General features: G+C 39.5%; 1 protein-coding gene across 3 annotated transcripts; it reads left to right on the forward strand.

Moving 5' to 3' along the window:
- The first annotated feature begins 710 nt into the window (after positions 1 to 710).
- Positions 711 to 112,264, forward strand: UPF2 (UPF2 regulator of nonsense mediated mRNA decay). 3 transcript variants are annotated; one of them, XM_045874431.2, is made up of 22 exons: positions 711 to 858; positions 6,374 to 6,753; positions 10,353 to 11,132; positions 20,552 to 20,712; positions 27,759 to 27,956; positions 36,957 to 37,106; positions 38,647 to 38,750; positions 43,218 to 43,303; positions 58,409 to 58,517; positions 66,096 to 66,209; positions 68,417 to 68,533; positions 69,965 to 70,150; positions 73,457 to 73,660; positions 74,373 to 74,648; positions 76,767 to 76,950; positions 83,170 to 83,309; positions 88,130 to 88,234; positions 88,541 to 88,639; positions 94,697 to 94,864; positions 102,886 to 103,027; positions 104,202 to 104,322; positions 110,978 to 112,264. In XM_045874431.2, the coding sequence occupies exons 2-22, from the start codon at positions 6,392 to 6,394 to the stop codon at positions 110,985 to 110,987; spliced, it is 3,816 nt and encodes a 1,271-aa protein (XP_045730387.1). In that variant the 5' UTR covers positions 711 to 858; positions 6,374 to 6,391; the 3' UTR covers positions 110,988 to 112,264. The 3 variants fall into 3 exon arrangements, with proteins under 3 accessions (XP_045730387.1, XP_045730388.1, XP_054363342.1); XM_045874432.2 differs by lacking the exon at positions 110,978 to 112,264 and having other exon boundaries at positions 104,202 to 104,326; XM_054507367.2 differs by lacking the exons at positions 88,541 to 88,639; positions 94,697 to 94,864; positions 102,886 to 103,027; positions 104,202 to 104,322; positions 110,978 to 112,264 and having other exon boundaries at positions 83,170 to 83,336.
- The last annotated feature ends 29,001 nt before the right edge of the window (positions 112,265 to 141,265 follow it).

Genomic DNA, 141,265 nt, shown 5'->3' on the forward strand with positions numbered 1-141,265 from the left:
CCACGGGACTTTCGTAGTCTTTCTAGGGCACTCTTTAAATCTAGACCCATTCCTAACCAACTTCTACTTTTCCCACCAGCCATATTCTTTAGCTTCTCCAGTTTTCAACTTCCTAAATCTTCAACCTCACCCCTCAAATTAGCCCAATCAAACTTTCCCTTCTTAGACCTCTCCCTTACGTTCGCTCCAGGAAACTCCCCTGATAATCACGTGACCAAACTTGTCCTTAATGGCGCTCCGTAATTCTCCTACTGTTCCACCGCCCTTCCTTACCTCCTATTAGCTCCGCCCCACCCCATTCTAGCTCCCCCCTTCTAATCCCCCAAGTGCCTGCGCCTGCGCATCTCCAATTCAGGCGCTTTCCCTTTCCTGGCGACCAATCCACTTCCTGCCTTCGGTCCTTGGAACACTCCTCCCCTCTGCTGGGGACCTGACTTGAGGTACTGGTTGTGGCTGCCCCATTCATTGCCTGTCTGAAAAACTCGCTCTTCTCGTCTGGTGGACAATTTGAGCCAGCCTGTATGTGTGTCGCACCTGTCTGCGCCTTTGCTCGCGATCCGTCACTCCATGGTTAAGCTAAGGGCATCGATATGCCGGGGGAAGGGAGATCCGGACAGTTTTCGATCAGGCTTACGTCCGAACAGCTTTTTCCTTTCCTCCTCCCTCCGCCCCGCCCCCACTCGCAGCCCGGCCGCGCTGGTGAGTGGCGGGCGGGAGGGCCGGCGGGCGGAGGGAGGAGGGAGAGCTGAGAGAAGGCGGGCCCTCGGCTGCGAGATAGGTGGGGGGAGGGGAGGGGAGAGCCCGAGCGCTGGAGTTGGTGCTGGGAAACCCGGGGCTAATGTTGACAACAGGCTCGAGGTGAGTCCCGGGGAACCTCCTTCCCCTCCGCTCCAACGATCGGGAGGGAGCGGGGTTGGGGGGCACCGGCCTGGACTCCTGCTCCCTGAGGGACCCAAGATCCGACTCCGCACCCCAGCGCTCCGGGGGCGGCGAGCAGTAGACGGACCGCAGCTCCGGCGTCGTCCTCCTCAGACCCCTCTCCCGGAGGCTCCCATCAACGCGGGCGCCCCCGGCCCGAGGCACACATGAGGGGCGGTCGAGCGGGTGTCTGCCCCACATGCCCGGGCTGGGCCTCGGGGCTGAAGGCGGGCAGCCTGCTGTGGCGGGGTGAAGGTGTTTGGGGGTGTGGAGTAGAGCGAGGGGAGGTTGGGGAAAGCTCTTCGGGAGCCGGGAGGAAAGCGAGGGCGAGGAAATGGGGAGGGTGCGTGTGTGGGAGGATGTGGAGTAGGGAGACCAGCCGGAGAGTCTCGGTCTCGGGTGGTGAGGGAGTGTGGGGTGAGAAGTTAGGGTTGGGGCAAGGATGGTCCGCGAAGGTGACCGAGGGTACCCGTAGGAAGGGGAGTTGTGGCGGGGAAGCGTGTGGGGTATGGGAATGTGCAGCAGGAGCAGGGGTTTGTGGGAGATGTGTGTGGAAGGGAAGGGGTTTCGGTGTTTGGGAATGGTGGGCAGGGGTTATTTGGTTTACTTCTTTTTAGTCACACAGGCTGAGGGTTCTTCGCTCTGCCTTCATCCCAGGGCTCCTAGTATTTACTCTCGTTGGTACTTTTGAACTGAGGAGATCATCACAGGGTATTTGGTCGTCAGGTTGGCCCGGCAGAGCCAGCTTACGGGTTTGGGGGTACCCACTGAACCGGACCATCAGCTCTCCTGCTTTTTTAGAACCTGTATGTCATGATGCATCAGGCCAAAGTAAAACTATCACTCACCCTTATCCTTTTTCGTAGTTTTTAGGTGTTTATAAAAATTGTACGACTCATCAAGAAAACCAGTTTTGAACTCTGGTGAAATTTGTAAAAAACTTTGAATGAGTCCTTGATATTAAGGACTTTTTATAAAGCCACAGACTGGGAGATAAAGTCCCTGTGTGGTTCTGCCCTTAGGACATTTTGAATAACACAGAATTAAAAGGTAAAACAGCATTGTCTTCCTCTGGAGTATTTTCAGAGCAGTCTGATTGTGATTTCATACATAGTCCATATGGTACTTTGCTAAAGGACTATCTTTAAAAGGGAAACACCCTTACTCTGCACTCTGTCCTCCCGTACACTTTATTGGTACCTGTTTTGCTAATAAAGTAGTTTAACTTTCTTTTGGACATTCAGAGTATATTTAGAAAACCAAATAAAATATACACCCCAAGGGCCAGGGCACTACTTGGGAAGCTAGGAAGGTGGTTTTAAAACATGGCTTCCTTTTAAGGACTGGCTGTAATTGTATTCAGTAATTTGTAAGAACTAATGATATTCCAGTAAAAAGATCACTAATATTTATCCTGATTATTTTGAGATGAAATCTATTTAAAATTTTAGTTTTTACTTGAAAAAGTTTTTGAAATAGTTCAGATAAAATATTTGGCTGTTTATTAAAGCATGGACTATCAAAATATTTTAAAGAAATTTTAGCATTTCACTAAATACAGTTTAATTGACAGTACAAATGCATATGGATCCAAATTAGGTTGTTTGTATATTTTGTTTGGCTTTTAAAATCTTTTTTTTTTTTTTTAAGATCTTATTTATTTATTTGAGAGAGAGAGAGAGAGAATGAGAGACAGCACGAGAGGGAGGAGGGTCAGAGGGAGAAGCAGACTCCCTGCTGAGCAGGAAGCCTGATGCGGGACTTGATCCTGGGACTCCAGGATCATGACCTGAGCCGAAGGCAGTCGCTTAACCAGCTGAGCCACCCAGGCGCCCTGGCTTTTAAAAATCTTAAGTCAGGGTATATAGTGGAGAAGAGAAGTGGACAGTGAACCTTGACCCAGCCATTAAACTAGTGTAATCGGGCAGGTCACTCCTCTGCTGCCCTGTCATTGTAAAAGTTGAGAATTGGAGTAAAGTCTAGTAGTCCTAATTCTAAAAAAATCTCATCTTCCAATGAACTTTTCAGTGTTCTGTATGAAAGAATAAACATTTATTGAATGCCTTGTTGATACTACCTTCTATGTTAGTAGATTAAGAATTCTGTAGGAGAGGTAGCAGTAACTCCATTTTATCAGTGAATAGACTCAGAAGTTAAGTTGCCCAGTTCCCATAGCTAGCAGGTTGCAGAGTTGGGATGCCAACTTAAAGTCTGACTTCAAAGCCTATGTTGTTTTCACATGTTGCATTGCTGGTCTTTACATGAGCCTTTACCTATCTCATATTTTTTGTTCCCTGAAATTTAGTTTGAAGTGTACTTTGGGTATGTTTTTAATACAAGGATGAAGTGATTCAAAGACTATATCAGTACCAAGATTTAAGGGTCTTATTGAGAATCTGTTTTTTTATGTTTTAGAGCAGGATCAATTCATGAGTGCCTACTACAGTTTGATATAGTAGGCATTTAAACATTTATTGAATAAATGAATGTAGAGAGTCACAAAAGTTTAGGAGACTCTGTTAAGCTGATCCTTTATGAATTTGTAAGATTCCAAGTGGATTTAATAGAACTTAAAATTACCTTCATAAATGAGACATTACTTGTAAATTTTTAGGCCATTCTTCTTATTTAAAAAAAAAATTTTTTTTTTTAAGATTTTATTTATTTGCGAGAGAGAGAATGAGAGACAGAGAGCATGAGAGGGGGGAGGGTCAGAGGGAGAAGCAGACTCCCTGCTGAGCAGGGAGCCTGACGTGGGACTCTGGGATCATGACCTGAGCTGAAGGCAGTCGCTTAACCAACTGAGCCACCCAGGCGCCCCAGGCCATTCTTCTTCTTGTCTGTAGTTCCTTGTATCATTGAAGTGTCGCTTGTTGATAAACTTCACTTCAGAAAATACCAGCTCTCTATATAAAGAGTATTATTTTTTTGTGCATAATGACAAATATCCCTAAGTAAGTTTGTATTGTTACGTTAGGAATTATCTTATCCCTGTATGTTTTAGCTAGTGTCTGCCAAAAGTTAAAAAAGTGATATAAAAACTGCTTAGCCATTATCAGGGACTCTTTCTATTCAGATACGTAATTCTATGATTTGTCAGTATCTATGATGAAGTCTTCCACCTCACAGTTTGGTACTCTCAGGGTTCTTAATAACTTTAATTGAGAGTATGGGTTCAAATTCCAGCTCTGTCACCAGCTGTGGAGGCCTTGGTCAAGTTACTTGGTCAAGTCTCAGTTTACTCATTTATAAAATAGGGAAAATAATACCCACCTCATAAAGATTTAGTATGATGAGATAATGTATGTAAGATGTTTACTGTGGGGCCAGTGAGTGGTAGCTATGAGTATTTTCTTTTAAAAGTTTGCTTGCTTCAGGGCATGGTTTTTTCACATTAAAGGTGGGTATTTGAAGCTGCTACGCTTCCCAGATAACATAAATGTTAACACTGCCTTGCCACGCAAATAAGTAGTTATGTCCTTTCATGTTTTAATGATTGATTAAACAGGATTAGCAGCTTTTTTTCTTGAGTTCCACCGTTGAGGTTAACTGAAGCCTTTGGGTGTCATTGTTAAAATAAATGCGTAGATTGTAGGGGTGCCTGGGTGGCTCAGTCAGTTAAGTGGTTAAGTGTCTGCCTTCTTGAGTGTCTGCCTTCGGCTCAGGTCTTGATCCCAGGGTCCTGGGATAAAGCCCTGCACCGGGCTCCCTGCTCAGCGGGAAGCCTGCTTCTCCCTCTCCTCCCTGCTCATTCATTCTCTCTCTCTCTCGCTATCTTTGTCTTTCTCTCTTAAATAAATAAATAAAATCTTAAAAAAAAAATAAAATAAATGCATAGAATGTGAACCTGGAGGAGAATCAGAGTAAAAGAGAAAAGGAGAAAGGAAGAGGTGGTTGAGAGAAGACAGAGTGTTGCTTGTGCCTCCAAAAATTTATAAAGTGCTTCTATTGGCCTAGGTTTTCTTTCTGTGATAACATTTTATTGGAGTGCTGACAAATGCATTGTGTTTATAAAATATTTATTATTGCAAATGTTTTGTTTGCTAATCTAGTTTTTATTGCTGTAACTTAAAATCTGTATTTGAAAATTATTAAGAATACTGCGTATATTTTTAGCTTTTAATAAAAAAATTAGGAAGTTTAAATAATTTAATCCTGTATTTCTTAAATAGAAAGTATTTTGATTTTCTCATATACAACTTTCAGATGATATAGGACTTAAAACATGAAGCACCGCCCATAAAAGAAATTCTATTAGAACACTAATTCTAAGAGAGTTTTATTTTTAGGAAAGAAAAAATGCTGAATTTTGCTGGGAAATACAGTTTATTTCCAATTAACTGTATAGAGCCTGTACTGTAGACCAGTGTTATCCAGTAGAACTTTCTGTGATAATTAAAATATTCTCTATCTGCACTGTCTGTTGTGGTTGCCACTAGTCTTTTGGAATTGAGCACTTGAAATATGGGTAGTGACTGAAGAACAAAATTTCAAACTCTTTTTAATTAATTTTCATTTAAGTAGCCTCATGTGGCTTGTGTTTTTCAGCTGGTGGTAATTTTGTCCTCAAGCAACGTTTGGCAATGTCTGGAGTAGTTTTTGGTTGTCAAAACTGGGGAGATACTGCTGGCACCTCCTTAATAGAGAAGGCAGGGATGCTGTTAAACGTATAATGCACAAAATAGCATTACTACCCCCCCCAAAACCCCCAAAGAATTATCTTGCCCGAAATGGTAATAATGCAAGGCTGAGAAGTCCTGAGCTGGTGGCTACTGTATTGGCAGATAGAGACAGAATATACAAATTTTGTAATCATCATTATGTTTATTTATAGATTAATTTTGACTAATACTAATGAAAAGATTGAAAATCTAATATAATTTGAGATAGTTGATGGTTTCTGTATTCTAAAGTTTGATAAGGTTAGAATGATAATGTGAAATCCCTCTTCTGTTGTCTATTTTGTTAGTTCATTTATAGGAGGCAAGAGCTCGTTTATGTTCCAGCTTAAAAACTTCTGTTCCATGTTGTGTGAAATATGTCACCAGCATCTCCTAACGGATGTGAAATGTTGGGATTAAAACCGATTGAAAATATGCTCAGATACATACTGAAGTATTTATGATTGAATGTTACATTTTGTAGTTGATAATGGTTGAATTTGGGCAGTGAGTATATGGAGGTTGGTTATATTGTGCTCTCTACTTTTGTTTATGTTTCAGTTTTTCCTTAGTGAAAAGTAAAAAAGTACTTAGGTGAGGCATAACTAATAATGATAGAATGTGCAATGTGACCAAGAAATTATTTTATCACAGGAATAGTGTTTATTTTGCATGCATTTAATCTTCCACAACAATTGCATTAATATGTTCTGTTTAAAAAACAGTGTCACATTACTAAAAGTCACTGCATTTACAATACTGCAAAGAATACTGACATTCTTTTACTCTTACAGATTGTTCTGGGTAACATAATGCCAGCTGAGCGTAAAAAGCCAGCAAGTATGGAAGAAAAAGAAACTTTACTAAACAACAAGGAAAAAGACTGCGGTGAAAGGCGGCCAGTGAGCAGCAGGGAGAAACCAAAAGATGAGATCAAGCTTACTGCCAAGAAGGAGGTTATTAAGGTCCCTGAAGATAAAAAGAAGAAACTGGAAGAAGATAAGAGAAAAAAAGAAGACAAGGAACGAAAGAAAAAAGAAGAAGAAAAGGTGAAGGCAGAGGAAGAATTAAAGAAAAAAGAGGAAGAAGAAAAAAAGAAACATGAAGAGGAAGAGAAAAAGAAGCAAGAAGAGCAGGCAAAACGTCAACAAGAAGAAGCTGCTGCCCAGTTGAAGTAAGAACATTTATTTTATTATTGATGTGAAGGAATGGGAAGATTGTAATGTTAGGAAAGCAATGATTATTTGGAATCAGACCTCGGGGTGCACTTCAACGAGAGTATCTTCAGTTACTCGTTCTGTTACATTTTCAGTGACTAGAGGCATGCTCATGATGCTTTAATTACTCATTTAAAATAATCGTAATTAAATTAATTCATAAATAAAGTTATCTTTTTTCCTTAATTTTATTTTTTTTATAAGATTTTATTTATTTATTTATTAGAGAGCAAGCGAGAGAGAAACAGCATGAGAGAGGAGAGGGTCAGAGGGAGAAGCAGGCTCCCCGCTGAGCCGGGAGCCCAATGTAGGACTCAATCCGAGGACCCTGGGATCATGACCTGAGCCGAAGGCAGTCGCTTAACCAACTGAGCCACCCAGGCGCCCTAAAGTTATCTTAAATACGTATTTTTTTAGGTGTAGGGTAATCTGGATTGTTTTTGATTTTTTTTAAAAAGCTTTTTTTTTTCATGGTGTCGGTCTTAAGTTGAGGGTCTTCAGTTCTTAATGGCTGTTATTTGCTGAATTCTTATTATATGCTAGGCACTACAAAACGTATCAGCACATATCCTAAAGGCAGTCCTAATAATCCTCATTTGACAGATTAATAAAATGAAGTTTGAAGAGGTTACAATAAACAGTGGAGTGGCTGGGTTTTTTGAACCTAGCCAACTTTAAAAATTTGTCCTTAAAAAGAATTCCATAATGCCTCCCATTCTTATTTTCATCTAAATCTATTTTTAGGGGTGCCTGGGTGGCTCAGTCGGTTAAGCGTCTGCATTTGGCTCAGGTCATGGTCCCAGGGTCCTGGGATCGGGCCCCATGTCTGGCTTCCTGCTCAGCAGGGTGTCTGCTTCTCCCTCTGTTCCTCCCCCTGTTCATGCTTGTGATCATGCACAGGCGTGTGCCCTCTCTCTTTCTGAAATAAAATCTTTAAAAAAGAAAGAACATAAATCTATTTTTAACCTTGTAAATCTATATAAGTAGTATAATGACTTGGCGAAAAACAAGGTAGTCCTCAGGAAATCTACTAGGATGTAGCACGAGTGACAACTGTTGAGTAGCATGGGCTCTTCTCTCCATATATATATGATTTAAAAAACTTTGCGAACATGAATTTTCATGGATCTCTAGAACAGCTCAAGCACCTACTCTCCTACCAAAGTTCTTTAGCCCTTCTATTTTTAGAGAGGTACTGGAGCCTTAGGTATGGAAGGCAATAGTAGAGGCCAGTTTGGGAATATTCAGAGCCATGACCCTTGAGAGTTTCTTGCTTATATTTTACTTTCTAAAAAAATTCACAAGGAGCTGTGGACCACACAGAAGGAGGCAGGTACAAAATGAGATTGCTGTTAAATGTGAATGTAAAAAGAACACTGGATTTTAAGACTTATGAAAAAAAGAACGTAATGTATTTCACTGATTATTTTATATTAATTACATGTTGAAATTAAACTTTTAAATTTATTGTGCTAAAAATGTATTCAAATTAATTTTAAAATATTCACAAGGATATTCACTTTCACTGTTACTTTTGTTCCTCCCTCTACCCTAGTACAGAAAGAACAAAAAAAACCCCAAAAAACCAAACCACAAACAAACAAAAACCCAAACCATCAGACTCCCAACTTATTGGGAAAAATTCAAACATAATGCAAAAAACAGAAAAGAATAACGAACCAGTCCTCCCAAGCCCCCCACCGCCCTATCTACCCCACTTTTTTCCCCTGGAGTACTTTAAAGCCTCATTATTTCAATGGTAAATATTTCATTTATGTATCTTAAACTATGTTTATTGCAGATGAAAATGGACTTATTTAATGCATATACATAATGAGTTATTCTTTCTTTTTTTTTTTTTTTCCCTAAGATTCTATCTATTTATTCATTAGAGACAGAGAGAGAGAGGCAGAGGGAGAAGCAGGCTCCCAAGGAGCAGGGAGCCCGATGCGGGACTCGATCCCAGGACCCTGAGATCATGACCTGAGCCGAAGGCAGATGCTCAACCATCTGAGCCACCCAGGCGCCCATGAGTTATTCTTTCTTAAAGTGTGCTCTCACTGCTAATCCTTTATTTGTGTGTGGCCAGGAGACTTCCAAGGGATATTCACATGTCCGTGTTCCCTGTTAACTTATTGTGGCTTTTAGTTGAAAAATCATAGAAGGGTAGCTCAGGGATGGTTATCTCTGAAAGATGAAAATCTGCTTTTTAGAAATTTATATATATATATATATATTTTTTTTTAAAGATTTTATTTATTTATTTGAGAGAGAGAATGAGAGAGAGCAGGGTCAGAGGGAGAAGCAGACTCCCTGCAGAGCAGGGAGCCCGATGCGGGACTCGATCCAGGGACTCCAGGATCATGACCTGAGCCGAAGGCAGTCGCTTAACCAACTGAGCCACCCAGGCGCCCCTAGAAATTTATATTTTAAAGTTACGTATTTTGGTATCTCAGAAGCCTCAAAGTCAAGATTGTCCCTACCTTCCTGCTCCTGCTCAAGTTATTTTACTACTTTTGCAATTTAAACATGTTCCATCTTTTTTTTTTAAAGTTCAGCCCCCCAGAATACTTTTCTTTCTTTCTTTAGTTAGTTAGTTAACCCTTATTTTTGTACATATATGTTTTTCTTTAAAATTTTGGGAGGCACTTTCTTCATGTTCCATCTTTTAATTTTTTTTTTTTCCTCAGGGTAAACTGTTAGCCTTTTATTAAAGGAGTTTTATCTTATAGTTATCTTCTAGTTCCTTTTCAAATTTTCTTAATTACACTTGAATTTTAAGACCCAAACTGAGAAAGGTACTTTATTAGAGGTTTGGTTAAACCTGAAGTATGGAAAAGTGGTACTTAAATAGCAAAACATTTTTAATGCATTCTTTTTATAAACATTGTTCTTTAAAGTGTTCTTTGTGGACATTTTTTTTTTTTTCTATATTCTCAATGCTTTTATCTGTTTTAGGGCTAATATCCTTCCCAGGCATATTATTTTATATTTTTCATATTACGCATTATGTGTTTAATCCATTTACTTTTGTAGCTTTATTGAGGTAGAATTGACAAAAGTGTTTTATTCATTTAGTTTGCTAGTTGACAGAATGATTTTTGCTCTAGTTATTCAGAATCATCCACTCTGCCACATTTGGTATTTTCAGTATACTGCGTTTTCATTATCTTAAGTCATTAATAAAATGTCTTTAGAGGTTGGAAAAGGGGTGCCTGGCTGGCTCGGTTGGTATAGCATGCAACTTTTCATCTCAGGGTTGTGAGTTCGAGTCCCATCTGGGTGCAGAGATTGCTTAAAAACAAAATCTTAAAGTAAGGGTACCTGGATGGCTCAGTCGGTTAAGTGTCCGACTCTTGATCAGGTCTTGATCACAGGTCGTGAGTTGAAAAAAATATTTAAAAAGAAGTAGGAAAAGGTTTTTTGCTTGTTTCATTTCTTTGGGATGCTGATGCTTATATGATTATGTTTTCATTGTCTTTCACTCTTATGAAATTTGTCAGTGATTCTTCAAAATATACAAGGTATTTTATTTACTTGTTTGTTTTTTATATAGAGAGAAAGAGGAATCCCTTCAGCTTCATCAGGAAGCCTGGGAACGACATCAGTTAAGGAAGGAACTTCGTAGCAAAAACCAAAATGCTCCAGACAGCCGGCCAGAGGAAAATTTCTTTAGCCGCCTAGACTCAAGTTTGAAGAAAAATACTGCTTTTGTCAAGAAACTAAAAACTATTACAGAACAACAGAGAGACTCCTTGTCCCATGATTTTAATGGCCTAAATTTAAGCAAATACATTGCAGAAGCTGTAGCTTCTATTGTGGAAGCAAAGCTAAAAATATCTGACGTGAACTGTGCTGTGCACTTGTGCTCTCTCTTTCACCAGCGTTATGCCGACTTTGCTCCATCACTTCTTCAGGTTTGGAAAAAACATTTTGAAGCGAGGAAAGAAGAGAAAACCCCTAACATTACCAAGTTAAGAACTGATTTGCGTTTCATTGCAGAATTGACAATAGTTGGGATTTTCACTGACAAGGAAGGTCTTTCCTTAATCTATGAACAGCTAAAAAATATTATTAATGCTGATCGGGAATCCCATACTCATGTTTCCGTGGTGATTAGTTTTTGTCGACATTGCGGCGATGATATTGCTGGACTTGTGCCACGGAAAGTGAAGAGTGCTGCAGAGAAGTTTAATTTGAGTTTTCCTCCTAGTGAGATAATTAGTCCAGAGAAACAACAACCTTTCCAGAATCTTTTAAAAGAATACTTTACATCTTTGACCAAACACCTGAAAAGGGACCACAGGGAGCTTCAGAATACTGAGAGACAAAACAGGTGATTTTCAAATATTTCTCAGAATTGAGAATTTATTTTGGAGCTCATACTTAAAAATTTTTAAAGTCTTCATGCCACTGAAAGAACTTATGGAAAAGGGCTCATTGCAGGTGATTTCTTAACATTTCCAGGAGAATTTCAAAGTACCAGTCTAAGTACTCATGTTTAAATGGGAGTCTATGATAGATTTTGTTTCTGAATTTAAAAGACAACTGGCAAGTATATGGTGATTTTTACTTTGTGGATGTGTTTTCTTCCTGTGATTTAAAAAACTCCTTAATGTTGAGGGATAAATTTTCTTTTTCTGTCACTTTAACTTACCTGCTATTATTTTTGTGTGTTTTGTTGTGCCCACTCTATAACAGGTTTGCTTTCATTGTTTTGTATCTTAATTTATTGATGTCACTGTTGATACTTGTTCTTCTTAGAAAATGAGTCATTATCAGTGGTGTTTTAGATCAGAAATGAGGAAAATAGTGCAACAAATTAGATGTGAAAAAAAATTTCTTAAATGCTACTGTGTAAAGTGCATTAACAGGAGTCTTTCTCCTGGGAACATCCATTTAAAGTTTCAAGGAATAATGTGGCATAATGTATGTGCCTGTGGTAATTAGTGAAGGTATCTGATTGAGGGGCCACCTTTGATTGTTACAAGATAGTGCTGTGTAGCCTGTGTACCTAGGAGGCATCAACAAGTTGGAAGTTGATGTGGTTGGTGGGCAGTAGGTCAACTTTTACGGAGGGTGGATTTGGAGGAGGGCTGAGGGAGTACGGAAAGGAGGCAGCAGCAGTAGCGTTTGGCTGAGTGCCTTGCACCTCTTTAAAATGCATGGTTAAGAGTCTGAAATGGCTGTTTTTCAAGAATTAGTGTGGGAGGGTATGGATTTCCATAAACCTGCTGGTTTAATCAGAAGGTGATTGACTTAACTAGAAGCGAAGACTGTAGCAGTGGGGTTAGCTTTATGTCAGGATAGGTCCACAGACTTTATGACTAAACCATGATGGTTGAGGGTCACTCAAGACGTGAGAGTTTAAGATGGCAGTGGTGTTCCTCAGGGTTTCTTTTTTTATTTTTGAAAACAAAGATCTTTGTTTTGTGGTTTTGAATAGTGAGGACTGTTTTAAACTTCGAATAGGCAACTTCAGGGTGTATTTATGTAGTCAATAATGAGTTTAAGCAGAAAACAGTGGCCCTCTATTAATAATTCTCACATATTTAAGGTTTCATAATTATGACTTACATAGTGTTTTGTCATTTTCCTAGTCTTTTTCTTTTTCCCATATGTTCTACCTAATACCTCATGGCTGATTTTGTAGTATGCTTTGATTACTTTTTATCAGCTACTTTAGGGGTTTTGTGTGTGTTTACTTCTGATTGGCCTCACAGAAGCTTAGAGGGTAGAGTCTACAATGACTTAATCCGATCCCCTTTCCAGTGCAGGAGTCCATTTTACAGATTATCTGACAGATAAAGTATTCTTTCTTTGGAAGTGCCCTTCCAGTGTTGGCACCCCTACTTACTAGGAATTCAAGCTGAAATTTAACTCCCCATAAAATGGTTCCCTTCGATTTACATTTTTCTGGTACCAATGGAATAAAGCTGCTTAAAGTGGAGGGGTCCATGAACTGTTTACCTATTCATAATGAATTAAATATAGGAACAGACTAAGCATTTAGACATCTTTTATAGCAATTTTCTATAGTCCTGATATTGTTACTGTGTTTTATAAAAGTGTCTGCAGTGATTAGAAAAAAAAAAAAAAATTCCTTTACCACAGATAGTTTGAGAAACACTGACGTGGGACATGTCTCCTCTTTCATACCCATGATAATATCTCAAATATTTGCAAACTGCCAGGATGTTTCCTTTTCATCTTCTCAAGGCTAAACACCTCCTGTTCCTTCAGTTTGTTCCATGATTTCCACGTGACCATCCTTAGGACATTCGTTTTGGATGCATTTTTTCCTGCCTGTAACCTCAAATTCCATTACTTTTTATTATAGCTGCCTTGTCATTCTTTTGACTGTTTGTGAGCTTATATATACCTAAAGATTAATTTCTCAAATGAACTGCTGCCAGACCAGTTCTTCACCTTGAACTAGTGGAAATCATCTCTTAAACCTGAATGCAGACTTACCTCTTTTAACTTTATTTAGATGTTTTTGGCATACTACTTTATCCTAATGATAATTTTGAACATTGATTATGTTATTATCTGCTGTATGTATTATTATGTACTTATCTGCTGGTCACATTCAGTTTTGATAAGCAGACCTGTTCTTTAATATTATTCAAGTCACCATGAAAATTTTGAATGGGATGTAGTGTTAAGAGCATGGTTTTGTGGCCTTTACCTAGAAACTTTTACTCATTTAAATACAGAACTTTTGGGGCACCTGGATGGCTTCAGTCGTTAAGCGTCTGCCTTTGGCTCAGGTCATGGTCCCAGGGTCCTGGGATGAGCCCTACATCAGGCTCCGTGCGCAGCGGGAAGCCTGCTTCTCCCTCTCCCACTCCCCCTGCTTGTGCTCCCTCTCTCGCTGTGTCTCTCTCTGTCAAAGAAATAAATAAAATCTTTAAAAAAAAAAAAAAATAAATCCAGAACTGTTGACCTGTGGTTATTAGAGGAGGTCATTTACCTAGTATAAATTGATCTTAGCATTGTAGCAGTCATTTTATCATGGGATATTGTCTACACCAATGTAATAATTTGGGAGATGGGAAAATCTTTTTTTTTTTTTTTTAAGATTTTATTCATTTATTTGAGAGAAAGAGAGTGAGAGCACAAGCCAGGAGACAGATGGAGAGGGAGAAGCAGGCTCTCTGCTGAGCAGGGAGCCTAATGCAGGGCTCCATCCCAGGACCCTGGGATCATGACCTGAGCCGAAGGCAGCCGCTTAACCGACTGAGCCACTCAGGCGCCCTGGGAGATGGGAAAATCTTAATCACAATATAGAAAATAATTGGCATATGGCTTAATAAATAATGCATACCTTAGGATAGCTTCAAATTGAGCAGCCTCTATAGTGTAGATTTGAATACCTGACTGACCAAGAAGACATGAGGATTAGTGCAGAATCCCTTGGCCTGGTATTAGTACATTACAATGTACTGTTAAAATGACCAGTTCCCCAAAGTTTCCCCCTCCCAGTCATTATCCAGTAGGTGTTTTGAGATTATTCTGCATCATGGGAATAATTGTAGACAATAGTTTTTCCCAGTAAGGTTTCTCTTAGGGAAATGCTGGAAATCTAAGTGCCAAGCTAGCAGATATTTAAGACTCATGTAGTTAAATTATTTTAAGCCTTTATACAATATCTTAATAATGACAGTTTAAAACAAAAAAAACCCAAATACATTATATTTTCAGTCTATGAATCCTAAATGCTTTGGGTCATTTTAATTAGCTTGGGAGATGGCACTATTCATAGAGGTTGTGAAGTCTTCGTCTATACTCATTAAAGTCTATACTTAAGATTTCTTTCAACCAATTTATAAAAATAGAATAATAAAATCTCTGGTATTTTCTAAAAGACACTAATGAATGAATGAAGACAGTGACTGCATAATACCTCTTGAGTCTTAGTTAGCTGTTCTTTTCTCATGTTACCTGGGCTGATACTACAGGTATTCTGATACTAGCTATCTATAACTAGTTCTGTTTCAAAGCCCCTGAGAGAGTTATAATTATAAGCAAGTAATACAACTGACCCTAGGATTTGGTGAATTCTTATAAATTTGACCTTATAAGCTTTTTGTACTTCAAAGAATTTTTAAAATATATTTTGGTTAAGTGATTGATCCTGGAGAATTATAATTAATATTTAAACATTTGAATATAACCAGTAACATCGTCCAGTTTAGAGTTAATAGCTTTACTTGGTAGGTTTTGCTTTTTATAATGTTCAGTGGTCTTACTTTATACTTAAAATGCTTTGTGCTGTGAGATATTTTTCTCAGTGAGGTAATATGACCTATTTTTTGGCATTTAATAAAAATTGAAGAAATGATTTAATTTTTATTAGATATAATTTAATTATATAACAGTTTGTTTCTTGCAGTAGTGAAATCATGAATTCATATATTAAGTCAATTCTTACTTGAATAATTTTGAAGTGTCTTCATTCCTTTCTTTCTCCCTAACTGGTGGGAATGGTGGTAAAAGTTTCTTTTTTCAGTACTGGTGAATTAGGACCTTATGATTGCATGTTTAGACAGCACTAAGTGATTTGATTGAAAGTATAGAAAAAAAATACAAGTAGAATGTAGGCTTTCCCTGTTAATAAAATCGGAGATTTCTTTCATTACTGCAAATTCATGAGATACTACTTTGCCATTGTTGAAACTTAAAAGCACATTAATGTAAAATTAAGTAGTGTTGCTTTTACCTTCCACTTCCCTTCCAGGTAAGTTGTACCTTGCCTTTACAGGTGGAATGTTTGATAAATCGTTTAGTATTTAAGCACTATTAAGATGTTCTGTCACTGTACTTAGACGCAACGAGGCTTTAACAATTTTGTAAGTACTCTAAAATTGTTCCATCTTTCCTGAAATTATCTCTCATTCAATGACTTTGACAGTTCTTTAATAAATATTTGATTGAGTACAGTTACGGTTACTATGCTGTAGTGTGTTTTCACACAAGATTATAAGACATCCATAACCAAATTCTAAAATGAAACCAAAAGAAAATTTAATTCGCTTGAAAATTTGACAAATTGCTAAAGGAGATAAAAAGTAAAACCTAGTAGTTTTTCATGGGTCTGCTTCATGATTATTTTTTCAAGATTTTGGCCATGTGTTCTATGTTATTTTGCATGACTGTATAAGGTCAAAGCTAAGATGGATTCTGTGTTCTTGCCAAGATTTTTTTTCTTTTTAATTTGGCTAATAGAAGATCAAATAATATTTGGCATTGAAGTTCTTGCCTTTTTTACAGTAGGCTGTGGCATGTTTTTTTCCTCATTAAAATAACTTGTACATTGATCAGGTGCATTAAATGAATGATCTTAATTGATCCTCATAGTAGTACCCTTGAAAGAAATACCTCTATTTTGAAGGTGATCAGATCTAGGGATTAAAGAGCTTGCCCATTGTGTCTTATATAGCAAATGACAGATCCAGTTCTTTCATACCTCTTCATACTGTATTTTTCACAATTTCCATATTACTCATCTTCCATCTGCATTTAGTATTTGTACTTGATTTTAAGGTGTCTAGTAAATACAGTAGCCACTCAGTGCTTACCAAGTCAGATGCAAACAGAAGGACCCGAAAGAATATAAAATAAACACCCCAGTGTGAGAAGGCTTCCTTTGATATATGTATTTGAGAGACATTCTAATTTCAGTATAAGGTACCAAGTGGATAATTTTAATTTGGGAGGCAGTATAGTCCAATAGTTGTGAGCATAGACTCTGGAGCCAGGCTACTTGGGTTCAAATCTTAGATCTGTTATTTACTCAGTTCTGTAATTCTTGGCAAGTTATCTCATATCTCTGTGCTTCAGTTTTCTCTTCTGTAAAATGGAATAACAGTAGCACTCTACCTCTGAGATAAATGTGAACGATGCAGTGAATTCACGTGTAAAAGCACTTTTAAAAACAGTATCTGGCTCATTGTAAGTAGTAAATGTGAGTTTATTATTTGTACTATATTTCCTGCTTAATCCTTCAGAAGGACTTGATGAGAATTTCTCCTGTGCCTTTTCATGGTTTTGAAAATGTGTATTTTTAAAATAATGCGAAATAACAGTAAATAATATACAAAATAAAAGAGCAAGAGTGTCAAACAATAAGAAAAATTGAAAAAAGGGAAAGAAAACAAAAATATGTCTTTTAATACTAGAAATTTTGAGGCATTTATGACTTTTCTTATGAGATAGAATGCTCGATTCAAGAGTAGACTATTTGATATTTTCTGTCAGTTTTACAATATTGAATTAGTAATATAAAAAACACTAGAAATCAAAGATTGATATACCTTAGGATTGCTTCCAGACAGTGATAGCTCATCATCTGGTGAAGGAGGTCTACTATCTTGTATTTTTATTATAATGAATAAGATTTGGAATTAACTTTGTTTTCGTTGCTTTTTATATCTCTAAAATGCTGCCAGTAACTCCCTATTTTACAGTGATGTCATGAGAGGGAATGTACTCATTTATAATACATTTAACAATGATACTGATTCAGTGAACTCTAATTATGACAGGGATTGGCAAACTATGGCCCACAGGCCAGATAGATGCACCACTATTTTTTATACAGCTGGTGAGCTAAGAATAAGAATGGTTTTAACTTTTTGGATGGTTGGAAAAAAATCAGAAGAGTAATATTTTGTGAAATACTAAAATTATATGAGTTCAAATTTCAGTATCCATAAATAAAGTTTTATTGGAACATAGTCATGCTCATTTGTTTATGTATTATCTGTGGCTGCTTTTGTGCAGCAGAGTTGAGTAGTTGCAACAAAGAACGTATGGTCTGCAAAGCCTAAAATACTTACATATGGCCCCTTTGCAGAAATAATTTGCTAACCTCTAATTTATGACTGTCTCAAAAAGAATGGCTTCTATTCAACTTTCTGAAATTATGGGCTTCTGAAGAGATTGTAATTAAAATGATATGTGATAAATCATATATTCAACTTGATTTTGCATAGTGATATATTCCCATGGAATTCTCATAAGAAATTTTGGTGAGATTTACACCGAATAGAATAGGTACTTTGGTCAAATGTGCTGCAGTAATGTTTAGTTCCCTCATACACGTCTTCTAAAAAAGTTAAACTGAAAATCATTTCCAGTGGGCTTCATAAACCTAAAAAACTGCCATATATAGTACAGTCATTAAAAAATGTCTCATTTTAATTTGAGCACCTCTAAATGACTCTAGGGATTTTGAATGTTTGGGTGCCTATGATGCATTTATTTCTCTGCTTGAAATCTGTGTTCTTACTAGGTCCTGTGTGTTTAGTCTGATGTTTAGTAAATATATTAAATAAAGTCAAGGAAAATGTGTAGGACTATATAAGTTTTGTGTATGACAGAACTCTTCCAGTGCCATTTCATTGGTATCTTGTGCTGCTTGCTAAGTTTTTAGTGTAAGATATGATTAGAAAATAAATCTGCCAAAATCTAAGCTTTTGTCCTAGGACTGTTCTCACTAGGTAGTAACCTAAGCACATGTAAGTTAAGCAGTTAAGTAAATTAGTACTGTTAAAAAATTTGATCATGGGGTTGAGATTTGGGGGGAGTGTGAGGAGTTACTTCTGGAGCTTCAGAGTTTTAAATTTGTTCTAGGATGACTGGAAAGGAACTGGAATGCATACAAAGGGAACTATCATAGAAGTAAATCACTTTTAACTGATTGAATGCAAAGTCACAGGCCAATGTTTGAAAATGAGATTGATATTGGAAAAAAGAGTGTTCCTTTTTTGTTGTGATAAAATAGTCATCATTTTGTTACTGCTTATATATCATAAATTATTAATGTTGTATAACCTAAAAACTGCATATATGTTCTTCAGATTACTAGAATGTCAGAACTTGTTAGAGAAAGTTCCAGGTTCTGTTATTTTGAGATATTTTCCTGTTTCTTTTCAAGTACTGAAATAATTTTGCATCTTAATTGTTAGATGTTTTGAAATCTCTTAGGACTGTTATTATCACTCTGAACATAATCTGCTATAGAACAAACTCCTCAGTCTTTATTGACTTAAAATTTTTTCTAATAATAACTGCAGAACATTTTAGAATAGTCTACTTTTGAGTATTTATTTAAACTATTTAATTTTAGTGTCTTTTATCTTCAAAAATGATATAACTTCTTTTTTTTTTTTTTAAAGATTTTATTTATTTATTAGAGAGAGAGAGAGCGCGCACAAGCAGGGGGAGCGGCAGGCAGAGGGGGAAGCAGGTTCCCCGCTAAGCAGGGATCCCGATGCGGGGCTGGATCACAGGACCCTGGGATCATGACCTGAGCCGAAGGCAGACGCTTAACCGACTGAGCCACCCAGGCGTCCCAAAAATGATATAACTTCTAATTAAAAGTTCTAACAAGCTCACTCATTCAAAATAATAGTCATTGCTTTCATGAGTTGAGTATTTTTGAATGTTTTGGGTTTAGAATTCATTCACAAAACTTACTGAAAGACTTTTTTCCTATAAAATTAGTTTGAGATAAATGGTTAAAGAGAGAAACTCTGTTCTTGTTCGTAGAATGATACTAATGTACTTTTAAATTGTAAGAAAATAAGTGAAAATTTTTCATTTTAGATACCTAATAGGCTGGATTTGAAAAAAGAAGATTGGATTTAGTGAATAGTATCCTATGCTTTGATCTACCTTGAGCTTATAATGGGAGCTGATATTCCTAACTTAGAAAATGTTGGCTGGAATGTTACAGCATTTAAACACAAGTTTATGTGGGTAGGAATTGGGTAAGATAGGAAAGTTTGGAAATTGTTCCAGTTAAGCTGGGATGAGTAAGTTTAGGCATGGTTTTTCACTTTATTTTCTGTAACATCACCAAAAAACACCTCATTTTCTTCCTTGTTCATAAGAAAACTCAAATGACAAGTAATAAAAAACTTTTAAATGTTTTGAAAATGACTTAATTTTTAATTTACAGTTGGCTTTTTGAAACCTGTATTGTATTTGCATTAAGGTTTATAGATTTCACATGTTACACTACATACGTACTTAGTTATAAATAGATGCAGTTACAGGCATCTCAACTATCTGTAGATATAGTAAGGTTTTTACTTCACTGTACATTTTGAAATTTTTCAGTAGTTCTGCATTTCTAATTATGGGTGGCTTATTGGTGACCTATTTGTAGAATAGAAGACTAGTTGTATCCTCTGCTCCTGAGATGGCCTGAACTTGCTTACGTGTGTTGCTCAATTAATATTTGTTAAATAGATAAATAACCAGTACTTGTACAGTAAACTGAGAATTGGCTGTTTGGAAGATGTGAGCTTTTTCAAAAAATCTTGATTAAAATCATTGTAAAAGTTTAAGGATACTGATTTTTATAACCTGTTGTTTTTGAATAGTAAGTTTTTTAGGTATGTTAAGTATTTTTGATTAACTGTGTCTGAAGGGAGTATTTTTAACAAAATATTTTTAAAATAATTTTTATTTAGTGGCATTGTTAAATTTTACATTTCTGCAGGCATAGTTAATCACAATATTCTTTGAAGAATTAATGTTGAAATTTAATTGCTTAGGTGAATTTGATTATACCAGTTTTAATTTTCAGGTACATCTTGAAAATGTTAATAAAAAATTGAAGAAAATCGTGCAAAAAGCTTATGTGATAAAATAAAATTTTATGGAACATTCCCAGTGTAACAATACATGAGCACATGTATTTTGATGAGATTATCAGATTATTTCATCGTTTGTTTATAGGCGTATTCTCCATTCTAAAGGGGAGCTAAGTGAAGATAGACATAAACAGTATGAGGAATTTGCTATGTCATATCAGAAGCTGCTGGCAAATTCTCAATCCTTAGCAGACCTCTTGGATGAAAATATGCCAGATCTTCCTCAAGACAAACCAACACCAGAAGGTAAGATAGCCCTAAAAACATAGAGATTTTTCAATAAGCACTGCCACTTATCTTTACTTTGTCAGATATGTATTATTGAAAATTAAGTTTTAAACATGCCTTTAAGGGGTTTTAAATGAAGAAGTAGTATTAAGCACTATCACTTATCTTTACTTTGTCAGGTGTATATTATTGAAAATTTAAGTTTTAAACATGCCTTTAAAGTGTTTTAAATGAAGAAGTAGTATTAAGACCTAATAAGAACTTCGAAAAGCTAGTATCTGAAATACTCCTATGAATGGAAAAGGCTTTGCACTTAGAGAACAGTAATTAACTCATGTGATCTTAAGGTGCAGTCCTTCAGGTTCTTTTATATTAGGTATCTTTGAATTATATCCAACAGGGGCCTTTTTTTTTTTTTTTTTTTAAGATTTTATTTATTAGAGTAAGCACGGTAGGGGGCGGGCAGGGAGGAACAGAGCAGGAGGGAGAGGGAGGAAAGAATCTAAGAATCTCAAGCAGACTCTCTGCTGAGTGTGGAGCCCGGTCACTGAGCTAGATCCCATAACCCTGAGATCATGACCTGAGCCGAAACCAAGAGTCGGACACTTAACCAACCGAGCCACCCAAGTGCTTCCAAACAGGGGCCTGTCTTAAACCATACTTGGGGTTATAAAAAGATTCACTCTATTTCTCATAAGGTGAATTGGATCTTTGGGATTCTAAATTTTTATATGCTTATTTTTAATCTATTTGTTTTGAATGATACGATATCCTAAATTGTTATTTAGAACTAAAACTTACCTTGCGGTTTTGTGAGAGAAATTGTTTATCATTCTGTGAGATGAGTTATTTTCCATACTATTTCAAAGATTTTTTTTTTTTTTAAAGATTTTACTTATTTATTTGAGAGAGAGAGAGAGAGCACATGAAAGGGGGGAGGGTCAGAGGGAGAAGCAGACTCCCTGCTGAGCAGGGAGCCTGATGCGGGACTTGATCCGGGGACTCCAGGATCATGACCTGAGCCGAAGGCAGTCGCTTAAACAACTGAGCCACCCAGGCGCCCCTATTTCAAAGATGTTTTAAAGTTCCGTTTTGATTGTCCTTAAGTTGGTAGGGCTCCTAATACATTAATCTGTCACACCAACTACTTTATATAATAATTTATGTTAGTAGATGTGTTAATGTGTTATTAATCTTCAAGCTATCTGGCAATCCTGTTTACTTAAAAATTTTAAGAGTAAAGTATTTGTAAGGTATCCTTTTATAATACAAGAAGATATTTTGTATTTTACATCTCAGTAAGAAACACCTATTGTATAGTGTGAGTGCGTTTATTTTATTTATATATAATCATGTATATGATTCCTCCTAATTTTTATATCCCTTCATCAGTGAACCTCAGACTTTTTGGTTTTTTAAAAGAAGTTCCACTGTAGACTTTGTGTTTGTTTTATTCTGGCAGGTTTCTTGAACATTTTCAATATATTTATTATATTTTAGAACTAAAATCTTTGATACTGTTTAGCATTGATTTGGTATTATTTCTACTGAAACTTAAGGTAGTCTTCTTTTAATGGTAAATGACTTGAAAGTATTTGTAGGCATTTTCCAGAGATAATAGGTCAACATAAAATTCTATCATTTTTAAAAAATATTTTCACCAGGTATAGAATTTTAGGGTGACATTTTTTTCTTTCAATACTTTTTTTTTTTACATATGGTATATTTTTCCTCTGCTTGCTTTAAAATTTCTTAATTTTGATGTGGCTTGGTGTGGTTTTTCTTTGGTGCTTGGGTTCATTGGACTTCCTGAATCTTTGAGTTTATAATTTTTGTCAAATTTGGAAAATCTTGACTCTGGTTTCTTCAAATATATTTTCTATTACTCTTCTACCTGCTATGGAGATTTAATTATAACTATGTTAGGTGGTATGAAGTTGTCCTTTTTATTCTTTAATACTTTTTTCTCTGTGTTTTGTATTGGATAGTTTCTACTGCCGTATCTTCAAATTCATTAGTCTTTCCTTTTACAGTGTATAATATACTATTAATCTTTTTTTAAAGATTTATTTATTTTAGAGAGAGAAAGCACAAACAGGAGGGACAGAGGGAGAGGGAGAGAGAATCTCAAGCAGACTCTGCGCTGATCACAGAGCCTGATGTGGTGCTTGATCTCACAACCCTGAAATAATGACCCGAGCTGAAACCAAGAGTCCGATGATCAACTGACTGTGCCACCCAGGCACCCCTATATTATTAATATTATATAGAAATGTAATTTTTATCTCTCAAAGCTGGTTTTATTTTCCATGGTCTCAAACATGCTTAGTCTATCTCCTAGTTTGTTGAGTATATGAAATATAGTTAGAATATCTGTTTTAATGTCCTTGTCTACTAATTTTATCATGTATGTCATTTCTGCATTTTTTTTTTAAGATTTTATTTATTTATTTGACGGAGAGAGACACAGTGAGAGAGGGAGCACAAGCAGAGGGAGTGGGAGAGGGAGAAGCAGGCCTCCTGCAGAGCAGGGAGCCTGATGCGAGGCTTGATCCCAGGACACTGGGATCATGACCTGAGCCAGGCATCCCTTTGCATTGGTTTTAATTGATTAAGTAATTGATCTCCTCTACAGCTCTTGTATTTTTTTCTACTTTTTGCATTTTTCATCATGTTTAAATTGGATAACTGCTGGATAGTTGTGTATTCTTAGAAACATCATTGACCTTAATTCTGGGACACAGTTAAGCTACTTGGAAACAGTTTTATCCTTTTCAGGTTGGCTTTGTTAGGTGGGATCAGACCAGCCTTTAGTCTAGGGCTAATTTTCCCTATTACAGAAGCAATATCCTTCTGTACTCCCCTGATTTCCCATGAATTGGAAGATTCATGAGTAGTTATTTTCCCAGTCTCAACTAGTTCCTTTACACATAGGGGCTGATCAGTGTTCCGCTGAACATTCAGGGGGAGTTCTCTGCTGATCTTTAAGGTCTGTTTCTGTGCTTTTCCCTCTCTGGTACTCTGTCCTGCACTATCTAGCCACGTGGGCTAGAATCTTTCCCACACTCTCAGCTTCTGTCGTTCTCGTCTCACAGAGACTGCTGGGGTCTGCTTCACTTCCCCCTTACTTGGCTGTAGCCTGGAAAATCTATAAGGCAATAAGCTAGAGCAGTTAATTGTAGGGCTCAGGTTTTTTGTTTCTTGTCTCTAGGGATCACTTTCCTGTGCTATCTGATGTGGTGTTCAAAAACTCACATATATTGTTTGCCTGGTTTTTTTAGTTGTTTTAGGTCACTGGTACCTCATCTTGGCCTGAAGAGGCCGAAACTTTTAAATGATCAGAATATTTGTTCCTGCCATGCTGAAATGAGATCATATTATATATACTATTCTGCAACTACTCTTTTTTTTACATTTTATTTTTATTTTTTATTTTTTAAGTTTTTATTTAAATTCCAGTCAGTTAACATACAGTGTAATATTAGTTTCAGGTGTACAGTATAGTGATTCAACACTTCCATAGGGTATATGCATTTTAAGTTTGAATATATAAAGTTAAATATTCTTCTAAAGAAATTTATATGCCACTAGCTATGTGAGAACGAGTGTTTTCTTAACGTTCTTACTGTATTGTAGTTCTTGATTTTTATCTTCTGAGGTTGAGCATCTTTTCTTTAAGTTTATTGTCTGTTTTATATATATATGTATGTATATATACACGTACATACATATATATGTTTCTCTGTGACATACTGGTTTGAATCCTTTACCCCTGCCTCTTCTTTTTTTTTTTTTTTTTAAAGATTTTTATTTATTTATTTATTTGACACAGAGAGAGAGAGAGTGCACAAGTAGGGGGAACGGCAGGCAGAGGGAGAAGCAGACTTCCCTTTGAGCAGAGAGCCTGATGTGGGGCTCGATCCCAGGAGCCTGGGATCATGACCTGAGCCGAAGGCAGATGTTTAACTGACTGAGCCACCCAGGCACCCCTGCCTCTTCTTTTTAATCAAATATTTATCTGTTTTTAATTGAATTATAAAAGCATTTTGCATATTAAAGAAATTATTCTTGGTCATATGCATTGCAAATAGTTTCCCATGATTATCTACTGCTTTTTGACTTTGTAGCATTTTTTTTGCTTCTCAGAAGTTGATTTTTTCACAATTTATAATTACTGTGCAAATACATTTTTCATATATGTAAAATATTGATGCATATTACAGAGTAGAAAGTGAAAGTCTCCTATCTTATGCATTCCATTTTCCAAGCTATCCATGGTTAAGAGTTTGATAAGAATCTGTCCAGATTTTTTAGTACAGAATATATATATGTAAAATATATAATCAGATATTGATACATAGCTTTATTGTTAATTTATGTAATGTTATTTTGTATTAACTTTTTCAATAACATTTTTGAGAAATTACTGAGTTCAGATAGATATGCTTCATTCTTTTAGTATCTGATTAATATTATGGAGTGTATAAATGCAGTTTGTCAGCCTTTATTGGTAGATGCTTAGATTCTGTTCAGTTTTGCTCTGTTACAAACAGTGCTACGGCAAATATCCTTGTAAATCTTACTTCACATGTTCTTTTATTTCTTTGGTATACATTTCCTAGAAGGAATCTTGCAGGATCAAAGATTATACTTATTTTATTTTATTTTATTTTTTTTAAAGATTTTATTTATTTATTTGAGAAAGAGAATGAGATAGAGCATGAGAGGGGGGAGGGTCAGAGGGAGAAGCAGATTCCCCGCTGAGCAGGGAGCCCGATGCGGGACTTGATCCCAGGACTCCAGGATCATGACCTGAGCCGAAGGCAGTCGCTTAACCAACTGAGCCATCTAGGCGCCCGATTATACTTATTTTAAATATTGATAGATACTGGGACGCCTGGGTGGCTCAGACAGTTAAGTGCCTGCCTTCAGCTCAGGTCATGATCCCAGAGTCTGGGATCAAGCCCCATGTCGGGCTCTCTGCTCAGAGGGGAGCCTGCTTCTCCATCTCCTTCTGCCTGCCACTCTCTCTGCTTGTGCTCTTTCTCTGTCAAATGAGTAAATAAAATGTTAAAAATAAAATAAAATAAAATAAATATTGATAGATACTGACAGATGACATCTCCTTAATGCTGTATTAATTTATATTCTAGATAAGATATGAAATTGCTTACTTCCCTATGGTCTTGTCAACATTTGCTGATATCCATCTTTTAAACATAATTTAGCATGTCGAAGTGATAAATGTTAAGTTTTGTTTAACATTATCCTTATTAGTATTGAGGTTAAGGTTCTTTTTTTTTTTTTTTTTAAGATTTTATTTATTTATTTGACAGAGAGAGACACAGTGAGAGAGGGAACACAAGCAGGGGGAGTGGGAGAGGGAGAAGCAGGCTCTCCACAGAGCGGGGGGCCTGATGCGGGGCTCGATCCCAGTTAAGGTTCTTTTTATATGATCTTTTACTTACTTCTTCAGAGGCTTTATCCATTTTTCTATTGGGATTTTGGTCTTTGGTTGTAGGGCTCTTTATATTATGAATACTAATTTCTTTGTATGAATGGTGCCAGTATTGTCTTCTAGTTTGTCCTTTGCTTTTGTTTATATTTTTCATTACACAGTGTTACACTTTTTCAGTCTTTGCTTTTACAGTATATGGGTTTAGTGTCCTGTGTTTAAATATATTTGCTGTAAGGCATATAAGGAGTGTGCTAGGTAGCCAGTGTTCTGTTGTTTTTGCTTTTGTTTTTGCTCTTGGTTTTGTTTTTCCTATGAAATGAATCATTTTCTTTCTTTTTTTTTTTTTTTTAAAGATTTTATTTATTTATTTGAGAGAGAGAGAATGAGACAGAGCGAGTACATGAGAGGGGGGAGGGTCAGAGGGAGAAGCAGACTCCCCGCCGAGCAGGGAGCCCGATGCGGGACTCGATCCAGGCACTCCAGGATCATGACCTGAGCCGAAGGCAGTCGCTCAACCAACTGAGCCACCCAGGCGCCCGAAATGAATCATTTTCTTATGGTTATTTTTAATCTACGTGATCATTCTCCTACTTACAATTCTAGTTAGGAGAGAAGCACAGTGAGAATAGATAAATTCATGAGTGACCTCATGATCATGAAGTTGGATATTATTTACTCTTCTGAGTTTAAGAATTTATAGTTGTGTGTAAAGGGTAGACTGTGTGTATGTGCATGCACATGTGCAAATATGTGCATGGTTTTCTGCCTTCTACTGAAATATCTTTATATTTCTTTGTCTTTCCTTCCGTTCTTTTCCATTTATTTATCACTTGACCATTTATAGCAACCCGCCTTATACCACGGATTATACCAAAAGGAGGGATGCTTCTTAATTAAAAGTTTATGGTTTACTTCTGGGGCACCTGACTGGTGCAGTTGGCAGACCATGTGACTCTTTTTTTTGAGAGAGAGAGAGGGAAAGAAAATGCGTGCATGTGTGCACACATGAGGTGGGGGTGGGGACGTGGGGGGAGGGGCAGAGGCAGAGGGAGAAGCAGACTCCCCGCCGAGGAGGGAGCCCAACTTAGGCCTCGATTCCAGGACCCTGGGATCATGACCTGAGCCGAAGGCAGATCCTTAACCGACTGAGCCACCCAGGCACCCCAGAGAGCATGTGACTCTCGATCTCAGGGTTGTGAGTTCGAACCCCCCCATATTGGGTGCAGAGATTGCTTAAAAAAAAAAAATCTTAAATTTTTTTTGGTATACTTGTGAAGATAATTGTGATATAAGTGGTACAGAGGGTTGGGAGTCAAAAAAAATGCTTTATGGGAGATGTGGATGTTTTAGGAATGGCCAGGCTTATATATTTCTTATATAAGAGAAAAAACATCTTTCTCATATGCTGTCCTCTAGTCTGTCCTGATTTGATGTTCAAGATGATTGCATAAACAATCCAGAGTGTTTGTTGATTAAAGAAGCTTCTATTAATTGAAACACTCAAGATTCATCACTTGTCAAATTGAAAGTATAAAATATCTTGTTATGTGGTTTTGCATACTACACCTGAAATGGTTTTAATTCCCTCTGACTTGTTTCATTGTAGAGCATGGGCCTGGAATTGATATCTTTACACCTGGTAAGCCTGGAGAATATGACTTGGAAGGTGGTATATGGGAAGATGAAGATGCTCGGAATTTTTATGAGAACCTCATTGATTTGAAAGCTTTTGTTCCAGCCATCTTGTTTAAAGATAACGAGAAAAGTTGTCAGAATAAAGATTCCAACAAAGATGATTCCAAAGGTAAGTTCTAGAGGATAAATTTTTACATTAAGTGCTATAAAAATTAGTTTCAAAATAGTATTTGTAAAAGTATTTTTTTAGTTATTAGTTTTGCAGTATGAACATTGAGTCATTAGATTAAATGGAATGGAGCATGAAAGAGTGATAAATGACATACTTTCAACATTGCCATAATTTGAAAATGTTTGTTTATAATGTAATGAATTCATGTGAGATCTTGGTAAGATCTGAAATGCTCCCAGTTGGATTGCTAGGAAAAGTGTTAGTTCTGTAGTGCAGTGTAGATATCCCTAGCTCTTTGTGAGGGAGAGTTGATTTAGAGAAATCACAAGCTCTGAGATCATTAACGTAGTGGGAGGTCCTGAATGCCAGTCACACCATGTTCTGTAAAGGGAATTCTGCCAAACCGTAGAGATGAGGGGAGCTGGGAGGGAACGGTGGCAGGGATTTGAACAGATAGCAGATAATTTTTTTTTTAATGTATTTTTGTATTCTGATATATATATTAGGGAACTCATGTAAAAAAAATAATAGTAATTTTTATTTAATAATCACTTCATGCCAAACATCATTTTAGTACTTTATAAGTAAAAAATTTTTAATTCTCAAAGCCCTGTGAGGCACAGCTACTGTTGTTGTCCCTGTTTTCAGATGAGGAAACTGGCACAAAGGGGTTGAGTAACTATCCAGAGTTAAGTAACTTACACAGCTAGTAAGTGGTGGATCTGAAATTTCAGCCTCGTTAATGAATGACTTGGGCCCTAAATTTCTGTGTTACACTGCTTTTTGAGTTATGTTAAGATTAGTAATTTATATACCGTACACTAAAACTAGAAAGTAATATTCTTTGCTTTTGATGTACAAATATTATAACACATACTTCTGAAACATTCCATCAGTCCTGTACCCATTAAGCAGTTTCTCTCCATTCCTCCCTTCCTCTAGCCCCTGGCAAATACAATTTGCATTTTGTGTCTATGGATTTATCTATTTTTAGTGTTTCATATAATTGGAGTCACACAACGTATGATCTTTTGTGTCTAACTTCTTTTATTTAGCATCATGTTTTGGAGGTACATCACATTGTGCATTTGTCAGTACTCCATTCCTATTTATGGTTGAATTATACTTCATTTTGTGTGTGTATCACAAATTATTTTTCCATTTATCCATCAGTGGACTTTTGAGCTGTTTCCACATTTTGGCTACTGTCAATACTATAAATAGCACTGCTATGAATATGTACTTACCTGAGTCTCTATTTCCAATTTGTTGAGTATACACCTAGGAATTGCAGGGTTATGTGGTAATTGTTTTATTTTTTAATTTTTTTAAGTTTTATTTTTTAATTGAAGTATGGTTGACACTAGTTTCAGGTGTACACCATTGTGATTAGACAGTTCTATATGTTATATAGTGCTCACCACTGTAAGTATAGTTACCATCTGTCACCATACAAAGTTATTATAATAACTACTGAATGGGAGAAGATACTTGCAAATGATATATCTGATAAGGGGTTAATATACAAAATATATAAAGAACTCCTACAACTCAACACCAAAAAAACAAAGAATTTGATTAAAAAACGGGCAGAGGATCTGAATATATGTTTTTCTGAAGAAGACATACAGACCATGAACAGATAGCCAATAGACCATGAAAAGATGCTCAACACCACTACTCATCAAGGAAATGCAAATCAAAACCACAGTGAGATACCACCTCCCACCAGTCTGAATCACTAGTATCAAAAAGACAAGAAATCACAGTTGGTGAGGATATGGAGAAAAGGGAATCTTCATTATTGTTAGTGGGAATGTAAATTGGTACTACAAATAGAAAACAGTATGGAATTTTCTCAAAAAATTAAAAACAGAAATATTATACAATCCACTAATTCCACTGTTGGGTATTTACCCAAGGAAAACAACAGTAATTTGAAAGGATATATACACCCCTCTGTTTATTGCAGCACTATTTACAGTAGCCAGAATGTGGAAGCAAACTAAGTGCCTGTTGATATATGTGAATGGATAAAGAGGATATGGCATAAATATAAAATAAAATGTTAGTCATAAGAAAGAATAAAATCGGGCACCTGGGTGGCTCAGATGGTTAAGCGTCTGTCTTCGGCTCAGGTCATGATCCCAGGGTCCTGGGATCGAGTCCCGCATCTGGCTCTCTGCTCCTTGGGAGCCTGCTTCTCCCTCTGCCTCTCTCTGTCTCTCATGAATAAATAAATAAAATCTTAAAAAAAAAAAAAAAAAAAGAAAGAAAGAATAAAATCTTGGGCGCTTGGTGGCTCAGTCAGTTAAGCGTTTGCCTTCTGCTCAGGTCATGATCTCAGGGTCCTGGGATCAAGCCCCGCGTTGGGGTCCTGGGATCGAGCCCCGCGTCGGGCTTCCTGCTCAGCAGGGAGTCTGCTTCTCCCTTTGCCCCTGCCTGCCCTGCCTCCCCTGCCCCCGCTTGTGTTCTCTCACTCACTGTCTCTCAAATAAATAAAATAAAGAAGAATAAAATCTTGTTATTTGCAACAACTTGGATGTTGTTGGATAGACCTAGAGAACATTATGTTGAGTAAAATAAGTCTGACAAAGACAAGTACTGTATGACTTCACTTACATGTGGAATCTGAAAAACAAACAAATGAAAAGAAAAAACCAGAAGCAGATTTATTAATATACCCAACAAACTGGCGGTTGCCAGAGGGAAGGGGGTGCAGAGGGATGGATGAAATAGGTGAAGGGGATTAAGAGATACAAACTTCTATGTTTAACTTTTAGAACTCCCAAACTGTGTGTACAGTGGCTGAACTATTTTAACATTCCTACATTTCTCTATATGCTTACCAACACTTGTTATTATATGATTTTCTTTTTCCTACAGCTGTCCTAGTGGGTGTAAAGGTGGTATTGTGGTTTTGATTACATTTTCCTAATGACTAGTGATGTATATCTTTTCATGTGGTTGTTGGCCATTTGCATATCTTTGCTGGGGAAAATGTCTTTTTAAGTCCTTTGTCTATTTTTTAATTAAGTCATCTTTTTGTTGTAAGAATTTAAAATATTCTGGATATTAGACCCTTACCAGATTTGCAAATATTTTTCCCATTCTAAAGATTGTCTTTTTACTTTATTGATAATGTACTTTGACACACAGAAACTTTTTTTTTTTAAATATACCTTCATTTTTTAGAGCTAAAGTTTTAGGTTCACAGCAAAATTAAGCTGAAAGAACACAGTTCTTACATTCCCAGTCCCTCCACACATGCACAGCATCCCTCACTGTCAACATCCCCACCACAGTGGTGCATGTGTTTCAGGTAACATATGTAGTAACATATTATCACCCAAACACCAGAAGTTTTTAACTGAAAGGTTTTTTTTTAATATGTAATGTATTATTTGTTTCAGGGGTACAGGTCTGTGATTCATTAGTCTTACACAATTCACAGCGCTCACCATAGCACATACCCTCCCCAGTGTCCATCCACCCCATCCCTCCCACCCAGCAACCCTCAGTTTGTTTCCCGAGATTAAGAATCTCTTATGGTTTGTCTCCCTCTCTGATTTCGTCTTGTTTCATTTTTCCCTCCCTTCCCCTATGATCCTCTGTCTTGTTTCTCAAATTCCTCATATCAGTGAGATCATATGATACTTGTTTTTCTCTGATTGACTTATAACTTAAAGTTTTTCTTTAAAGGATCAGTTTTGTTCTCTTTTTTCATATATAACATATATATTAAATGGGGGATAAGGTGGTGCTGAATACTAATTGAAAGAAGAATAATAAAACAATATCTTTTTATAACATTCTTCAGAATCTAAATTAAAGTATACTGAACATGAAAATTAGGCTATTTTTAAAATTTTATTTTTATTTAAGTTCAGTTAACATATAATGTATTATTGGTTTCAGAGGTAGAGGTCAGTGATCATCAGTCTTATGTAATACCCAGTGCTCATTACATTATGTGCCCTTCTTAATGCCTATCACCCAGTTACCCCATCCCCCCACCAGCAACCCTCTGTTTGTTTCCTCTGCTTAAGAGTCTCTTATGGTTTGTCTCCCTCTCTGATTTCATCTTGTTTTATTTTTTCCTCTCTTCCCCTATGATCCTCTGTTTTGTTTCTTAAATTCCACATATCAGTGAGATCATATGATACATGTCTTTCTCTGATTGACTTATTTTGCTTAGCATAACACCCTCTAGTTCCATCCATGTCGTTGCAAATGGCAAGATTTTCTTTTTTTTTTTTTGATGACTGAGTAGTATTCCAAAAATTAGGCTATTTTTGTGAAAATGATAGTTGAGGTCATCCTATGGTGAGAACACCTTATAAGGACCCTTGTGGTACCATAAAGATAGAAAAACTTCTTGGTTAATCTCAAAGATGTCCTTACCTTAAGGTAAATTTTACTTTATATTTTATGGAGAGTAGTGTTGAAATATTTGAAATATTTCAGGAAATACAAGGAAAATGTATATAAAATGCTCATTTTAGATACCTACTGCTCAGTTTTGTCAGTTAAAAGTTTTTCAGAAGGCATCTCCTCATATATATACAATTGAAGCCCTGAGGAGTAGTTTCTAAAACATTAGTTACCTCAATATTTCTTTCTGCCACGGTCTAGGTTTTTCATAGCATCATTCAAATTTGACTTACTTGAAGGGTTCTAATACTTGGTTTTCTTTGAGGTAGTGGGTTTAGGGTCTCAACCTCTCATGAGATTATGTACTGAGAGACATGGGCGAGACAGATATGAGCAAGTCTGTGGACTTATAGTCACATTAGTGGGGAGCAGCCAGGGCCTCAAAGAATTAGAATATGAAGGAGAGTAGGAGTGGGGCCATAGGAAAAGTACAAAGAAGTGTGGCAGTTAAGACAGTGGGGCCAGGAGCACCTAGGTGGCTCAGTCGGTTAAGCTTCTGACTCTTGATGTCAGGTCATGATCTCGGGGTTGTAAGATAGAGCCCTGCACGTGGGGCTCCATGCTCAGAGGGGAGTCAGCTTGGGATTCTCTCTGTTCCTCTCCCTTGCCCCCACCCCCCAAACGTGCACATGTGTGCGCGCACTCTCTCAAATCTTTAAAAAAAAAAAAAATAGACCATGGGGGGCAGTAACCATGGTTGGAGATCAGATAAAACTCTGGAAGAAATGGACCTTTGTGACAGACTTTTTGAAGCTTGACTTGGATTTTGACAAGAGATACTGGGGTGAACCTTTCAAGTAGAGCAAATGGCATAAAAAAAAGACATAGAAGCTGGAAATTATCTAGTATGTTTGGAAAGGAAGTAAGGATCAAATAATTCATTTTGCCTTTTTAGAAGATGTAATAAATTAGGAGGGTAGTGAGAAATTGGTTTGGACTGTCTTGCTACAGACCGTGAATACCATTTATTTGAAGTTTAAATAACATAGATGCATAGATGTGATTGATACACAGCTTTTTGTTACTCTGTTTTGTTACTTTCTGTTAAAGGTTACTCTGTAAGTGGCATATAAGATAAATTAGAAATATGGTGTGGACCAGCAGTTCTCTGTTTTAGTAATGTAAGAGATCAATCATAGGAACAGTAATAAGAAAGAAGAGAAGGGGGGAGATATGGTCTTACATACAGAAATGTACCCAGGAATGAATAGATTAAATTTGGTGACTGACTAAGCAGTTGAACATATTAAAAGAAAGAAAATGCCATTTTATTTGGTAGAGGTATTCTATGGATAAAAAAATTATAGGACAGTTTCTCCTAGTAACTGGCTTGAACTTAAGGCATCTCTCTTTGCCTTTCATTCTTACCAGTATGATGGAAATTAATCTTCCCAAACTGCACCACCCCTGAAATCACCTCAAACTACTAACTTAAATATCTCTGTCCTTTCACCGTACTTTCTCAGGTCCCCTCACTGCCCCTCTTCTGCCTCTTTTGAGACCTCTAGTCCCTTACTTGGCTCCCTCAATTTTTTTTTTATTTTTAAATTTTTATTTATTTTTATTTTTTTTGGCCTTCCATTAGTCTCCACCTGCCTTCACTTACCTTCTTTTTTTTTTTCTTTTATTTTTTTAAAGATTTTATTTATTTATTTGAGAGAGAGAATGAGATAGAGCATGAGAAGGGGGAGGGTCAGAGGGAGAAGCAGACTCCCTGCTGAGCAGGGAGCCCGATGCGGGACTCGATCCCGGGACTCCAGGATCATGACCTGAGCCGAAGGCAGTCGCTTAACCAACTGAGCCACCCAGGCATCCCACTTACCTTCTTTTCTAGATTGCATGCTGGTATACATTTTTAATATTTTTCTTACACATTCTTTCTCCTTTTGTCTTTCATTCATACATGCCTGTCAAGTTCAGCCTTGGATGAACTTAGTCATCGGCCATATTGGTTTCTTTATCCAAACTCTTGAGCTCTCCTAGAGATGATCAGTTAGATAGCTTGATAACTTGATAAATTCATGGTCACCAACCTCAACCAGGTTCTCAACACTGCATGGAAACTTGACAGCAGTTGACTCAATAACACATTTTCATTCTTTCTCTGGTTTTTGTTCTGCTTCCCTCTTTAGCAGAAGATGATGTGCGATATAGTACTTCATAGAGAAGATGGAAGCCATTAGATAGAACTCCCTCCACAGTGTGCCCCTTCTGATTTATAAATCTACCTGTCTTAGGGCTTATAGAATTTTTCTTCCCTGGGTGATAAGGTGAAATTTTACACCTTCTATATAAGGCCAGTCCATCTTCTTGCTCTGATTCTTGTTTCCTTCTTTCTACAGAACCCTATTGCAATCCATTATCTCTTTTTCATTTCTTTGGTATCGAACTCTCTCTCTCCCTCCCTCTCTCTACTGGCTCCTTAATCTCAGTATTCAAACATATTCTCATCTTTAAAAAACAAAACAGATCAAAACAAATTGTGAATACTCTGAAACCTCCTGGGCCTCCCATCCCTTGTCAGCTACTGTCCTAATCTCTTTCTTATGTAGTCCTCTTGAAAGATGCTGATTGTTCACTTTCTTACTTCCTTATTAGTCTACTCCAATCTGGCTCCAGCCTCACCTCTACCCTGAAACTGTTTTTGCCAATATTACCAGTCACCTTCATGTTGCTGTATCTCATGGGCAGTTTCCAGTCTCTGTCTCATTTGATCTCTCAAACCATTCAACACAGTTTACTATTTCCCTTGTGGAGCATTTCCATTCCATGGCTTCTGTGACACTAATAAGCCTTCCTGTCTTCTCTGCTTATCTTCATCTTCCACTTTCATTTGGCCTTTTAAATGTCAGTGTTTTTCAGGGTCAGATAGAAGAGGAAGGAACAGTCACTATAGTAATCAAGTCTAGTTAATTCAACCTTTTACATATATCTCAGATTGGTTTTGTCCTTATTGCTACTATTCTCATCTAAGGTACTGTCTGTCGTCTCTTAACCTGGGCCACTGTGTATTACTTCCTCCCTGGCTGCCCTGGATTTGCTCTTGCTGCATTCTATACGTTCTAAAAAATTAATTTTACTCTCCTATCTTTTAATGGCTTTGCATTTATTTGGAATATAATGTAAACTTGTAACATTGTCTCTTGGACCCTGCATAGTTGGCTTAGGTCTTCCTCTCCAGTATCTGATACCACGTTACCCTTACTTTTTTCTCCTTTTCAGTGTCTGCAACAGGCCAGTCTTCTTGCTTCATGGCCTTCCCTCATTGTGTTTTCTGCTTGGAATCCTCTCCTCACCATACCCCTCTGACTCCCTTGTGTATATTAATTTAATTTTTTTGGATAGATTGTACACTTCTTGAGAGCAAGAGCCACATTTTAAGCTTTTTGTGAATGTTCAGCAGCTTAGCATAGTTTTGAATACACAGTAGCCGATCAGTAAATGTTGGTTTTTTGATAGTCAGACATCAGAGAATACTGGGGAGTGAGTGTATGCTCCATATGGGCAGGGGTTTTTGTCTGGTACAAAGTTGTATCCTTGTTGTTTAGAACAGTAGTTAGCATGTAGTAAGAATTTAAGTCTTAGTTGAATGGTAGGGTGAATGAATGAGAAAATTGTCTCCAATAGAGGCAGCAAAACCAGTCCATATGAGAGCTTTGATTCTTCCAAATACGGGATGGCGTCATGTATCAGTAAAACATTTCTGCTTTCAATGCAGAAATTATGAGGTTAGAGATTGTAAGAGATGAGGCTGAAAAATATAATTTCAGTTGACACCCTAAGTCTACCACTCTTTTAAGCATAAAGTCTTGAACTCAGATTTTTTTGTTTTTATATTTACGAAAATTTTCAAACACAAAAGTAAGGCTAATACAGTGAATTGGCAATTACCTGTCAGCAACAATGATCAACATTATGGCAATAGTGTTGAAATTAGGTTTAGTTCCTCTGTTTTTTTTATCCTTTCTGTTGAGCCTTATTACCAACTCCTGGCCATTTGTTTTGTTGCATTTTTTATTTATTTCCTGTAACCCCTCACATCTAAATTATAAGGATGTTTCCCTAATTGGTCTTTTTACATCTAGTCTTTTTGATTTATCTTGTGTATTGTTGGTAAGTCAATTTTCACATCAGTTCACATTTAAATGTTATCTCCTGCTCATGACCCAGCATAACTCATACTGTATAAAAGAGAAAGTCTGAACTTGTCGTCATGGAGTTTGAGACCCACCTTATTCTGAGTCCACTTTATCTGATCAGCTTTATTTTCCTCTCTTTACTACAGATCCTCATGCCATGTATGTCTCCATCCATCCATCCATCCCTCCATTCCTTCGGTTAATAGATGGCATATAGAATCGAAGAAGTTATGGTCTTTGTTCTCAATGAGTGTACTATTTTTATAAAATCTGAGTATATTAAATGTATACTCAAGTTTATTGCCAGGTATATATGTAGATTCTAAGACAAATGATGCAGATTTTATGAATCCTTATCTATTTTTGTGGCAGGATTTCAGTATGACTTTTAATTCAGAGATACTGATTCTTTGTTTTCAAATAGAGATGAAAGAACCAAAGGATAATAAAGAGGTATCAAATCCTGAGGATTTAGAACTTGAGTTGGAGAACCTAGAAATTAATGATGATACCTTGGAGTTAGAGGGTGGAGATGAAGCTGAGGATCTCACAAAGAAACTTCTGGATGAGCAAGGTAAGTGTTATTTTGCTAATGATTTAATTTTTGATTAATTTTTATACACAGAGCTCTTGCTTTACTTTTTAATTCTCTATTTTCCTGTTTCCAGGCCATCACTTTTTTGGAATTTGATTTAGAATAGAAACAGGATATGTCCCGCATAATGTGAATACACGCTTTAATGATCATCTAAATTCTCAATATCTTAATAGATATTTCTTCTGCTTCTTTACTTGCTAGTTTGTCATTAATTTAATTCATGGTATAATCTTTACAGTCTTAACATAAAAGTATTTGAAAGTTATTCTAAAATGGTTGAGAGAGAAAAAGACAACTAGTAGATAAGTTTATTTGTTACAATTTTATTTGTCTTTATAATTGAGTAATGTTTTGTATTTAGTAATAAAAATGTTATATTGTTAATTATTCCCTAAATACTTCCTATTAGGTTTCTTTATTAGTTAGGACTTTTTATTGAAGTAGAATTAACATACAGTATGTTATATTAGCATCAGCTGTACAATATGATGATTCAGTGATTCTGTACATTACTCAGTGCTCATCATGATAAGTTTACTCTTAATCTCCTTTATCTATTTCATCTGCCTGCCCCACCTGCTTCCCCTCTGGCAACCACCAATTTGTTCTCTGTATTTAAGAGTCTTTTATGTTTGTCTCTTTATTCTTTGTTCATTTGTTTGTTTCTTAAATTCCACATATGAGTGAAGTCCTTTGGTATTTGTTTTTCTCTGACTTACTTCACTTAACTTTACACTCTTTGTTGTTGCAAATGGCAAGATCTCATTCTTTTTATTGCTGAGTAATATTTCCATTTTATGTATATCTATATATTCACCACATCTTCTTTATCCATTTATTAGCTGGGATTTTTTTATTAAAAGGATACCTTTTGTCAGTATTGCTTATTTCTCTGTTGTCTTCATTCTTTCCTACTGTCGGTTTTCTTTTCTCCATGTCATGAAGGGAGGGTGGGCATGGTTGAAGGCTGCCCTAAGCCCAGATCCTATCAGCTATTAACATCAAAGGAAAAGAGAGTCTGTCTCAGTGCTTGTACATAAGTATCATGGAAGGATTTGGCTAATCCTGTGTCATGGTTGCCTATGGCTAAGAGGAAGGTGGTGTGCTGTGCTTTGGCTGTGCCCTTCTCTATCAGAATCCCATGGGTTGCCTTCAAAGGCAAGCAAGTGATGGGAGGGCTGTTACTACTTGAAGACATGGGGGAGGGATGCTCAGCAGATAAAAATAACAAATTTACTATAAAACTACATGCAATTTATGTTTAAGTTTTTGTGTCTAAGGCAAAAGTTTGCCTTTTCATATTCAGTATCTGAAAGACTGTAGTGTCTTTGGGTTCTGATTTGAGATATACCCAAACTTTAGGGTAATAGCTCAAAAAAGGCTTCCATTTTTCCATAAGAAAAGCTGTAGATAATCTCTTTGCCAAATAACTTACAATAGAATATTTCTGTTCTTGTCTCTGGGTATTGTCTCTTTGTATTTTTTTTAACCTATTTAAAAATTAATTTTATATTAGAACAAGAGGATGAAGAAGCCAGCACTGGATCTCATCTCAAGCTCATAGTAGATGCTTTCCTCCAGCAGTTGCCCAACTGTGTCAACCGAGATCTGATAGACAAGGTATAATTGTCATGGTTTAACTTTATGCAAGCACATAGACCTTGTGGGATAGCTCTAATTAGGAATATTTGTGGGTTTTGGACTGTTTTAGCCATAGAATGAACTATTTCTTCAAGTGGAGTCTTTTATGGGAATCCAAAATAAACATAGAAAATTGGAGCCAATTTGTAGATATTATCTTTGAGTGTGAAACTGTGTCTGGAATTGGCTTGACACTTCTCCCCTTCACATAGGGACCCCACTGTTTGGAAAATATGGTTTTAGACCAGAAATTCTTTAAGTATGCTTTGTCAATTCCTGGGGTCTTCTGAGGCATTTTCATGAGTTCTGTAAGGTTAAAACTCTTATCATACCAATATTAGGGTTCCCCCCAAGCCCCGCCTTTTCATTGTTTTTGACATTTGCAAAAGGAAGTGGCAATTTAGCATGAGTGGGTGCAAACTGTACTAGTAGCCTTTGTATTCTTCACTGCCATGCATTTGTAATTAAAAAGAGAGCGCTACTTTCATTTAAGAATCTCCTTGATGACTCTATAAAAATTTGTGATTTTATTTCCTTTTAATCTTTGAATACACATCCTTTTAATCTGAAAAAATGGGGATTGCATATAAGGCACTTGCACTTTCTCAAGGTTGTCTTACGAAAAACCACTTGTGTGATTGAGTTGCAAGCTGAACTAGTTGCTTTTTCATAGAATACCATTTTTACTTGAAAGAAGTGATGAGCAAACTGTGTTAACTCAGACTTGGGTATTTAGCAGATAGTTTTCCAACATGAACAAGGTGAGCCTGTCACTTCAAGGACAGCAATAAAGTATTTATTACCAATGAACGAATTGGAGTTTTCAACAAAAGTTAGAATTTTGGAAAACTTACATCTACCACCATAAGCTTGATACTTTCCCAATTCTTTTCTGAAGAGATTTTATTGATAGGACTTTTCTGATGAAATTTGCAATGATATTAAATAATGTAATTTTAAATACATAAAATTATGTGTGTGGAAGATCTGCATTGCTCAGTGAACCATTGATCTAAGTGACTACGAGACAGTGTTCACAGAATCTTGCTTGGGTGTTAAAGATTCGCTCAAAAATGCAAGTTAGACCAGTGGATTTTAATATAGCATGAAAAATTGATTTTGGTTCCACGTTGCAGCTAACCATTAGGAAACTACCACTTGTCAAGTTTTGGGGTAGTATCAAAGAATATCTACCATTAGTGGAAAGTATATTAGAGTACATCTCCCTTTTCTAGCTATGTATATATGTGAAGTTGGATTTTCTTCATTTACTTCATCCAAAAAACAAAACACATCATGACAGATTGAATGCTTAAGTAGATATGAAAATCTAGCTATTTTCTAAAAAAGTACCACTGCTGGCACTAAATTTTTTTTCTTAAAGTATGTAGTTATTTCCAAAAACAAATAACAACTAATAGATTTATTGGTATTTTTAAGTGAAATAATATTTTTCTAGTACAGTAAATGATGATAAATGTAACCCATGTAAACAAAGTTCTTTCAGGTCCTTAATTTTTGAGAGTATGAAGTAAAGGGCACTTGAGACCCAAAGTTTGGAAACTGTTACTTTAAGCCATTTTTTTGTGAGAGTGTAATATAATCCTATTTTTCCCCATAATGCTTTGACAGTCTCCTATAGAGAACTACAGTGGTTAGGTTATTTTTCAACTTTGAGCTCGTTTAGTTCTCCTTCAAATAATGTAGATGTATTTCAGTAACTATTCATGTAATCAAGTAAGCTCGAAACTGTTTCCAAATTGGCTTACTTTTTGGAGTGATTAGGTCAATGTACAGTTTTCAAAAACTTAGCAAGTTTGAAATATGATTGAATCTTTCCCCTGCCAAATTTTCATATATTCATTCATGAGACATAAACAGAGGATGACAGAGAGATACCTTGACACTTATGCTCCATCCCTGTACCCCATTTTGAGTACTATCATGAAAATTGAAGGTGAGAAGGAACTTGGCCATTTTGTATATAGTAGCGTTATTTTTCTGAGTCTGCATTGGAAGGTATCCTGTAGCGCCCCGCTCAGTATTAAGAGCTCTTGCCAGTAATGACTGTATAGTAAATTCTGAGTTAGCCCTCTGAGGGTCACATGGGCCACTCTTCCCTGTTGGACTCCAGTGGGTTCCTCTGGGGAGTCAGCGTCCTCATGAAAGGTATTTCTTCCATATACATTCACAAAGGTCCAAATGGCTTGAGAGGGAAAAGTAATTGGGAAACAGAAAAATCTAAGAATTCTTTGAATTCAATAATTATGTAACAATATAGAAACCAGAGTGAAAATTTCATTTAGGTAACTTCTGTGAGTAATGTCATTCATGGTAGTGTTTATTTATTATTTTTTTAATGTTTATTTCTGCATACATTTGATCAGAAGAATTTATTTTTACTTAATAAAATAAGAAATGATTGTTGAACTGTCTTTCATTGACCTAAATTGTTTTGAAACAAGTTTTCATAATACTGCTTACTGAGTTGTCAATCAGCAATTGTTCCTCAAGCAAATAGATACCACCAGGGAGACTCCTTTTGCTTCCATTTCTCCCAAAGGACAGGACTGGTTAAATCTAAGAATTAATATACATATGAAGCTTTTTTTCCTTTTAATTTTCTGAAATTAGTAATTTTTACAGTTTTCTACTCATCTTGTCTTTTATTTATTTATTCTATATACTTACTGAACCCCTACTGTGTGTTAGGCATTGACATGCTTTACGGACTCCTGATCTGTGGAGAGTTTTGAACATTGTAGGGTTTTTTTTCCTTAACCTAAGTGGCCTTTGATTATTGTGAAGTGATTATTGCCTTCTCTGTCTTCATAAAATTTATTTAGGTAGAATATGCAAAGTACTTATGTATTTCAAAGGATAGTGTTCTAAAGTAGTTACTGAAATACATTTTATTTTTTGTGTTTTCTAATTTACAGTGAGACATAAGCCATTATTGGCCATTTAAAATGTTTTTTAATATTTTCAGAAATGTTGGTTTGAGAGTTTGTGTGTGTGAACTTTTCTAGTATTAACCTATTTTATTTTCTGAGTACATGACTTTGGGATTTCTATTTATTAGGTCCAGAATTTTTCAATGTTGCCTATGGGTGAATTGATTATAGGAAATTTATTGTATTTTCTCCTTTCTCTTTGTTATTTTAATTAGCTATGATAAACTTTACCGTTATAAAATGTAAGCTTTAATAACATTTATTATACTCTCTTTACAAGCAGAAGAAAATTTTAAATTGATTTTACTCTCTTGATTAATGTTGATGTAAAATTTTGATCTTGGTGAATACTGCAATGTGAGTTAGTGTCCCAGGTTTGAATCTAATCAGTGTTAGCTGTGCCATTTCCTCAAAAGATTTAACCAAATGGGAGGTATTTCAGTACATTCTGTCTATAGCAAGAGTAGAAATCCTTAATAGATCTGGAAACTCTGGATCTTTTATGTGCATCTGATAATCAAGAGATTATCAGATTAAGGATTAGGATTAATGATAAAATAATCATTACATTACATGTGAACCTATGGAAGGATAATATTTGAAATCCTCAAAAGTATATATAAAGGTAGTTTATTCCTTTTTAAAGTATAACTTATTTTTCTTAAACCAAATATACTGAAAATCTTTAACATTTTAAAGTATACATGCCTATGTTTTAAAAATACCAGTTACTCATATTTTTGCTTTCCAGTGGCTTCCCAGAACACATACCTCTCAGCTTTTCTTTCACGCTTATATGTCAGACATAGTGATGAAATATTGAACACTTCTTTTTTACTACAGTATAGAATGGTAGGTTGCTACACTAGATAACAGTTGTGGGTATTTATTGGAGTCTTGTGATGTGGTTTCTTTAAGTTGTCAAATCTGATTGTTGACACTAAACTAAACCTTTTTAGTCAATGCTGAGGCACTTATTTTTACATGTTTCTGAGAATAATATATACCTTTCTCTCATTTCTAGTTTATCTTTGTTCTTTTTTGATTATCCTTATTAGCATTAATAATTTTCTTGGTTCCTGGCAAGAACTATTCTTGCTACTTTCTAATTCTGTCAGAATATTTATCCAATATTAATGTTGGTTTACCTGACTTCATTGAGCTCAGAGGCATTAATTGCCATTTCATATAGTTATTTGCCAAACAATTCATGGCAGGTCTTCAGTCCACCCACTTGGCTTTCTGTTTCTAACTCTAGGTTGTAATTAAGAAGTTTATGAGACATGTATTTTGAGATCTAAAAGGAGAGAAGACTTTAAGCTTTCATGATCTTTTAGTTCGGCATATGCTTACAATACTAGTGTTCTAAAACCATTTTGAAGTGTTTAGGAACAAGTAGAAGTCCTTTGTAGCATGCATGGTTTCTGCTTTCATTAGCTAAATTTATATATATATATTTTTTAAGGAAAAAAGTTTGCTTTTTCTCCTTTAGGCAGCAATGGATTTTTGCATGAACATGAATACAAAAGCGAATAGGAAGAAGTTGGTACGGGCACTCTTTATAGTTCCCAGACAAAGGTAGGTACTAAAAAACAAAGTAATTTGTTAGTGTTTTTACTCTGTAGTGATGATTGTAAGATAAATGTTCTTGTTCAATTATCTCTTTAAAAATATCTCTTGTCAACAGACATTATTATTTATAGCATATTTTCTAGAACTTGTTTCTCGATTTCTTTTCTTTTGTTCATTAGCTCTAGTGGAAATATTTCTTCTGATGCTTACCTAATTATTTGAAGAGAAAATGTTTGAGAATAATAGTAACTTAAGAATAGTAATAACTTAATCATTTCTAGAAGTAGTTGGTTTATACTTTTGCCCCTGAGGAGAAAAAAATAACAAAAGGTCTGTAAGTTTTTTGGAGAGTTTTTATTTTGTATAAAGATCAGACTAATTGAGTGTATCTAATTTTTACAGTTGTATTTAAATGAAAAGTTCCATGTTTTTGTGATTACGTTAGTTTAGAATTGAAAGTTACATTAGTGATTATATTGCTGGTAATTCAAGAAGCATGTTTAGTTGCATAATGCTTTTAGAGAATAATAATGTTGTAAATTACACTAAATTAATGGTCCTGAAATATGGAGGACCACTCAGACTATTGACCTTAGGAACCTGGAGGAGATGCCTTTCTCTTTATTCAACAATGAATAACTAAATAATTTTGTTAACTGTTACAATGATTACATACCACATAGCTGACATAGATACTTTCCCCAGAAAGTAAGGGTTCTGAGGGATTTCACTAAAGGTTTCTTAAGCAAAGTTTTCATTAGGTCCATTCATTGGTAGAGGCCCATAATCTCTTTTTTTTTTTTTTAAGATTTTATTTATTTATTTGAGAGAGAGAATGAGATAGAGAGATCATGAGGGTCAGAGGGAGAAGCAGACTCCCTGCTGAGCAGGGAGCCCGATGTGGGACTCGATCCCGGGACTCCAGGATCATGACCTGAGCCGAAGGCAGTCGCTTAACCAACTGAGCCACCCAGGCGCCCCTATAGGCTCTTTAAAAGGGAGTTCTTGGAGCACCTGGCTGGCTCAGTGAATAGAGCATGTGACTCTTGATCTTGGATTGTAAGTTCGAGCCCCACGTTAGGTGTAGAGATTACTTAAAAAATAAAAAAGAGAGTTCTGGATCTTTTCATTTTTTACATTTTCCACAGCAAGTATAGTTCTGTTAAGTGCTTGAAAATATTTGATGAATTAATGTTGGTCATATGCAAATCTAAAACATTTATAAGGCTCAAAACCCAGAAGTATCAAACATTGTGTGCTGAAAAGTATCCTTTCCATCCTTTTTTCCTTATACCCAATTTCCACTTTTTCCATTTGGAAACCACTGTCTTGATTCTTGTATATCTTTCTAAGTTTCTTTTTGATGTACAAGAAAATGTATTTATAAATGCTTATATTTACTGTTTTTTATACAAGGGCAACTTACTGTACCTGTCATTCTGAACGTTACTGTTTTCATTAATAGTATATCTTGGAGAGCTTTCATATCAATATATAAAGATTTCCCTTGTTCTTTTAAAGCTGCAGTGTTTCTATTTATGGATGTACTATATTTAACCATTTTGGACATTCTAGTCTTTGCCATTGCAGACAACGCTGTGTTTGTACTTCCCTTTTCTTTTTTTCTCCTCTTGAGCATGTCAGCCTGTAGTTTATCCGTTTTTGTTTTTCCTTTACCAAAAAACCAGCTTCCAAATATAATTTATTTTACTGCTTTATAATTTTTTTACTCATCATTTTTGTCTTTTGATTTTTACCAATTTCTTCTATCTTGGTTTCTTTCATTCATTTTAAAAAATTTTTTTATTGTTATGTTAATCACCATACATTACATCATTAGTTTTGGATGTAGTGTTCCATGATTCATTGTTTATGTATAACACCCAGTGCTCCATGCAGAACGTGCCCTCTTTAATACCCATCACCAGGCTGACCCATCCTCCCACTCCCCTCCCCTCTAGAACCCTCAGTTTGTTTTTCAGAGTCCATCATCACTCATGGTTCGTCTCCCCTTCTGATTTCCCCCCTGCTTCATTCTTCTCCTCCTGCTATCTTCTTCTTCTTCTTCTTTTTTTTTTGTTTTAACATATATTGTGCTATTTGTTTCAAAGGTACAGATCTGTGATTCAGCAGTCTTGCACAATTCACAGCGCTCACCATAGCACATACAACTCCCCAATGTCTATCACCCAGCCACCCCATCCCTCCCACCCCCCACCACTCCAGCAACCCTCAGTTTGTTTCCTGAGATTAAGAATTCCTGATATCAGTGAGGTCATATGATACATGTCTTTCTCTGATTGACTTATTTCGCTCAGCATAACACCCTCCAGTTCCATCCACGTTGTTGGAAATGGCAAGATCTCATTCCTTTTGATGGCTGCATAATATTCCATTGTATATATATACCACATCTTCTTTATCCATTCATCTGTCGATGGACATCTTGGCTCTTTCCACAGTTTGGCTATTGTAGACATTGCTGCTATAAACTTTCTTTCATTCATTTTGTTACTTCTTTGGCATTTAACATATTTGTCTTCTGAGAATGGTCTTAGCTATATCTTGTAATTCCTACATGTAGTGATTTCTATTTTTATGTTTTTTAGAAAATCTCCAATTTTAGTTTATATTTCTATTTTGTTCCCTAGGGAGGTATCTGAGAGAGGTTTGAAACTTCCAGGTAGTGAGACTTTTTTGTTTTGTTTTGTTGTCTGACTTGGTTAATAATTTGTATTTTTACTGCACTATGAATAGAAAATACAGTCTATTCTTTTTAGAATTTTTTGAAATTTTCCTTATGGCCTATTACATAGTCAGTTTTTGTGAACATTCCACAAGCATTTTTTTTAAAGACTTATTTATTGTAGAGAGAGAGCATGTGAGGGCGGGGCAGGGCAGAGGGGGAGAATCTTCAAGCAGACTCTTTGCTGAGCAGGGAGCCCGATGCGGGGCTCCATCCCGTGATCCATGAGATCATGACCTGAGCCAAAACCAAGAGTCGGACACTTAACTGACTAAGCCACCCAGGCACCCCACACACAAGCATTTTTTTAAAAAGGTTGCATTCTTTGTTTTTATGGTAAGAGTTAAATGTATTGATCAGGGAAGTTTACAGTATTAAATAATTTTTATTAAGTTAGTCCATTTTTTTTTACTTTTTTTCCTCTACCCAGGGGTTCTGGACTAAGAGAGGTGAATTAAAGACTACTGTTGATGTGTGTTATTTTCCTAATAACTACTATGATTTCAGCTTTTCGAATGTTATTGTTGTGTTATTTGGTATGAAGATAAAACTTACACCTCACTGTGGATTGAACCTATTATCACTATAAAGTGTCATTCTTTGTCTTAATGCTTTTTTGGCCTGATACTACTTTATCTGGTATTAAGATTACAGTTTCTAATTTCTTTTTCTAGTATGCTTTTGACCTTCTATATTCAGTCTTTCAGAATCACTTTAGTTGAGTCTCTCGTATATTCTGGAATTGAATTTTACTTTGACATCTGTTCTGAAAATATGTTTCTTATCATTAAGTTAGGCTATTTACATTTTTTTTTTTAAATTTGAGAGAGAGCATGAGCAGGGGTGGGGTAGGGGGAAGGGACAGAGGGTGAGGGAGAAACAGACTCCCCACTGAGCAGGGAGCCCAATGTGGGACTCGATCCCAGGACCCTGGGATCATGACCTGAGCCAAAGGCAGACGCTTAACTGACTGAGCTACCCAGGTGCCCTATTTACACTTTTGATAAGACAGATGTGATTGGTCCAAGTTCTGTTATATTATTTGTCTTTTTGGTTTAATTTAAAAAAAAATTTTTTTTTTAACAGTTTAAGGTTTTATTTATTTGACACAGAGAGAGAGAGTGAGAGCACAAGCAGGGGGAGTGGGAGAAGCAGTTTCCCTGCTGAGCAGGGAGCCCGATGTGGGACTTGCTTCCAGGACCCTGAGATCATGACCTGAGCCAAAGGCAGGCGCTTAACCCACTGAGCCACTCAGGTGCCCCTAAAAAGTCTTTCATTATGTAATCTGTATTGTTTTATTTGCCGTACATATGTGGGTATACGTGTTTTCTGATTTGAGGAAGGTTTGTATTTTTATTTTAGTAGTTACCTTCATAATTGTAGGTTTACTTTATGGTCCTTTATTTAGACAATCTTTGTTGTTCCTACCACAAGTGATGATGAAGTTAGCTTGTGTTCTCTTCCTTTCTTCTCCCTCTCCTTACCCACCTGGTGTTGGTCTGTAATGTTATCTTCCTTAACATTTTCCTTTTTCAGTATTAAGTGTGCTTAGACTTGTGTTACTTGGTTTGTCAGCTTCCAGTGTTACTTTACTTGCAGTGCTACAGGCAGGCAAGCAGCAAACTTACCTGACTTCCCCTCTTCTTTTCCATCCACCCTCCTTATGTTTTGTCTCCATGCTGGTAGCGCATCCTAATTTGTCACTCTAACCCCCTTGTTTGTTTTATGTTCTGCAGTCTAAATACTCCATGCTCTCCGCAGCCCTGTTTCTCTCGTTTCCTCAGTTATCTGTTGGTTTGCTGAAGTTCATCTTCTTTTTTTTTTTTTTTTAAAGATTTTATTTATTTATTTGAGAGAGAATGAGATAGAGAGAGAGCATGAGAGGGGGGAGGGTCAGAGGGAGAAGCAGACTCCCTGCTGAGCAAGGAGCCCGATGCGGGACTCGATCCTGGGACTCCAGGATCATGACCTGAGCCGAAGGCAGTCGCTTAACCAACTGAGCCACCCAGGCGCCCCTGAAGTTCATCTTCTAATAATTTTCTCAAGAAGAGTTCTTGGGAAAAAATATCCCTTGAGCTCTTGTACATTCAGAGTGATGTGTCTGTGGATTTGTTTCTTGAAGGACAGCTTAGCTAGTTGTAGGATTCATGGCTCATACCTTTTCCCTTAAATACCTTATAGGTGTTACCCCAGCGTCATCTGGCATTTGGTATTACTGTGGAGAAGAAGCTGGAGGCTAGCGTACCTTTTTTCTTTTTCTCTTCTGTTAATTGACATGGTCATTCATATGGCTACCCAAGTAACTCTCCTAGTAAATCCAGTGGCTTTACTAGGATGGAGATGCCTTGGTGTTGTTGATCATTCTCCATGGGTCATTCCCCATGCCCCTTTCAGTGTTCAAATTGAATACTTTAGGGAAGTTTTCTTGATTTTCATATTTAAGTATATTTAGATAATTGTTCTGTTCTCTTGTTTTGGTTTTCTTTTTAAGGTACTTCAGTTATGCACATATTGAATCTCCTTTGCTTTATTTCCAGCTACATCTTCTCACTAATCACTTTTTTCAGTGTCTTTTTTTATCCTCTGCCTCTTATTCAGCGTTCTCAAAGTGTGTTCTCTCCTGTGCTCCCTTCCTCATTTCTTTTAGGGTTCATTTAGTATTTTTTAAATCATGGCAAAATGTTTGGCCAGAATTTTCATATATTTCGTGGCAATATGTTTCTGGTAAATTTTGGTATGTTTTAAGGAATTTTTCCTTTTCTTCCTCTTCTTTCTTTCTCTATTTATTTTTATTTTTTTAAATGCCCAATGTGGGGCTTGAACTCATGACCCTGAGACCAAGAGTGATCTGAGCCACCCAGGCACAGCTCTCTATTTTTTAAATAAATTGTGGTTAATAATATTAATAAATAGATTTTGAAAATCTGCCCTGTTTGGATTAGCGCTCTGTTCACTTTTCACTTGTGGCTTCTGCTATAATTTACCTTGCATCGAATTTGGATTGATTTGGTAGCTCCATTCAAACCTTATGCAACATTCGAGTTTACTCTGAAAAATGAAGTTTACAAACTTCATCTTATATCATTGCCATAGATCCTGGCATGAGAGGACAGTGTGTGACCTCAGCTCGTTCCTAGGTACCTTGGACAAAAAGTGACACATCATTTTCACTCAGCCCAAAGCCTAAGAAGACAACAAGGACATTGGGAAAACGTAGAGAAGCACGTGGAGCACTCGGCTAGCCTTTGCTTCAGACACACTCGTAGGGATTTGTTTGGGGTCATTAAATTTTTATTTCTCAGGGCGCCTGGGTGGCTCAGTTGTTAAGCGTCTGCCTTCCGCTCGGGTCATGATCCTGGGGTCTTGGGATTGAGCCTCACGTCGGGCTCCCTGCTCAGTGGGAAGCCTGCTGCTTCCTCTCCCTCTGCCTGCCACTCCCCCTGCTTGTGCTCTCTGTATCTGTCAAATAAATAAATAGAATCTTTAAAAAAATTTTATTTCTCTAGTAAGTTATCTTACTGAAAACAATAAAAGATATTAAGTATGGTTTGGCTGATAGAGGGCAGTCTTTTCAGCAATGGAATTTACAAGTAGCATTGACTGTTAACTCTTTACTGCATTTCTGTATTTTATACGCATTTCATATGAGCTGAGTTATAGAAAAATATCTAATTTATATAAGAACAGATGTCTCATTTGTCTGCTTTTCTAGTATAAATAGTACTCTCTAGTCTCTTCTAATGATTTCAGTGTTCAGCTAAAACTTTCTTTTTTATGTTCCTGAGTGACTTGGAAAGGCAAGGACTGTGTATTAGAGTCTCGAACTAGGTTGATGTTTCCTGGTTGACTGTATATTTTTATTGATTGGAAAGGCCTTTAATTTTGAAGCGCTTTTGTTGTTGTTGTTCTTAACCCCCGGGGCATCCTTCTACCTTACCTGCAATATTTGGCTTGTCCTAAGGATTATAGCTTGGTTCCTAGGGAGGCCTGAGTAAAAAGATAATAGTCAAGTGCCATTAAGTCTCCTCTCATTCTCTTTTTCATTCCCTTTCTTCCCTTTCTTCTCTCATGGACTCACAAACACTTCTCCATCTTTTATTCATTTTATTCATTCCATCTTGAATAAGAGAGATGAATGATCGCCTTCAAGGGGAGTGGGAGGAAGAGGGAACAAAGCAGGTTGGTTCTAGAGTGAGTATGTTAGAATATTCTTCTGGGTAGGCAGTTATTTGAGCCCTCTGGACTTAGGGACAAGCTGGGGCACTTTGGGAGAGAGGGTCAAGGAGATTCTTAACACCTTCTTGCTCTTGCTCTTATCTACCCTCAGTGTCTGCCCATGTAGACTATGTGGGACCCCTTTGGTAAGGTGCATCTTTCTTTTTGTGTGGCATTTTCTCTCCCCCACCCTCCCCAAAGGACATGAATCCTTTTGAGCATCTGTATAGCCAGGATTCTTTACTATGGCCAGGATTCCCTCCTTCATCCAGCCCATCCTGCCTGAGCTGACCAAATAATGTGACCCAAATCAGAATGAATTATTTGTTGTTTGAGTGCCTATGACTGTGAGGGTCCAAGGTTTTATATATACAGTGGGCCCTTGAACAACATGGGGGCTAGGGACACCAGCCTTCTGCACAAAAACTCATGTGTAACTTTTGACTCCCGGCAGAACTTAACTAAAAGCCTACTGTTGACCAGAAGGCTTACTGATAACGTAAATAGTTTATAAACACATATTTTGTGTGTTACATGTGTTATATACTGTTTTCTTACAATAAAGTAAGGTAGAGAAAAGAAAATGTTATTAAAATCATAAGAAAGAGAAAAATAACATTTACAGTATTGTACTGTATTTATTGGGGGGGGGGAAATCCACATTTAAGTGGACCTGCACAGTTCAAACTTGTGTTCAGGGGTCAACAGTATACAGGTTTCCCCACCATCCAAAAGTATAGAGTATTCCTATGAAATCTTTTTAAAGCTGAAATAGTGTAAAGCAGTAAGTAATTACCATAAATTCCTATGGAAAAGTCTTTAAATGTGCCCAGACCCCCTTTCCCCCAAAGAAAAAACCTCTCTTAGGCTTTTCTGATACCTTGGGACACATCTTGGTAACAGAATCCAAAAATAAATCTAGGTAAGGCATGGATGCTCACAGATACAGTTGAAGGCTCTGGCGATCTGATGCTGAGCTGTTGAGTGTAGTTTTTGGGGATGGAGCCACTCTGGCTGCTCCTGGTGTGCACCACTTCTGCACCTGCCTTGCTGCAAAACCAGCGCTGAACACGAGATTTGCTTTTCACCTTTTTTATACAAGTGAAAAATCCTGTCTGGATTTCTTCTGGGAGGCAAAAACAAGTGCAACTGTAGGTCTTAAGCAAAAGCCAAGTGGTATAACATGAACTTTTAAAAGGCAAGGGATCCCTATATGTATATAACTTGTGTCTGGTAGAGAATTTGGATGTCTTACCTCGTCTGTATATTTTGGTTCAGGAAACACTAAACTAGATTAAGGTTCTTTATAGACCTTTTCTTAAAAAAAAAAAAAGCTTTATTGAAATGTAATTCACATACTATACAATTCACGCATTTGAGGTATACCGTTCAGTGTTCTAAATATATGCAACCATCACTCTGTTCAAATTCTTAAACATTTTTGCCCTGCCCAGAGACACCTTCTATCTATTAGTAGTCAATTCCATACTTTCTCTGCCCACCTTTTCTCCTGCCCTAGGAAACCACTAACCTACTTTCAGTTGCTCTCGGTTTGCCTATTCTGAGTGTTTCGTATAAATAAAATCATACAATATGTGCTCTTTGTACCTAGCTTCTTTCACTTAATGTTTTCAAGATCCATTCATGTTGTAGCATGTATTAGAATTTCTTCCTTTTTTAAGGCTGAATAATAATCCACACCCCATTTTGTTAACCATTTATCAGTTGATGGACAATAGGATTGTTTCCACTTTTTTAGCTACTAGAAGTAAAGCTTGAGTACAGGTTTTTGTGTGGGTATGTTTTCATTTCTCTTCAGTATATGTCTGGGAGTGCAATTGCTGTGTCCTGTGGTAACTCTTTAATGTTTTCAGTAATTGCCAAACTTTTTCACAGTGGCTGCACTATTTTATGTTCCCATCAGCAATGTATGAGGGCTCCAATTTTGTCATATCCTGAAAACACTTGTTATTGTCCCTTTTTGCTTATAGCCATCTTAGTCGGAAGTGGTATCTTTCTGTCATTTTGATTTGCATTTTCCAAATGGCTGATGGTTTTAAGCATCTTTTCATGGCTTTATTGGTTGTTTGTATGTCTTCTTTGCAGAAATGTTTGTTTAAATCCTTTACCCCCTTTTTAATTATGTTATTTATTACTGAGTTGTAAGAGTTCTTTATATGTTCTTTGTATGTGTGTCTTATCAAATATAATTTGCAAACATCTCCCATTCTGTGAGTTGTCTTTTCACTTTCTTGCTATCATTTGTAGCATAAAAGTTTTAAAATTTGATGTCCATCTGTACAATTTTTTTTCATTTGTACGTGTAGTTCTTAAAGGTTCGATCTGAAAGTGTTTTTACTTTTAGTGTGTTTTTCCTTCATTAAATAAATAGTTGGTTAAAAGAATGCTTAGAAGCCTGGCATTTTATCTCAGCCTATTGGAGGGCTCCACAGAAATGAAATCTACTAGAAATTCCCTTTGATATTTCATATCATTTTATAGTTAATTTGTAATATAACCATAACACTTATAATTGAAATTTCATATAAAGTGTTCATATCTTAGATATACGTATGTATCCACCACTTAGATCAAGCTAGAGATTGGGCCTAGCATCTCAGAGGCCCCCTCCCCTAAACTAACTTTGAGTGTAAAGTACCTAGAAATCTCTTAGTTCCTTGTTCTGGTACAGTCGAACCCAGTATTGGTTTTAATGACTTGGAAGCCATATGGATTGCTAAATTTTAACAGATGGATGATCAGAATTTCTTTAGATTTAGATTAATATAAACAAACTGTTCAGGGAATAAAGTGCTTCCGCTGATTCTTGAACAGCTTTTCCTTAGTCTTTGAAGCCTGTTAGCATGTTGTACCACTTGATGGCGTTTTTGCACTGGGAGCGGCAACATTGTGAAAAAGCCCCTAAGGCATTTGGTTGTCGATTGCAGAGTAACTGACTCCAGTCTTTTATTATGTTTTTTTGAATCATCTTTTATTATTTTTTGAATCATCATCTGCTTCTTTGTTTTAATGAAGAAAATCCTTTGTATACTTTTAATTAAACAGTAGCAGTATTCTTTCACATTCCTTCTTTTTCTAGGCATTTTTGAACAAGATAAAATTAATAACTTCCAACAGTTAAATTCTTTAGATTTTAAAGAGAAAAAAAAGCTGGACGTTTCTTTTAGAAAGCTGATTGATTACGAGATAAAAACCTTTAAGAATTTCTTTTCTTCCCCCTCAGTTACAAAATGTGTGTTTCTGCATTCTTACTACTTGTGGTTTATGACTGGATGTTTACTAACTTGATGATCATTAACTGCTAGTAAGATACTTAAATGTGTAATTTAAGAGACCTTGAAAATGTAAGCAAGGTTTTATTGTTTAAGAAAAAATCATTCTTTTTTAAATGGTTCACTCATTAACTGTTAGTAAAAATAATCATCACTCTTGAGGACAAAAATTCAGTTTTCAAAGGGAGAGAGGATCTAAGTTTATTTTCTAGTTGACTTTCAGAAAAGTCTAAAAATACATATCTAGCTTAAATTTTAGTACAGAAATTTGCTCTTTAGTTTCATTAAAATGTTTTATTTTGTGGTTAATACCTTCAGTGTGATTCGCATAGCATTTAGTACTCCATTACCTTGCATTGTATAGAAGGGTAGAAAAGACAGAAAAGCATACTGAAGCAGGACTAACATTGAAGAAATATATTAATTTATTACCTTATTTCCAACATATGGGACTTTATTTTGCGAAGTAATGAACGAACAGTCACAGAGCTTGAAGATTTAAATAGGGCAGGGTGGCATTTACTATCAGCTATCCTTTTAATTGTGAAAGGTATAATGGAAAAAGGGGAATTTTAGAAAAGTGTTAGTTTGAGAAGGATTTGGTGAGCTTTTTAGGAGTAGAGGATTCTGGGAAAACAGAATTTCTAATTTTACTTTCACATGGCCAATTCCCACAGAACAAAAACCAGGATTACTAACTATCTGGAAAGGCATAAAAGAGTTAAGATCTTCCAGGGAATCCTGAAACTATTTTTTAAAATCCCATTGGAAGCTGAAAGCACTTACCTGTTTGTTAGTTCACCGATAGCAGCCTGAATGGATAGCACAGACTGCTTTCCTTTAAAAAGGTTAGCTATCTCTACCTTTCTTTTGGGACTGGGAAATAGCTTTGATATAGATTGAGCTGATTTTGTAGAAGAAGAAAAAAAATGAAATAAAGTATAAGTGACTTGTCCAAGAAAAGAAGAAAAAGGAAATGATACAGTTAGGTTAAAATTTTTGATGCTAAGTGGGTATAATCTCATTGTATTGAAAAATACATTGAGAAAGACAACCAAAACTAAAATTAATTTTAAAAACTCAAGAGCTGGTTCTTAAAATCCAGTAGGGAAGCATTTAGAAAATATAAAGAAAAAGAACATTTAAAGTTTAAGAAATGAATGGCGCCTGGGTGGCTCAGTTGGTTGAGCGACTGCCTTCTGCTCAGGTCATGATCCTGGAGTCCCTGGATCGAGTCCCGCATCGGGCTCCCTGCTTGGCAGGGAGTCTGCTTCTCCCTCTGACCCTCCCCCTTCTCATGTGCTCTCTCTCTCAAAAAAAAAAAAAAGTTTAAGAAATGAGCCAGATGATATGCTAGAAATATTTTTTAAAACACTTGAAAAATCTCAGTGAAACTCAATTTTCTGGGGAAAATTATACATTTCCAAATTATTTCAAGATAAAACAAAGTAGACCACTGAAGTTATCAGTTAATTTCATCTTAAATAGAGTAAGACTAGATAGCTTTATTGAGTTCTTTCAATCTTTTATGGAACAAGTGATTTTTCTGCTGTCTGGTTTGTTCCAGAGCATAGAAAAACAAACTTGCCATTTCATACTATGAATAGGCAGAATCTAGTAAAGAAAGAGCAAGGAAGTTTGAAAGATTGACCAGTCTCACTTTTGAATGTCCATACAAAAATTCTAAGTAAAAAACTAACAAATCACATTTAATAGTATATTAAATAAAAATCCAGCAGGATCAGAGAATTGATCTTAGGATTAAAAAGATATTTTAAATAGGAAACATATATAAAATAAGAGATTATATTATTATCCTTTTAATTGCATAAAAATATTTGATAAGCTAGCTTTGATAAAATGTAAAACTTGAAGTTTAATATTATTTTTATAAAAATCAGATGGTATGGGGCGCCTGGGTGGCTCAGTCGTTAAGCGTCTGCCTTCAGCTCAGGTCATGATCCCAGGGTCCTGGGATCGAGCCCTGCATCGGGCTCTCTGCTCGGCGGGGGTCTGCTTCTCCCTCTCCCACTCTGCCTGCTTGTGTTCCCTCTCTCACTGTCTCTCTCTGTCAAATAAATAAATAAAATCTTTAAAAAAAAAATCAGATGGTACTTCCTTGGAGTGGTGAAGAATATTTTTGACTAAAAGCTAACAATAAACCTAGGGGCGCCTGGGTGGCTCAGTTTGTTATAAGCATCCAACTCTTGGTCTCGGCTCAGGTCTTGATCTCAGAGTTGTGAGTTCGAGCCCCACATTGGTTTCTGCACTGGGCATGGAGCCTGCTTCAAAAAGGAAAATAATTAATAAATACACCTAGTTATGGGATACCAGTAACATTTATTTATCTAACAAATGTTTACTGAGCACCTACTATGTTGTTGACACTGTGTTGAGTACTAGTAAACTGTTTCCCATGGAGCTTACATTCTAGTGGGGAAGGGTGACAAGATAATAAACAAAACAAGTAAGTAGATTATATAATATGTTAGAAGGTGATAAATGCTACTTTAAATATGCAGGGTAGAGGATTAGGGGTGTGGGGCTGGGTGGATTTGTGGGTTCAGGGGAGTATTTGGAAGAAGTCTAACTGAGGAGGTGTCAATTGGAAGTAAGACTTGGCCTTTGTGAGGGAGTAAGTATAGATATTTGGGGAAAAGAAAAGCATCTTTCAGCTGAAAAAAAAACCAGTGCGGAGACTCTGAGGTGAGCTTCCCAGCCATGGGAGGATTAGCCGGGGCAGCTGAGACTAGAGGTTACAGAGGTACTATTTGAGAGAGTTAGAACCTGAGCCTCCTAACTCCTAGCACATTCCTCTTTGTTGTCCTGTGACCTCAGCTCTTGTATACATTCAGTGTATTCTTCATTTTTCTGATCTGAAATTGTGGCAGTCGGGGGTGGTAGAACCTAGGCGTAGGTTTAAAGTAGTTTATTTGTATTTGGCAATTGGTTATGAACTGAAACAGGAAAAAGTATTTGTTGCTAAAGTGGGTTTGAAAAACAAATGAAAAACCTAATAATATATTCTAACTAAAATGTATTACAATTGTAATATATTAAAATACAGTATCCCAACCAAAGTTTAAAAATTTAGAAAGTAAATTTGCTATTAGTGTGAATCCATCTGTTATGCAAGAAAATTAAAGGTTTATTTGTCCTAGGCTTTTTTTTTTGACACTAAAAGACATGAAGAAATTACTATGTATTTATGAGAGTATCTCACAGAAACACTTCATTTTTGTAATATCAAGGAGTAATGTACCCCATATGTGCACATTTTCTGTATGACAGGAGCTTAACCTTCAGTTGATAAAACTTTTTAAATAATTTAAAGGAACATATAAAATAACATTTAACATTAAATGTCTTGATTTAGATCTTTACATAATTTGTTTGAGCTTTTCATTGTTTCAGTAAAGAAAGATGTGATGCCTTTAATAAAACTTACTGAGTCACTACTACAAAGCCACTATTTTCCTGACTTCTCTCAGCATCTGTTCCATTATTTCTGAAATAGTGGTTAAAATATCCACCTTATAGGATGGTAATTAGGATCAACAAGTTCAATAAAGTATATTATTAGGTGCCTAAGACAGAGCCTGGCAAGTTAATAAGAACTACATGATAATTTTTAAAAGAAATTATAATGGTCAAAGAGGAGTGCAAAGGTTTTCAGGCTCTTAGGTATGAATTTGAGTACTTCTCTCCACCTTCCAAATTTACCTCCATTCTTCCTTTCTTTGCTGTGTTTCTTCTTCCAGCTGAGCCTTAATCTGTCCATGCTGGGAGTTTCCAGATCTAATCCTAAACCTTGCATGGTGTGCATACTTTTTTCTCTGATGGTGAAACCATTTTCATGTATTATTCTGTAGTGCTGTATTCAGGGATAACTATAGGGATATCCTGTAGGATTGTGTGTTTCTGTTCTCAATGGCTGTAGGCTGTGTAGTTTTTTGAGCTCTTGTGTTGAATTTTTATAGTTTTTAACTTCCTTTCTCACTGTTAGCTCCCTATAACTTGGTACTGTTATCGCAGCTGCTTTTGTTAATTCCTCACTGCTGCTTACCTACAGCGTCTGCTGAGTGTTGCATCATTGAGTAATCGAATTTTATAAAATAATGGCTGTGGCAGGAATGGAAAGTAAATTTTAGCTTGTGTATTCATTCTGATTAATAGTGGCTGCCTGGAGTGCTGGGTTAAGCAGGATTCTGGAGCTGCATTCAGGTTTGATGAGAAAGTGCTCTGATAATGAAAGGGGGTGGCAGCATGAATAACCACGTATTTGCCAGTTATGTCTAGAGTAAGAGAGGATAGGCACCGTGGGCGAATCTGAGTAGGTTCTGTAATGAATAAGATGTAGAAGTGTGTGGGTTTGTGATAATATTTTGACTTCTTAGATGCCTTCTTGGTTATCAGTTACCCTTTCACTTTAGACATTAAAGTTCCCAAATAACTGATCCGTGGATAAATGAAGGAAATGGTTTAAAAGGATTCTGTTTTGCACTATTTAAGTTACCATTAGGTTTGTTTACTTAGTAATTATGTGATTAAAAATTCAGGCCATGTCAAAACTTAGTGCTTTCTGTGCTTGGTATTTCATATGTTATCAAAATTGTATACCCAGTGAAATTACAAATGTGCAGTAAATGCACTGAATAGAAAATACTAGATTATTAATAAGCTTTCACAAAGCAGGTTGAATTTCCATATGCTTCATTATGATGGCAATAAATAGGCACGTTTGTACGATTACTAGTTTTTATCATTTAATGTGTGAATATATCTGAGAAAGTTTAAATTTTAAGATGAATTGCTGCTGGTATGTCTTTTTACATATATCACGTATAACTTTTGCAGGTTGGATTTGCTACCATTTTATGCAAGATTGGTTGCTACATTGCATCCCTGCATGTCTGATGTAGCAGAGGATCTTTGTTCCATGCTGAGGGGGGATTTCAGATTTCATGTATGTATTTAAGCATTTATTTTGTTATATATGTACACACACACATTTATATATTTACAAGTTGAATGAGGATTCTTTAAGAATATGATTATTGTATTGATAAGCATATTTTTGAAATTTGATAGTGGTATAACAGTTCAGAATGTATGGACTTCTGAGTTGTTAAAATGTAAATTTTCTCAACAAAGCTTGAAATTAGTAAGTGATATATTCCAATTTGGAGATGAGCTGTTGCTGCTACCTTATTTCCTACAGGTACTGCACTTTTTGCTTTTGTAAAGTAAAAACCATTCTCCAAGGTCAAGAGAGCCAGCAGGTCTCATTGGTGTTCCCAGAAGAAACATAGGATTGGCCATGCGAGTCAGGGCACAGTGCCTGGAAGATGCCTGTTGGGGTGTCGGGAGTCCAAACGTGTGGGGCACACGAGGTTGCATAATTGATCTGATCAGTGAATGCTGTCATAGCCCATGTTTTTACTGATTCTTGCCTTAACAATCTTTACCTTATATAGCGGTAAGTTCTTAAAGAGTACCCTGGTAAGTACCAGGGACCGGTTTCCAGACAGCTTCTCTCCCTTTCCAGTCCTAGGAGTCTTAACAAATTGCCTGTTAGTGGTTCTTCAAATCCATACTACCTACCCATCACCTTGTGCAGGTGATATAAATACAGCCTTGAAAGGAGTAAAATGATTCCTTAAAAGTGACTGAAAGTGAATATTGGTAGACTGAAAAGACATGTTTTCTGTGTTTTAAAAGCAGTTTGGAAACACTGAGATCAAGAGAGTTAAATGTTTTGTTTTTGTTCTCTTTTAAGAATTCCCAAAGCTTTAATAGGGTAATGTGCACTTTGACCCTGGGATGGGTCAAATATATAGTCACTCAAAGAACACACTTTGATAAATGCTGCCAGTTCAGGGATTGATGCACCAAGAGTCATGATATTCTCACTGATTTATTTAATCCCATCATGCAAAACAAGAAACGTTTCCTGGCAGACAGTATGACTCTGTTATATGAGTTATGTATATACTCCTCAACCAGATCCAAAAACAGCACACAGGTTGCTGGACCAAGCATCATTAGTGCTTTTGGTGAGAAATTTAAGCTTAAGAGTATTCTATTCATGTATCTTTTGCCTCCCACATTTGATAACTGGGGTGGGAGTTGAGGGAATTGGCAGTTTTGTTCCTGATGTAATGCTTCATTACAACTCAAAGACTTAGCAGAATTCTAGGAGAATACTGTGGGAACCACTGCCTTCAGGGGAGAGAAGAAAGGATACTTGAGGTCATTGATCACTTCGGCCTCCTCCATGATCTATCTTTCCCCATCCCGACATCTGCAGACCTTGCCAGTGACTTGTTTTTTGTCTGTATATATGCTCAACGCTTTCCCATCCTTAAGTGAAAATAAAATAATAGCAACAAGAAAATGTCTTTTAGCCTCACCCCCATCCTCTTTCATTTGCCTCTTGTTCGAGTTTTTTTAGAGCATACTTGTCTCTTCTGCTTCTGACATTTACCCTTTGTTTTACCATCACAGCACCCTGGCAGAAACCACCAGTAGTATCCTCTTAATTGCTTTATGTTGGTTGATGTCCCTGCAGATTCTAAACTGCTGGACTCTTCTGCTTTTTTCTGTCATTCTGTCTCCTCCCACTTGCTAGCGTTGTTAACTCTCGTCAAGTTACTTAAGTGGGGATAATACTGGTATCTTTTCAAATGGGATTGTTCTTATGTATTAAACTAGATAATGGATATAAAGTTCATCACACAGTGCTCAGACATAGATATTATTATAATAATAATTATCCCTTCTCTCCCACCACTCTCTCCTGGTTCTTACTTATGACTGCTATTCTCAATATCTTTTATCAATAGTAAAATATCGGGCGCCTGGGTGGCTCGGTCGTTAAGCGTCTGCCTTTGGCTCAGGTCATGATCCCAGGGTCCTGGGATCGAGTCCCACATCGGGCTCCCTGCTCTGCGGGAAGCCTGCTTCTCCCTCTCCCACTCCCCCTGCTTGTGTTCCTGCTCTCGCTATGTCTCTCTCTGTCAAAAAAAATAAAATCTTAAAAAAAAATAGTAAAATATCTTTTACTTTTTTCCAGCTGAGTCTGTATCTTTGCGTTCCCCATATTTTCTTCTTCACCCTCCTTTTTGACAGAACATACTTTACCTGGGCTTCAGTTGACTTTTCTCAGCAACCTCAATTACATGTCTCTTGCCAAAACCTCTCTCTTGGTGCTTAGAAAGTTCTCATGTAGTTCTAGCTAAATATGTCCAATAAAATAAACTCATGACTTCTCAAAAAACATCTTTGTCCTTCACTTCCTCATATCAACCTTTATTCTCTCTGTAAATTTGCAATATTTTTTCCTCTAGTCACTAAGAGAAATACTTCTGCTTTTGCTCTTCAGACATTCAGGAGCCAGCATTCACCAAATTCTGTTGGTACTGTCTTCTAAAACACTTCTTCAAATCTAGCATCTCCTCTTCATAGCTTGAATTATGAGAATAGCGTTTTACTCAGGCTTCCCTGTCTCTGTCTTCTAATTCCAACATATTGTCACAATCATACTTACCTTCTGCTAAGAACCTCGCCTGAGAAATTAAACTGGTTAACAAAACTATATGAAATCTCATATAGTAGTCACAGAAATTCTAGTTAAAACAACAGAGGTGCTAATTTGACCAACAGATTAGTAAAGATAATAGAAATGAGAAACCATCTGCACTTGAGGTCAGAATTTGGAGAAGGAATTTGGTAAGATGTTTCAAGATTCTTAGAGGCATTTATACATTGGACAACTTTGAGAATCTGTCCTAAGTAAGTAATCCTATATACCCAAAAAAGCTTTATTCACATCCTAAATTGTGGGGAAAAAATGGAAAATAAGCTAAAAGCCCAACAGTGAATTAAGAAAATGGTCATATAGTCACAATGCTGAAATGATATAGAGCCATTGAAAGTAATATTTACCGGGCGCCTGGGTGGCTCAGTTGGTTAAGCGACTGCCTTCGGCTCAGGTCATGATCCTGGAGTCCCTGGATCGAGTCCCGCATTGGGGTCCCTGCTCGGCAGGGAGTCTGCCTCTCCCTCTGACCCTCCCCCGTCTCATGTGCTTGCTCTTTCTCATTCTCTCTCAAATAAATAAATAAATAAATAAAATCTTAAAAAAAAAAAAAAAGTAATACTTACCAAAAAATTTTCATAACATATAGAAAGTGCTTCTTTTGGTGGAAAAAAAAAAAAGCAAGCTGTAAAATCTTACACACAATAAATTTACAGTTATGTTAAAATGCTTGGAATGTAAAGAACAGAAAAGAATCACATATTAATATGTTAGCAGTGGCTGTCTTTGAATAGTGGGGCAATAAGAAATATTTTTTCCTTTCTAATTTTCCATGCCCCAAATTTTCAACAGAGCCTACTTATTTAACAGTGAAGGGACAGCTTTTATTTAAATATATCAGACTGACTAACATTTTTAAAATTAGTGGTCTTTCAGCTTTTTAAATCAAATCTCTCTAGTGGTAAAATAAATTGACCACATATCCCAGTTTGGCATACTTATATGTAAATTGTATGTATTTGCAATTGTATGAAATATTTTATGTAAATTTATAAAATAAAAGTAAATTGAAAAGTATGAGATCAAAAGCATAAATAGAAGTTCTAAGACTTTGGGGCGCCTGGGTGGCTCAGTCAGTTAAGCGACTGCCTTTGGCTCAGGTCATGATCCCAGGGTCCTGGGATCGAGTCCCACATCAGGCTCCCTGCTCTGCGTGGAGCCTGCTTCTCCCTCTCCCACTCCCCCTGCTTGTGTTCCCTCTCTTGCTGTGTCTCTCTCTGTCAAATAAATAAATAAAATCTTAAAAAAAAAAAAAAAAAGTTCTAAGACTTTTTTCCAGCACTCTAGTAGATCAAGAGTCTTACCCACCCTACCCTGGAGATTAGTGGGCCACAGCATAAAATAAACTTTGCAGGCAAATTTACTTGTATATAGACTCAGTGCCTTCTTAGTGTCTAGCATAGAGTAGATTTTCCAAAAAATTAGAATGATTAAATGAATAAAGTTTATGTAGAACAAAATGAGCAAATTATAGAGGACGATGTATAATGTCTATTTGGGTGAAGTTATAGAAGGACCAGTTTGGGGAGGAGGGTCTTCCTAGATAGGCTTCGGAAATCCTTACTTTTTATATGTTGATGTATCTGAAGAGTTTTTATTAACGCTTATGAATTTAGCTATTTAGTTGATCTCAGTTTTAGCTGTCATTAATAAATGAGTCATAAGCAACATTTTTGCTAATGAAGATTGATTATGTAAGTAAAATTCTATAACAGACATTGAACTAGAAATATATAGAAAATTTTACATTAATTCATTTGCTTCTGCAGAAGTGTTTTGACATACCTTTTGATCATAAGGAGTCAACAAATGAGACTGGAAAATAATAAAGGATCAGAATAAGTCAGTCTTTTTTTTAAGTTACAGCCTTTTAATTTTTTTTTTTTTTTTTAAGATTTTATTTATTTGAGAGCGAGAGACAGAGATAGCAAGTGAGCGGGGAGGAGAGGGAGAAGCAGGCTCCACTGAGCAGGGAGCCCAGTGCGGGGCTCGATCCCAGGACTCTGGGATCATGACCTGAGCCGAAGGCAGCCGCTTAACTGACTGAGCCACCCAGGCGCCCAAGTTACAGCCTTTTAAAAAGCCTTCATTTTTTTCATCTGAAAATGAGGGAGTGAGATAATTGGTTTTCTGTAATTCATTAAAAAATTCTGTAATTTTGTCATGTTAATTAGATTGTACCTCCTTACCTTCAATAATATTTAAGAATAATTGTAGATGATACACTATGTTACATGTTTTGGAAGTTATAATGCTCAGTAATACCTAAAATTGTATAATGTTCCACAGCAGTTACTAAGAGCTTGTACATGCAGAATCACCCAAAGAGATTTTTAAAGACATGTTTCTCAGCCCTATTCCCTGTAAAGACTCAGCTTCATTATATTATTTTTTAATTGCTTCCTTATACATTTTTTGCTTCCATGTTTCTTCAGCTGTAGAAGAAACATGCTCAGTGTGGGTTATTAAGAAAATATAAAATACATAACTTAGAGAGAAGAGGGGATGCCCCATAATTTCATCACTTTAAAGCAAACCTATTAATCTTTTAGTATATTTTCTTTACCTTTTTTCCCCTCTGTAGCTTTTTTTGGGGGGGGGGATGAATTTATAGTATATGTATAATTTTCCATTCTTTATTTCTCACTGAGAAGCATTCTGCTGTCATTTAAAACACCTCTTAAACATCTTTTTAAAGGGGATATAATCTTTTCTTCTGTACACTAGTTGCTTAGAAATCAAGTGAAGTGTAGCTGTTGTTACTACCACCACCTCCATCATCATCACCATCCTTATTTTTATCTTTATTTTACCAAGTGAACCAACAGTTCAGGGAATTTATATGAATTATCCAAGATAATATACCCCCAGAATGGCACAGAATGACTGCAAGGGCTCAGATTTTTAACTATAGATCATTTGCTCTTTTTTGTCCCTGCAATACATCTATAAACATTAAGTGTTTTCATTTCTTTGTTCACTCCATAAGCATTATTTAGTGTCCATGTATTAGTGATACAAATACACAACGATGGATAAAATTAATAATAGCTAATATTTATTGAACTCTTCCTGGTGCCAGGCACTACTGTGTGTACTTTACATATATCAGTTGACTTAAGACAACAACTTTATGAGGTAGGATACTTTTATTAGTTCCATTTTAAAGATGAGGAGATTGAGGCACGGAGTTTAAGTAATAGCTAGTAAGTGATAGAGCTGGGATTTAAACCCAGCAAGTCTGGTCTAGAGTCCATACTCTTAATGTATCCTAGGAGTTCATAAAAAAGATAAATCAGTATGAGGAGCTTTTCATATGCATTACTTAACAAACATTAATTTTGAAAGGATCTTTATGAAAGCTGTGCTCTTTTCTGAATTGCTGAAACAGTCAAGGTTAAAGTTCTGTGAGTTGAATTTTATGATTTTATTTTTAATCGTTGCAGTTTTATTGATGCTTTAATAAATGCTAATAGTGAGTTTCTAGTTTGCTCTATGCTTTAAATGAGTAAACATAGTTTTGTTTAAAATTATCCCTGAAGAGCTAAAAAATCTTAACACCTATCTCTGTATACTGTAGAAAGTAGGTCCTTAAAAATGAAGATGATAAATTCAATCTAAGTGTTAGCTCCTTAAGTACATAGAAGTTTAGTATTTATATAAATGACTCATTAATTGTCTAGCTGCTGGTGAGTTTAGGCCTTGTTTTAAAACCCAGCATATACTAAGGTAGTGGAATTCTCAAGTAATAGTTAAGAGACTGGGAATTTAGTACTGATCTTTCATCAAGTCATTTAAGAGCTTTGTGTTGTTTTGTTGTTTAAATTATTAAATCAGATTATAACAGCTATTGTTTCTTTCTCAGAACATTGTTATGTGGAACAAATAAGATAGGATAGTAATCTGGAAAAGTAGAAAACACTAAACTGGTTCAAGGCACCACCATATTGAACAACTGAATAAGAGAGAGTATTCTGAAAAAGTACATTAAACTAGTTCAAGGCACCACCATGTTTTTTTTTTTTTTTTTTTTTTTTTTTTTTTAAAGATTTTATTTATTTATTTGAGAGAGAGAGAATGAGACAGAGAGAGCACATGAGAGGGCGGAGGGTCAGAGGGAGAAGCAGACTCCCTGCCCGAGCAGGGAGCCCGATGCGGGACTCGATCCAGGGACTCCAGGATCATGACCTGAGCCGAAGGCAGTCGCCCAACCAACTGAGCCACCCAGGCGCCCAAGGCACCACCATGTTTTTGTCACTGTTGTTCACATAAAAGGTTTCTAGACTGTTGGTTTCTTTGTCTTGAAAATGTAATCCATTTACATTTATCTTGACATGTTTGCATTGTACTATTGGAATAGGATTTTGTTGTACTGAATATTTCTTGAAATGTATGCCTAAGTTAGAGGCCTTGTATTTGCAATAAAAAAGAATAGTGATTATATCAGAAATTCCACTGTAATGAGTTTGTGATAGAAAATGCATACTGTAGTTCTAAGTGTAGTATACTAAGCCTTGATAGTATTTTTGCTTAAGTGAGCTCTTGGTACTTATTATTTTTAAAGCAGCATTTCCTAAAATGTGTTCCTTATAATATTAATTTACTGGGATATTAACTAGTGGTTGCTAGCATCTCAAAAGGAGGTTTATGTTGCTAAATAAATTTGAGATAAATTGAATTAAATTAGGTTAAACAGGCTTCTTTATTTGAGAACCAATTTAAGCCCAATAAAGTGCATCGTTTCCCGAAATTATTTGACCATGGAACTATTGGCAAATCATATCCCGGCACTCGTGTTCCACAGAGCTTATTTTGCCTTAACTTAAAGTAATTTGAATAGCAATAAATTTACCCAAATGTAATCTTACTAAAATTACATTTCTTATCACATAGATTTCAAAATGTTAATTCTCTAGCTAATGTCTCTTTTCTCTTATTTTGTAGGTACGAAAAAAGGACCAGATCAATATTGAAACAAAGAACAAAACTGTTCGTTTTATTGGAGAATTAACTAAATTTAAGATGTTCACAAAAAATGATACATTACATTGTTTAAAGGTTAGTGCTGCATTATTTTGAGTTGTTTTTAATAGACAAAGTTTTAGTTATAAATGCTGGAAAAATTGAAATAAGGAATATTTGTTTAATCCGAAGGACAAGAAAGGAGTAAAAAAGAATGTTAAACAGATAAGCAGAGTTGAAAACAAATAATAGTATGGTAGATAGAAATGCAGCTATCACAGTAATTACATGTAAAAGGACAAAATACATGAAGTAAAAGCCTGAAGAATATAAGACTTGATTAAAACAACACTGTAGGCTGCCTACAAGAAAGATAAATATGAAGACCAGAAAGGCCAATGTAAAAAGATGGGGGGAATATACCATGGAAGCACTGACTAAAAGTTACCTGGTTTCGGGCATCTATGTGGTGCAGTCGGTTGAGCGCAGCTCTTGGTTTCACCTCATGTGGTGATCTCGGGGTCATGGGATCCAGCCCCGCGTCGGGCTCCGTGCTTAGTAGAGAGTCTGTTTGACATTCTTTCTCCCTCTCCCTCTGCCCCTCCTACTCATGCTCATCTGTCTCTCTCTGAAATAAATAAATCTTTAAAAAAAAAAATTCACCTATTTTCATTATCATCAAACAAGGTACAAAGCATTTATTATAAATAAAGAAGGACAATTCATAATGATGAAGAGCTAATTTTAGCAGGAAACTATTACCTATTACCTTTCTGAATTGGTATGAATCCAGTTAAGGGACCTTCAAAATATATAAAACAAGAATCAACAAGGAAAGAAATCCGCAGTCATAGTGAGAGACTTTGAAACACCTTTCACTAACTGAAAGAAGAGGCAGACAAAATTAGTATATATATACAGAATTGAACAATACAGTTAACAACCTGGATCTGATTGACACTATACCCAATAGCATCAGAACTTAAAATCTCTTCGGATGCACATGGATCAGTCAGGCAACAACAAAAAAAATCACAGCAAATTAGAAAAGATTGAAATTATTCAGAGTGTTTTTTGTCCACAATGGAATTAAGCTAGAAATTAGTAAGTAATTATATGTGGGAAAGCTGATGCAGCAGAGATGGAATAATTCTACATTTGGAATTGGTCATGACTAACAATGACAAATTTTATATCAAATTGATTTCCTTAGTATATTAGGTATATTACACAAAGTGGGTCTCATGGATTCAAGTACATTTGGAAAACCCCGAGTTAAATTTATCAAGTTTCTTTACTGCTTGATTTCTTAAGAGTGTTTAAAATATTAATAGTCATTATTGATATTCAAGGGGTTAAGTTTCCTAAACCTACTTGGAGCATCTCAGAAGACAACAGAATACATTTAGGGAAACTCTAGACAGCATTTTAAGAGTGATTATGTAAGATTTCTCAATGCTGTATTTGAAGGGAATCATACCATGGAACAATTTAAATGTTAGTATATTTTTTTTATAGTAATTATTACAAACACACAGGAGGATATACATTTCTTTGACCTAGAAATTCCATTTCTGTGTGTTTGTTTTAAGGAAATAAACACGTGCACAAATTTATCTACAAGGATGTTTGCCCCACAGTTTTTTAAGTAGCAAGAAACGTAAAAAATTTTAATATCCAATAAATAAGAATCACTTAAGTTTTAGTGTAGTTCATATTATACAGTAATATGCCCCTTTTAAATCATGCCATAGAAGGATAAATAAGGACACAGCAAAATAGTCATATTAGCTGAAAAAATACCAAGTTATTAAATAATGTGATATGTTTGAATCTGTTTTGGTTTAGAAAATATGCATAGAGAAAAATTGGGAGGATAAATACTGAAACGTTATGGCAGTATGTTATGTTTGTTCATACAATGAGCCTGTTGTGGTCAGAATTTTACAAGTAAATGTCATAAAACCAAAACAAAAAAAAAGATTTAGAAAATGTTAGCTGTGTATTTCATAGATGTTTAAATACATAGCATCTAACAGTCATTATATAGAAAGGGCTGTAATACTAGTTTTCATGTATTTATCTTAAAGAAAAGGCATTAAGTATATTGATGATTTTATATAAAATTTTTGTGGCTGAACACAAGATACTCAGTAGTGACGCTTGTTAAGCCAAAGTAGACTAACTTTTGTTTTTCAGACATAACATTTTTAAAGTTGTTACACACATTAGATCTGTATTTTCTTTCTTTAATAGGATTGAAGTGTTGTCTTTGTGTTTTCTCATCATCATTATTATTGCAGATGCTTCTGTCAGACTTTTCCCATCACCATATTGAAATGGCATGTACTCTACTAGAAACATGTGGAAGGTTTCTTTTCAGATCACCAGAATCACACCTGAGGACCAGTGTACTTTTGGTAAGGGCTTGAGGATCCTAGCAAGAGCTTGAGGTTCTTGATTTACTTCAGGGGTTAGAAATATTGACCAGTGCCTATGATCTTGCTCTGCTATATAAATAGAAGCATTTCTGCCTAAACTAGAACCTCCCATATTTATGTGCTGTGGCCATTCCAGGAGAGTTGTAGAAATTTTTCTCACTTGGCTTCCAGTGAGTTCACTGTATTGTAAAGGAGGATTAAGTTCAACCCCAAATACCTTTTGATAAATGATGCAAATGAGCAAGTACTGTTAATACTGTTATGTTAGAGCCGTTTTTTACGGATGTTCTAGAATGTTCAAGGAAGCCATTGTTAAAGTGTCTTAAGCATATAAATTACAAGCTTAAAAATAGAAAATTTAAAAATTAAAAACGGTAAGCTTGAAAAATTAACTTGGGGTAGAAGCTCTTTCTTAAGCTACTTAGGATGCTGAAATGGCCATCAAGTTTATTAAGCAATTAAGTTATTATGCTTATTGATAACATCCATGCATTCCCTTGCAGCCTTGGGAGGGTGGGAAGTATGGTGGCAGAGTGAATATTGGTGTTAGTGTTAAAGAGAGCTCAGATTTAGGAATCCCTGGGCATATACTGTCATTACATCAGTGTTACTGTTACAGAAGTCTTGATTGTATCATTTTCTTTAGATAACTTATTTTTTTTTAGAATCCAGTTGTGAGCCTGAATATTCTCTGCCAATAATATTTAATATGAAGAAACATGAGAATTTATTTCTAATAAAAGTATTAATGTGGAGGCTGTCAAATGGAATTGATTTCCAAATTCTCTCTAGGCTTATATCACACTAACAAAAGTTATTCCAAGTTCAAATTTTTATCGTAACAAGGAAAAAGCTCTTCTTGCTCTTTGGCTTAGGCTCTTAAGGTTAAATGAGACCATGTGTATAAAAATGTGATAGAGCTAGCTTTTAATGTCTTGTATTTATTTACAATATTTGGATCCTCTCTTTTTGCTAGGGAAAACATATACTAGTCATGGTGGTATGGATGAATATTGGATTGGCTCAGTAGATCGTTTCCCCTCTTATAGCAAAAGCAGCTAGCTTTTATCACTGGTTGACTAGATCCGTTTTGAATCACCGCCTCTTGAGTTGATGCTCAGGGGCTGTGGACAAGTTATAAACTTTGGCTGCTTTTAGTTTTCTTGCTTGTAGAGCTGTGTCAGAGCCTAAGGTCTAACACCAAGCAGTCATGGACTGATTTGTTCTAAAAACATGGTTTTGGTATAATAGTGTGCTAGTATATTCTTAGGAATACCTAATGATTGGGGTTTTTTTTTTTCTTCCTCCTTTTCTGGTTCTTTATCCTGAAATTCTGTCACTGAGAATAGAAATTTGGTTAGGGATAAACATTAGAATAAAAGTATTTTGACTTAGACGTTTTTATTTTAGGAGCAAATGATGAGAAAGAAACAAGCAATGCACCTCGATGCAAGATATGTTACAATGGTGGAGAATGCATATTACTACTGCAACCCACCTCCAGCTGAAAAAACAGTGAAAAAGAAACGTCCTCCTCTCCAGGAATATGTCCGGAAACTTTTGTACAAGGATCTCTCCAAGGTTACCACTGAGAAGGTAAATCTCATTGAAGTCATAAAGTAATAGTCAATTCAAGATTTGTAGTAGTGCTAAGATGATATAATATTCAACCAAACTAATTCTTATTCATCCAAATGATTATAGTATTAAGAGCAATGTGGGGCGCCTGGGTGGCTCAGTCGTTAAGCATCTGCCTTCGATTCAGGTCATGATCCCAGGGTCCTGGGATCGAGCCCCGCATCGGGCTCCCTGCTCCGCGGGAAGCCTGCTTCTCCCTCTCCCACTCCTCCTGCTTGTGTTCCCTCTCTCGCTGTGTCTCTTTCTGTCAAATAAATAAAATCTTTAAAAAAAAAAAAAAAAAAAGCAGTGCACTTGGCTTCTAGCCTGTGCACTAAATTGTTTCAGTCAAGAACATATTTCAGTTTCTCCAGATCAGTTTGTTTATAGATTGCTTCAGTGTTTGACAAAGTATGGATAAGAAATGTAAGCAGCTTGCATGATAGGAGAAATTGAAGCAGAGCTGTTAAAGTTTCAGCAGTGAAGTTTAGGAGAGTTAAGATTAGATTACAAGTTGAATTGTGATTGCTTCTATACAAGTCATCCTAAAATGGAAGTCATATGATGATACATAATATATAGGACTTATGTTTACCTTTTATGATTCTTACTCTGAAGTGGTAACTCTTGTAATTTTAATTTTGGTGCTGTTTATATTTGAAATTACTACTTTGTCTCTGATGTTCTATAATGAATTTGACTTTAAATATTCTGCTTCAGTACTGGGGATCCTAACCTTGAGTGGGCTTTAGGAGGTCCGTGGCCCTCTGAAATTTCATAATTTTGGTCAATTTCCAGAAAAGGTTAAGAAGTGCTGACCTGTTTTCTTAATTATTGCAGTTACCTTGTTAGAAACTTCACTTTTTAAGTAGGAAATGTTGAACAGAACATTTCATGGTTAACTCTGCAAGTTGAAACAACACAGTGTAGAACTTTTTTCTTTTTAGGAAAAAAAATGTAAAACAAATTACCTGCTGGATAGAGAAAACCTGTGGGGAGGAGAAAAGGTGTGCAGTAATACATACATTATACATGGGTGATAAAGAATGATCATGGGACTTTGGAAATTGGACTCAGCTTTCAGAGAGTCAGAGAAATAGTTGTTTCCAACAAGCAGTTTGAAAGCAGTTTTAGAATTAGCTAAAAGTTTAAAAAATATAGGTTGCTGTGTGGTTAAGACATTAACATTTCCACTAAAGCTTATTTGAGAACATAATAAGTGCTTGAAAGATGGGTGGTGGCTAGAGTACCTGGATGGCTCAGTTGGTTAAGCGTCTGCCTTCGGCTCAGGTCATGATCCCAGGGTCTTGGGACCGAGTGCCACATTATGGTCCCTGCTCAGCGGGGAGTCTTCTTCTCCTTCTCCCTCTGCCCCTCCCTGCTGCGCCTTCTCTCTTTCTCTCTCTCTCAAATAAATAAATAAAATCTTAAAAAAAAAAAAAAAGATGGATGGTGGCTATAGAGATGAAAAGAGTGCTTTGAGATCTGCCAATAGTATCCTTTTTTTTTTCTTTTCTTTTTTTTCTTCCAGAATAAAAATGGAAGGAACATGATTGTAGGCAGAACTCTGCTCACCATCTCATTACCAGTAGAGTTTTTGAAACAGTTAATGGCTAACTTTTATGCGGTACTTACAGTGAACCAGTCAGTTTCCTATGTACCTCACATATTTTAACTTGTCTAATCCTTAATAACAAACTGTGGAGTAAGTGCTGTTACTATCGCCCCTTTACACATGAGGAAACAAGATGCTGTGTAATACTAGTCTTGATGTCCATCTTAAGTTATCTTTTAACCCACTGATCTTGGGTTTACTTATTTACTAGAAATTTTTGATTTATAAAAAATATCTGAGATTATTTACGTTAGTGATATGCAAAAGAAAATATTTTTGGTAAACCTTGGGTATATGTTTTTAGTGATTGGATATTTTTTATCAGTTGCAAAAATAGTTTTTATTTTTATTTTTACTTTTTTATTGTTATGTTTATCACCATACATTACATCATTAGTTTTTGATGTAGTGTTCCATGATTCATTGTTTGTGCATAACACCCAGTGCTCCATGCAGAATGTGCCCTCTTTAATACCCATCACCAGGCTAACCAACCCCCCTACCCCCCTCCCCTCTAGAACCCTCAGTTTGGTTTTCAGAGTCCATTGTCTCTCATGGTTCGTCTCCCCCTCCGATTTCCCCCCCTTCATTCTTCCCCTCCTACTATCTTCTTTTTTTATTTTTTTATTTTTAAAAGATTTTATTTATTTATTTGAGAGAGAGAGAATGAGAGAGAGAGCATGAGAGGGGGGAGGGTCAGAGGGAGAAGCAGACTCCCTGCCGAGCAGGGAGCCCCATGCGGGACTCGATCACGGGTCTCCAGGATCATGACCGGAGCCGAAGGCAGTCGCTCAACCAACTGAGCCACCCAGGCGCCCATTCTTTTTTTTTTTTCTTAACATATATTGCATTATTTGTTTCAGAGGTACAGATCTGTGATTCAACAGTCTTGTACAATTCACAGCACTCACCATAGCACATACCCTCCCTAATGTCTATCACCCAGCCACCCCATCCCTCCCACCCCACCCCCCACTCCAGCAACCCTCAGTTTGTTTCCTGAGATTAAGAATTCCTCATATCAGTGAGGTCATATGATACATGTCTTTCTCTGATTGACTTATTTCGCTCAGCATCACACCCTCCAGTTCCATCCACATCGTTGCAAATGACAAGATCTCATTCCTTTTGATGGCTGCATAATATTCCATTGTATATATATACACCACATCTTCTTTATAGTGATTGGATTTTGTGAGTATACTCTATTAGCCTGATTGAAGATCTGGAAACTCTAGGAAATTTAGGGGCATCATGAAGAGATGTAGGGCAAATGTGACTAAATTTTGCCAGTAATTAGAAATATCTCACTTTTCCTGTTTCTAAAGTGAAGAAGCTGGGAGAGGATCTCTAAAGTATTTTTCTTTTTTTTTTTAAAGATTTTATCTATTTTGACAGAGTGTGCAAGCAGGGGAAGCAGCAGGCAGAGTGAGAGGGAGAAGCAGGCTCCCTGTTCAGCAGGGAGCCCGATGTGGGGCTCGATCCCAGGATTCTGGGATCATAACCTGAGCCAAAGGCAGACACTTAACCGTCTGAGCCACCCAGGTGCCCCTAAAGTATTTTTCATTTCAAAAGTTCTATGACTGCAAAATCCAAATATCTATATTATTGGGTATATTGGAGTATTATATACTTATCTTAGTAATTGAAACAAAATTCTCTCCGTGTAGGTTTTGAGACAGATGCGAAAGTTGCCCTGGCAGGACCAAGAAGTGAAAGACTATGTTATTTGTTGTATGATAAACATCTGGAATGTGAAATATAATAGTATTCATTGTGTAGCCAACCTTTTAGCAGGACTGGTCCTCTACCAAGAAGATGTTGGAATCCATGTTGTGGATGGAGTTTTAGAAGATATTCGATTAGGAATGGAGGTAATAAGCACTTTCCTTAAAGTTATCAAATTGGAGTGTGTGGAGAATTTAAACAGCTTTTAAACCGATTATTGAAAAATAATAATTTGGAAACCTTCCTTTTCCCTTATGATGTCAGTTTACTGTTTCTTCAGAGTTACTGTTTTCTTAAAGAACCCTGTTGTCTCAGATTTCCTAGTCGTCTTTCAGGCTGTTGCTGGAGAAGTTTTTTTGCTTCTTTTTCTCAAGTTCAGTTAGGCTTATTTTGGAAGAGTATAGTAGATTTAATTATTTCTGGGGCACTAGAACTCAGGTTATAGGAATCTATAAATCTTTTAATTAGGTGAATTGGTAATCTTTTGATAAGAATTTCTGTAAACCGTTTCCTCTTTCTGTTATCGTTTCCTTAATCATGGATTACAGAAAAATAAGTTATGGGGGGCTGCTAGGGAGAATTACATCTTAACTGTGTCATCAACTCAGTTAATGATAGCTTAATACTAAATTTAATATTTAACTTGTTTTTTTTATTAAAACATTTTAAAGATAGCCATTTCTTAGAGAAAAAGGATACCCAGAAGTGATCACTTTATTAGAAAAGAAAGAAAGAACCCATTTTTTTTTTCTCTGTTTAGTGTTCTTTCAGTAATGGGTATTATCAAATGACAGGGGAGAATTTTACCTCTTTTCAACACATTACTACTCTTTAATGGAAATCTTTTTTTTTCTTTAGGTTAATCAACCTAAATTTAATCAGAGACGTATCAGCAGTGCCAAGTTCTTAGGGGAACTTTATAATTATCGAATGGTGGAATCAGCTGTTATTTTTAGGACTCTTTATTCTTTTACTTCATTTGGTGTTAACCCAGATGGCTCTCCAAGTTCACTAGATCCTCCTGAGCACCTTTTCAGAATTAGACTAGTGTGCACTATTTTGGATACCTGTGGCCAGTACTTTGACAGAGGTTCCAGTAAACGAAAACTTGATTGCTTCCTTGTATACTTTCAGGTATGTAAACTCAAATATGCAGTTTGGCATCATTTAATGAATTGCTTGTGTTACAGAGGTATTAGAGAAGAAACACAGTAGCATTCATATATCACATCATCATTAGATTAGATTTTTTCCTTCCTGCAAGGGTATGCTACAGATTAAAAATATATGATGAATTCTATATAAACATTCTACTTGCATTGTCACTTTTATGATTCATAATGATTGATCATTAATTTTGGGAATTATTTTGGTATGGTTTATAAATTTGATATAGTAATTTATGGATTATGGTGTTTTGTATGGTAATTTATGAATTAAATTACCTGTGATTTTTGTACATCTGATAACATTTTTAACTCGTCTTTGTTCTGATTTTACATCTAAAATTCTTGTTTCTAAATGATTTCACTTTTTTTTTTTTTAAGAAAAAAGCTATAGTTTTTGGGAAAATACGTTATTTTGAACACAGGAAAAAATATTTGTTCACTCATGGTAAACTCTTGGGTTTTACTTCCCTATTTTAATTTCAGTTAATTATGTAAACTTACGATTTAGAATAAATTAAATTCAGAAACAAATATGGAGAAGGTTCTACAACTTTTATAAGGTTGGTGTTGCAAAAGTTAACTTAGGTTTAGGTTGAACTACTCGCTATTGAATTCTCCAGGTTTACTGAAATAAAGTACCGAAAGTACCATTCAGTTCTATATGATCATCTCTTGTTAGTGTTTTCTTCATTTATTTATTGGTGAAGAAAATAAATTTAAAACTATAACTTTTGAAGTATCAAAAATATATCCACATAGTGGCTGGTGTTAAGTGGGGGCAAATACTCTGGGGGAAGATCAGTTGTTAACTTTGTTCTATCACTGTACCTGTGCAGTAGAGGACAACTTGTTACTCCCTTGTTCTCTGAATTGATAAGAAAATGGGGAGGGGAGTTTTGCAGATTTGAGAGTCAGATTCCCTGTTGTATGTAAGAACTATCTTAAGTTGGAGACTGTATCGAAAACCAAAGTTTTGCTGCAAAATGTCAGCTGTAACTATCAGCATCAAAAGTAAATTCTCTTTCAGAAGAGTATCCTTATTTGCATTCACTCTGAAATCCCAGACTGAGAGAAAAAAGCCACTCAGAAATATCCAGGAGCAGAAAGAGACAAAAGTATATTTTGATTAACAAGCAGAAAGGTGTAGCAGGGTATACCTAAGGAATTGGGAGTAAGGAGTGAGTGAAGTCTGGGGGATGAGGGCAGTGTGTTCTAGGTCAGAGAATGTACAGTTAATATGGCAAGGTCAGATAGAAAGGACCACCTGCAGCAGTGCTTCTAAACTTTAATATACATATGCACCACCTGGAGATATTGTTAAAATGCAGATTGTGATTCATTTAGTCTAGAGTGGGGGCCCCAGAGTCCGCATTTCTAACAAGCTCCCAGTTGAGGTCCACACTTTCAGTAGCAAAGACCTACAAACTGGAGAGGAGAAAACACCCAGAAGAATACCCTTTTATATATAAGCAAATTCTTGGGTTGTGCTTTTTAGTTAAACTTATGAATTACAAAGTAGAAAATAGAATGAAGGAACCAGGCTAGGAGAAGAGAGGGAAGATCTCTAAACAGTGCCATATACACAGTAGCTGTTCAATAAATGCTTGTGGATTAATGATTTTTATATATTTCAAAAATTGTATTTTCAGATACTTTAATTGACCTGTTTAAAAAACAGCAGGTAGCATAGAGAAAATAATAAAAACGTATCAAAATTATGACTTTGAATCTGGTTGCTTTTGTTGTTTTGTAAAATAAATATTTAAACCCTGTTTGGGGTTTGGGAGTAGGGTTTCTGCCTTGTTTCAGTACCTGGAAATTTATTTGGTATTTTATTTATGATTTTTCCTTGCCTTTAAAAGGGATTTTTGACAGTTGTAATTAAAAAAATTAAAATCACCAAATGGCTTAGAAACTGGATTAGGATTATTACTGTTGACCATTAATAAAAATGGTAGGTGTTTTATACAACTAAGTTTTAGCTTAGTTATTATAACTAGGTAACATCACAATGTAGATTATTATTTTAAATATTTTTGTTATTAATTTCTTATAGCTAAATTTATTTTTCATTTGTTATCAGCGTTATGTTTGGTGGAAGAAAAGTTTGGAGGTTTGGACAAAAGACCATCCATTTCCTATTGACATAGATTACATGATCAGTGATACACTAGAACTGCTAAGACCAAAGATCAAACTCTGTAATTCTCTGGAAGAATCCCTCAGGCAGGTACACGACTTGGAACGAGAATTCTTAATAAAACTAGGTAAGCAATTAATTACAGAGAGAAAATGAAGATGATATTTGCCAGATTGTTTCTAGAATTTGCTTTATGTTGTTATCAGAGTTTGCTTTTGTATATTTTCTGTTTTCAATGTTGAGTGTTACATAATAGTGTTAGGTAAGACCTGGGTGGCATACTTAATTGATTTCATTAAATAATCCCGACTTAGAGGAAAACAGTCATGTAAGACTTGAAGGAAAGGATAGTGATGGAAAAACACCTTCTGGGGCACCTGGGTGGCTCAGTTGTTAGGCATCTGCCTTCCGCTCGTGTCATGTTCCCAGGGTCCTGGGATCAAGCCCCTCATCGGGCTCCCTGCTTGGCGGGGGGCCGCTTTCTCCCTCTCCCACTCCCCCTGCTTGTGTTCCCTCTATCGCTGTCTCTCCCTCTGTCAAATAAATAAATAAAATCTTTAAATACAAACAAACAAAACACACTCTCCTGTCAGCCTCTCTTAATTAGTAGAATTTTTGGTTGCTAAAACAAAACACTTTTGATGAAAGCATCTCTTATATATACAGTATATATTTCCAACAAGCATTATTTCCTAAGATACTGCAGGCTAGACACTGTAGGGAGAGTATCTGTTAGAAGTTTTGGAACTACCCTGTGGAATTTCAGACCTTATTCCCTGGGAAAGTTGTCTCTATTTCTAAGGACCAGAGAAAATGTGAGAACTACGTGCTATAGGACAGTTGGTCTGTTTAGTTTCTCAACATCCTTCTGAGACTGTTCTGGAAGAAGAGTTCACTCTTGAACAGCTGCCAGGGAGTAGGAGCTGACTAACTTTGTCAGTGGAAATAACTGGAATGAGGTACAGCCTTACCAATCTGGTTTGCTTGCTAATTAATTCTTAGCATGTTAGCATGTTTTATTGTAGTCATTTCAAAGTAACATATTTTTAGGCTGTTAAGCTAGTGTTTTATTTCCTGCCAGCACTTGGTACCCATGTGTCTGTCATTAGGAGATCCTTAAGCTTCACCATTTATGCTAACTGCATAAATTTACTATGTCGCATATCTAAAGAACTACTTTTCATGGCAAAGGTATTTGTGACTTTTTTTCCTCTAAAACTATTTTTTTTTCATATTATATCCAGCATTTTAATAGGATTTCTTTCTCCAAAGGTCCATCCTCCTTTGGAGAATATGATTGCTGTTACCTATTTGAGCAGTATTTTTAAAGGTGCTTCTGATTGTGAATCAGTGATTTCTACTAGATAAGATTGTGATCTACCACTCCACCCAGAGGGGCATATGTGATCCCTTTGTTCTTTGAACTTTTGTCCCAAGTTATCTGTTTTTTTTTTCCTTTTCAGATTTCCAATTGTATAAAATGATCATTTCAGGCAGAGTACTCATTTATCTTCATTATCTCATTTACTTCAAATGCTTTTTAAATTTTTTTTTATTTTAAAGATTTTATTAGAGCACAAGAAAGTGGGGGAGGACAGAGGAGAGGGAGAAGCAGACTCCCCGCTGAGCAGAGAGCCCCATGTGGGGCTCAATCCCAGGACCCTGAGATCATGACCTGAGCCGAAGGCAGAGGCTTAATCGACAGCCACGCAGGTGCTCCTACTTCAAGTGCTTTGATGTAGTTAAGTCTTAGCTTTGTTTCCCAAAAACTTTTACAAATGGTACTCTCTGTGTAGTGGGCACGGGTAACACTAGTTTGACACCTAGTTTGGTAGCAGTACAGAGTGTGGTGTGCTTTATCCTTTATAGAGCAAAGGGTTAAGTTAAAGGACCTCAGGCTTCTTTTGAGGGGGTCTGTTCTTGTTTAGAATATGGGAAGGGAAAAAAAAAACAGGCCACCATTTGTGAATCAAACTCTAAAGATGATGACAACTAGAATCAATATGCTCCCAAGTTGTCCCATTTTCCTCCTGTTTTAGAGTCTAAATATCAGGAAGAAGATACACATAAGTGAATCTATATTAAATCTATTTCCTATTGATAAACCATAAGATAATACAGGATCTTGCCTTTGGTAGTTTTTTTGTTTTCAAGCACTTTGTAAATTCATATTATTTTAACTTTATAGCAGCCCAATGCTAACATAATAGTTAATGAGAAAGCACTACAAAGTTCCTTTGTATTTTGAAAGTCATTTTAATATTATTAAAAGTAGTACTTGTTTGGAGCACCTGGTGGCTCCATTGTTTAAATGGCTGACTTGATCTCGGCTCAGGTCATGATCTCAGGGTTGTGGAATCAAGCCGCACGTCAGGCTCTGCGCTCAGCATGGAGTCTGCTTGAGGATTCTCTCTCTCCCTCTGCCCCTCCCCTCACTCTATCTCTCTGTAAAATAAATACATCTTAAAAAAAAAAAAGTAATACTTTTTTATGGCAGAAATTGTGAAAAATACCAAGAAAACAAAAGTCCCATTCCATACATAAGAATAATCATGTGTTAACATTTTTTGGTATATGTTCTGTTCTTTTAAAATTTTTTCACATGTTTGCAGTTTTATAACTGGATTTTTTTCTACCTAATATATTATGAAATTTCTTCCTGACATGAAATATTTTTCTAATTCTTAATTGGCTGTATTCCTTTGTATGAATGTGCCATAATTTTTTTAATCCTATTGTTTGACACTTAGGTTATTTCCAGTTTTACGTTACTATAAGTAACATTTTTGTGTGATATTTGTGTTTATCTTGGTTTTCTCAGTACAGACATAGAATTACTAGCTAAGACATTCTCTTTAAATTTAAGAACAAAACCAAAATGGTTATAGGCAATATAATCTGGTTTGGAACTTCTAGATTATATTGTAGTATAAGGAACAGAAATGAGGGAAACAGAAGTGAAAAAGAAAAGAAACCACATGAATAAATTATAAAGCCAACAGTATACTTTACGAATTAGAAATAAAATCAGTAGAACAGAATAAAAGGCCTAGAAGCACCCCCAATTAAATACAAAATAATTTATCTATAATGAACTAGGAATCTTAAAAATAGGATAAGGGCAGTAGGTCAGCATTTTGGAGGAAAATTGATATAGAGCCACATCTTCTCAAATTCCAGATGGATTCAGGAGTTAAGTATTTATTTTTAGGGATGCCTGGGTGGATCAGTTAAGCATTTGCCTTTGACTCAGGTCATGATCCCAGGGTCCTGGGATCGAGTTCTGCATCAGGCTCTTTGCTTGGCGGGGAGCCTGCTTCTCCCTCTCCCTCTCCCACTGCCGCTCCCCCTGCTTGTGTGCGCGCTCTCTCCTCTTTCGCTCTCTGACAAATAAAATCTAAAAAAAAAAAATTATTTTTAAAAATAGATCTGGGGTGCCTGGGTGGCTCAGTTGGTTAAAGCGACTGCCTTCAGCTCAGGTCATGATCCTGGAGTCCCGGGATCGAGTCCCGCATCGGGCTCCCTGCTCAGCGAGGAGCCTGCTTCTCCCTCTGACCCTCCCCCCTCTCATGTACTCTCTCTCATTCTCGCTCTCTCAAATAAATAAATAAATCTTTAAAAAAAAAAATAGATCTGGTTTTCAAATATTTGGAGAGGTGTTAATTTTCCCAAATTCTAAAACAGTAGAAGAAATCATATACATGGCAACAGATTTGGGCTTTTAAAGCTTTTATACGATAGAAAAATAAAATTAAAGTGAAAATAGCTTCCATGCCAGGTTAGTTTCACTTACATAAAGAGCACAGGCAAATTGGTAATAAAATAGAATACCCTAATAGATAAATGAACATGACATAATCACATAAGGGAGGGCGGGGGAGAATTGGTGTTTTTATTGAGTACTGTCTGATGCCAGAATGACACAGGAAGGTAATGTTAGTCCTATTTGGCAAATCAAAACACTGGGCTAACCTGTCAAGCCAGAATTCAAAGACTGTGCTCTCTCTGACATATTAAGTATGAGAGGAAATGCTTAACATGTCGAGTAAGCAGAAAAATATAATTTAAAGCAGTCTGAAAGGAAGTATTACAGTTATTACTATTTCTGTTATAAGTAGGAGAACTGCGGCACCAAGCAGCATTTTGTTGTTTGTATTTTGTTAACCCTATGTCCTGTGGGTGTACATTTTTATCTCCATTGTTTATTTTAAAGATTTATTTATTTATTTATTTGAGAGAGAGAGCACATGAGAGGGGGGAGGGTCAGAGGGAGAAGCAGCATTGTTTATTTTAGATTGAAAGTGTCCTAGGGATCAACAGCTGGATAGTTATTGTACTGTTTAGCAAATGCAAAATATATTTATAAATTGCTTTTGAAAGTAACCTGCAATGCAAATGAAAGTGTGCTAGAAATAGTATGTATTTTCCTTACAAATTGGAAGTATGACTATCAAAACAAAGCAACTTATACATTATAGTTCTTCCCACTGTGCATGTTTAAGTGGATAGAACAAAGGTGTAAGGATAGTTCATGCCGTGTGAGTTTATCAGTACTGTGATATTTTTACTGAGAATGTAAGATTTAGACAGTTGTGACTGTATTTTTTTGCCCTTGATAACTTAAGTAATAGTCCAATATTCTGCTTCTTAAAGTCCCTATAAATAAGTAAATAAATAGAATGTATATGTATAAAATCTATATTTGTATCTGAAAACTAATAAGTGAGAAATTTTAAGTTAATGGATTCTCATTCTGAAACACCAACTTCTTTTCTCAGCATTGATTTTCCTTTCTCTGAGCATTTTCTCACTTTTAATTTTTTTTTATTTTCAAACTTCAGTGTACCTACTTTAATCACTCTGTACTTTCATATTTTTGTCAGTTCTTGGTTAATTTCTTAAACTTAAGACACTGGAATAATTTTTTACTCTTATTGGTTAAATTATTCAAATTCTCTGGGCTTCAGTATTCCTCATAAAACGAAAGAGTTAAATCATTACATGCTTGCTAAAGTTGCTTTCTGCTCTAATCATCTAAGAGTCTGAATAAACAAGTATTTACTAAACACCTACTGTGTATTTATCAATGTATGGCCTCTGATAAGTTATGAATATATAAAACAAGTTCTTTGTCTTCAAGGGCCTTATAATTTGATGTAACGTTTATGAAATCATTAGGAAAAAAACATTACATGGTGTATCCTTAAATGTAAAATGCTATGAGAAATTCTCCAACTGCTTTAGGAGCAAGTAGGAAGAGTAATAGATTCAGATATTCATTGCATTTATGCAGGAAGTAAAATTTAGACTGAACTCAGAGAATGTATAGGAAGGACTTGAAAGTGTACATTGAAGGATATTCTCTATTGAGAAGAGCATCAGATGAGCAGGATTCCAAGATAGTATGCTTTGTGACAGAGAAGAGGCCCAAGCTATAGGAGAAGGCTCAGAAGAGAGCAGGGGAAAGTCAAGTCAGATGAGGCATCTTTAAAAGTAGAGCGAGTGGTTTGGAATTCAAACGTTAATTAAGAGGAATTGACTAGGTAGTGAGGTGTAGATGAACATGAGAGGTGGAAGCAAATTGAAGCCAGGGAATTCCCTGAGGAGGATGATACTGAAGAAAAAAATTAAGCCCTTTGGTGACACAACTTTGCCTCCTTCCTTTAGTCTTAATGTACAGACACTCAGATTGATAGCCAAATGTGATTTCTCCATGAAGGCGACATAATTTTATATCTTTGATGTTGGAGAAATTCTAAAATGTCATTTGATAAAAAGTGTGACTGAGGCTGCATCTTACATGGTTGAGGCTGCATTTTATATGCTGGTACATTTTGTTCGTGTTCATCTGAGATGGAGATAAACAGAAGGTGAAAGAAAAAAAAATACGTATGTTTATATATACACACATATACATACATACATTATATATATATATATAATGTGTCATTGCTTTTTTGTTGAAATGAAGGTCTCTTTAGTTTGTAAAATGTTTCTCAAATAATTTTAAATTGTATGCGTATTCTATTCTGAGAAAATGGCTGTTGAATTTTCTCACTTAATACATACTTCTAGGGGCGCCTGGGTGGCTCAGTCGTTAAGCGTCTGCCTTCGGCTCGGGTCATGATCCCAGAGTCCTGGGATCGAGCCCCACATCGGGCTCCCTGCTCAGCAGGAAACCTGCTTCTCCCTCTCCCACTCCCCCTGCTTGTGTTCCCTCTGTCGCTGTGTCTCTGTCAAATAAATAAAATCTTTAAAAAAAAAAATACATACTTCTAAATTAAGTGGTATAATATTGAAAATTTACTCCTTTTTATGTTTTTTTTCCACTTTTCCTCATTTCAAGGCCTAGTAAATGACAAAGACTCAAAAGATTCTATGACAGAAGGAGAAAACCTTGAAGAGGATGAAGAAGAAGAAGAAGGAGGAGCTGAAACAGAAGAACAATCTGGAAATGAAAGTGAAGTAAATGAACCAGAAGAAGAGGTGATGACTTTTGTTTATAGCCAATAGGTACATTTGTACAAGAATATCTTGATTATTTGAGCCAAGATTTTCTTTAATGTATAAAATAAGATCTCCTCCTTAGTTTTATTACAGGAACTGTAACTAGTAGTATATGTCTGTTGGAAAACCTATGGAATTAAGGTGTTTTTTTTGTTTTTTTTTGTTTTTTTTTTAAGTAAGAAAATCATAGTATTGACCAGAAGATCATAGGACATTTTTTTAGAGTAGATTTTGCTGCTGCACTAATTAGATAAACAGAATCTAATAATTTAAACATCTTTAGTAAATGTGTCATTGAAAAGTGACTCATTTTTCTGTATTTCTCATCTGAAGAGTTAGGATGTATTTCCTCTTTTTCAAAAGTGAACTTCTATAACTTTAAAGTTGTATCATTTTTAACCATTGCTTACTTTTCCAATTGCAGTTGTGAATATCATACATGATATGCATGTGTTTGCTAAGTAGAAAAACACAATGTTCATTTGTCCGGGAGGAGAAGTGAAAGATGTGGTTTAATAAATGAAATTGGAGGAGTTTGCTTCTCCTCCCTCTCAAGACCACCCTTTCCCATGGCTGCTCTCCAAGCATAGGGAAAACATTTTAAAGAGAGAAGATAGTTGATTAATAAGAGCAGTGTGAGAGGGGCGCCTGGGTGGCTCAGATAGTTGGGCGTCTGCCTTCGGCTCAGGTCATGATTCCGGGGTCCTGGGATCAAGCCCCACGTCGGGCTCCTGGCTTAGCGGGGAGCCTGCTTCTCCCTCTCCCTCTGCCTCCCCCCCTGCTCATGCTCGCTCGCTCTCTATCTCTGTGTCTCAAATGAATAAATAAAATCTTTAAAAAAAAAAAAAAAGAGCAGTGTGAGATATTCTACAACTTCAGCTGAGAAAGAAAAGGGCTAGAGTTAGTTCACTCTTCAGAAAATTGTGCTCTTTGTTTTCGTCTTGGTCCTCAACTTGGTCCTTGGTTCCATATGGCCTTTCAAAGTTATTCCTAGCACCTAACAACCATGATATTTCCTCCTGGATATCAGCTATGTAAATTAAAGATAACTTTAAAGATTAAGTAAGTGTTCTGCTAAAATTCTAATATTGTGTAGTGTAGCATTTATATATTTTAACAGTAAGTACAAGATTTATCATTATAGTAGTAATAATATTTACATAACCATTTCTGATAGGTGAGAAAATAAGGCACAGGTAGTTTAATTTGCCCAAGATCTCATAGTAGTAAGTGCTGAGCCAGTATTTGAACTCAGACAGTGTGACCTGTGTATTGCTGCCCCTCCTGCTTTCCGTAGCCAGTTTTTGTAGTCCGTTCACTTCCAGATCCCACAGATTATTATGTATAATAGGGATTAGGATAGTGGAATTCTTGTTCAGCATTTCAATTTCAAAAGTTAATCCATTTTATTTTGCCTGAGTAATATGAAAATAAAGGGTAAAGAGAAAAAGTTAATGCAGTTTAACTTAGTTTAGCTTAATTTTTGAATAGGAAGTTTTTTTTTTTAATTTAATTTTATTATGTTATGTTAGTCACCATACATTACATCATTAGTTTTTTTGTTTTTGTTTTTGTTTTTTGATTTTATTTATTTGCGAGAGAGAGAATGAGAGACAGAGAGCATGAGAGGGAGGAGGGTCAGAGGGAGAAGCAGACTCCCCGCTGAGCAGGGAGCCTGACGCGGGACTCGATCCCGGGACTCCAGAATCATGACCTGAGCTGAAGGCAGTCGCCCAACCAACTGAGCCACCCAGGCGCCCCCATCATTAGTTTTTGATGTGTAGTGTTCCATGATTCGTTGTTTGCGTATAACACCCAGTGCTCCATTCAATACGTGCCCTTCTTAATACCCATCACGGGCTAACCCATCCCCCACCCCCCTCCCCTCTAAAACCCTCAGTTTGTTTCTCAGAGTCCATAGTCTCTCATGGTTCATCTCCCCCTCTGATTCCCCCCCTTCATTTTTCCCTTCTTCTTTTTTTTTTTTTTTTTAAACATGTATTATGTGTTTCAGAGGTACAGGTCTGTGATTCATCAGACTTACACAATTCACAGTGCTCACAATAGCACATACCCTCCCCAATGTCTGTCACCCAGCCACCCCATCCCTCACACCCCCCACCACTCCAGCAACCCTCAGTTTTGTTTCCTGAGATTAAGAATTCCTCATATCAGTGAGGTCATATGATACTTGTCTTTCTCTGATTGACTTATTTCGCTCAGCATAACACTCCAGTTCCATCCACGTCGTTGCAAATGGCAAGATTTTGTGTTTTTTGATGGCTGCATAATATTCCACTGTATGTATATGTGTGTATTTGTATATATATATATATACACGCACCACATCTTCTCTATCCATTCATCTGTTGATGGACATCTTGACTCTTTCCATAGTTTGGCTATTGTGGACATTGTTGCTATAAACATCAGGGTGCACATACCCATTCAGATCCCTACATTTGTATCTTTGGGGTAAATACCCAGTAGTACAATTGCTGGATCGTAGGGTAGCTCTATTTTCAACTTTCTGAGGAACCTCTCCACTGTTTTCCAGAGTGGCTTCACCAGCTTACATTCCCACCAACAGTGTAGGAGGGTTCCCCTTTCTCCACATCCCCGCCAACATCTGTCATTTCCTGACTTGTTAATTTTAGCCATTCTGACTGGTGTGAGGTGGTATCTCATTGAGGTTTTGATTTGGATTTCCCTGATGCCGAGTGATGTTGAGCATTTTTTTCATGTGTCTCTTGGCTATTTGGATGTCTTCTTTGGAAAAATGTCCATTCATGTCTTCTGCCCATTTCTTGATTGGATTATTTGTTCTTTGGGTGTTGAGTTTGATAAGTTCTTTGTAGATTTCGGATACTAGCCCTTTATCTGGTATGTCATTTGCGAATATCTTCTCCCATTCTGTCGGTTGTCTTTTGGTTTTGTTGACTGTTTCCTTTGCTGTGCAAAAGCTTTTTATCTTGATGAAGTCCCAATAGTTCATTTTTGGCCTTGCTTGAATAGGAAGTATTTTTTAAGTGGTAAGAAGTGATTAATTTTTTCAAGCAAATTTAAGAGCATCTCTTGCAAATTTGATTTTGAATTATAGACTTATGTTTATAAAAAAGCTAATACATCTCGGGGCACCTGGGTGGCTCAGTTGGTTAAACATCTGCCTTTGGCTCAGGTCATGATCCCGGGTCCTGGGATCGAGCTTCACGTCAGGCTCCCTGCTCAGCAGAGAGCCTGCTTCTCCCTCTTTCTCGGGCCCTCCCTTCCTCCCAGCTCGTGTTCTCTCTCTCTCTCTCACTTTCTCTCAAATAAAAAAAAAAAAAAAAGATAATACATTTGAAAAAAGTAAATGCATTTCTTACATCCCAGAATATTTCCACTTTAGAAATGCTAAAAATCTCTCTCTCTATAGTAAATTATAATACACTATTTGGATTTTTGGAATTAATTGTTATGTATACTAAGAAAGTTGTAACAAATTTAAATAATTCATTTTCTCTTAGGAATTATTTCTCATTCACATTATTTCTCTTAGCACAGTGAGAAGCTGGATTTAGTGTAGTCTTTTTTTAAACCTACAGATCTAAGTAAGAATGAATTGTGTTGTTGGAAATGGAAGAATACACAGATGCGGTGCAACTGTGTCTTTTTTGTGTGTGTGCCCTTTTGAAAAAATCACCTTGAAAAAAAATTTCCAGTCTTCTGTTTGAAAATCTAGCTGTTAGAAGACGAGGTGGGAGGGCGCCTGGGTGGCTCAGTTGGTTAAGCGACTGCCTTCGGCTCAGGTCATGATCCTGGAGTCCCGGGATCGAGTCCCGCATCAGGCTCCCTGCTCGGCGGGGAGTCTGCTTCTCCCTCTGCCCTTCCCCCCTCTCATGCTCTCTCTCTCTCTCTAATAAATAAATAAATAAATCTTAAAAAAAAAAAAAGAAGAAGAAGAAGACGAGGTGGGAGGGCGCCTGGGTGGCTCAGATGGTTAAGTGTCTGCCTTCGGCTCAGGTCATAATCCCAGGGTCCTGGGATCGAGTCCCGCACTGGGCTCCCTGCTAGGCGGGGAGCCTGCTTCTCCCTCTGCCTCTGCTTCTTTCTCTCTCTCTCTCTGACTCTCATGAATAAATTAAAAAAAAAAAAAAAGAGGAGGTGGGGACATTGACAGGAGAGGATGGGGAGAAGTTCAGGGGTCAGAATGTCTAGCTCCTCTGCTTAATAAGCAGTGTGTCCTTGAGCAAGTCACTTAACTAACTCAAGCCTTGTTTTTTTCATGTATAAAAATGGGGACATGAAAGCTTATCCTGCCTTCTTCAGAATTCAGTAGAGCAAACAAAATGAAGTATGTGAGTGCACCTTCCAAGCTGAGGTGCTTTATACAACGTAGTGCTTTATAAATTTAGTGTTCTTGCTTTCAACTGCTAACCATGTTAAATTTGAACTATTTATTGACTTTCAGAGTTAGGTGGGTATTAAAGAACTACTATGAAAAATTCAGTCTCAAAATAGGAGAAATCTACAAAAGGTTCAGGAAGCTCATTCCTTGTGCAATTCAAGGAAGAATTTCTACAAAGGATGTTTGTATTATTAGATGAGCGGAAGATAGTGAGATGGGTTTTTGGCTACTGGTGTGCATTAGTTTTTAACTAATGCTGCCTGCTGACTTTGCTCTGAGTCGTAGGCAGACTGCGTAAAAGGCTGGAACTTGAGAATAATGAACAATTATACAGAAGTTTTTAAATCTTAAGGCATATAAAATAGAGATCCTTTTCAAAATGTTTTAATCTTCTAATGTTAAATAATTTCAGGAGGGTTCTGATAATGATGATGATGAAGGTGAGGAGGAAGAGGAAGAGAATACTGATTACCTTACAGACTCCAATAAAGAGAACGAAACCGATGAAGAAAATACTGTATGTATGGCTGAAAATTGGCTTTTGAAATCATTCCACATTCTCATTATTATTTCAGTTGTAGCCACTGAAGTTGTGTTTCTTGTGATTATTTGAAAAATATTCCTTTGGAATTCATTTTGTTTGTTTTCCTATCTTAAGTACTTTACTGTATTAACACTTTCTTTTTAACATGTAATAATGTTACATACTTTACTCACTCATTCCTTGAGTTACGTTGAACCAAGTTATCAGTACAAAAGACTCTGCCGTTCAAAACATGATAGTTAAAATTTCTGGTCTGGTTTCTTGTTTTGTTTTAATAAGGAGGTAATGATTAAGGGAGGTGGACTTAAGCACGTACCTTGTGTGGAAGATGAGGACTTCATTCAAGCTCTGGATAAAATGATGCTGGAAAATCTTCAGGTATGAACGGTTCCTCCAGAGTGTCTTCTCACTACAGAATACTGCAGCACATTCCATTCTGGTTGACACCAGGGTCTCCACATCTAAACATTTGCCTCTGCAGCAGCTTTTTCCTGTGTGTACAGCTTGCAGTTGCCAGTACTTCTCGCATCCCAGATCCTGATTTGAACATTTCTTTGAGATACGCTGGGAAAAAATGTAGTAAATATAAGGCTTAGAACAGAGTAATTTCATTGTACCGGTCTCTGCCTTTTGTCTCTGAAGTCCTATCTCTGTTTCTAAGACCTTTTTACTTATGGTTTGTTTAGGATTCAAACTTTACCAACGATAAATACTTGGGGAAATTTAATATACCAAATTCTTAAGTTTGATTTAAAATTTGAATGGGATGCCTGGGTGGCTCAGTCGATTGAGCGTTTGCCTTTGGCTCAGGTCATGAGCCCAGGGGCCTGGGATCAAGTTCCGCATCGGGCTCCCTGCTCAGCGGGAAGCCTGCTTCTCCCTCTCTGCCTGTTGCTCCCCCTGCCTGTGCTCTCTGTCTCTCTCTCTCTGACAAATAAATAAAATCTTTAAAAAAGTAAAAATAAAAAAATAAAATTTGAATAACTTGTTTGTAAATACTTAGAGGAATATTGGTCATTTGATGTTTAAAGAAATGTTTAATATATTCTTGACATTAATACACTGGATTTTATAAAAAGCTCAATCTTCCCAATTTAGATTAATTATGTTTTTCTGTAATCAGAGGTCACATCCTGTGGACTCTTTACTTCTACCCTCTCTATGGTTGTTGTTAAACTTGTTAGTAACTTGAGGAGAGTGCTTCTTTTGAGATAGGGTATGAGGGCCCCATGCTGTAGGCTCATTGGAAAATGGGAAGGGAGGAAGTGAAAATACTAGTTAGAGAGACAAGTGACTCTTGAGTTTTACTAGAAAGGGGAGAGAAATGGAGAGGTGACTAGAGGTAAAAGAGGAGGGTTATTTTTATTTTTATTTTTTTAAAGATTTTATTTATTTTTTGACAGAGACACAGCAAGAGAGGGAATGCAAGCAGGGGCAGAGGGAGAGGGAGAAGCAGGCTTTCCGCTGAGCAGGGAGCCCGATGTGGGACTTGATCCCAAGACCCTGGGATCATGACCCAAGCCGAAGGCAGACGCTTAACAAATGAGCCACCCAGGCCCCCCGAAGAGGGTTATTTTTAAGATGGAAGGGATTGTAGTCTTTCTGTGCTGATGGAGTAATCCTTTAGGGAAGAAATACTGGATTTTACTTTCATGGATGCCACCAAGGCCAAAAACTATAATAAAGTACAAATTAGTGTCATAGGTATATTAGGCCAATTTGCATCTTCCTACATATATTAAAGTTTCTTCATATATCTAGAAATATGAAGTCTTAAATTCATGTCATTTAGGAGCATAAGTCATCAAATAAGATAATCATACTGCCTTTAAAGAAACAGATAATAAACAGTTTATTTCTTAAAAAAAAAAAAAAGATTTATTCATTTGAGAGACAGAGCACAAGCAGGGGGAAAGGCAGAGGGAGAAGCAGACTCCCTGCTGAGCCGGGAGCCCGATGTGGGGCTGGATCCCAGGACCTGGAGACTACGACCTGACCTGAAGGCAGACGCTCAACCATCTGAGCCACCCAGGCGCCCCAACAACTTATTTCATAAAGAGACTTTTCCTGTCTTACATAAGTCAGTAGCCATTGACTCTGTTCATTTGTCTGATAAGTATTTATTGAGTACCACTGTGTGCCTAGCACTGTGCAGTGGGCTTATACAAAGTAGTAAATAAAAACAGACCTGGTTCCTGCCCTCAGAGACTATAGTTTTGTGGGGAAGGTACATGTTTAACAACTAAACAATTACATAATTTCAAATTGTGCCTAATGCTAAGGAACTAAAAGAACAGAATGCTTTTTTAGAGATAGGATAATCAAAGATCATGAATTTTAGACAAGACAGGCAGAAATGGAGCTAGCCATCTAGGTGAAAAATTGGGAGAATATGGGAACAATGTGTCAGAGGTTCTGAGGCAGAAGAGGATGTGTAATGTTGGAAAAACTGAAAGGAAGCCACTATTACCAGAGCCTAGTTGGTCTGTGGGGAGTGTGGCCCGGTATGAGAATGGATATTTATGATGGGTCTTCTTTGGATGGCACAGTCCTATATGAACCATAGGTTCATATAAAGGTGGTTTAGACTGGGACAAGACGAAAAGCAAGGAGAGTGTCAGGGAGACTGATTAAAAGGCTGGCAATCCTAGTGAGAGATGATGATCGTCTGTCTAGAATAGTGGCAGGGCATAGGGAATGAAGTCTGGATTCAAAAGCTGTTTAAGAAGGAGAGTGAACCAGATTTATTTAGCACTTGATTAGATAGTGGTGGGTCAAGGAGTCAAGGACAGCACGGTTTTTTAGCTTGGGCCACTGGCTTGTTATCTCTGGTTGGAAATAAGGGGAGAGTGAGCAAGAGTTCCACTTGGCTTTGTTAAGTTCGAGAAGCCTGTGAGGTGCCAAAATGGAAATGTCAGAGATCAAAAGAGAAACATAAGTGGAGTGGTTGTTAGAGCGTATGTATAGATGTAGCAATAAATGAGCCATCCACGTATAAAGTTTGGAGAGAGGGGGTGCTTGGGTGGCTCAGTCAGTTAAGCGTCCAACTCTTGATCTCAGCTCAGGTCTTGATCTCAGGGTCAAGTAGGTTCCATGCCCAGAGTTTGACTCCACACTGGGCATGGAACCTACTTTAAAAAAAAAAAAGTTTGGAGAGAGAGGAATAGCAGGTTCAAGGTTGACTCCTGAGGAGCCCCTAACATTTAGAAAGTAGGTAGAAAAGTTGATGGAGTCAAGATAGAGTCTTTTGATATGGTCCAATAATTATTGTTTATTGGGAGTTCTTGAAGAAGCAAGCTGGAAGGACAGGAGGATGTGATCAGAGAAGAGAGAAGCTTGAATTCACATTTATGCGTATGTGTTTAGTGTACTGGAGAAAACTTAATCCTCTATCCAGGCACTAATTTTCAAACACCGTCAGATACCCAAAGCAAACAGCCATAAGGAGTTTCTTTCTTTTGATAAAGTTGTCACAGGAAGACCCAGTAGCATAAAAGATATTGATTCTCCATAAATCAGGTCCTTAGATTTTGTGTAGTCATAATTCAATTCCACCGGAAAGATTGGCAGGGGACAGGAATGAGGGATTGGGGGTGGGGTAGTTGGAGAAGAACAGGGAGATGGATGCAGAAAGGTTTTTTTTTTTTAAGATTTTATTTATTTGAGCGAGAGAAAGGGCTTGTTTTTTTTTTAAGATTTAACAAAATTATTCTTAAAAGTATCTGTAAGAATAAACAAAATAGGAAACTTCTGGAAAGTGGGGGATGAAATACTCTATAAGAAAATAAAACATTTTAGGGCACCTGGGTGGCTCAGTTGGTTAAGCGCCTGCCTTCGGCTCAGGTCATGATCCTGGAGTCTTGGGATCGAGTCCCGCCTCGGGCTCCCTGCTCAGCAGAGAGTCTGCTTCTCCCTCTGACCCTCCTCCCTCTCATGCTCTCTGTCTCTCATTCTCTCTCTCTCAAATAAATAAATAAAATCTTTAAAAAAAAAAAAAAAGAAAACATTTTAAACACGCAGTAGTAGATTGACACAGCAGTAAATAGATTAATGAAGTAAGAGAGTCTCACATAGACCTAAAACATGGCAATTTAGTAACACTGTAAAGATAATATTATAAATCAGTTGAGGGAAAATGGATTATTCAATGAATGGTCAGTAAAAAAATAAAGCTGAATTTCTGTTTTATTTCCACACCAGAATTAATTGCAAATTTATCAGAAATCTTAAAAATTGTTCAGACTGTTGAGTACTGCATTAAGACTCCCATGTTTATTCTTCATACCTTGCTGTCAGATACTGTTAGTGCCGTGTTTCATTTAAAGCCACGGTTAAGGCCGTAAGCCTAGTAAGTGGTATAGTCTGTTCTCAGCCACCTTGCTGTTTTGCTTTCCATCACAGAATGCCATAAGAAATGACAAACCGGTGGGCGGGGAGGGCATATATATATGTATATATATGTAATATAAATATAAAATTAAAAAATATATATATATGGTCTATACAATGCAGGGTTAATAGTTGTACTATATAACAACAGATCCTGCAAGCCAATGAGAAAAAAATAAATGACCTGGGTTTTTTTTGTTGGTTGAAAAAACAAGTGAAATCATACTAAAGCTCACTGATAATCAAAAGATAGCCTGGGTGGCTCAGTTGGTTAAGTGTCTGCCTTTGGCTCAGGTCATGACCCCAGGGTTCTGGTATCAAGCCTTGTATCAGTAGGTTGGGCTCCCTGCTTGGCTGGGAGTCTGCTTCTCCCTCTCCCTCTGCCTCTCCCTCTGCCTCTCCCCCGGCTTGTGTGCACGATCTCTCTCTCTCTCTCTCAAATAAATAAAATCTTTAAAAAAAAAAAAGTCTAGACTATCAATAGAGGACTAATTATATAAATAAGGGCATAGCCATATAATTAGCTCTGTATATACTCAGAAAGATGCCCATGGCATGGAATCAAAAAGAAGAAAAACGTGTGTAGTATAGAACAATATGCAAAGTTACACCTTTTATTTATATGTTTATATTAGTATTTTCAAGAAAAATCCGGAAGAACATGCCCCATTGATACTGGGTTTTGCATCTTGGAGTGGGTGGAGGGGGGTAGAAGAAGGGGTTGGTATGGACACATTGTCTGATATATTTTTGTATTTAAATAATTTACAAAGAGAATATGTTAATTTTATAATTAGAAAATAGTTAATTTATAAATCAAGAGTGATCTAACCTGATCCTTTCAAATTTTAAGTAAAAAGTACTTGTAAATCTTACAAACCTGGGAGAACTTAAAGCAAATTCTAACAAATTGGAACTTAGAAATAATAAAACTTTACACCTTTAGTACCATTTTATTTGATTTGAAATCTCTTGCAAATAGGGAGCCTTTATCAAAAAATCATTTCAATTGTAGTAAAGCAATTTCAAAACCTCATGGCCTTTCGGCATTACCTGCTTAGCTTTGAAGAATCAAGTTCAGCTCTTTCCTCATTTGTGCTCCATTCAGCAAATACAGGAAATTGTGTGCAGTTCCCTAAATTCACCATACTGTTTCATGTCTTTGCTTTTGCACCTGTTCTTCCCCTTCCTAAATTCTCTCCATATCCCCCAGACTGCTCTGCTACCATTTGCTTATAAGAAATCATATGAAACTTTAAAGACATTTTCAAGTATCCCATTTTTATTCAATCTTTTATGAAATCTCAGCATCCACCCATTCCCAACCAGGCCTATATATAGTCACTCCACCCCCAACACAGGTTATATATAACTTGGATGAATTGTAATTAATTGATTTCTCTCTCTTAAGTTGTGAGCTCTCTGAGGGTAGAGACTGTGTTTTTAGGATTAGTACCTCAAAGCCTAATGCACAGTAAGTCTTCAGTGAAGGTTTGTTTAAATAATTGGTTGATAAATGCAGTGTCAATGTTAAAAACTGGGGTATTTCCAAACATAAAGCTAATCTGAACATTAATAGATTTCATTCATTCTTAAACATTAACTGAGCACCTGTGGGCAGTACAACACTGCTAGAGGACACCAGGGAAAGTGTGTCCAGTGCTGAACCCCACCAGTCTGGTGGAGGATTCTCAGAGAAGCAGGCACTTGTGACACATGGTAATTGTGAAGGAAGATGTGTTGTGTGGTTATGCATTTCCGGAGCAGGTGAAGTTAGGAGAACCTACAGCATTGTGTGTTTGGGCTCAGGGGAGGCTGCAGTGATAAACAGGAGCCAGTCACAGAGGTCTGCCGAGCCATATATGTAAGAGCTGGGGGCAGGGGAGGGGCCAACTCTGTTTCAGTGACCTGTCAGAGAGATTACTTTGGCTCCAGTGATTGGTGTGTTTTAGGAACTTTGGAACTGAATGAATTGTTCAAAATTTTTATTTACATATATCCATGTGTACCTTGGAGTACTTATATTTTTTCATTTCTGTCTTTAAGCAACGAAGTGGTGAATCTGTCAAAGTGCACCAGCTTGATGTTGCTATTCCCTTGCATCTCAAAAGCCAGCTGAGGAAAGGGCCTCCACTCGGTGGTGGGGAGGGAGAAGCGGAGTCTGCAGACACAATGCCGTTTGTCATGTTAACAAGAAAAGGCAATAAACAGCAGGTAAGGAACTGTCCTCTGTGTATTCACAATTGATTGTTAGTTATAACTGTTTTGTAGGTTCTAAGTTATCTTTTGCCTATGAGGGAAAAGAGTTGGAAACATGGAAAGTATTCAGCGGTAGAAATAATTTTATTTATTATATGTATGGTATCAGTGGTAGAAATTATTTATTATATGTATGGAAGACACATCTGACTTCTATTGAATGGATGTTTTTTAAAGGAAAGGACATTTAAATTATAAATTCATAAATATTTGTTAGAATATATAAATACCTTGACTTTCAGGAGGAAGGTTTCGTAAGTAAGCTCAGGGTGGGAAAGGAAAGGAGGATGTTGACAGATACAGCTCTAGAAAATTTTCAGTTAAGATTTCTCTTGAAAAATCATTGTTTTCTGACCTCTAATCCTTCTCCATTCTCCTTATACTGCTTCCCCCTTCTTTCCCTTATCTTATAGACGGCCCTCAAAATCATTTCCCTTACTGCTAAGCTGTTACTTCAGGGATTCATAAACTGATTCATACATTCATGCATCAAATATTTATTGATTATTGAGCATCTACTACATGCCAAATACCAAGTACTGAGGCTATGGTGTTATATAAGATAAAGTCCCTGCCCTCGTGAGTTCACATCCTGCCAAGGTTAATAAACGAATATATGTGCAGAGAGTGCAATGTGCTATGAAGAAAAAAAACCCCAGCTCTCAGACACAACTCTAGGATATATCACCCATTACCAATTCTATAAAAGTTCTCCCAAATTTTAACATTTCTGAAATCAAGCTGCCTCCTAGCATTGATGGGCTCTTGTGATAATTGGCAGCATTATTTTGTTTCAGTGGTGTGTAAAGCAATGGAGCTTCTTAAAATTAAGGGAACGTTAGATTCTGTGAAATATGGTAGCTACCACCACTTATTATAGACAAGTCTAATACCTGGCTTCTGTATTCATTCAGATAGTCATGTCCCAGGTAATTTGTTGTTCACTCTCTATGCACTAGGCACTGTCCCAGGTGCAAAATATACAGCAGTCACCAGAGTCCCTCCGCTGGGCAGGGAGGGTGGGAGGGGGGAGAGTTTTCATTCCAGTGCTGGGAGGCAGACAGTGAGTAAATACATAAGGTTGGGTTGGGGGAAATGCAGCAAGATAGAGGCTCGAGAGAGACAGGTGGGGAGAGAGGTAGGGAGCCTGCTGGGCTGAAGGGCATGGTGTGCAGGACGTCTAATGGGATGTCACCTGTGATGGAAGGGATAGAGTGCTCCCTCCCCACCAGGACAGCTGCCAAGATATGACCCCCAAGTACTCAGAGGCTCAGGGTTGTCCAGGATACCATTATTTTGCTGTATTGCAAGGAAATCTCCAGATCCAAAAACCATGCACCAATTAGAATCCTGGGAAGGGGGGCCGGGGAAGATGTCACATCATGTTGTATGGCTTTGGCTTTGGCTCAGGCTCAGGGCACTGCTGTGTCTTTGAAACACTGCCTTCATCATTCCTTTCCAGTCCCAGCCTTCTGTCCATCCCGGCCTCTGGGGTTATTGTGCATTTAGGGGAGCTCTGCCTTTGCCCACCCTCAGGCCAGGTTTGAGCTCTGGCAATCCCCCCGCTCCCCCGTCCTCCACTCAGTCCCTAGAAAAATAAGAGGTTTTTTAAATCAAGACCCTAAACTTGGTGTTGAATCAAGATCTTTGCAAAACTGCTCTCCTCAGAGCACCTGAAACTGCTAGTTCATCCTGGTTCCCAGGATTCTCAAAGCCCAGAGTTTTTGCTTTTCTTTCCTAGGGACTACTTCATTGTCTGAGTCTCATTGTTCTATTTCAGTCATTACATATTAGGTCTGCTTCATTCTTGGTTTTCTTTAAAAGCTCTTAGCTCCTCCCCCACCCCATACCAGATTTTCTGGGCACAAGAGAGAGTTTTTTGTTTTTTTGTTTTTTGTTTTTATTGTGAAGGGCAGTACTTGGCAACTTCAGTTAGATATGCACTGGTTCCCATCCAGTGCAGCTACTGAACATTTGTATTACTGGCATACTTTTTTCTTATCTTTTTTTTTTTTAAGATTTCATTTATTTGAGAGAAAGTATGAGTGGAGTGGGGGGTGGACAGAGAGACAAGCAGACTCCCCACCGAGTGGGGAGCCCCACCACATGGGGCTCAATCTCAGGACCTTGAGATCATGACCTGAGCTGACGTCAGACGCTTAACTGACTGAGCCACCCAGGTGCCCCAAACCATTTTTCTTATCTAAAAGGGGCTTAGGAATATCTTTCTGTGAAGATCAAATTGCACAAAATTTAAATAATCCGTTTTCTTCATTTGTCCCTCTCTTTTGTGAGGTACATGTGAAAATTCATTTTAACTTTGTCAATTCATATGCCCCATTTGACCTTTTTAGACATGCAGTCATAAATTAAACCATAGCCTACCCTAAGAAACTTCTGAACTTTGAAAAATAAATTCATTTCAGCAGTCCTAAATTCTAAATTGTATCGACCAAAGTAAAACTTAAGTGTTTATTTTTTAGAAGGAATATTTTGGGTTTAAAGTAGACAGAGATTATATACTATATAATTTTACACAAAATGAGGATTGGAATTCCTTATTTCTTAAAATGTGAAATTTTAATTTTTAAGGAAACATTTTTATTGAACTTTACTAAAAATATATTAGCAAGCATGAAACGAGAGCTCAGAGTACTTGGTTATTAAGTAAATTTTCAACTCATACACTTTATTTGGAATTTTGGAGAATGTTCAATTTTAAGAACATTATTTGAAGAAACATCACTGGGACTTTGTGGTCTGAAAAAGAAAGTTATTTTGTTCTGATTTTTATTTCTTTATTTAACTTTTGGGTGTTGGCCCTTCTGGTGCAACCGTTTTTTTTAGAAATATTAAATGTTTTGCCTTATAGGAATCTTTAGTTCTTAAGTGAATGATCTCTTTGTGCACCAGATTTGTGCTCAGAAATAATTTTCTTCTGTAGTCATTAGGAAAATAAAAGTTTGTACCAATGAAATGAGTAGTTGAAAAGAAAAGAGCATAATGCTAGTCATGATTTATTTTTCTAGATTTAAACATTTATGAATTAGAATAATGAATTGAAATAAAATGTTTTGATCATTAAAACAGGGTTTTCAATAGAACCATTATATAATGTTCTAAAGAGCTTTTTTGATTGCTCTAAACAAATGTGCAGTATATTTATTATAGCTTAATACTCATAAACAACCCATTTTTTTGCAGTTAATATTTATAAGGAGTCATCATTTGTTTTATATATCTTTTGACTGGAGCAATTGATACTTGGGATTGTGTGTGTGTGTGTATTTCAGTTTCAACTACAATTATGAAATAACTTTAAAATACAACCTAAATCACCTTTATTGCAATTATTGTATTCCAGAAAATCTGGTTTGAGTGACTTCAAGCTTTTTGTCATCTAATTTGCTATAAAGTAGTAACTTTTTTAAAAATGTTTTGGTAGCTTTACATAAAGGCACTTGGTGAGGGTGGCATCAGGAAATTGGTCTCTTGTGCTCTCTGTATTTATTACTATCTCTTTTATATTCTTTTTTTTTAAAAAGATTTTATTTATTTGAGATAGAGTGAGAGAGAGAGAGCATGAGCCAGGGGGCAGAGGGAGAGGGAGCAGCAGGCTCCCCGCTGAGCAGGGAGCTCGATGCTGGACTCGATCCCAGGACCCTGGGATCACGACCCAAGCCAGAGGCAGACGCTTAACTGACTGAGCCACTCAGGTGCCCTCTTTCATATCCCTTTTAAGCACTTGAGAACATTTTCTTTTGTAGAACTTGTCTCAAGTCAGTCTTATAAATGAATAGAAACCTATATTTTTCACATTTTTGATCAAATCATTATGAAATAATGTTTTATACTGTTTGATTAGTGTGGTAAGTACCATCATTATTAGTCTCTTCAGTACTAAATTATGAAGGACAGTTCAGATGTTTTTATCAGAAACCCAGTAAGGGGAAAAAAACGGCCACCTTGTTTTCTCTGAGTGTGTTAATGTGGTGACAGAGAAGCATCTTAGAATTGCAGCTTGTGATTTTATGGGGATCAAGAAATTGTCTGCCTTTCTTATTGGGCTGCTTTGCCTTGAGTATTTTGTGAAACAGTAGGTCACTCTTCATGCGTTTGCATATATTTATACATGTTTAAAAACAGTTTGTAAAGCTATTGAGGAAAAGCAGCCTAGCTGAATAAGTAAGAGCGTTGTAATATTGGAGTCTGTAATTTACCTTGAGAAACTCAGATTTTTACCTCTCTTTATCCTTATCATCTCAAATAAGGCATCTTATTTGATACTAGGAACAGAGTGACTTAAAATTTAGCTGTGATTCTTGAAACCTAGTATTTTGTATTTCACTGAAGATAGTACTCAACATTGCCCAGATTTCTTACTAATAATACAAATAAGAAAGTAATTGTGGTAATAACAGTAACAGCTAAAACATTGAATTCCTACTGTATTTCAGACATTGTTCTTTTCTGTGTAATTATATCTTTAAAACTAATGTATTAATTTATATAGCTCTGTCTTTATTGATTTATACTGGCAGATTAAATTTTATTTGAGTATTTGTAGCTCTGGTATGTCTGCTAACCAGATTTCACAATTATTCTGTTAAGGGAAGATTGGAAAATTGCTTCAAGTCATCATTCTGGAAATTGTTCTCATTGTTGTGGTCTTTCTAGAATTTGACATCTCTGTCTCTGTTGTCATAATAATTTGGCCCACCTCTGTTTACAGTGTCTGGGTTCTTTGTTTTTTTTTTTACTTTATTTTTTAAGGTTTTATTTATTTGAGGGGGAGAGAGCAAGTGAGAGCGAGAACACAAGCAGAGGGAGAGAGACAAGCAGACTACTCGCTGAGCAGGGAGCCCGATGTGGGACTCGATCCCAGGACCCTGGGATCTTGACCTGAGCCAAAGGCAGACGGTTAACCAACTGAGCCACCTAGGCGCCCCTTCAGTGTCCGTTTTAATTCAGCTTTTCTCTACCAATAGTTTATAGCACCTGGATTTAGAGATGTAGGTACACAGAATTTGTAATTGTGGATGAAGGAGAAATGGACCGTCTTCAGACCATATATAGTAAAATTTAGAAATAAACAGTCTATAACTAGCAGTTTTTATTTTTATTTATTTATTTTTTTAAAGATTTTATTTATTTATTTGAGAGAGAGAGAATGAGAGAGAGAGAGAGCACATGAGAGGGGGGAGGGTCAGGGGGAGAAGCAGACGCCCTGCCGAGCAGGGAGCCCAGTGCAGGACTCGATCCAAGGACTCCAGGATCATGACCTGAGCCGAAGGCAGTCGCTTAACCAACTGAGCCACCCAGGTGCCCCTATAACTAGCAGTTTTTAAAGGAGATGTAAAGAGGATGTGGAAATGCTTTTTCTTTTAATTGAAGTATAGTTGACAAGAGGAAGTACTTTTTAAAAGGCTATGTTCAGGGTCATAAGAACAAGGAAGGGTAATCCCACTGCTTGTGGAGAGATTTTTGGAAAACAAAACAAAACAAAAACCAGCTATTCACTTTCGGTTTTATCAACAAGGAAGATTTCAACCTGGAAGGTTAAGTTGAAGATTGGGTAAAATTAGATAGTGTCGAAAGGGATAATTTATCTACTTTAAATGAGTCCCAGTCTTTAGTTAAAAACAAATTATATCCTCAAAGACTGAAATAACTTCTATATGTAATTATAAAGCAGTTGTCATTAAACTTAGAAAAAGTCTTTCAGAATGAGACAGTAATCAAAAGATTCATAATGGGCAAGTAATTTCCTTGTTCAAAGAGCAAGGGAAAAGTACATTGTGAAAACAGTACAATCCGGTAAACTTATATCAACTTCTAGCATAATTCTAGATTGAATTTTAAAACAGATGATTTTAGTGATGAGGAAAATGAAAATTAAAACCAAAGTGAAAATACCATTATATACTCACTAGAATGGCTAAAATTAAAAAGACTGGCCATCCCAAGTGTTGACAAGGGTGTGGAGGAACCAGTGCTAGTGGAATGTAAAATGGTGCAAATACTTTGGAAAATATTTTTGTAGTTTCTTGAAAAGTAAAACACACCACAGGGTGCCTGGCTGGCTCACTTGGTAAAGCATGTGACTCTTGATTTCGGGGTCATGAGTTCAAGCCCCACTTTGGGTATAGAGCTTACTTTAAAAAAATAAAATCATTAAAAAAATTAAAAAGAATAAAAATAAAATACACCAGCTATTCCCAGCTTTTCATTACTAGCATTTTGCATTTAAGAGAAATGGAGACCTATGTCCACACAAACGTTTGTAAATGTATTTGTAATAACCTAAAATAGAAACCCCAAGGGCTATCAGCAAGTGAGCAGATAAGCAAATTACAGTACATTCATACAAAGAAATACTGCTCTACGATAAAAAGGTACAAACTATTCATGCATACAGTAACATGGATGCATCTCAGAATCATTGTGGGAAATAAAGGAAGCTGGGCAAAATAAAATACGTATTGTATGATTCAACTTACATAAAATTTTAGAAAGTTCAAAGTGATCAGTAGTGACAGAAATCAAGTTAGCAGTTGCCTGGGGGTGGGGTAGAGGAAAAGATGGGTTACAGAGGGACAGAGGAGCCTTTGGAGGTAATGGAGACATGCTCATTATCTTGATTGCGGTGAGGTTTTCTTGATTGTATGTGTATGTGTTTTTTTCTTTAAGAGATGGTTTTGAAGTCATAAAATAGAAAGGGATGGATAGTTGCAAGGAGTCTGTCCTTGACCACTAAGAGCACATTAAATCAAACTAACCTCACTGGGGAGAATGGGTGAGGTTGGTGAAGTCTTCTGGCTTGTAGCCAAATGGACTACCTTAAACATATTTTTATTTTGATATAGGAGATACTTGGTTATCTACTGTGATAAAAATGTAGTTAGTTGGGTTTGTAGATGTTTCACACCCACACTTAGTATTTTTCACCTTAGTGTATCTGAGCTGGTGCATTTAGTGTTCTGGGTATTACATTTTAAGAGGAATATTGACTGACTAAAGTGCATCATATAAAAGCGAATACCAAAAGAGAGGACATCTGAGATAATATGAAGAATGAGATTGTCAAATCAGATTCAGATGAATTAGAGACTTACACAGTGTTAAGCTTTACTAATAATTTCAAGGATGCAAGCATTCAAAGTGGCATAGATCAACCAGAGAAGTCTGGGATCCTGAGCACAGGTCTCTGTGTCCTTTCTTTCATCAGGCATGCCCTTGACCCAGAGTATTAGAGGAAGTCTCTTAACTGAGGTGTGCACATTATACACAGCAGAGAGAATTTCCATTTTGTGTTCACATAGTTATGTAGGTTACTCAACGATTTCCAGGGAGCCCTTAAACTCATAGATTCTATCTAGGTTTGTGTACCTTGCACAATCCTAACCAGGGACATCCTGCTAAAAACAAAACTTTTCGTAGATAAGGACTCTCCCGTAACAGAGAAATAGATCTTGTAGGGCAGTTGCTTAACTCTTCCTCTGTTCCAATCTTGCATTCTCTCTTTAGAAGTAAGAAGGTGTGTCGGTACTAAAGATGGAGTAGATTTGATCTGTATCGTCCAGGAGGCCAGAACTGGCTCCAGAGGATAGAAATGAAAAGGATGAAGGTTACAGCTTGCTATATAAAAGTCTTTTTGACAATTATAAGGTCTTTATGATGGAAATTGATACCCTGTTGCTAGATGAGAGCTTCCAGACAGAGTGCAGGAAAGAGGAGCTTCTACTTTTCTTGAGATTGAACTTGATGGTCTTCCACTTTCTATCCAACCCAGTGGGTTTGTCTCTAGAAGATTAAGACTATTATCTGTTTATGTTCTTAGATGATACTGTGTTTATTGACTTAGAGGAAAGACATTATTTTTCTAAATTTGTTTAATTCTACTTAGCATTTTATTTGAAATCTTTTTTCTTCAATTTTCTCAAGCCATTTGTTATTTCTTTCTTATTTTTTCTCAGTTTAAGATCCTTAATGTACCCATGTCTTCCCAACTTGCTGCAAATCACTGGAACCAGCAACAGGCGGAACAAGAAGAGAGGATGAGAATGAAAAAGCTCACATTAGATATCAATGAACGGCAAGAGCAAGAAGATTATCAAGGTAAACAATCCTTTATAGGACAGAAGTAGAAAAGTTTTATGCTCTTTGGGATTTTTAAATACAGAATATCAAGAGTTTTTACCCTCACCTCCCTTTCATGTCATCTTTGTAAATATTTAGCTTAAGAAATTGTTTTTATATTCCATTCTATCTTCACCTAAATTGCAAAATAACAGTAATGTAATATTCATCGTATTTTGCTAACTCCGTAATTCAGTTAAAGTCTGTACTATTTAGAGCTATGTTTGCAACTGAGATGATAATCAGTTTTTAATTGCCTCATGTTGCCAGTCATCTGTGAGCAATTAATTCAACACATGTTTATTATCTCATTTGTCTGTTTGGGAGTCCTGTCTCAAAGACCCCATGCTTCTTCAGATTTGAGGGTGTACCCAAATTAAGATTCTGGTTTCGTGCAGATGTACCCAGCACTTTTCAACTAAGTGGAACCTTATGTATAGAGTCCACGAACTTCATAAGCCAGCCTCTTGGTGTTTTTGTGGCCCCCAGATTTTAGAGCCATAACATGGCTGTTTATATAGCACTGTACTGACAGACTGCTTTCTGTGCAAGAGAGATTGTTAAATAAATACTTGGTTTTTGACCTTTGAATCTCTCTTCTAGAATCTCTTCTGGTAGATACCCAACATTTTTAACAATCAGTAATAATAGCTAACACTCAGCATAAGTGCTTATTACTATGGGCTGGACACTGACTTACGTATTTTTACAAAGCACTTAACCCTCACCACAATTCCAGGAGATAAGTGCTTATTATTATCCCCATTTGACATTTAGGGAAATGAACCGCAGTCCCATGGCTAGTAAGTGGCAGAGCTGGGATTTGAACCAGTATTGTCTGGCTCCAGATGCTGTGTTTGTAGCTGTTGAACTAGACTGCTTCTCATACTGTTTTACCGCTTCACACTTATGTAGTGGCCAGATTGACGGTACGGGGGGATATTGGATATTAAATGCTTAAAGAGCATGTCTCCTCTCTTGATGTGCTCTTTCAGGACTTCTTAATTATTGCAGTCTGTGTAATTGTTATTTTTCTTTAATCACCTACTTGACTGAACTAATAAACTTGATCTCCCTAGGGTTTTATTTGCTTCATAGAGGGGAGTGCATTTACCACAGTTAACCACCTTTTCTGTTTTGCTCCTGGTTACAGAAATGCTGCAGTCTCTTGCCCAGCGCCCAGCTCCAGCAAACACCAATCGGGAGCGGCGGCCTCGTTACCAACATCCGAAGGGAGCACCTAATGCGGATCTAATCTTTAAGACTGGTGGGAGGTAAGATGGTCTCTTTTTTTTCTCCTTTAGCTACTTGTTTTTCATGATGTCTGTATGAATAAATTAGATAGTTCTAGATTATACTTAATGATAAAGGCCTAATTTTTAGCAAAATAGAGAAGTCTTCGAGTTGTAGGCATTTGAGAAAAGAAAACGTATTTATAAAATAATTACAGTTTTTTGTTTTTTAATTTCAGCCACACTGATCTTGGCTTTCACTCTCTGAGTGGACTTCTTTGGATTCTTTAATTTTCTCTTTTGCATTCACAGAGATGACTAGTTATAGATGAGTTTGAGAGAAATCACACACTTTTGTGTTAGAATTTTTTAGGTCAGTGTTGAGTAATGTTTACAAAAACTCAAAACCTATTTCCTAGACTTTCAAGCCCTGCAGGCTGAGTTTGTTTTGAGGTATTTTGTTTGTTTTTAATTATAGAATGTCCTGCTGGGATCCATGCCAGTTCTACTTAAACTTGAGTTGCTTAAAGTGAAATAGTTACAATTCCATAAGGAATTTCACATAGAAGATTCCTAAAAAGACCTTATTCATCTTCTTTTAAGGGAGAAAATTTAAGTTTTCTGGGATCTGATCTAAAGACCCATACCATCAACTCAATTTTCTGTCTTGTGGTTGGGTTATAATCAAAGATGACATTGGCCTTGCTGCTCTTACTTACTGATCTCCTTCAGGGTATTGGTGTTTTAGGCTAAGGACATACAACAGTCCCAAGATGTCACCTTGCTGTCAGGGGCAGGCAAGTTGGGTGTGGGAGGAAGTGTGCTAGGGATGGGGAGCGGAATAGTTCATTACTGTAGACAGCAGTGCTGGGAAAGTGCAAATCTCTGTCTTGTACTCACTCTATGTTTGTGTGTTCCTGATAACATTTTTCTTTGACCTATACGCTCAGACAGCTCTAGTCAGATTACAGGTTAGCACATTGGTTTGTCATGACAGTTTAGGGTCTGTTTTTTAACATCTAGTGAGTGTAGTGTTTTTAGAAATCCAAGCTAGAACTGATGTACAAATCCATCTAATGAGGCATAAGATACTAGGTTATTTTTAATTATCCAAGCTTCAATAAAGCCCTTTAATAAAACCTTTTATTGCCACTAAAACATAGAACATAGGTAGTTTTAACAAGCCATAAAAATTTTAGTTTTCTGCTCTTTACATTTTCTTACAGAGTTTTAAATATATATCAGTGTCTTGATAATACCCGTTTCTCTTCTTGTCTCGTGGTTGGCAAACAGAACTATTAGAATATTTTTATCTTGATGTTTTCCACCAGCTTCACCTTTCTGTATTACAGCTTCACATCTCTGAACGGCATTATTTCTATTAATACCTAATCCCTTCTTTAGTCACATAATGCAAGTATAGTGTATTTTCCTAATTTTTCCCCATTTTTAAATGTTTGGGTGGATTTAAGAATCAGTAACTTTGACATTTGATACATAATTGGAGTACGATATGCCCCCCTTAGCTTTCACTCATTCCACACCTACCATGGGTTCAGTCCTGCACTGTGGCAAATTAAAAGTACAAAAAGAACAAGTCTTTATGCTCAAGCTTATAGTCTAGTGGGAAAACTAAGCATAGGTATTTGAAAGAGCTAATTCTGTCCAAGTCATATATTTTTTTTAAAATTCATTGAAAGTTAATTAAGTACCAGGCATTTCTTAAGCAATAGGAAAAAAATAGGGGAAAGCAGATGTGTAAACTTATATATGCTAATAGATGTGTAACAGATGAACATAAAGGTACGCTTTTCTTAGTTTGGTACCAGTTATTCAGTTGTGTTTTAGAATTCTCTTCGTTAACTTCTTGTTTTCCTTCCCTCCTTCCAGCCCCTAGTAAACCAAACTTGAAAGGATTGGCCATATTTGTTCTTTCTTCCTCACCTCTCACTGGTGTGGCTGACTGCAGTCTGCTGCCCTCCTTCCCTCCCCTCTGCCTCCAGCTGTGCCTCCCAGTGTTTCACTCAGCATGTGGACCCTCTTTTTCTTGACATACTCTCTTCCCTGGACTTACATAGCTGTCCTGTCTTCAGGTCTTTCTCTTCCCTCCTTGACTCCTCCTCCTGTCTCCTGACTTTGTTATGAGCTTGCTTCTGCCTGGAGACGCTCATGTCCCTCAGGGTCAGTCCTAGGCCCTCCTCTCTTACTCTTGTATACTCTCCATGGAGGTGTCCTTCCCTCCTGTGGCAAACTTACCATCCATTGCTCCAGCTCAACTCACACGTTTTAGTTTCTGACTGTATATTCATTCACTGGTCTTCTAAACAACCACCTAGAAGGTGTGTCCCTGCCCCCAGGCTTCTCTCCTCCTCTGTTCTCTGGCTCAGCTGAGTGGAGGCACTGCTGGGCCAGTTGTCCACACTAGAAAAGGAGGTTTAAGTTTGGACTATTCTCTCCCTCAGTTTCTGTGTCTAGTTAATTAACAAATCCTTTGATTCTACTACTGAATGCCTCTCACACTTGCCTATTTTATTCTACCTCCGCTGCTGAGACCCCCAGATCAAGCTACTATCACCTCTTATTGGATTGTTGCCAGCAGCCCCCTGATCTGCTTCTCAGTCTCCAGTATCAACCCCTTCCAGTTCATTCTCTTTGCTGTACTTGCATTGTTCTTTCTAATATGCACATCTGCTGTCTGAGTAAGTGAACTCTTCTGCTTAAAACCCATCAGTGGCTCCTCATGGTTTGTAGGATAAAGTCCAAACTCCTAAACTTGGTTACCGTGGCCCTACATGATGGGGGGAGGGGGGTGGTTGTTTACCTTATTGGCTTTATCTCTTTCTCTTCCTCTACTCCCAACCACGCTGGTCTTTTAGTCCTTCTAGTTGTGTTCTCTGTTTGGAACTTTCTTCTGGATATCTCCTGCTCTTCCTTCAGATCTTACCTTGATATTCTCAAGTCTGACGAAGGTTGGTGCATATATGCTGCCCTTGCTCGCTGTATTTCTACAGACCTTGTCCTGTGTAATCATCTACTACCTTGTCTTTATCCCCCATGAGACTGAAGATTGAGGGCAGAAATGAAGTCTTGCCTTGTTTTCTATTATAACTCCTCTGTGGCTCTTGTGCCTAGCACATAGTAGATGCTCAGTTAATATTTGTTGAATGGACAGAAAAACTTGTAAAAATCTGTATTTAGTCATTTAATAAACTTTTTTCCCTAAGCTCTGCTCCCTAACTCTTCTTTCCTCATTTCCTGATTTTGTGAAAGTCCAATTTTTGAGCTACAATCTCTTCCTGTTTTAAATCTATTCTTAAAATCATAACTCAATAAAAAATGCTGACTTGTCCATTTTTTTTTTTTTTAAGATTTTATTTATTTATTTGACAGAGAAACAGTGAGAGAGGAACACAAGAAGGGGGAGTGGGAGAGGGAGAAGCAGGCTTCCCGCCGAGCAGGGAGCCCGATGCGGGGCTCAATCCCAGGACCCTGGGATCATGACCTGAGCCGAAGGCAGACGCTTAACGACTGAGCCACCCAGGCGCCCCTTGTCCATCATTCTTAAAAGTGGCTCTCTGTAAAGTATTATGGTATTTTCAAAGCCAGTGCTCTTGTAATACAGTTGTGAGTGAACATGGAGAGGAACAAGCAATCATGTAAACAAAAGTTTTTGACCCATTCGAGCACCAAATGTTCTTTGCCATTTTTTTTTAAACGTAAGTTTTAATTGAAGAAATGTAGTCGTTTGAAGGAACATAAGTGGTGGGGTGGAATCTCCTGGTGGTTTGGCAGCTCTTTATTTATTTTCTATTTTTAACACTGGGCCAGACAGTAGAAAGATGTGTATCTAGAGCAGTGGTTCTTCAGATCCCTTAGGGAGAACGTGCTGCGAGGTGAATTCCTAAACAGAGGAGGGAGAAGAAAACTTGAGTCAGGTCTGAGAAACTGTTTTCAACTTGACTCTTTAACTTGGCTACTGTTTATTTTAAAAAATTAGTTATTAATATTGTCCATGTTATATGGCAGATAAGGGGAAATTCATTTGGATACTGGTTATTAAAACAGATTTTGATAGGTTCCCCGGCATTAATTATAATGATTTAAAAGTTTTTCTAATCACAAGGGATCCTTAAAATAGACTGTAAATTAAAATTGCAGCCCTTCTCACTGGGCAGTGATACCCTAACAAAGCATAGGCATTTGCTTAGAATGCGTTAAAATGGCAATAGTGTTCTAGTAAAACAGTTAACCAGTGCAGAAAAGGTTGTTTTCCACTCTGCCAGTGTTGAAAATACTGTGAAACTTCAAACCTTTGGCAGGTGTTAGTGCTGATATGGTTTCTGTGCTAAAATCCGTATGAATTAAACCAGTGCTCCTTCAACTTTAAAACACACACACACACACACACACACTTTTTTTTTTTTTTAGAGTGTGCACACGAACAGGGATGGGGGGTGGGAGGGCAGAGAGAGAGGGAGAGAGTATCCTCAGCAGGCTCCACATCCAGCATGGAGCCCGATGCAGGGCTCAGTCTCACCGTCCTGAGATCCTAACCTGAGCTGAAATCAAGAGTCAGTTGCTCAACCAACTGAGCTGCCCAGGTGCCCCTAAAATACATAATTTAATCTTAGTGACTCTTATTAAAAACTGCTAGTTCTCGCTCATTTCTAACATCTCCCAGGTGATGTCAGAGCTTCTAGAATGCAGATCACACTCTGAGTAGGGTGTTATACTACTGGACTTTTTTAACCCATCTTAAGGAGTTGTGCCTTTTTTTTTTTAAGATTTTTACTTATTTATTTGACAGAGAGAGACACGGTGAGAGAGGGAACACAAGCAGGGGGCGTGGGAGAGGGAGAAGCAGGCTTCCCACTGAGCAGGGAGCCTGATGCGGGCTTGATCCCAGGACCCTGGGATCATGACCTAAGCTGAAGGCAGACGCTTAACGACTGAGCCACCCAGGCGCCCCAGGAGATGTGCATTTTTTTAAAGATTTTATTTATTTGAGAAAGAGAGAGTGTGCACAAGCACAAGCAGGGGGCAGGGCAGAGGGAGAAGCAGACTCCCCACTGAGCAGGGAGCCTGACGCAGGACTCGATCCCAGGACCCTAAGATCATGACCTGCGCCAAAGGCAGACGCTTAACCGACTGAGCCAACTAGGCACCCCAAGATGTGCATTTTTTATTAGGTATTTTCTTTATGTCCTTACTGTAAAGTTAAATAAATGATACTTTTGTTGTAAAATAGAGTCCTTTGTAGAATAGCATTTCATCCAAAGTGTATACTGTAAGTATTTTTTGAGCTCTTAAATTTTCAAATCTCTCAAATGATTGTTTGCCTATAAAGTAGTCAAATGACATTCTGTATACTATATTCAGGGATGTATTTATCTTATCAAAGACTGGACATTTTGTTCTATCATTTATTGTATTTATTTAAAATACTCTATTTTAGGGGCGCCTGGGTGGCTCAGTTGGTTAGGCCACTGCCTTCGGCTCAGGTCATGATCCTGGAGTCCCGGGATCGAATCCCACATCGGGCTCCCTGCTCAGCAGGGAGTCTGCTTCTCCCTCTGACCCTCCTCCTTCTCATGCTCTCTGTCTCTCATTCTCTCTGCCTCAAATAAATAAATAAAATCTTTAAAAAAAAAATACTTTAAACCATTTGTCTTGACTTCAGGAGAGCAACTTTCTCTCAGGGAATACTTGTGTTATTGACCTTGTTCCATTCAGTTCAGTGCTGTTACAGATATATCCAGCCAAAGATACACTTTTCTTTCTTTCTTTTTTTTTTTTTTTTAAAGATTTTATTTATTTGACAGAGAGAGAGCACAAGTAGGCAGAGCGGCAGGCAGAGGGAGAGGTAGAAGCAGACTCCCCACTGAGCAGGGAGCCCGATGCGGGGCTCGATCCCAGGACCCTGGGATCATGACCTGAGCCAAAGGCAGATGCTTAACGACTGAGCAACCCAGGCACCACATACACTTTTCCATATTCGCCTCTTATTCTTAGAAATCAGTTTCGTCCTCATGTAAGCTTTTCTTGTGAGCAACGAACTGTTAGCTAGCACTGCCAGAGGAAGCAGCACACGCTGGGTGACGGTGGCCACAGAACTGCTTGCCTCGGTGGCAGGTGTCTGCAGGGTTGCCTCCTCCTGACGGCTGTGGGGGGGTCTGTTCGGGGCCCTCCCTTGGCTTCCGCAGCACTGCCAATCCCTGCACCTGCATCTTCACCTGGCATTCTCCCTCTGAGTGCATCCTCCTTTGAAGGACAGACTGGATTAGGGGCCTGTCCTACTCCAGTGTGGCCTCCTCTTAACCAGTTACATCTGCACTGACCCTTTCCAAATAAGATCGCATCCTGAGGTCCTGGCGTTAGACTTCAACATGGCGATTGGGGTGGGGGGGGGACACCGTTCAACTGTTACACAAACCCTAAACACTCAGCGCGTTAGAAAGTAGTTATGGGCAAGATTCCAGGACCACCCGTCTGATCACCATCAGAATTGCTCTTTTTAGTGCCCCTCTGTTCCTGTTGTTTCTTAGTCCAGTAGGAGTTCGTGTGCTCTTTAAGAAGCACCGATTTGCCTGGGAGACGTCAGGAAACCGCAGTTGGTGGTTGTTGAGGGGGCCTTTTCTTGCCAGAGGTTTGCCCTCAGTACTAGTGCTTTTTAACGTTGCCCTGTTTGTGCCTCCAGGAGACGTTGATCCAGCAGCACGTGTCATTTCATTAGGTCCTGTATCTGATGTTGTGGATAGTGGAGTCCTCCAGCAATTGAATGAGAGCAGTGGACACATCTCAGCATGTCGGTCTAGAGCGTTGCGAATCTAAACCTGGGACAGGCTGGGGCCATGAGGCAGGAACAGCAGCCTCTGCCAACACCGGAACAAGCTGACGCTTCCAGATAAGGCGGAAAGGCCTTTTGTAATGGAAATCACGTGAGGGTTAATCTTCTCTTGAGAATGGCAGTCAAGAAATGAGATGGTTAACTTGACTACTGAGCAGTTACACCAAGAAGAGTGTCAATGAGATGACTGAGCCAGAGAAGAAACGGTTGTGATGGTAATGGTATGGGGGAAATGAACTTGAGTTTTAAATTTGATTTGAGTTACAGTGTCTCTGAATTGAACATCCCATGTTGGAAGAAGATAAAATTGGGGGCTCCAGGACTGCAGTAGAAAAGTATAGAGCAAGCAGTAAAATCTTCTAGTAAAAACTTACATGCAGGACAACAAAATGATGAAAGATAACCAAATACCAGATAATCCACCAGGAAGGCTTTTGTTTAGGAATTTGTTTCAAGAGGAACAAGGGATGAGGGAGAAAAAAAAATCCATTTTATCCATCAGAGTCAGTAATACAAAATTGCCTATTGGGGTAAAAGAGAAATGTGAAGACTTCTACTATACAAAGAGAATGAGTTCAGATGGCTTAGGGGAGTCTGACACCAGCCCAGGAACAGGGAGAGTTGAGCCCATTGTAAGTATCATTGAAAACAAGCAGCGTGCCAGTCAGCATGTCACAGCAAATGGACGAAGGCCAACAAGAACGGGATCAGAAGATTTTGTTGACCTTCATGGGTTTACAGCCTCTGTCTCTAAACAAAGTATGGAAATAGTAGAGCTTTTATTTTGCGTTTGTTTTTGTTTTGTTTTGTTTTGTTTTCCTCCCCACTAAATAGAAATGAGGGTTCTTAGTCTGTTTCTGGCAGTCTGTTAATTTATTAGGATAGTTGTCTTTCGTTTGCTTTCCGATAGGCATAGTAAGTTTAGTTAAAGAGCACATCTGTATGCTACAACTTGATTACATCTTTTTTTCTAGCTATTTTGCATTTTTTCTTTTACCATGTTTCAGTTTCTGCATGTAGAATTAAATAAGAACAAAACTTGTAAAGTTGTAACATTTCACATGGAAATGCTGCCCGATCTTCACCAGCTTCAGAAATCTGACCTTTGCCGATGCTGCAATAAAGTGTTGTAATTTAGATTGGGCATGGCTGTGTTTTATTTGGTTTGGGTTTTGGAAATTTATTAAATGTGTAGATCTGTGTCTTCAAAGGTCATCCTCGTCCTTTCTGAAGCAGCCTCAGAGACGGTTTCTTGGGCATATTAGTGGTAGTGCTGCTCTCCCTGCGGCATTCTGGGTTTGCGTGGTTTTCCTGGGTGCCTGGGTCAGCTCACCTGGGGGTCTATTCCAGGGCAGCCCATGGAGTCCAGTAGAATAAGCATTTTTAGTATAGGCTTAAAGCTGGTTAGGATGGAAAAGGTTGACATGGCCTGGCCCAGTGTGAGGCAGTGTTTATGGTTTTACCCATGTGTGTGCAGCAGGATTAACAAAAGCCCTTATGCAACTCAGAAAGGAATCACAAGAACCACTGTTTCCAGTTTCTTTCCAGGTGTTCATTTCAAGGTGGCCTTACACAATCCAGAAGAAATGATTGTGACCACTATTACTAAAATTTCTAAAATGCATCTAAGAGCCGTTAGAATTTGAAAAGAAGTAAACTTTTAATTAAAAGAAGTTTCCAAACTCCACTTAATTCTGTTTCCCCATTTTCCCACCCTCATTGCCATCTTTATCATTGTTTGATATGCCATTACTTTTGATTCTACATTGGGGAGAATGGTTTACAGTTGTTGTTATTTTTACGTTCTTTCTAAGTTTTAAATTGTTAGAGGGAGCCAGGGATCATTCTAATGTATATCATGCACAAGGCAGAGAATATCTGAAAATCAGCTGTGATAATAATTCACCTTCAGTCTTTATTCTAGAAAGAATAAGGTCAGTAGCAGGTGTCCTATGTTTTGGGAACCATAAAGAAAGTGGACCAAATAAGATGGTGTGCAACGTTGGTACTTTATTCAGCTAGATTACTGGTGATGAAAAGATTAGTGCTATGTAAGATAGGTTATGTATTAACCACCAGCAAGCTTGCTTCTATTAAAAATAAATAAGGGGGAGAGCCTCCTGACTTTTGGGAAACATTCCGATTCTCATAACTTTGTCATTCTTTGGGGCCTCTTTTTCCCTTTTATGGTCCGTTAAAGGTAAGCAGATGTTAACAAATCCAATACCAGACTTTGAGCCTTTGATTCCTTTTGGGAACTAATGAGCCAAAAAGGCCTCTGGGCAGTCTAAAGGTCCCTCCTCAGGTGAGTCCCTGCACTTCACTGTGGGAGTCTCCCATACCTCGAATGCTGTCACTGTCCAGAGTCATCACCAACATGCCCATGTAAACCTTGCGGCCAGACGGAAGGAAGGAAGGACAATGGTAGCACGCAGTAACTGGAAGAGTTGAGAAGGAGCAAGACCAGAAAACTAACAACCACGTGAGCAAGACACAGACACACAAAAGATAAGAGAGCATGGTGCAGAGCCAGGCCCTGTGGGGTGGTGGTAGTCCCAGAGTGTGTGGGATGTTAGTACTGGAAGAAACAGTCTACAGGTGATGAATCATCCTGGAAAGTGTGGTGAATTCACACCACTTAATGTGGTGAGGTCAGTCATTGGTGGTATCAGAATTTTTGTAATCAGAAATAACTTTTTTATAGGAAGGAAATGGGCCCAGAGTGGTGAGGCCAATAGCAAAGGGAGGTAGACCTCAGATTTCCTAATAACTCCCACTGTAGTAGATATATCTTCATAACACTCATAATGGAAAACTTGACATTTGTGTAAAAAAAAAAATCTCTTACGAAAGGCAGAGGTGAAACATTTTTCCTTCTAAAATGGTTTTAAGGTTTTTCACATTTATGGATGACCTTCCAGCTATCCAGAAGCCCAGTATGCTATGTAGTCACAAAGGAAAGATAACCAATTTGAATTTGTTTAAACCCACGGGAGACTGTAAGGATTCTAACGTTTGAAACCCAACACGAGAGTATATTGGGCTTTAGAAGTAACTGAATGCAGTCCAAATTGACGTGTGTGCTTTCTGCTCCTCCGCTTTGTTCTTCCTCACCGTCTTAAGTCTCCTCAGGCTGCCATCACAGAGTACCACAGACTGGGCAGCTTAAACAGCATTTACTTCTCAGAGTTGTGGAGGGGGGAAGCCCAGGGTCGAGGTGCCAGCACGGTCAGGTTCTGGGGAGGCCTCTCTCCCTAGCTTGCCGCTGGCGGTGGCCTTCTCACAGTGGCCTCCCTCCTCGTCCCTCTGCGTCCTCCGCGTCTTCCTCTTGTAAGAACACCACTCCTGTCACATCAGGGCCCCACCCTATGACCTCATTTCACCTAAGTTACTTCCTTTAGAGGCCCCCTCCAAGTAACAGTCACACTGGGGGTTGGGGGACAAGATTCAGTTCACAGCATTGACTGTAAGCTTGGCTGCCGACATCTACCAAGTCTTGTAGCTGTAGCTACAGACGACATGATGGTCTGCAGCCACATCTGCATACACAGTGCTACTGGCCCCGGCTGGCGCAGGCGTCTAACCTTGGGTCAGTGAGCTGCGGTCAAGGGGCGGGCCCATTGCAGGGGCCTCACCAAGTATGGGGGGGGTGCAGTTCCTATACTCAGTTTTCCAAAATTGGGGTTCTCTCCGATTTTAAATGTGAGGTTTCCCACACAGCTCTAAGTTTATTTCTCAAGTTGGTTTGTAAAGAACCCCAAGTGTTTTATCTACACAACCTCTCATTAAAGCATCCCTTTCACTTTTTGTGGCTGCACTGAGGTGTAGCTGTCTAGCTCTCCATCTGATGCTTGTCCTTAGACTTGTTTTGAATGAAAATAAAATGGAGGTGGGATCCGTTTAAAACAAATTTGAAAATACCTAGCATCCTATAGTAAAATCACATTTTTTACATTCTCATTTATTGAAAAAAATTTTTTTTCTTTAACCTTTGGAAATCCAAAGGACACTCAGCTACCTGTTTTCTCAATAGATATGTTTTCTGGAGGAATACCTCTGAAAATTGTTGGCTTATTCAATGTTTGTTTCCTTGGAAGTTGTTCTAATTTTCATAGAGTGTGTATGTGTGTGTACAAGTACTCATGTTTTTATGTCATTCTGGTTCTTTGTTTGCTTTGTAATCTAAGAGGCAAACTTTTTATAATCTAAGAGATGGGTTTAATGTGTCTCCCCATCAAGAGCTGTGTGCACCTGTATACACTTGCCATTAGGGGGTGCTCAGGTCTGGAACATATTTTCAGTAGCGGCCCAAAGGCAAGAAATGCCTGCTATGTTCAGAGGGGCAGTGAAGGCACCAGGCTGACCCCTGATCATTCACTCATTAGTTGTATATTGAGCACCATCTCTTGACACTTCCTTCCTATATGACCTTAGGTAGTTATTAACCTCTAGATCTCAGTTTTCTCATCTGTAAAATGGGGTAACTTATTAGGGTTGTATGAGGAAATAATGGGATAATGGACATGAGGGTCTTAACACAGTGGCTGTTTTGTAGTCAGTGCTCGGTAAAGGTTAACTAGTAGTAGAGGTGGCAGTAAGTAGTAATCGCACCACGGTTTCTGTGTGCCAGATGCACTGTTGGTTACAAAGCTGACCAGCACACTCTGCCCTTGAAGAACTCACAAGCCCTTCAAGTGTACAGAGAGTGAGTATCAAGTTCAGACCTGGGTGGCTAAAATCATATGCATGACCTCCAACAAACTGTATATGTTATTACTCACAAAAATATGTGCCCCAAAAGAGTGGGAAGCCACCCTTCAAGTGACTCTGGCCTGGACTAAGTCCTGTTTCCTTGCCAAGTAGAAAAATAATGTCCCCATCTTCCCAGGGGGTAATAGCCACTTAAATTCAGTCATGAACCTTTTACTTTCCCATTAATTTTTTTCCTGTCTCTAACTTCCTCAACAGCGGAGGGTTGGTGGTTGACTTGACTATTAAGGAGAACTACTGGTGGTCCTAGTTCATATGACTCCAAAAGTAGGGTACCTTCTGAGTCCTCCAAACATTCCTGAACAAGAAAGAATGGGCTGTTGGGTCAGGCCACGCCCAGTGTTTTCCCAAAGCGTAACATGGATGGGGGTCAGACGGATGAAATTCCCAGGTGCTCTTTGGAAGAGATGGGGGTCCTTGCAACCACAGGCTGGCGACTGTTTCCAGCAGACAGGGTGGGCCAGGAAAATACTTCAGAGTCATGTTGAGACGAAGGTGGGGTTTTTGCTGGGCTTCTTTGAGAGGGCATTGACAAGGAATGGGAAGTAAAGGGGGTGAAACAGGAAGCACTTTTGAAATGAGAAAGTGGAGTTACTTGGTTTAACCAGTTTGACTTCCCGCTTGTGTGTATAGCACCAGGCCATGCAGGGCTTGGCCCTTCGAATAAGTGAGCCCACGTTTACTATGACTTCTGTGTGCACAGGGGCCATTGATGAAGCCTTGAGAATATGAGGAATTGTAAGGAATGGCCCAAATGCTTCAGAAATGTATAACCTTGATCAAAGCTGCACTCAGAATGTGTACCCTTCCACGTCAACGCAGGACCAACTACCGCACGGCCCCCTTCCATGACCCCAGTGTGGCGGAGGGATGCTGGACGCGCCGGCTGGAATTCAGTCCTGCCCCTTGTTGGGTAAGTGTCATAACCTAAGCCTCATTTAACTCATTTGGACAATGAGAAATGATGAATTTTCCAGGTTGGTTTTGAAAATTGATTATATAGTGTTCAGTCAACACCTGGTATGTACTAGGCTGAGGTGACAGGGATACACAAGGCAAAATCCCGCTTCTATGGAGCTTACGTTCTAGGAGGGAGAGACGTAATAAAAAAAAAAAAAATTAAGAAAAAGGTCAGAGCAGCCGCGATGGATGGATGTAACCCAGGTGCTGTGTGGCTGAGGCGCTGTGGTCAGTCGGCTCCTTGAGATGGCGCCTATAGAGAAGGGGTGCTCCCTGCAAGGAGAGTGGGCTCAGCCAAGACACGAATGACAAGGACCAGCCCTTGGATATGGGGGACACACATTCCACAGGAGATTGGAGAAAAGGGAAAGAACGTGGCCCATTGAGGAACTCAGGGAAAAACCAGCAGGAGGCAGGGCCCATATTGGAGAGGATTCGTAAGCCAGAGTGAGAAATTTGGACTTCCTTCTAGGTGTGACAGCGTTGATTTGATCTGATTTTAATGGGTCACTCACTGCTGAGTGGAAGATGATGGGGGAACTGGAGAGACCTGAAAGGCAGGAGCCCAGAGGAGTGGATGAGATGATGGGGGTGATGGGGCGGGGGGGTTGGGGGTGGGGAGAAGGATCAGATTTCAGACCGATTTCCTGAGGACCAGCTGGTGGGTTCCATGGAGGAGGGTGGGGGAAAGAACCATTGGGTCCCTGGCCTGAGCAGTTGGGTGGTGGGGTGCTGAGAGGGAGCAAGCAGGCAGTGTCCAGGGGGTGTTATTCATGGGGAAAGGGAGCTACACGGAGGCTCCTCCTTTCTCTGCTCGACTAGTTTTCAGAGCGGGGCCCCACACCTCATGATTTTGCAGGCTGCCAGTGAAAATGGGCATTGCCAAATGGACCTGGCTCCTGGAGACTTCCTAGTCTGCGGGTGGGTAGGCAAAGGTCTTGGCCAGACAGCTGAGATCCCATTGCCCTGGAAAAGGAAAAGGAGGCCCCAGGGGCCATTTCTCCAGAACTGCCTCACATGAAACTTAGAGCTCAGGCTTTGCCTGTCCTCTGGGACCCATGGGCTTGATGCGTGAGGGAATGCTCCCTGAAGGGCTGTGCAGACCCTTGAGAACAGGGCTGACTGCAAACTGATCTCTCTCTCTCTGTGTTCTGTGTGCCCTGGATTTTCCTTTCCTTTTAATTTCACTTTTGTTTGTTTGCTTTGCCTTGTCTCTGAGCAACTCAGGAGACATAACGGGAGGCCGGGCTGTCGGTGTCATTGCACACCTGGATCAGGCTGGAGGTCCCCCAGCTACAGCCTGCGGGTGTCCCTCTCTGAGGCCAGCGCCTCAGCAGTAAAGCCCTGGGCTTCCTGAAGGTTCAGCACCAGGCAAACCTCACCCACCCAGGGCCTTTGTCCCCTCCCTCCCCCTCCCCTGCCCACTGCAGTAGGAACCAGGAGCAGGCGCCATCAGATCAGACAGCCCCCATGGGAGAAAGGCTTCTGCTTACTCAGAGCCTGTCGGGAGAGAGGCAGAAGGTGAGAGAGAAAACCTGTGGCTGGCAGAAGTATTTAGGTTTATAGTGCCATCTCTGTGTGACTCTGCCCCTTCCCTAGTCAAACAGCGTTTCTGCACGGGCTCCCAGCGCTCTCAGTTCCTGCTGGCTCCAGTCTGAGAACAAATAGGGAGATTAAATGCATGGAAGGCGGGCAACCCCCTTGTGTGACTGGGGAGGAAACCTAAAATATGCGCAAAATCCCTAATTTCATTTTGACTTTTTAATCTTTTTAGCTGGAAATAATTATAAACTTGAGAGGTTGCAAGAAATAGGACAGGGTCCTGCAAACCCTTCATCCAGTGGTGGCATCTTAAAGGGCGATAGTACAGTATCAAAACCAGGAACCTGACCTTAGTTCAATGCTGACAGACTACAGACTGTCCAGTTCCCACTAGTTCTTACATACACATTCGTGTGGGTGGTTCTGTACAATGCGATTCCATGTATAGATTCATGTAACCCCTCTGCAATCAAGACACAGAACTCTCCCATCGCCACAGAGGAACTCACGAGCTATCCCTTGTTGTCGGGTAGATTAGAGTTCTCCGGAGAAGCAGAACCAGTGGGATATTTATAGACACGTATGGAGACATTTAGTATAGGAATTGGTTTTTAGGGTTCTGGAGGCCGGGCAGTCCCACAGTCTGCCTTCTGCAAGCCAGAGAAGCAAGACAACAAGTGATGTAATTCAGTCTGAGTCTAAAGGCCTAAGATCCCCCAGCCCTTGTGTCTGAGGGCAAGAGAAGACAGATGTCCCAGGCCGAGCAAGGAGAGCACATTTGCCATTCCTCCACCTGTTGTTCTATTCAGGCTCTCAAAGAATTGGATGATGCCCACTGACATTGGGGAGGGCGATACTTTTTACTCAGTCAACTGATTCAAATACTAATCTCTTCCAGAAACACTCTTATACACAGACCCAGAAATAATGTTTGCCATAGATCTGGGCATCTTAGCCCAGTCAAGTCGATGCATGAAATGAACCATCATGCCTAGAAACTACTAATCTGGCTTCATCTCTATAGTTTTGCCATTTTGAAAATGTTATATAAATGGAATCATACACTGTGGACCTGTGATTCCCTAGAAATCCATCCAAGCTGGTGCATGTGTCAATAGTTTATTCCCTTTTATTTTGCTGAGCAGTGTCCTGTTGTGTGGATGTACCAGAGTTTGTCTAACCATTTAACCAAGGAAGGACATTTCGGCTCTTCCCAGTTGGGGGCTATTCTAAATAAAACTGCTATGAATATTTTGTGTACAGGTTCTTTTTTTGTTGTGGCAAAATATGCACAAAATTTACCATTTTAACCATTTTTCAGTGTACAGTTTAGTGTATGTAGAGGTTTTTGTGTGAATGTAAGTTTTTATTTCTTTGGGACAGATGTCCAAGAGTGCACTTGTTGGATCCTATGGTAAATGTATGTTTGGTTTCATAAGAAATGAGTGACAGTACCAGCAACATATGAGAGAGAGAGTTTCTCCATGTTGCTAGCACCTGGTCTTAACCACTGTTTTTTATTTTAACTGCTATTGTAGGTGTGGAATGGTATCACCTTGTAGTTCTAATTTGCACTTCCCCAGTGGCTAATGATGTTAAATATCTTTCAATGTGTCCATTTGCTAATCATATCTCCTCTTTGGTGAAATATCTGTTCATGTCTTTGGCCTTTCTAATTTGATTATAAGCAGACTTGCATCGGTGTTTTTGCTGCATTTGTGTTTTTTGAGTTTTGAGAATTCTTTGTATAGATTCTGGATACCAAGCCTGATACATAGTTTTCAAATATTTTTTCCCAGTCTGTAGCTTGTCTTTCATCTTCCTAAAGGGTTTTTTTTGTCAGCAAAAGTTTTAAATTTTGATGAAGTTCAACTTACCTTTTTTTTCCCCATAAATTATTTCATGCCCAAGAACTTCACTCTTTGCCCAGCCCCAGTTCTCAAAGATTTTCTGCCATCCTTCCTTTCTAAAATAGCTTTATGGTTTTTACATTTTACATTTAAGTCTGTGATCCATTTTGAGTTTATTTTAGTGTAAGGTGTGAGATTTAGGGCAAAGATTTTTTTTTTAAAGATTTTATTTATTTATTCATAAAAGACAGAGAGAGAGAGGCAGAGGGAGAAGCAGGCTCCCCACTGAGCAGGGAGCCCGAAGCGGGACTCGATCCTAGGACCCTGGGATCACGACCTGAGCCGAAGGCAGACGCTTAACCATCTGAGCCACCCAGGCGCCCAGGGCAAGGATTTTTTTGCCTAAGGATGTTCTGTTACATGCCATTTGTTGAAGAGGCTATCATTCTTCCATTGGATCACTTTTGCATCTTTGTCAGAAAAAAAACAAAAACCAATCACAGAACATACTGTGTGGGTCTGTTTTTGGTTTATTTTGTTCCTTTGATCTCTGTGTCTCTCCCTCTGCGAATACCACACTTTCTTGATTACAGTAGCTCTGCAGTAAGCCTCCATATCAGGTAGAGTGGTAACTCCCATTTGATTTTTCTTTGTCAAGATTGTTTTAGCTCATCTAGTTCCTTTGCCTTTCCATACAAGTGTTAGCATAAGCTTGTCTGTGTCTACAAAATATTTTGCGGAGATTTTGATGATAAGAATTCCATAATTATTTTTTAGCTATTGTGAATGGAATTATTTTAACTTCATTTTCAGGTTGTTCATTGCTCATATCTAGAAATGCAGTCGATTTTTTTTACTTTGGTCTTGTATCTTGTGACATTGTCTGACCCTTTAATTAGCTCTAGTGGTTGTTTTGTGGATTCCTTAGGATTTTCATCATACAAGATTATGTCATTCCACAAATACAGTTGTACTTGTTGCTTTCCAATCTGGATGTCTTTTATTTCCTTCTCTTACCTGATTGCGCTGGCTAGAATCTCCAGTATATAGTCAGTAGAAATGTTGGGAATGGACATCCTTGCCTTGCTCCTGATCTTAGAAGGAAGCATTCCATTTTTCACCATGCAGTCTAATGTAGAGAAAACCATATACTGACCAAGAACTAATCTCTTGACAAAGGAGGGGGTTGGGCGAGGGCATCTGGAAAGGCTTCCCGAGGAGATGATTTGGGGGGATGAGCTCGCCGAGGTCAGGAAGTCTGTGGGTTTGTCCTGACTTTCCAGTACTGAAGCTGGTAGCTGAAGAGGTTGGACTTAGGACCGCTGATGCTGTGGCAGGCATCGCTGTCCTTCCCCAACAAGGTAGATCTCTCCCTCCCGCCATAATCCTGGATGGGACAGCCAGAGCCTCCAGAGGGGCCTGTGCCACCACAGGGGATGTCTCATTTCCCATCACTCCAGGGTATGGAGCAGCCTTGGGGCTGGGCGGGCAAACTGAGATGCTCCCCACTATTCCAGGGAAGAAAGCCGGAAGCCAGCACATGGAACCCTTGTCCTGGGGATGCTGCCAACAATGGGGACCCATGAGTCTTCTTCCTGTAGTAGGAAACTGACCTTCATTTGTTCCTTCCTCCAATAATCCCTGCCCTTACTGAATGCGTTTGTCCAGCACCGGCTAGATGCAAGGCATCTTTGAGACATGGCATGGGGTGAAATAGACTAACAAGGTCCTTCTTCAGCAAACATTGGTCATTTACAACAGAGACATTAGTCTCAAATACTTACACCCCAGGAACAGTGTGAGCTCTGAGACAAGAGAGGCATAAACCAACTGTTGTGGTCATTCTGAGAAAGGAAACAGTGTGTGTGTGTGTGTGTGTGTGTGTGTGTGTGTGTAGGGGGGTGGGTTAGGGTAAGTGGGAGCAGAGGAGTTCCATGTAGGAAGGCACAGGCGAGGCCTTAAAAGATGCACAGGATTTTGACAGATAACTGTCAGGAGCTTTGGGGACAGCTTAGAGTAAGTAGATCATCAAGCGCTCACGTGGGCATGACCCACTTGAGATCTTGTTAAAATGCAGATTCTAATTTGGTAGGTCTTGGAGAGGGCTTGAGAGTTCCAACAAGCTCCCAGGTGAAGTCCTGATGCTACAGGTCAGAGGGTGGCTCTGAGTACCCAGAGTGCAGAGAACATCTGCTCTGATTTGGCTGGGAGAGTAGTGGGAGAGAAGGACAGAGGAATTGGACAAATAGGTAGGGCCAGATTCTTTTTTTTTTTTTTAAAGATTTTATTTATTTGAGAGCGAGAATGAGAGACAGCATGAGAGGGAGGAGGGTCAGAGGGAGAAGCAGACTCCCCGCCGAGCAGGGAGCTCGATGCGGGACTCGATCCCGGGACTCCAGGATCATGACCTGAGCCGAAGGCAGTTGCTCAACCAACTGAGCCACCCAGGCGCCCAGGTAGGGCCAGATTCTAGCCTGAGGAGTTTACACTGTATTTGGCAGGCAGTGCACAACCTCTGAAGGTATTTGGGTCATGAAGAGAGCCAATCCAGACGTTAGGAAGACAGAGCCGGGCAACTAGAGGCAGAGTGATTTTCCTATTCATCCATCCCCCAACCCACCCACCCATTCAGCCACCCATTCACCCACCCATCCATCCATCATCTGTCTGCCATCTACTAACATTTGTTAGATGCCTATTACACTCTAGACCCTGGGGGAGGATGAAGAAGACCCAGGCTTTCCACCCACAGATCCCAGAGCCAGTGGGATTGATGAACCCATATTATGTGTGCAGGTTCCATGTGAGCACAGAAGGGGGTGGGCAAGGGGCTTCCTGATTGAGGGGACCCTTGAGAGCTTTCAAAGAGCAGTTGCAGATACTTGGATAAAGAAGAATTCAATTAGAGGGCACTGCCTGGGCAAAAGTCAGCCACAGCAGTGCGATGCACGTGGGTAGCTGCTGGACGTTTGGGTTGACAAGGGCTCAAGAGGTGTAGTTGGGTCCCTGGTCACAAACAGTAGGGACACACGCATGGTCTCTTCTCTCTCCTCCTCTTTCTGGTCCCCTGTGCCTTCAGGTCCTCACGGGCTCCGGGTCAGTGGCCCTTTGCCAGTGAAGAGATTGGGGTGGTGTGGGAGGGCCAGTGAAGGATGATCTATATCTGAAAGAACTCTGTAGAAGCAGACATTCCCTGCCAGAGAGGACATCAGAAACAGATCCCCTGCTAAGAATATTTGGAGAGCCTGGGGGTCGCTGGTTTTCCCACTGGGGTTCAGGCCATCTTAATGTCTCTCAAAGATAAGAGTGGCAGCAGACCTGGCCTAGGTCTCATTCCAACCAAACTCTGTAGCACAGAAGAGCAGATCCACTTAGAGACCCAGGATGACAGAGGGAGAAGAGCCTGTCTGCCTGGGCTGCCATGACCAAGTCATTTAGTTCTCATGGCTCTGGAGGCTGGAAGTCCAGATCAAGGTATCATCAGGGCTGGGCCCTGGGGAGGCTTCTCTCCTTGGCTTGCAGACAGCTACCTTCTTGCTGTGTCCTGACATGGCCTTTCCTCTGTCATTTACAGGAGAGGGAGGGGGAGGGGAGAGAGAGCACACATGGTCTCTCCTGTCTCTCTTCTTATAAGGACTCCACCCCTATTGGATTAGAGCCCCATCCTTACAGCCTTATTTAACCTTAATTAGAAGCCCTTAGAGCCCGTATCTCCATTTCTTAAAATTTAAATTCAATTAATTAACATAGAGTGCATTATTAGTTTCAGAGGTGGAGTTTAGTGATTTGTCAGTTGTATGTAACACCCAGTGCTCATTACATCATGTGCCCTCTTAATGCCTATCACCCAGTTACCCCATCCCCCCACCCACCTCCCCTCCAGCAACCCTCAGTTTATTTCCTATGATTAAGAGTCTCTTATGGCTTGTCTCCCTCTCTGATTTCATCTTGTTTTATTTTTTCCTCTCTTCCCCTATGATCCTCTGTTTTGTTTCTTAAATTCCACATATGAGTGAAATCATAATTATCTTTCTCTGATTGACTTATTTCGCTTAGCATAATACCCTCTAGTTCCATCCACATTGTTGCAAATGGTTAGAACCCCTATCTTCAAATACAGTCCCGTTGAGAGTTAGGGTCTCAGCATACAAATTTGCGAGGGGACCTAATTCGGTCCATAGGAGGACCTAAGAGACCCTCTAGTCCAGCCTCCTTATTTTCCTGATGAGGAAATTGAGGCTCAGAGAGGTTGAGCAGTTTGCTGAAGGTCACACAGCTAGCTAGCGTCCCAGCCAGAATTCGAAGTCGGGCCTGACATCTCCCAGACATGTGGCGGAAAGGACAGTGTCTTGTAGCTGATGCAGCTGTGTGCGGCGAGGCCTGCCATAGGCACCTTCACCAGCAACTCTCTGTTTACATGAGAGAGGGAGCAGAAGAGGAACAGGCCCACCCCGAAGCCTGAAGGGTTTAGTTTAGATCTCAGGAAGACTTTCTGTTTGAAAAAGTTGAGTCCCCACCAAGTGTGTCCAATGGCAATTATGGTTTTGTTTTGTTTTTTTGTTTTTTTGTTTCTTTCTCAGAAAATGGCAGGAAGTTTGGCAAAGGGCCGGGGAATGGACTTCATAACTGTGAAGATCCTTCTAAACTTAGGTTTCTATGCCGATTAGGATACTATTCCACTGAAACTCCCTGAATCCAGAAGTCTTGCTGGCAGGAAATAGTCCCTGAAAAAATCTCTCCGAGCATACCTTTGGCCCAGCAGCCTGACCTTGGGGGGAGGGCAGGGACCAGGCATGTGCAGGGCTGTTTACCTTGGTTAGGCAATGCAGATAAGTCCCCCTGTTTGTGTTTGCAGGTGGGGGCCAATGTTTGGGTGGGCAAGGTCAGGTCAGAGCAGGCAGGAGAAGCTGTGGGCAGCTGGCTCCCAGGGCGGGGCCCGGTGCAGGGGCTGGGGGTGGGGAGGGCCAGGCAGCTGCAGCCCCCGTGAGAGGACTCAGCTCCCCAGCAGGCATCCCTTCTGTCTCCTCTGTGCTCTGCAGGACTTCTGCTCTGACAGCCTTAACTCTGATGTTCCTTCTCTCTCTCTCCTCTGTCTCTGTCTCTCTCCTCACCACATACCCCTGACAGCAAAGTTCAGCACTGACCCAGGCCCAAAAGACTTTTTTTTTTTTTACAAAACGATGTTTCCATTGAAAAATGAATTTTCGCAATCCCTTTCAGACCCACAAATGCCATCTTCAGGAAAATAGAAACATTCTGAGACCTGCCCGGCCGGGTCGTATGAGCGATTGGCATTCCAGAGCAGCGTCACTCCCGACTGGCAGTGGGAGAGCATGGTCTTTGGAGAGACCACATGAAGGCACAAGGATGAATCAGTCTATTCTTACTTACAGCCTGATTATGACCGGTGCTCAGTGTTTTCTGGCTCAGTGTAATGAAGCCATTGCCCCGCCTTCTGAAGACCAGGAAAGAAAGGAAGAGGCAGGAAGGGCATCTCTGGGTGGCTGCCAGTTGCTGAGGTCTCCACCCACCCCCAAGCCTAGGAGGCCACAGCCAACATAAATAGCATCCTCTCTTTATAGATTCCAAAAGACTCTTTTCAGAACACAGATTCCTTCTCTTTCACCCTGCCTTTGGGCTGGGAGAAAGTCATGCTCTGTGAGACCCCACGCTCAGCCCCTTTCCACAACTGTGCTGGATGCTTCCATCCCACCAGGCTGGTGGAAGAAACTCCCGGCTGGCAGTTGGCTCTGTGTCTTGTGGCTATGCCCCTCCGCCCGCCTTGGTGGGCGCCTGGAGGTGCGTGGGCAAAGGAGGGAGGCAGAATGTCCAGAGGCCACAGGACCCAGGGTTGGTTCAATCCCGATTTCAGACACTCGGCTCCACTGTCCCTAGAGGCAGCTCTAGGGGGAGACTGGTGATTTGGGAGATGTGGTCTGTGGGCATATAGCATTCATTCCACGGTGTTTGGTTTACTAAAGAAACGAGTGCATTTAAGACTTGAATGGCCCCTGCCAAGGAAGGCAAGGCTTCCTGCTGATGTGGCAGAATCTGTTTCTATTCTTAGGGCTCGCCTTGTTGACCCGGGGTCAGCGTGATTCTTTAGGCCCGTGTGCCCCTGAGAGTGTGGGTGTGATGCCGCCCCGTCTCCAGATCCTGTCCCGTGTGTGACTGAGATCTCTGGGCTGCAGGGATGGAGAACGTAATCTCCTCCAATGAGCTCTTGAGTGCCCTTGACCAACATCCTACCCAGCTGGACAGGATATTTGGACAGTGCCCCTGACCCAGGCGCTTGAGCTCAGACATGTGGATGCGGCCTCACCAGCCTGTTGTGTCCCCTGGAGCGATCTCATCCTACACACAGGACGCTGGATGGGGTGGGGTGGCTGGCGTCAGACGACTGGTGTGGTGCCCAGTCTCTTTGGTCACTTGCTGGCCCCATGACCTTGGATCTTGGTCTCTCTAACCTTCAGCTTCCTCATCCTTCACTAGAAATGATAAGGGAAGCTACTTCACGAGTTGGTCATGAAGAGGAGTCACGGCGATCCACAGAAAGCCCTTAGCACGAGACCTGGTGCAGAAACATGCACTGCCTGTGTGGTCCCCGGGGGCCGTCGGTCATGTTGCTCCTGCTGAGGGGGGTCAGGACCGAGTCCGAGATGTCTGCTGTAGGAGAACAGCGAGCCAGGGGTCATTTGGCCGTGAGGGGTTCCACAGGGCCTTGTCAAACTGAGTGCTGGGCACTTGGCTTTGAAACAACCTTACCTCAGACAGGTTTTGTTGGCCCTAAATTACAAACTCAGCTTAAATATGTGAACTCCATGCCAACCCCCTTTAGCACACCCTTTAGGCCCAGGGGCATTATTCATAAGACCCCACAGGTCTAAAGTCATCCTAAACGGAAAGGGCTCCTGGGGCCCAGCGACTCACTGAATGGGCTGCACTAACCTGAACGAGCCAGCCCAATCCCCTTCCCAAAACCCCCTGAGGAAAGGATATGCAGCTGGGAGCCCACACGGCGCCAGAAGTGAAGACATTCCAGCCAACCATCCTCCGGGCCCTGGGGACAGGGTGGGGTTTGGGGGAGGCATGATGTTGTTTCTGGCCTGGCCTGTAAATCATCTTCGGGTGGGCCTGGCCACACCATTTGGGGCCTCCTCCTCCGCAAGGGTGGGGCCCAGGCAGCCCAGGAGCCAAGAGGGAATGAGGAGCTGAATGAGGAGCTGAAAGGATCTCCTGAGGAAGCTGCCCAGCTTGATAATTATAGTGGCCTGAACTTCCAACCAGGTCCCAGCCAGGTCCTGCTCTCCCTGGGGCTTCACACAGCCTTCTCTTGGCAAGGAGCCTCAGAATGGAATGTTCTGGGACCAGCAGGTGTGTCACGCATGCTGCAAACGCCTGGTCCATGATGTCAGAGGATCAGGACTGACCCAGATGCAGAGAGGTGAAGGCTGACTTTGCTAATCCCAGCTTCCCTCCTTCTCCGCCCCTTTGGCTGCCGCTTCCCATCCCTGTCCTCTTTTTTCTCTCCTCTCCTGACCTGAAAACTTCTCCTCAGGGAAAGGCAGACTTTATTAGACTATAGCATTTAGACTACAGTGTAAATGACTGGCAGCACTCTGCCATCCCCCTGTCTCTGTCTTTTTAACAGGCTTGACATGGCCTTAGTCTTGGCTTCTGAACCGTGAATCTCTGGGGATACCTGGTAACCCCTGGTATACAAGACTTACATTCTTTTCCGAACATTTACAAAATGTTTTTGAAATTAAGGTTAGACTTTTCTATCAGCATAAACCCATATTACCCATACTGAACCTAACACAGAGCTTAAAGGGAATTCACAAGAATGTTCTGCTTTTCTGAGCATGTGTTTACTTAAAGGCTTACACGTTTTCAGAAAGGCAAACAGGACTGAACCAGCTATAAAAACTGCAAAATCACAGGGGAAAACTTTTAATGAAAGCTTGGTAGAGAGCACAGGCTCTAGGGACAGCTGATGCTTGGAGAGCAGGGGGGAGGGGCAGCAGCAGGCCCGTCATACAGGAGCTGGATGGGGAGAGCCGGGAAGCTGTAATCAAGGCCGTGAGGAGCAACCCGGGACCCTGTCCTCCTTCTACACCCACACCCAGCACGCCTTGTATCTTTCGAGGGAGAAGGTTCCCTAGCATCTAGTCGGCTTCACAGTCAAAGCCATGGGGATGACTTGGACAGTATCTGCTTCTATTTTCCCCAAGCTTATATTCGCTCTCTGATGACACTTGCTCCGATGGTGGTGTTCTCGAAGCTTCCAATGTTGTAATTAGTAAAACGTATGTTGGGAAGAATAAGATTAGTTGCCTTTATGGTGAGACAAGTGAAAAAATAAGTAAAATGCATTGTTTTGTAAAGGACTCCGTCCTATCTCACTTCTCATGGGGGTCTGTTCCTAGAACTGGCATCTTCCTTTTGGGAACCTTCCTCTTTTCTCCTGAGATCCCCTGGCATCCTGGCGTGCCTCCATCCAGCAGGCCCTCAACCCCCGTGGGCTCCAGGACTGATGGTGAAGATGTTTCTCGAGAGGCCAGAAGTGCTTCCCAGACCACTGGTCCCGGCATGCACTGGGGTGCCCTGCCTGCCTCCTTCTGTCCTCTGGTGATGGTAGCACTCTGGCAGTCACTGGGGTCATGGGTTGGCCAGAGCACAGCACAAAGGTCAGGAAAGCCACACAGATGAACGCAGGACCCCCTCTGCGGATTGAGCACCAATGTGAATGCTGTTGGGGGCAGGAAGGGATAATCATTTTCTTCCTGCTATTTATAGAGAAGCCAGACCCAGGAAAGCAGAGAAGGAAATGTATACATCAAAAACCTTCTAGAGATGCAAGACATTTTCATCCTTAATGTCCCACGCTGAGTTGTAGAAATAGTTTCCTCATTTATATGCAAGGGGAAACTGAGGCTCAAAGAGATTAAGGCGTAGGAGTGGCTGATGCTCATGGAAAGCTTACCACAGGCCAGACACTGATCTGTGTTACCCATTTATTACTTACCAATCCCCCCACGTAGGCACAAAGATCTCCATTTTACCCATGGGAAACCAAAAACTAGATTCACCAAGTAACTTACCCATAGTCCCAAGGTAATAAACACTGGAGCCAGGACCAGAGTCTAGAAATTCTGGCTCCAAAGCCTGTATATTTCACCACCACACTGTTCTGCCCTTCAGGTCACAGAGTCATTAAACACAGGACCCTGACTTCCCATATCTCTGCCTTCTGCTGAAGCTGTCCTGAATGCCCAGTGTCTGAGGCCAAATGGCACCTCCCTCAATACAGAAGGATGCTCCAAAGTGGCTCAGTTGCAAAAGAAATACAGGGATGCATCTGCTAGCCACGTGTGCAGCTGGGCCCTCAGCCTGGCAGCTGAGGACAGGTATCCCTGCTGTTCTTGGGCATCCGCCACTGACACAGGACACAACACGCAGGGGATGGTGATTTTTACCCTTTACCTATGTGCCCGCAGGTTGGCTCTGACTCCGGCACACAGCACAGGCTGCACTGGGGGCTGCTTGATGAGCTGGAGAAGTCCCCCTTGGCCAAGGGAGGCTTGTTTCTCCTGGGGCAGTGGGTGGCGGGGCCGGGGGGGCGCTGGGGGTCACCTCTCCCTGGCCAGATGAAGGCAGGCGAAGTCTTAGTGTGCAGAAGGAGGTGCCTGGCAGCTTCCCCCTGATGACAGAGCAGGAGGCCCCGGGCTGAGTCCAAAGCAGATAGCATGCAAACGAGACAAGAGAGTGTGGAATGTTAGGACAGATTCCTGAGAGAGGCGAGGCATGCACACAGATCTAGTCTGGCTCAGATCCAAGTGTGCACTTCTGAGCAGAGAAAATTGGGTCCAGCTTCGGCCTGAACGTGCGAGCACTGGAGAAAAAGACTTCTCTGTTCTGAGCTGCTAAGATGCATTACCCATGTGGCAGAATTGCTAGTCAATGCCCCGGTATGCATTTATCACATAGTACTATATTGCATAGTACTTTATTATTACATAGTATATAGTACTAGAGTTGCTAGGTTCTTAGCTTCGCCTTTAGCTGGCTGTGACCACGTGACAAAGTTCTGGCAAATGCTGTGTGCATGGGAGTGAGGTGTGTGCAAGTTCTGGGTCATGCATGTCCTTGAAAGGAAGTGGTGTGCCCTTGCCTTTTGCCAGGCCAACCTTCCTCATGGCTGGAATGCAAACATGATGGCAGGAACCGGAGCTGCGATTTTGGGCCACAAGATGGAAGCACATGTTGAGGCTGGCAGAGCAGATAGTTAAAGGATCCTGGATCCTGAGGGCTGTGCAGCTGCTATCCTAGCCCTGCCTGCCCATTTGAACTTTCACAGGACAGAGGTACAGATTTCTATCCTAAGCCAATATTATCTGGGTCTCTTTGTTACAGCAAGCAAGCTGATGTCTTACTTATGCAGCTCGAAGCTCAGATAGGCTCCCTAGGTGCCCTTTGGGTGTGATGGTTTTGTCGTTTCTCCTGTTTATGAAACACCATGCTGTAAGGGCTCTGCACACACAGGACCTCATCTGCCTGGTCTCAAAGGGAGCGAATTTTGCAGTTATAGGAAGACAGGAGAGAAGACCGGCCCAGGCAGCCTCCTACCCTGCAAGCCTGTGACGGCTTTCAGGCAGGCTGTCAGTTCTTGTAGAAAAATGGGACCAGGGGATGCCTGGGTGGCTCAGTCGGTTAAGCATCTGCCTTTGGCTCAGGTCATGATCCCAGGGTCCTGGGATCGAGTCCCTCATCGGGCTCCTTGCTCAGCGGGGAGCCTGCTTCACCCTATCCCTCTGCCTGCCGCTCCCCGCTTGTACTCGCGCTCTCTCTCTCTAACAAATAAATAAATAAAATCTTTAAAAAAAAAAAACAAAAAACGAAAAATGGGACCAGACCTGGTTCTGTTTCATTCAAACTGAGGTTATTTTTATTATTGTTATTATCGTTTTAGAGAAAGAGAGCGCGAGGTAGGGGTGAGGGGCAGAGGGACAGAGCAAATCTCAAGCAGGCTCCACGGTGCAGAGCCTGAGGCGGGGCTCGATCTCACAATCCCGAGACCATGACCTGAGCCAAAATCAAGAGTCGGACATTTAACTGACTGAGCCACCCAGGCGCCCCTCAAACTGAGGTTATTTTGATAAAAACAGCTGGTAGGGGAAGAAAAACCCTAAGGGCAGGGGGAAGGATTGTGTTCTGGTCCTGACCAAGTGGCAGAGTGGCCCTGGACCAGTTTCTTTATGTGTAAAAACAGAAATGACAGTGACCACTCTTCACCCTGATGTGTCCCTCAGGAGCCTGGGAGCACTCTTTCTATTCAAGTCTCTGGCAGGTTGCATTTTTTTAAAAGATGACTGCCAGCTTTGCTTTGATGTCTCAAGGAGTCTGACTTAAGGGGGAAAAGCCCTTCTGCATGTTGGTGTAAGGATTTGCAGCCCGGTGCCCACCCTGCGTCCTCGGAGTCATCCCACCACGGGACCTCAGCAACCTCTGTGTTCCATTTTAAATCATGAGCGTGGCATTCCAGCATCGGTGGTCCCCTGGGGTTTGCTTGGCACAGACGGGACCGTCTCACGGTCAAGGGCCAGAGCGGCGCAGGCAGCCTCCCTGGGAGAACCATGTGTCTCCTGCCACTTTCCACCAAACTCACGGCCTCCCCTTCTATCTGTTCCGTCCCCTAAAGTACACATCCTTGTCTCCCCTAATATCAATGTCTTTTCACGAGCAATATCTACCTCTCTCCTGGAGAAGGCTTCTCCTGAATTCCTTCTCCACCTCACCCCCCATGCCCCCAAGGGGACCCCGGTGCTTGAATGGGCCACAGAGGCAGCTTCTCTTCTTGAGAGAAACCTAAAGATTGATGGGAGGTCCCCGGCCATCCAGGTTTAGCCCTGATTGTCAGGTCCACACTTAATTCTATTATGTTTTCCTCTTCTGATTGTTGTCCAGCAGGAATGCCCCTTACCCCTGACTTCCCCGTGTTGGGGTTGGATCCAGGACGTTTCCTGACCTGGAAAGGACCCCACGGCATAATGCAGGGTCGCGGTGGAAGGGGTGACCCCCGAAAAGGTGCAGGGGCAGCCTGCGGTGTTTTATGTCTGAGTGCTGCCATCCCCTCCTTCAGCTCCATTTATGGAACGAGTCCATTGCACTTTGAAACAGGCCCATTGCGCTTCCCGCTCGGTCTCAACTATCTCTTCTGTGAAATGGGGATAATAAAACCCAGGCCCTAAGACAGGGGACCCGACCAACTGATCTCTCGAGCCCCCTGCCATCCCTGGGAACCGTTTTTATGGATTTTACAGAAGACTGACTGATGCATTTAGAAACGACCTCAAACTTTTACAGAGAAGTTGCAAGCATGGTATAAATATTTGTCCAGATCCATGTGGGAATAAATGGCTGACATGGTGCCGCATTCACCCCTGGACATTTCGGCATTGTCACCTTACACACAAGGACATTCTGCTACATAACCACAACACACCCGTCAATCGGGAGTGTGTCCGCTCCATTCCTACCACCCGGTCATCCTGGCCCCTTCAGATCCCCCCACTGTCCCCAGTCAGGCCTTTGACCAGATGTGCCCAGCAGAGAATCACGCATCACATTTGGCTGTGAGCTCTCTTCAGTTTCCTACTGTCTGTAAGAGTCTTGTGCGGTTGCGCGGTGTCTAGACTTTTGAGCACCGCAGACTCCGAATGGGGTGGCCCTCGGTGGTTCGGGTCATCAAGTCCCGTCCACTGGCATGTGGTCTCCACTTGCTCCATCACAGATGGATCATTGATTCCCTGATTAGGGTCCGTTGGCCAGGTCCTCGCAGGAAGCCAGTTTGCATTTGTGATTATTCAGTATTTTTGTGGGGCGGCGCTTTGAAACCATGGAAATATCCATTTACTCCTCAAGTACAGTCAATTAATTCAAAATACAATTATAATGATAACTAATTGATATAATTAATTAATTGGCATATGTGTGGACTCGTGGTTTCCTAGTCCATCCCGTGGGTTATGATTCATTATTATTACCATGTATCTTGATGCTTAGGTTGTCCCCAGTGTGGTCAGTGGGAGCCCATTCCAGATGGCTTCTGTGTCCTTCTGACGTGTCCTCATCATTCTCTGAGCACTTCTGGATTCTCTGGCACAAAAATACGTTTTAGGCTGATCTTCCAGTTTCCTGTCCCAAGCTCTGGAGCTGGCCATTCCTCTCAAAAGCCCCAAGTCTTTTTGGCAGACAGTGGATGGTGACAGGGACTCTCCTTGATCTAACTTTACTTGGGCTCCCCTGAGCTCCCTGCTCTGCTGGGCCCAGCGTGGGCTTCCTCTCTGTCCTTGTGAAATCCACTTTGAGCAAGAACTGTGCTAAGTCAGTATATCACCACTCCTCTGGCCCACACCAACCACCCTGGCTATCTGATCAAATTCCTCGTCCCCAACCTGGACACCTTAGCACCCTGGTCTGCGTTCAGCAGGAGTTCTGTGGAGTTGTCGAGCAAGAATGCCCCTTACCCCTGACTTCCCTGTTTTGGGGTTGGATCCAGTCTGATCCCTCTCCCCTACCACAGATCCCCCCTGAGTCATCCGCCATCCCATCCTTAACGCATGTCACGAACCATTTTTCTTTTATGAGGATGCCATTCCTCCACCCTCCCTGGCTCTGGGCCACCTATCCTCAACAGCCCTCTCCCCACCTCCCCTGCAGCGTGGTCCCTCCCCCATGGAGCCTTACCTTCTTGTCCCCCCGACCCCAACCCCTTCATGGCTTTTGCCTGTCCTTGTTGTAGGGAAGGCAGAGAGAGGAAGAGCCTATGAGAGCCTTTGACGGTGGAATCTTCCAGTCAGCGGTGATAGTCTTTGCTTAGGAACCAAAGACAACCCGTGGTGATGCTCACGCGGACTGTTCCCTAGAGGCTGAGGCTTTCTGGCTTGGATCCTCTGTGACCCTGTCTGTACCTCTTAAAAAGAAGAGCTGTTGGTGGCATTCAAGAGAGAACAGATCCTTTTTTCCTTCTGTGCTTCCACATGAGCTTCAGGGCACAGGAGTGACCTTGGATGAGTTACATTTTAATGATCCCTCCAGCTTCGGGGCTGGTCAGAAAATTTTCCACATCTTCCTCCTGGCTGTTCATGCTTTTGGGAAGCAGGCCTGGTGCCAGTAGTCTGGTCTGAATCTCTCTGAGCACCTCCAGGGCTCCCAGCCTCCAGCGCTCCTCTCAACAGCTGGCTGAGAGGGGTGCAGGCTCTTTTGGGGTTTCCCTCAGACCCCCTTGCAGATTCCCCTCCTGGGGTGGGAAGAGACAGACAGGTGCCAGTGGACAGAAGAGACTTCAGGAAGCCTGAGCATAGATAACTGGGGACTAACAGCCCCAGAGGCTACAGGGCAGGAGCCCACCCACCACGAGGCCAACGAGGATGAAAATGCAGGGACCCTCACTTGCTCGGCCTCTTCCACAGCCTGTGTGATCTGCAGTCACAGTTCTGTAGTCTTGGTCTTAAAGAAGGATCTCCCAAATTCTCTAAGCTGTGGGCCCCACAACCTGGGCCTATCCCAGGTCTGATGCCACGTGGGATGTGACTCCAGCTCCCATGTGTCCCAGAGGGGTGGGAAAGGCCCAATGACAGGACCCCCTCCCCCACCTCCACCCCGGGCGTTGGCAAGTGGCTTAGTGTTGCAGTCAAGAGCAACCCTGCCCGGGTTCAAATCTCAGCTCTGACATTTACCAGCTGTGGGATTCTGGAAGTCCCCTCCGAGGACTGATGTGAGGATTGATACATTTATCTGTGTATGTGAACTTTATCATCTGCCTACCTGCCCACCCACCTGTCATCTCAAACACACAGACACAGGAGTCCCCAGAAGAGCACTTAGATGTATCATCCCTCCATTCAGCTCCCTATGAAACACGGCCGTGAAAGGTACATGGCGACGTGGCATGCAGCTTGGAGAGCCCTCAATCTTCCCCCCATTCTTCAAGTCCAAAGAATGTTCCCTGAGTTCTTTGCCTTATTTATGGAAGGTTTGGAAGGCTCATAAAAGTTTCAGAACATTTAGAGTTTGGGAGTATGGTCCTGGGCTGCTTTGCCAGAGAGCAGAGTGGCCTCGCCCTGACACGTGGGATCGTGTATGCAGCCCAGGAGGCAGAGCGCTAACTGCTTGGCTGTGCTGCCTCCCAGCTCTGTCCCCAAGGGAAGGGTCTGCTGTCCCCTGTCTCGATGAGGGAGAAAATGACAGGACTGGGTGCTCAGGAGGGATTAGGCTTTGGGGCCTTCAGGAGGGTTGCTGGCTGAGAAAGTGAGGAGGATATGGACCACTTTTGTGGGAAAACCCCCCAACACTAGCCTCAGAGGGTGCTCTTACCTGGGAGGTGCTCCTGCTTTGTCCTGGGAATTTTTTCTTTTTTCTTTTAAGATTTATTTGTCAGAGAGCGAGCACAAGCAGGGGGAGCAGCAGAGGGAGAGGGAGAAGCAGGCTCCCCACTGAGCAGGGAGCCAGATGTGGGACTCGATCCCAGGACCCTGGGATCATGACCTGAGCCGAAGGCAGACGCTTAACCGACTGAGCCACCCAGGCGCCCCTGTCCTGGGAATTTCAAGCCTCCCACAGGAGATCGACCACGTGGGGAATTGTGACTCCATTTAGCACCGCCCTGCCTACCTCTTCCCTCATTGTCAGGAAGCTGGGCGCTAGACACTTGAATTTCACGTGCAATTGTTGCTTCTGCCCTGGCCAGCTGTGTGAGGCTACAGTGAATAACAGCATGGCCACTGGTTCTAGATGAGGCCGGCATGCCTGGGCCCTGGCTAGGCCTCAGAGCTCAGCTCCTCCCATGAAGAAACCCTCTCTAGGCGCGAGCCTACCGTCCCAGAGCCTTCCCTTCCTATCCTGACTTCCCAGAACGCGACCTCCCTGGCCCCCACCACCATTTCCTTCCCCGCTCCTCCTCCCTACCCTGCTACCTGTCTTTCCTGCCCACCAACCAGCCTTTCCTACCCAACCCCCTCCCCTATCCCATGCACACTGAAATTCTGGGGTCCTAGAAGGGCTGCAGCTCTTCGCTTAGTAGAGGGAGGCTGTATCATTTTTGTCCCTAACCAAGCCCTTCTGAAAATAAAAGGGGGCTGTGGGATGATGAGCACAGGCAGAGACTGTCCCGGGCAAGCTCGGCTAGGTGGTCACCCTGTTCCAGCTCTAGTCATTCCATCCTTCCCTGGCTTAGCCCCCACCAGCCTGCACGGCCCTTCTTCCTTCTTCTTCTGGAATAAGCACAACAACGCTTGTGTCCTCTCAGCTCGGGCCTCCTCGGACCTGCCCCTGGGTGCCGGCAAGAGCCGGCTTGCCCTGGCTGGCTGGACTGTGAAGTTTTCAGGAATTTTACAGGCCAACTGTTAAACACAGCCACCATCCTAAAATTAAATGATATGAACTCACCATTAAATAAGGCGATAAATACCCTAAATTCATCACTTGCTAATTACATTGTTATTTTCTAGGCTCTTGATGTTATTTATGTCCACTCTGTCTGTCCGGAGGAAATACCCTGGCTGGGCTCAAAGGCCGCACTTTGCTTTCCGGCTCTGTCTTCAGCGATGTCAGCTCCATAGCTGGGAACTGGCCACAGCGGGAGTAGTAATACCACTGAAATGGCGAATGCTATAAACAAGGGCTGGATTTGTTGATTGTCTATACTTCAGAAAGTGATTCGAGAAAGAAAATGTTAGTCATTCAAATTAAACTTAAAAAAGCATATTTTGGGTCCCTAGCCATTACGTGGTGCATAATACACGAAATGGAGGGAATATTTCTCGGCATTTGAAAACTTAACTGATTTAGCAAAGAAGTTGCTCATGTCTAAAGAGGTTCCAGTTTAGGGGCACCTGGGAGGCGCAGTTGGTGAAGCATCTGACTCCGTTTAGCTCAGATTATGATCTCAGGGTCATGAGATTGAGCCCCACATCAGGCTCCACGCTCAGTGCAGAGTCTGCTTGGGGTTCTCTCTCCCTCTCCCTCTGCTCCTCCCACTTGTTCTCTCTCTCTCTCTCAGTAGATAATACATCTTTTTTTTTTTTAATTGTTTCAGTTTAATAGATATAATTAGTATGAAAGGGAGAGATAGTTTATGATTTAAGGACATCAGATTTAAGGACAATAAATTTACTGGGGAGAGAGCTGATTGGGATGCAACTCTGCTTCTCAACCCATGGTTAAATGCAAGGGTTTGGCAAAAATCGATGAAGGCATTCTATGAGAATCAGTTGGCTATGCATAGTGTAGAATATTGTATATTTCAGCATTGTTTATAAATTGCATACTACATATCCTTTACGTCAGGAAAGTTCATGATAAACATGTTTACGTATACATAGGCACATGCAACTCTTCTTATGCATGAACTGCAGCCCACCCCTTGGCCCAGGCTGGGTTGGGTGCCTCTTTTTCCTGCTCCCATGATAAACTGTGTAGTCCGTCTCACCCACTGAACTTCTTGAGGACAAGGATATCTCTGTAGCTCTAACACTTAATTCCATGGCACATATTATGTACCTCTCCTAAAACGTAATTAAGTACTTTCTGGATTTAATAGTTGAGCGAGTGAAGGCAACGCTGTGCACTCTCCATGCATTTTTCTCTTCCTGGGGAGGGACCGTGTTCCAGGCCCTCTTACACCGGGGTGTGGCCATGTGATGAGTTCAGCTGACTGATGCTGTGTGTTCAGCTGTGTGTGTGGTAGGGGGGATGCCAGCCCTTTTCAGACAAGACCCTCCAGAAGCCTCTTCCTTCTCTGCTATGGGCACCCTGGAGGCCAAGTCTTCCTGATCGGGTAGCCACATGACAGAGGGGGGATGCCTTACCCACAAGGTGAGTAAAAGAAACTTTTATTTTGTTCAGCCACTAAGATCCTGGGGTTCACTTGTTACCACAGCAGAGCCTAACCTATCCTGACTAATACAGGTAGATGGACTGGGATAGCAACTGAGAAATGGCAGGTGGACTGGGACCAGCTTGCATAGCATGTTAGTGGTGGGGCCAGGCCAAGAACCCGTCTTCATTTTCCCTATGCAGACTGCCTCCCAACACTTTTCTGGAAGTTTAGAATAAAGTGTGAATCCAAGGTGGCTTTTGTTCAAAGCCCCATTTCAGAGGATAAGTGGTTAGGACCCACTCATATGGTGAGGCCTCCTGAGGCCACCAGCCCAGTAGGCACGCCCACCAAACATCCTCCTTCATTAAAGGATCAACAGGTATGGCTGATGTGTGGGATTCAGTCTCCCATTAACTGTCATTAGCCTGGCTGATGTTTCACCCACAAGCACCCCTCCCTTGTCCTGTCATTTGCCACTTCCCTGTGAGCATATCCAAACAGGTTTAAGACTTGAAGGGAGAGAGAACCAGTTTTGGAAGTGATACTCTCAGGGCATAGAACTCAGGTCCCAAAGGCAAATGGAAAAAAGAGGACCGCCCCCCCCACTGCCTTCCCTCCAGGACATCGGCTTACCTCTCCCCCTGAAGCACTGCTCTTGGTTTTGTGGTTTGTTTCTGTGTTGGCCACTAAGACGTAAGCCCCCCAGGGTCATATTTTGGGCTCTGTCTCTGTTCTGTCTCCCCAGCGTCTACACAGTGTTCATTGAACGGCAGGGATTGCACCCCTGCCTCACACCGTATCTTATGCCAGGACCGGGTGACTGACAGCCCCTCATGTGTGCCCTCCCCTCTGACCTTTGTACAGGCTGTGCCCTCTGCCTGGGACACTCTACTCACCTTGTAGTCCCATTAACTCCTGCATGCCCTTCAAGTCAGTCTGGCCACCTTCCCCGACCAGATCCTTTCCCTGGCCGCTGCCCCATCCTCTGTCCCCTACCCCCAATACTTCCCCTGTCACAATACTGTTCTGCTTTCTTGCAGCGAGTGTGTGTATTTGCCTATCTTCTCCCTGGACTGCCAGCTTGGGAGCATGGGACTGTGTGTGCCCTGCTCACTGCACTATCCTTAGCCCCTAGGACAGCACATCATAGGTGCTCAAATACTCAGAAGATGAACCAATGGATGCTGATCACAGCCAATGTGTGACCTCTTAGTCCATTCCAGGGAGACCCAGAGATGCAGTGGGGGATGTAGGCTCCTTTTCTGGATGAAGTTTCCCACTGATCCTCTCTCCTATAGCCATCGTGGGCAGGCCCAAGAGAATGGCCCATGTCTACTATTTTTTCTGTCTCCCTGTACTCCCCTCTCTTCCTCAAATGGGGTTATCTTCTTTCTCAGTGATAAAAATAACATACACTCATTGTAAGACTTCTGAGCTACTCTTGTCTTTCAGTGTTCACACACCTATTCTATGTAAGAGCTATTAAATGAACACCTACTATGTGCCAGATGCCACATCCAGCAGTGGGGATGCACATGGTAGGACATGGTCCCGACCTTCCAGGATCTAACAAATTGCCCGATGATGTTCATTCTGCTGGCCAGGAGAACCACCCTCTGAGAACCACTGCCCAAGACTACAGCACTCTTGCAGTTTTCAGAAGTTAGGCACATCTCTTATCTTGTTCAGTCTTTCAGAATCTCTCACCCGACTACATTAAGTGCACACAACTGGTGAGCGCTCTTAAGGCCAGGTCTTCCTGAGATGCTGGCCTCTCTTCATGGCACCTGGTGGCACCTGCCATCCCCAGCACCACAGGAGTGCTGAGAAATATGATGGGTCCGGTTGGAGCAAGGGGGCATCAACTTGGAGAGGAGGGCTCCAGGAGGACATTTCTTGGAGGGAGGGATGCAGGGTCTAGCACTGGGCTCTAGAAGGAGACCTGCTTGGGTCACGATGGGCTGAGCAATAGTGACTTGGTGCAAGAACTAGCCGTTGGACCCCTCCACCTGGAATGCAGAGCAAGGCAGAGGTAGTGCTACAAAGGAAAGGAACTGGCCCAGGGGCCTTCTGACCTGAGGCAGGTGTGACTGGGGCCTGGATCACTCCACCTGCTTCCCGGCAGCTGCTCTGGAGGCTCTGGTTGAAGAGTCCCCCTCCTTGCATTCTGCCCTAGCACCTCCCACTGCCAGGACTGGCTGGGAGTATGCTGTGTAGGGTGGAAAGTCTGAGGGCCGCAGTCTGGCCAGCCCAGCAACTCAAAATAAGCATTTCCTCCTGGGCAGCGAGGCGGCCAAGGGGCTCTGACTGGACAATCCCCCAGTGTTCCCTGGAGCCTTTCAGGCGCGAGGCTGGGCTGGGCACTTCCTCATCTGGGAGGAGGCCCTGGGAGGTGGCGGGAGAGCCCAGCTCTGAGAGGAGCTCTGTGAGTCTCAGGCGGAAAGGAAAGGAGACATGGAAAAGTGTGAACTTGGAAGAGGGAGTCCTCTGATGTTGTGTATCTAAGCAGGAAGCCAGACCTACCCAGCTCTGGGGAAGGAAAACAAACTCTGGAGACCTATTTTTAGAAAGTGGCAAAATTCTGTTTCTCAGTAGGCAGTGGATTTTAAATGTAAAAGTTGCTTCATTGCTACAGGTAGGAATGGGACCGTGGTGAGTGGTGGTATCTGAATGAGGCTCTGAGGCTGGTGCCTGCTCACCCTTCCTGCTGCTGGACTAGCACAGGGCCATTCCAGAAGGCTCTGTAGGAATTCTGGCACAGACTTTGTGGTGATAATGATGATGGAGGTGGAGATGGTGCAGATGATGGTGATCAAGATAATGGTGATGGTGATGGTGATGATGGTGATGGTGGTGATGGTGATGGTGATGATGGTGGTGATGGTGGTGATGATGGTGATGGTGATGATGATGGTGATCAAGATAATGGTGATGGTGATGGTGGTGATGGTGATGGTGGTGATGATGGTGATGGTGATGGTGATGATGATGGTGGTGATGGTGATGGTGATGATGGTGATGATGGTGATGGTGGTGATGATGATGATGGTGATGGTGGTGATGATGGTGATGGTGATGATGATGGTGGTGATGGTGATGGTGATGATGGTGGTGATGCTGATGGTGATGGTGATG

Source organism: Mirounga angustirostris, unplaced genomic scaffold, assembly GCF_029215605.1.
Source record: "Mirounga angustirostris isolate CCGP_5_RB_7025 unplaced genomic scaffold, mMirAng1.0.hap1 SCAF_5, whole genome shotgun sequence".
Taxonomy (NCBI): domain Eukaryota; kingdom Metazoa; phylum Chordata; class Mammalia; order Carnivora; family Phocidae; genus Mirounga; species Mirounga angustirostris.

What these genes read in the sequence shown, in the direction of transcription:
- UPF2 (XM_045874431.2), top strand. Translation starts at nt 6,392, where the DNA reads ATGCCAGCTGAGCGTAAAAAGCCAGCAAGTATGGAAGAAAAAGAAACT. An exon ending in AGACAAACCAACACCAGAAG is followed by an intron (nt 20,713 to 27,758) that starts GTAAGATAGCCC and finishes GTTTCATTGTAG; the next exon opens with AGCATGGGCCTGGAATTGAT. An exon ending in TGAGGACCAGTGTACTTTTG is followed by an intron (nt 68,534 to 69,964) that starts GTAAGGGCTTGA and finishes TTTTTATTTTAG; the next exon opens with GAGCAAATGATGAGAAAGAA.